At 43.8% G+C, this 108,910-nt stretch overlaps 1 protein-coding gene across 1 annotated transcript; it reads left to right on the top strand.

Moving 5' to 3' along the window:
* The first annotated feature begins 20,414 nt into the window (after positions 1-20,414).
* TRAF1 (TNF receptor associated factor 1) lies at positions 20,415-96,585 on the top strand. Its single transcript, XM_033961712.1, has 11 exons — positions 20,415-20,627; positions 24,842-25,107; positions 29,046-29,130; positions 42,869-42,967; positions 45,248-45,409; positions 64,666-64,734; positions 64,829-64,897; positions 69,842-70,279; positions 84,472-84,649; positions 90,756-90,904; positions 96,217-96,585. Exons 2-11 carry the CDS (start codon positions 24,887-24,889, stop codon positions 96,433-96,435), a joined length of 1,689 nt encoding a protein of 562 aa, XP_033817603.1. The 5' UTR covers positions 20,415-20,627; positions 24,842-24,886; the 3' UTR covers positions 96,436-96,585.
* The last annotated feature ends 12,325 nt before the right edge of the window (positions 96,586-108,910 follow it).

Raw genomic sequence — 108,910 nt, 5'->3', positions numbered from 1 at the left:
GCAGGGGGTAAGGTTATCAATGTGCAATTTTAGCATTTTGTACAATGAGACCTAGTTTACTTATAACTGGAGTTAACATTGAAATTACACATCTTAACAGTAGCCCATTTTGATAACCTCTCTGTATATATTATATGGACACACGCTTTCACCCTGTGATACAAGGCAGAGGTGGCTCCAGTCTTAGGGCCTCTTTTAGAAAGCTTTGGTAGTAATGCTGCAGCAGTAAAAGCACCGAAGCCCCATAGGAATTGAATGGGCTTCGCAATGCCCTTACTGAAGCAATTGCATTGGCTCCCAGTACAATATCATATACAATTTAAAATTCTCACCCTAACACATAAGATACTACATTCAGTTATTCCTGATTATTTGGCTGCAGTAATTATCCCTTATTCATAAACATGTACCCTTTGTTCTGTATCAGATAACAGGCTGGTCTCCGTTGAGATTGTGTCACATTTTGAGTACAGTGGTGCCTCGCATAAAGAACGCCTCGCACAGCGAACGCTGCACACAACGAACTTCATGTCATGATTCATACAACGAACTTCGTTTCACACAACGAAGTCGCCCGAGCTTCCACGATCGCTGCCGATGTATTGCATCCTTCCGCGCAGGCACTGCAGGCAGTCGTTAGTCACTGCGCTTAACGCGTTTCACATAACGAACTTTTCGCATAACAAACTTGCTCCTGGAACGAATTAAGTTCGTTGTGCGAGGCACCACTGTATCAAGCTACCTAGGCTGTATAAGGACAATAAAATTTTATTGGACACTTGGAAGACATTAAAATGTATTAATAATTTAACAGCTATTCCAATCTTTAGATTGAAGATAAATTGTCGGGATGCTGTGAAGCAAACTAAAAGGGGGGGGGGGGGGGAGACTCGTTCTTGAGAAAGCCTTCGGGCAAAACATGTTGAACTCATAGGTCTCACCCGAGGCTCAAAAACCTGTTGAAAAATTGAAAAATCAATCATTAAGAAGCTAAGTACAAAGTTTTTACTTTATTAATTCGAGTATATGAAACTGAGTTTCTATAATGAATTGCTCAGAGCACTTTAAAAAATACAATTTAAGGGCTCCTTTTATCAAGGTGCGGTAGGCGGTTAACGTGCGGAATACCGCACGTTCAACCGCCTGCCGCACTAGTCGCTAACGCCTCCATTGACGAGGCGTTAGGTTTTTGGTTTGCTGCGGGGGTTAGCGCGTGATGAAATGTCCGACGCGCTAACCCCCGTAGCGCACCTTGATAAAAGGAGCCCTAAGTCTGATGATGATATATAAGTCAACGAGAGAAACAAACAGCCTAAGAATAAATTGGCTGGTAGTTAGCATAATCTGAAGACAAAAAATAAATAAAAAAAACAAGTATATTTTTGTAAAGAAGAGTATTGATAAGCATGAAAGAATTGACATTGCCACTTTCTGAGTATTTGATTTCTTCATAAAGAGTCACAAATAGTGAGAACAAGGTAAGTATGGGCAAAAATAAGGTGTGCACTGTGTTTGTTCTAGTAAAAATTTTAATTTTGAGGGTTTTTTTTCTTAAATCTCCCATCAGCAGATGAAAACAACAATGCAGTCTAGCTTTCCAAAGGGGTGCCAAAGCATTTCCTCTTTCTTCCAAAACATATTTTCTGTTTCTTTTTCATCAGAATTGTTATTAGTATTGGTATCATTTCTTGGTCAGTACCATTTGGATGTGATGCATCCTGCAAAATCCCAGTTTCTCTCTCACTTCCTCCTGCCTGTTGAACTAACAGAAACTTACATTACATAAAGTAGATGTATGACTTCATCTGTGGCAATTAGAATGCAAATGGGCATATTTAATTGAAGCCTTAAATATAATTTCTTTTAGGGGCTTTTCTACTAATTCTGAACAATAAGAGTAACAAAACTGCAAAGACTGCTTGTGGGGCTTGCTCAGATATGATCAATTCTGATTTGAGAATGAAACTGCTGCTTTAAGATTTTGTGGCATATTAAAGAGTCAATTGGAAAGATCCTGCTTCTCTTGCATTTCCCTTCATCGATCTACTGTCTTATCACACATCATCTCTCAGTTTATCTAATGCACCAGAAACCCTTTGAACCATTAATGTTTTTAGTCAATCCAGGACTAGAGATTTCATCATTGTTGCACCTAACTATGGGGTCCTTTTATTAAGGCATGCTAACCGATGCTAAGGCATCCATTATATTCTATAGGCAGCTTAGCATTTTAGTGCACGCTAAATCGGTTAGCGTGCCTTAATAAAAGGATCCCTATTTTCTTAATGGGCTATTTTTTAATTAGTGGGGCAATGGGCCGGCCTAATAGGTCTGTCTGTATTTATTTAAATATTTAATTAACCAATATTTAGAACATGAGACTATCCACAGTTCTAGGCAAGGTGCAGAGTCACATACATACAAAATATAAATAAAACAGCACAATTGCTCACAGTCCCCCTCTTTTAAGAACGCATAGCACGGGTTTTAGCGCTGGCAGCGGTGGTAACTGCTCCGACGCTCATTGGAATTCTATGCTGCTACCGGCGCTAAAACCTACGCTATGCATTTGTAAAAGACCACTTTAGTTTGTTTTAATAGAACACTCTTCAATTATTTTAAAAAAAATAGAGCAATTCTCCAGCAGTCTGACTTTCATTGCCAGTTTATTCCAGTCAAATGAACCCACCAAAGATCTGCTCCGTGTTTCTACAGGTCGGTATGATCAAGCAGCAGGTCTTGTAATTGCTCAGTTCCCTCAGAGAGCAATGCTTTTGAAGGCATATATAATTCCGATGAAGACACAAAATAGATGGTGCATCACCAGATACGATTTTTAAAATAAGGCAAAGAATTTTAAATTTAATATATCAAAAATTGGAAGCCATCGTAAAGAGGAAAGAATAGGACTAATATGATTAGATCAAGAGCCACCAGTCAATCAAATGACTGAATTCTGAATAGCTTGTAGTTGTCAGCATATGCAAAAATGATAAAATAATAATCTTGTCTGGCTAAGACCAAGACGAAGAACTGTTTGAATTGAAAGTGAACTTGCAGAGCTATTTTTAGTAATTTACTATTTTTTTTTTTTTAACCCAACATAGTACTGGAAGACTGGAGGGTGGCCAACCTGACACCAATTTTTAAGAAGGACTCTTCAGGTGATCCAGGAAATTATAGATCGTTGAGTCTGACATTGGTGCTGGGCAAAATGGTAAAGTCTATTATAAAGAACAAAATGGCAGAACATATATGTAAGCATGGATTAATGAGAGAAAGTCAACATAGTTTTAGTCAAGGGAAATCTTGCCTCAACAATCTACTGCATATCTTTGAAGGGCTTAAACATAAGAACATAAGAAGCGCCATCTCCGGATCAGACCTTCGGTCCATCAAGTCCGGCGATCCGCACACGCGGAGGCCCTGCCAGGTATACACCTGGTTTATTTTATAGCCAACCATACTTTATATGCCTCTCTCAAGGAGATATGCATCTAGTTTGCTTTTGAAGCCTAGGACTGTCGATTCTGAAATAATCTCCCCTGGGAGAGTATTCCAGATGCCAACCACTCTCTGTGTGAAGCAGAACTTTGACATTAGTCCTGAACTTGTCCCCCCTTAGCTTCATTTCATGTCCTCTTGTCCGTGTCAAATTGGACAATGTAAATAATCTTCTCTGCTCTATTTTGTCGATTCCTTTCAGTATTTTGAAGGTCTCGATCATATCCCCACGCAGTCTCCTTTTCTCAAGGGAGAACAATCCCAGTGTTTTAAGTCGATCCTCATATACCAGTTTCTCCATACCCTTCACTAGTTTGGTTGCTCGTCTCTGCACCCTCTCCAGCAGTTTTATATCCTTCTTTAGGTAGGGAGACCAATGTTGGACGCAGTATTCCAAGTGGGGTCTGACCATTGCCCTATAAAGCGGCATTATAACTTTCTCCGATCTACTCGAGATTCCTTTCTTTATCATGCCCAACATTCTATTTGCCTTCTTTGCCGCTGCCGCGCATTGTGCTGACGGCTTCAGGGTCCTATCTATCAGTACACCCAGATCCCTTTCTTGTACACTTTTTCCCAGACTTGCACCTGACATTCTGTACTCGTATTCCTTATTCTTACTGCCTAAATGCATTACCTTGCATTTCTCCACGTTGAACTTCATCTGCCATTTCTCCGCCCATTTTTCTAACCGACACAAATCGCTCTGGAGTTCCTCACTATCCTCCTGCGATCTGATTTCTCGGCAGAGTTTTGTGTCATCTGCAAACTTGATGATCTCACTGGATGTTCCGTTTTCCAAGTCATTGATATAAATATTAAAAAGGATCGGTCCAAGTACTGAGCCCTGGGGTACACCACTAGTCACTATCTCCCAGTCGGAGAACTTCCCATTAATGCCCACTCTCTGCTTCCTGTTATCCAGCCATTTGCCTATCCATCTTTGTATATCTCCCTCTATGCCATGGCTTTGTAGTTTCCTGAGAAGTCTTTCGTGTGGAACTTTGTCAAACGCTTTCTGGAAGTCCAAGTATATTATGTCCACTGGCTTTCCACTATCAATTTGCTCGTTCACGGTCTCAAAGAATTGGAGTAAATTCGTCAAACACGATTTCCCTTTCCTGAATCCATGTTGACTGGGTTTCATCAAGTCGTGTGTGTCCAAGTGCTGAACTATGCTATCCTTGATCAGTGATTCAATCATCTTGCCTGGGACAGACGTAAGACTCACAGGTCTATAATTGCCCGGTTCTCCTCTTGATCCTTTTTTGAAAATTGGCGTGACGTTCGCTTTCTTCCAGTCGTCTGGTATCTGACCAGTTCTGATTGACAGGTTTGCAAGTTTTTGCAATAACTCTCCGATTTCAACCTTCAATTCCTTCAAGACTCTTGGGTGAATTTCATCCGGTCCAGGGGATTTGTCACTTTTAAGTTTGTCGATCTGGTAGTATATCTGATCTAAGTTCACTTCAACTGTAGTGAGGCTGTCCTCTATTTCTCCTGTAAACAGTTTCTCCGCTTCAGGTATTGTTGAGGTGTCCTCCTTCGTAAAGACGGACGCAAAGAAGGAATTTAGTCTGCGATCTGTTTATCTTCCTTGATGTACCCTTTTCTTCCCTTGTCGTCCAGGGGTCCCACTGCCTCTTTTGCAGGTTTTTTCCCCTTCACATATCTAAAGAAGGGCTTGAAGTTTTTGGCCTCCCGGGCTATTTTTTCCTCATAGTCCTGTTTTGCATCCCTGAATGAACATGTGGATAAAGGTAAACCGGTATTGTGTATTTGAATTTTCAAAAGGCATTTGACAAAGTACCTCATGAAAGACTTCTGAGAAAATCAGAAAGTCATGGGATAGGAGGTAATGTCCTTTTATGGACAGAAAACAGTGAGTGGCGCCTACGTTAAGAGGGAACACCATTCCAAATGGTACTTAAATAAGATTTCAAACTGCCTATCAGCGTCTAAACAAACGGCACTGGAATCATGCCTCCTTAGGCACCTAATGTCTCTGTAGATGTGGCTAATGCCAAAAGTGGTGTTAGGTGCCGATATGCACCTCCAGAGGCACGATTCACGTGAAAGATAGGCGCCAAGGTGCCAGAAATGTAGGCCTTGAAAACCCTGGCCTACATTTCCGGTACCTACCTTTGCCATTTTTAAGGTGGCCACTGATGACGGCGCCACTTAGAGAATCCAAGCATTGCCACCTCCTCTTTAGGAGGCCTTAAGAGCTCCTGCATTACAGCCTTGCCAACCAGTTAGCACTGGGTAATCGGAACACGCTAGCCAGATAACATATCCATTCCATGCCCATTTTCCACCCTGTTCCACTCTCTCCAGGAAATAAATACACATAAATAAATACCACATGCAAACAAGTGGAGGTGAGGGAAGAGTACCTGACTAGTATTCAACATTTTGTAAACTGCTTTGGTTGAATCTTCATGAGAAGGTGGTTAATGTAATGTAATGTAATGTAATTTATTTCTTATATACCGCTACATCCGTTAGGTTCTAAGCGGTTTGAAGAAAATATACATTAAGATTATAAATGAGAAGTAAGAAGGTACTTAAAAAATTCCCTTACTGTCCCGAAGGCTCACAATCTAACTAAAGTACCTGGAAATTAATAAAGAAGAGAAAATAAAGATGGTTGAAAAAAGAAAAATTCTATGTGAATTAATAAATAGTTACTGTTTTAATATACTGTACTTTGTGGTGTTTTCAAGTATACTAAGCATGCATTAGGGCTTAATGTCCTTTAGTACACAGTTCTTCAACCGCCGGTTCGCGGACCGGTGCCGGTCCGCAGAAAATTCCTGCCGGTCCGCGCAGGGCCAGCAAGATGGACGCTGTTAAATTTCCTGCCCCGGTGGTGTTGGCGGAAATCTTCTGTTCCTTCCAGCCTCGGGCGATCAAGACAGGCTGCTGACGTCGGGCATTCCCTCTGTGAGTCTCGCCTATGCGGAAACAGGAAGTTGAAACAAAATAGGCGGGACTCAGAGATGGAATGCCCGACATCGGCAGCCTGTCTTGATCGCTGCCCCTGCCGAGTCGCCGAAGAGGGCCCCGGGGAAGGTGCCCACGTGCATGATGCGGCGGGTAGAATACCTCCGGCGGCAGGGCCTGCAGTGCAAAGCTATTTTTGCCGGCTTGGGGGGGGGGGGGTCACGAATGTGCAGGGCACAGCAGGAGTAAGATCATAGGGAGCCTTCAACAGTGGCTGTCTCCTTTCCTAGCAGCTCTGTACTTACCAGGGCAGTGATTCACTTTGGCAACTTCCCCTTTCCTTAGAGGCTGCAACGGACCCAAGGCTGCCTAAGGAAATCACTGCTGCAGGCAAGTACTGAGAGCTGCTGGAAGGAGAGGAAGCTACTGTTGGAGGCTGGGAAGCTGCTGGATAAAGGGAGAGCTGCTACTGCACCTGGAAGGAGGTAGAAAGAGAGATGCTGCTGGGAGGGGAAGAGAGCTACTGTTGGATAGGGGGAAGGAGGGAAGGGAGAAGGAAAAAAGGAAGGAAACAGCTGGCAGGGAGATTAGAGGAGGGAAAGGGGAGAGACAGGAATGAGAAAGTAGAGAGAGATTGATGCTGGAAAGGGGGTCAGCAGAGAAATGAGAGAGGGATAAAGATGCTAGATCTGGTGTAGGAGAGATAAAAATGAAGAAAGCAGTGAAGCTGGAATGAATGATGTAAAAAGGAGAGAGGAGACACAGGCTGGATGGAAAGGGGAGAGGGGCATAGAAAGAAGTCAGATACATATGGAAGGGGGAGAGGCCAGACAGTGGATGGAAAGGGCAGACGCTGGAAGAAAGAGTGGAAAGAAGATGAAAGCAGAGACCACAAAAGGTAGAAAAAATTATTTTATTTCTATTTTATCATTACAATATATCAGATTTGAAATATATATCCTGCTAGAGACATAACTGGGGACTGCAAAGCCTAACACTATTCCTATCATGTGTGACTGCAGTATTTTGTTAGCATGATATTTCTGTGTAGCATTCTGTAATAATTTGGCTTGTTCAGTTTTCTTGATAGTAGAGGGGAGGGAGACAGGGGTTTTGTTGGTCCTTGCTCTGAATATTTATAAAATGACAATTGTACAGAATATTGTTTTTTTATACTTTAATAAAATACGTTCAATATAAAATCATAACTGAGGCTTGTGCAGATGGGATCAGATGGTTTGTGGGGACCGAGCTTGCGGAGATGGGGCGAAAATGTGTTTTTTTTTTTTTTATTTCGGTCTTAGTAGTTTGCTGGTCCACAAAATAATTTTTATTTCTGCCGGTCCAAGGGTGTAAAAAGGTTGAAGAACACTGCTTTAGTAGACATACCCCTAAATGTTTTATGAAAACAAATCAACAGCACAGTAACAGCCACAACTATACATTGTCTATGAGTCAAGATGGTAGAGCCCCTAACAACTGTTGTAAAAGCGCAACTCTGTTTGTAAACCTGAAGCATGTTTTGGAATTATATTGGCTGTTCATAAAGTATGTAATTGTTTTAATGCAGAAAAGAATTCCCCACAGGCAGTTAAAGGACATGTGCCTCCCACGACCAGCTGAAGTGTCTCACAATGGAATATTCATCTGGAAAATCCCAAACTTCCACAGGAGAAGACAGGAAGCCATTTGTGGAGCAAATGAATATCCTGAGCCCAGTTACATATGCGCACTTAGGGTTTTGTGATCGCTGAGCCGTGCTGTGTCCCTCCGTGCTGAATTCTATTTTGGAACACGGAGGCAGAGAACATGCCGGTGACTCCCCCCTCCCGCTCTCACTCACCAACCGCTGCCGCAGCTGCTGCTCCTCTTCAAAGCAGCCTGTTGAGGTTCACTGCAGCTGGCCGGCAAACCTCAGCAGGCTGCTTTGTTGAAGAGGAGCAGCAGCGGTTCATGCAGGTGGGCCAGAAGACACCAGGAACCATGGATGGAGGGAGGGTATGAACGGGAGGGGGGCGATCAGAAGGGGGGCCACAGAGCAGGCAGGCATGGCACAACAGGGAACCAGGGGGAGAGTGAAAGGGGCCTATGGAGCAGGCAGGCATGGCACAACAGGGGGCTAGGGGAAAGGGGGCTGCTTTGGGGGGAAGGGTGTGCTTGGGGCAGACAGCAATCATGCTTTGCTCTGGGAGGGGGGACATAAATTATGTTCAAAAATTTTACATTACCTTCCAGGTTTTAACCTTCCCCCTCCTAATGTTTTTCCATTTATGGTTCTTTTCTGTACCCTAAAAATATTGAATTGTAGTTCTGCCCTTTTTTAACCTAATGTCTCAGTTGGTCTGTATGTCTGTTGGTCTTAACTATTGTTTTTAAAATTTTTAAGCATTATGTTAAAATAAATGTTATTTTTTATTTTCTAAGTTTTAATTTGCTTAGTAAAAATTAAATTAAGTGACTTATCAAATTAAAATAAAACTTGAAACAGGGGGCAGGGGGAGAGGGAAAGGGGGCTGCTTTGGGGGGAGGCGTATGCTGGGGGCAGATAGCAATCATGTGTCCCATGCTGGTAAAAAGTGGAGTGGGAGATGGAAAGGGGGCTGTTTTGGGGGGAGGGGTGTGCTGGGGGGCAGACAGCAATCATGCTTTGCTCTGGGCGGGGAGGGAAACAGAAGGGGGCCACGGAGAGACAGGCAGGCATGGTGCAACAGAGAAATACAGGCAGGTAGGGGGCCAGGGAGACAGACAGAAAGAAAGACAGACAGACAGCATCCAAGGAGAGAGAGACAAAGAAAAAACAACAGACAGACATCTATTCCAGCACCCATTAATGTAACGGGCTTAAACACTAGTATAGCATAATAGGAGAAATCAGAAGGGGGGAGGCACTTTTTCACATCATAAGAACATAAGCATTGCCTCTGCCGGGTCAGACCAGGGGTCCATCGTGCCCAGCAGTCCGCTCCCGTGGTGGCCCCCCAGGTCCATGACCTGTAAGTTTTCCACCACCTAAATTGTTTATACCCTAATCCTGAAGTATCCTGTATAGTAACCCTCTATCTATACCCTGTAATCCCTTTCTCCTTCAGGAAGTCATCCAATCCCTTTTTGAACCCCAATATTGTACTATGTCCTATCACCTCTCCTGGAAGCGCATTCCAGGTGTCCACCACCCTCTGAGTGAAGAAGAACTTCCTAGCATTTGTCTTGAATCTGTCTCCTTTCAATTTTTCTGAATGCCCTCTTGTTTTTGATGTCCCCGCTAGTCTGAAGAATCTGTCCCTCTCCACCTTCTCTATGCCTTTCATGATTTTATAAGTCTCTATCATGTCCCCTCTAAGTCTCCGCTTTTCCAGGGTAAAGAGCCCCAGCTTCTCTAGCCTTTCAGTATATGAAAGGTTTTCCATGCTCTTTATCATCTTTATTGCTCTTCTCTGGACCCTCTCGAGTATCGCCATATCCTTCTTAAGGTGCGGCGACCAGTATTGGATGCAGTACTACAGATGCGGGCGCACCATCGCTCGATATAGCGGCAGGATAACTTCCTTCGTTCTGGTAGTGATACCTTTTGTGATAATGCCCAACATTCTGTTCGCCTTCTTTGAGGCCGCTGCACATTGTGCCGCTGGCTTCATCATTGTATCCATCAATACCCCCAAGTCTTTTTCTAGGTTGCCTTCCCCCAGTACCCTCCCTCCCATCGTACAGATGTACATCAGGTTCCTTTTCCCTATGTGCAAGACTTTACATTTCTCTACATTGAAGCTCATCTGCCATCTTTTTGCCCACTCACCCAGCTTGTTCAGGTCACTTTGTAGTTCTTTGCATTCCTCAACAGTTCTGACCCTACTGGAGAGTTTTGTGTCATCCGCGAATTTTATAACTTCGCACTTCGTCCCTGTTTCCAGGTCATTAATGAATATATTAAACAGCAACGATCCCAGCACTGACCCTCTGTGGGACACCACTCATGACCCCTTTCCAGTCAGAGTAGTGTCCCTTTAAGAACATAAGAGTTGCCTCTGCCGGGTCAGACCGGAGGTCCATCGCGCCCAGCAGCCCGCACCCGCGGCGGCCCATCAGGTCCATGACCTGTTAAGTGACCCTGTCTTTCCTGTACCTATCTCTATCTGTCCCTGCCTTTCCTATACCTATCTCTATGTCTATCTGTACCCCTCAATCCCCTTATCCTGTAGGTATTTATCCAAACCTTCTTTGAACCCCTGTAGCGTGCCCTGCCCTACCACAGCCTCCGGGAGCGCGTTCCATGTGTCCACCACCCTCTGAGTAAATAAGAACTTCCTAGCATTTGTTCTAAACCTGTCCCCTTTCAATTTCTCCGAGTGCCCCCTTGTAATTGTGGCTCCCCTCAGTCTGAAGAATCTGTCCCTGTCTACCTTCTCTATGCCTTTCAGGATTTTAAAGGTTTCTATCATGTCTCCTCTAAGTCTCTGCTTTTCCAGGGAGAAAAGCCCCAGCTTATCTAACCTATCAGTGTATGAAAGGTTTTCCATACCTCTTACCAATTTAGTTGCTCTTCTCTGGACTCCCTCAAGTACTGCCATGTCCTTCTTGAGGTACGGCGACCAGTACTGGACACAGTACTCCAGACGGGGGCATGATACAGTGGTATGATGACTTCCTTCGTCCTGGTCATCATACCCTTTTTGATGATACCCAACATTCTGTTCGCCAGCCAATTTTTGACCCATCTGTGCACATCCCCTTCCACCCTGTGGCTCCACATCACTTAGCCTCAGAGTTTTAACTTTCCCCCTGTTTTAGTAAGGTGCGCTAAATCTACGCACGCGCTAAACACCAACGTGCCCATTGACTAACATGCACACATTAGCATTTAGCGCATAGTTAGTGTGCGCTAAAACGCTTAACACACCTTTGTTAAAGGAGCCCTTTATCATCTGTATTAAAAAAAAAAAAAATTTAAAAAATTCTGTTATTTTTGCTCTCTGAGACCAAGCTAGCCTTAAGATATATTCTTATATTTTGGTTGAGAAAAAAATACGGTAATACTGGTACTCTAGGTAAGACCAATGGTCCAGTTCAGGTCAGATCCCAATCGGAAAGAAGCAGCCAAAATGTCACTTTTGCTGGTGGGGAAGGAGTAACTGCTGACAAAGTTGGTCACTTCTGGTTTTGAATTGCTAATTATAAATTATCATGCATAATGTATCTTCACTTGGCCCAAAAGACTTCATCAACATTTATTTGTATCATCATCTTCCCCTAAATATAAGCTGGGTGAAATCCCTGAAGGTTACTGGGCTTTACTGTATTAATGCAATGGAAATTTATAAGTCTTTTACTTTCAGTCTGAGATCTAAATAAGTTTCTGTGCTGGGCCCACATCCTGTTTTTTGTTAAACGTAATGTGCAGGGGAAAATTTGACCATAGGAAACACTGCAAGATTGGAAAGTACCAAAATATTACTACTAGTCCACTGTGCATGATTCAGAATTTGTTAAGTACCTGCAATTAAAATAATACCTGTATATCCTACAAATATACAGTCTTAAACTTGTCCCTTTAGAGACTCTGAAATCAGAGAGTGGAGCCTATGTCTGCATAGATCTCCAACTTATACAGGTTTATAACCAAAGGGCACTTTTGCAGGCTCATGTCTTGTCTTCATAGTATCAGTCTGTGGCATAGGTATAATTTCGGATGAGCATGGGAGCAGCATACCCGTCCCTACCCCCAAAAAAAGAAAATGCCGTATCAGTACTGAATTGGTACTGATTTCCTTATTCTTTCTTTCTCCTCTCTTCCCCAACGTAAGCAAGCAAACTACATCTGTGGTTTGTGGCAAAACTGTTCAGTGTGGTACTCATTCATTTGGTTCTCAACTCAGTCCTTGGGACATGCTTAGCAGGTCAGTTTCAAAATATTCACAATAAATATGCACGAGTTAAATTTGTATCCACCACCTCCAATGTATGCAAACCTAACTAATGCATATTCATTGTGGGTACCCTGAAAACCTAGCTTACTAGGCATGTGAGCCCTCTGGGACAGACAGGGAAAATGCTTGAGTACTTGATTGTAAATTGCTTAGATACTGTATATACTCAAATATGAGATTTTGGGGTCAAAAAAATGATCCATAGATGGGGGTCTCGTCTTATATTAGGGTCAGTTCTGGTGCAGGTCAGTGTCAGAGACTGTTAGAAGGACCCTGTGTTATGATGCAGCGAAAGAGATGCCCATTCTCTCCGCTGCATAATACCCCTTCCTTACAATGACAGTGAACACAACCCCCCTCCCCACCAGAACGGTGCCAACACCACTCCTTGCAGCAGGAGAGAGGACCATTCTTTCCTGCTACACTAAAATCCCCACTGCGCTGTGAACCTACCACCCCCCCACCAGGAGGGATGCCCACTCTCTCCTGCTGCATTAAAATCTCTGCCGCGACCACCCATGGGAGGAGCCTTAAACAAGAAGATGCACCGGGGAAGGGAAGGCCCATTTTAGATGATGCAGCAGCTAGGAGGAGGGTGTCCACATTCCTCGAGGTCATTTATTTTAAGGTAAGGGGGAGAGAGGTGGCGGAGATGGGGAGGGGGTCACTTGAAAGCGGGGGATAGTGTCATCTCTCCTGCTGTGTGTGTGTGTGGGGGGGGAGTGTTGCAGTTGTTCCCGGAGGGGGGGGCGGGGGTTGTGTTTGCTGCTGCAGGGAAAGGGTGTTGTGATGCAGTGGAGAGAATGGGTATTTCTCCTGCTGCATCACAACACAAGGGCTTTCTACCAGTCTGACACTGATCGGCACCCCTGGATAAGGCGCTTATTTTTGTTGCCAAAAGCTGATGTCGCTTTTTCAAAATGGCTCGGCATTTTTTAAGAAACCACCAGATGGCTCATTTCAATGTTGAAGAGCCCATTGGCATGTCAGTGTCGAAGACTGCTAGAAACCTCGCTAAAGAGATAATCCCTTTTGATAATCCACCGCTACACTGCGTACAGACTAAACCGCCGGAAAACAGTTTAGTGACGGTGTTAAACTTTTGAGAATCTTGCCCTTAATCCTCCACTGCCCCAGGTTCATTAGATAGACTGTGAGCCTGCCAGGAAAGATAGGGAAAATGCTTGAGTACCTGATTTGTAACCAGTTCTGTTCTGAGCTCCTTTGGGAGGATGGGTTAAAAAAAAAAAAAAAAAAAAAAATCAGATAAATACCCTCCTCAATTATCTTTCAGGTTCCTAACTTGCAGCCCCCCTCCCCCAGATTCTGATAACTAAACTGAACAATCATAATCATCACACAAGCATCTTATATAAAGGCAGGTTAACGTATGTTCTTATGGCTCTTTTAATTTGGGTTGTCATCTATTGTTTTGCTATGACTGCAGCTACTTTTTGCTGCCCGCAGAAGCTGCTGGAGGCAGCAAAGTTGTGATTAACTGTCATTGGCAAATTTAATTACCTCACTAGTTATTTCCATCTTTAGATCATTTATAAATATGTTAAAGCAACAGTCCCAGCACAGACCCCTGGGGAACCCCACTACCTACGTTTCTCCATTGAGAATGACCATTTAACCCAGTGGTCTCAAACTCACGGCCTGGGGGCCACATGTACTATTTTGAGGTCCTTGGTACGTTTATCATAATCACAAAAGTAAAATAAAACAGTTTCTTGATCATATGTCTCTTCAGCTATAAAATACAATATTATTATTAAGACTTAGCCAAAAGGAAAGATTTATAAACTATAAAGTTTTACCTCATGCAAAATTGTCATTTCATTACTAAGACATTAACTATTTTTTCTGAGGCCCTCCAAGTACCTACAAATCCAAAATGTGGCCCTGCAAAGGCTTTGAGTTTGAGACCACTGAGTTAACCCTACCCTCTGTTTTCTGTCTTTTAACCAGTTCTTAATCTACAATAGGACAATCACAGCTTTCCTTCTTGAAGCTTATACTCTCAGAAATAGGTTGCAGCTGAGTCTGTAACCGTGATTCTGGAACCTTCTATGAAAGAGGTCTAGTGTGAGAAACATGGGACAATTCCAAAGACACCCATTCTAAGATCAGGTTTGATTAAGATTGAGCTTTTTTTATATAAGTATCATTCAAAGCAGTGGCATAGCGAGGAGTGAGAGGCACATGGGGCAGTGGCGCCCCTCCCCCATTCTCATCTCTGCCCCCCTTGCTCCTTCCCTGATTCCCCCTACCGCACTTGGCCTCCCCCTTTCCCTTCCCCCATACCTCTAGTCGTTCACCGCCATGAGCAACCTGAACTTCAATGTGCTCCTCGAGACCCCACCATCTCGCCCACTGATGTCACTTCCTATGACACCCGGAAGTGACATCGGTGGGAGAGATGATGCGGTCACGAGGAGCACGTTACAGTTGTTGCTCACAGCAGTGAACGACTAGAGGTATGGGGGGAGGGGAGGAGTGGGAAGAGGCAAGACAGAGAGAAGGAGGGGTGCTGGCGCCCCCCCAAAATTTGGCACCTGGGGCGGACCTTCACCCCCACCCCCCCTTACTACACCACTGAATCAAAGTAGACAGTGGATACTGCTCTGTTCACCCCTCTTCCGCCAGTCTTATCACTCATACCTCAGAGAGATACTGCAATATTGCAGTACAGGGTTTTTTTTTTTTTTTAAATTAAAACGTTTATCACCACCCTATCGCTAAAGTTCAAGGCAAGGTACAAAGAAACATATTAGGATCACAGCACACCAGCAAATGTTCAGGTTTCTTTCACGTAATTTGCAAACCATGTCAGATAGCAAAACAAACAAGATAGACATGCAACAATAGGTGACTTAGAAATACCATCAGAGACTGGAAAAGGTGCATAAAATTGATAAAATACATTATCTTCCTAATTCTATATAGTGTGCCACAAGTTTGGTGCCAACTAGAACCAAATTTTAGGCAAACGGAAGTTAGTTGTCCAAATGGGGGTAAATGACAGACACTGTTCTATAAATTAGCACCTACTTTAGTGCACATGCAAAGGGGATTTACAATGGTGTTCAAAGTTCTAGGTCAAAGTACTTAACTAAAAGTACAGTGAAGGACACATAAAAAATTTACTTGTGTAAGTAAAAATAAAGTTGTTGCCTACTATAGGCCCCCTTTTATGAAACCACATTAGAGTTTTTTTTATCGCCGTCCACTGCAGTAAAAGCTTAGACGCTCATAGGAATTCTATGAGTGTCTGAGCTTTTTACCGCAGTGGCCAGTGATAAAAAAACCCTAACGTGGCTTGATAAAAGGGGACCATAATACTTTGAGTAAAAAGTAAAATTACCATAACTACAATGAAGGCAACTATTGTTAATGGCTTTATCCTAACAACTTTACTGCTCTAGAATTCAATCTACTTTGCTTTTAGTAAAACTACATCTTTGAAAATGACTGTCACTTATATGACTCACAAACAATGATGTGAAATCCTTACGAGTAAATTCAAACTCGGACCATATAAAACTTTATAATCCACAAGAAGTCCGAATATATAAGTGGTTTTATACACAGCCTCAGCCCCACCACTCCACCGCTTATTTAGAACTTACAGCGGGAAGCATTACGTGGCCTTTCATCGTCGGCCAGTGAATAAACTTTATCTGCATAAATAATCTTTATCTGTGTAAATGTCGACTTTTATATAAACTTTAAATTAAATTTAAATATACATTTCGTATTTCAAAGCTACTTATCTCTATTAGCTGAAATGACCCGGGAGCAGATGACCCGACGTGTTTCGCACAACTGTGCTTCATCAAGGGTCTCCCGTGGCTGCTTCTGTCACTCGACTCACTGCTCTTTAAACCAGCAGTGGGTCTGGTGACAGAAGCAGCCGCGGGAGACCCTTGATAAAGCACAGTTGTGCGAAACATATCGGGTCACTTCAGCTAATAGAGATAAGTAGCTTTGAAATACGAAATGTATAATTTAAATTTAATTTAAAGTTTATATGAAAGTCGACATTTTGTGAGCCTGCCGGTGCCGGGATTTGCAAACGGCTCCCGACCAGGGCTCAGCAAAGACCGAGTTCTGCCGTGCCTTCAAAAGACGTTGAAGGTCCTGCTGGTTCTTATGAGTGAAACAAAAAACATGGCAGGAACAATAAAGCTTTTAACAAAACTGAGTCCAACTTTATTTCCCTCAAATAGCAAATTGTCCCAATTTGGGGCTACGAATTCCAAAACAATCATAAACAGAAAATTTGGGCATACAAAAAAAATACAGCCTCTACCTTTCGTGCAGGTAAGTTCAAAATTGGTTCTATTGTAGCCTTGCCCTAACAGTCTCACAATCAAAGGCGGCAAAATACGGCTACCGGAACACCCAGCCTTTTCCCTGGTTATTCCCAATGGTTTTAAACAGTCCAGAACATGCTGCCTAGGCCTGGTCTTTAACAGGCCTTTCCCAACCAACTTCACAAACAGCTGGTGGGGGAGGGGAGTAACAGAATCCACTTTATTTAAAGATTGCCAAAGAATTGGCCCCACAATCCCACCCTGAGGATCTTACATGGATTCTCCCCATGCTACTACCTCTTTCACACAGTCAGTCACAAAGTCCTCTCAAAATAGAAAAAGGCAAAAGTAAAAATGCACCAAACACTTTCTTCACTGTCCCCAAAATAGGGCACAGCTGCAGCAGTGAGCCCAGCACTGCTCACACTTGTGCTTTCAGACAGCCCAAAAGAAAAACCAAAAATTTAAATCACAAACAGTCAAGAAATTCCACTTAACTCTCTTCCATGTGGATTTCTTCAGGTTCCATGGAGGTATCCATCAGCTCTATGGCATCCTGGCTGGCTGGCTGGTTTGTCTCAGGGACAGTAGTAACATCTGCCATTTCAATGTCCTGAGTTGGTGGGGTTTCAGGAGCCCAGTCCCTCAAGCCTCCTTCCTGGGCTGACCCAGGATAGACTGACTTGTTCTTCCTAAGCACAGCCTCTAAAGCCCTGAGCTGGACACACCCTAACCTGTGAGGGGGAGGAACAACCTGCTGCTTCTGCTGAGTTTTCTGTTTAGCCTTAATTGGCCCCAGCAGTGGTTCATTAGCTGAGCTCTGAGCCTGACTCTTAGGCTGTCCTTTTGTGTAAGGCACCTCCCGCTGCTCCAGGCTGTTCTCCCACTCATCTTCCCCTCCCCGGGGTTCTGTAAGCTGATGTTTCAATGGGAACTCAGACCCTATTTGTCTGTCAGAGTTCAACCTGTTACAGTGATCAGCCCTTTTCAGGATAAGGCCTGGGTTTTGAGGAGCTTTACCTGGCACAAGCTTAGCCTTTAGACTGGGGTTGTGACAATTTACACAGATAAAGATTATTTATGCAGATAAAGTTTATTCACTGGCCGACGATGAAAGGCCATGTAATGCTTCCCGCTGTAAGTTCTAAATAAGCGGTGGAGTGGTGGGACTGAGGCTGTGTATAAAATCACTTATATATTCTTGTGGATTATAATGTCACCTATATGAGTCAGCTTGAGAGTCATTAATCCAGCGCAGCTAAAAAAGGTTCAACAGTTGCACTAGCAGGGCCTAGATTCTTCAGTCTGATAAAAAGTTCCTTCAATTCAGGTCAGGCTGCAATAATTACTAATGTCTTCTGACTGGGTCTGTAGGTATTGATCAAGAGAATCTCTGTCTGAAACCCTTGACTTCCGTATATCAAAGAATGCTTTACATAAGAACATAAGAATTGCCATACTGGGACAGACCAAAGGTTCATCAGGCCCAGTATCCTTTTTCCAACAGTGACTACCCCAGATTACAAGTGCCTGGCAAGATCCCAAGGAGAGAAACAAAAAGCATTAGATATACAGGGCTCAAATAGAGTCCTTTATTAATAGCAAAAACAAAGTGGTCCCAGGTAGATATATTTCAGACTTCAAAGTAGATTTCAAAATTCGTCCTACATGTTTTGGCGCCTTAGTGCCTATGTCAGGAGCTGCCGCTGAAGGAGTCTGGGACTGGTTTTCCTAAGTGTTGAACTAAGTTTTCTCATTAATAAAATGCTGAATTATGTTTAGCTGCAGACCTAACTTATCTCATGTTCTAGCCTGCCTGCACTGGGTGTTTTAGCTTGGGCATTCTAGCTTCTTATGGCTATCTCAGCATACACGATATTGTATTCCGCCCTCCTGGACATGTAACAAAAAGACTGCAGGGCTTAGATAAGTGACCTGCTAGTGTAAGCTTAGGACCAATGATTGTTAAGAAAAGTAACACATGAAAAGTTTTTTTTCTAGAATTCAGTTGTATAGCCAGAAGAATGTATAAATATCTCTGAAACTTCCTGGTTTCAGGACTTTTGAAGCCAGCTTGGGGCTCAGGGGTCCGCATATGCTGAATAAATATCTGTGCTTTCTTCAAGTCTCTAAGTTTTGTGGCTGCCCAAAGTGATCTTTCACTGCCACAGCTGCTGCTGCTTTAGGAGGCCTGGAGGTATGTCAGGTCTCACAGGGGGGTGGGAGTGGTCACTGAATCAGTGAGTCCAATTTTGGGGGAGACCAAATCGATTCAAATCGGTGAATTGGGCAGCACTAGTCCCTACAACCTACAAAGGCTGGCAGTAGGGGGATCACATGGCCATTCATTTACAAAAATAGAAATTGTGGCCATTTTGCCCATGCAGAAAGCCTTAGTGAGCAGAAATGACCCAAATAAGAACACACGTGACTAAAGCCACTTTTATCACGAAAATGACCACTGGCTCCTTTATTATATCTCACCCTCCCCCACCCAAAACATAATCCCTTAATTATCACACCACTGCTTTCTGAGTTTACTGTTGATATAGGTGATTTGGTAAAGTATTTAATCACATAAGGAATAAAAATAACAGAGAAATGCAATCTTTAATTGCTGTTTTTAATATTCTCCTTAGACAGGGGCTTTTTATTTATTTATTCAATTTTCTATACCATTCTCCCAGGGGAGCTCAGAATGGTTTACCATGAATTTATTTAGACACTCCAGCATTTTTCCCTGTCTGTCCCGGTGGGCTCACAATCTATCTAATGTACCTGGGGCAATGGGGGGATTAAGTGACTTGCCCAGGGTCACAAGGGAGCAGTGGGGATTTGAACCCACAACCTCAAGGTGCTGAGGCTGTAGGTTTAACCACTGCCCCACATGCTCCTGAAGTTGGGGTTTTATGTACTGTATAACTGGGGTGAAAGCAACAGAAACAACAGGTCCTTCGGTTCTGAATTATCAGACTGGTTTCAGGGATACAGTTCTGCCACAGCCAGAATATACATCTCATCTGAGTTTTACCAATGATGGGCTTCTCATAAATATAGAAAGTCCTCTATCTGACTTAAATAGCCCTTTGAAAGCCCATTTATATTAGGAAGGGTTTGGTTGGGTGCTGTGTCGGCAGAAAGCTGTGGCGAGGCCCAACAGCTTTTTTTTTTTCCTTGGCTAAAAAAAAATAAAATTGAAACCTCTGTCGCAAAGGGAAGCTTTCAAGCACGCAGAACACATTTAAATCGAAAGCGAAATGAATTAGAAAAGTATGCACTGTGAAATCAGGCGCGGTATGTGTAAACTGAACCAGTAACAGGGTCAGGTGCTGTGGCCTCAAGTGCATCGTTTGGAGCCAAAGAGTATTAAAAAAGGATTTTTATGACGCCTATTTTGAAATGCTGACCTTCATGGTTGGCGTAGCACTATAACACAACACATCTCGAAAAGCTGCTATCACAGAGCTGTCTCCCTTATAGGCTGGGTGGGTTGAAAGAGTCAGGAACTCACCTAGAACAAGCAAATACGCCTGGATGAGAGTTCTTCTCCCTTGTCGGAATTCTACCCCCCCCCCCCCCTTCCCGTTCTCAACGTTGGCATGGAAAACGACTTGGCACGAGCCCTTGGACACGTGCAAATCCTGCTTTCTTTCTTTTTTTTTTTTTTTTTACCAGGATCTCAATACGTCAATGAAGATCCTGTTTTTTTTTGTTTTTTTTACCATGTTCACACGTGGAAAGACAGAACCCTTAACACATTATCCAGTCTTCCATTTTAATACGGAAACCGATCCGGGCAGTCCCGACTACAGCCAGATTTGCTTTCACTTCCGTGAAAAAGAAAGGAGCGGCAGACAGGGGTGCACGCGCAGCGAGCCGAACCAACTGTACTGAGATGGGGGAGACAAAGGGAGGCCAAAGTGACGTCACGGGCCAGGTAAGCCCTCACCTTGAGAGAATTCCTGGAGGTCAGAGACAGCAACCCGAGACGCGGAAGTCTCTCGTTGCTTTCCATGCTCTTGACTGAGCTGTTGAGCCCAAGTGCTTTCCAGATGCGGGTTCAAAGCCTGAAATTTTAGACAGTTACTTACCCCTTCTCAAATGCAACAATTTGATGTACAAAATCTATAACTGAAAAAGGGGAGGTGAAACCTTTTTTTAACTACCAGCAGGAATGAAAAATACGCTCATTCACTTAGATGCAAAGCATTTGTGGAATTTAGGAGCGCCCCAAGGCAGGAAACGTTACCAGGATCCCAAAGCCCTTAGAAAACATTTATTTAACCAAATATAAAGACGGGGATTACCGAAGTATTTTTTCTGAAAGGAACGGGGATGACCAAAAACGTTTTCTTAAAACGTACCATTCCTGGGTTTGGCTTCCCTGTTCAGTGTGTACTAAAGTAGGTGGTGACCAGCATTGCAACTTTGGAAACCATCGGGCTCCTGTCAGGGCAGGATTAATTTGTCGAGGGCCCCTAGGCACACAAGTACACTGGGCCCCCTGCCCTGCCCCACCCCACCATATGCCCAGGCGGAAACGGGAAGCTGCGTCAGAGGGAAGCTTTGGGCAAGCAGCACCGCTTTCAAAATTACAGTTCCTGTTGCCCAGGGGTGTCCAATGTCGGTCCTCGAGGGCCGCAGTCCAGTCGGATTTTCAGGATTTCCCCAATTAATATACATGAGGTCTATTTGCATGCACTGCTTTCATTGTATGCTAATAGATCTCATGCATATTCATTGGGGAAATCCTGAAAACCCGACGATTGCGGCCCTCGAGGACCGACATTGGCCACCCCTGCTGTTGCCTTTCTTACCCGCGTTGCTTACTTGTTTTACTTTCCGTTGATGGGGGGGGGGGCGTTGCTGATCAGAGGGAGGCCCGCATTGCCGATCAGGGGGGCCCGCGTTGCCGTTCAATGCTGGAGGAGCCCATCGCCGTTTGAAAAAAACAATGTTGATGCCCTCCTTCATCGTGCCCCCATGACCATTTCGGGCCCTAGGCACGTGCCTGCTGGGCCTATTGGTTAATCCTGCCCTGGCTCCAGCCCTAAAACAAAAACTAAAACAAAAACTTCTTTCTAGTCACAGGGCCGAAATGCATTTCATAATATAATTAGTCAACTGAGGAAGGCAGTTAAAGATGAAAGGTTCCCCGAGCAGGTGCATTAATAAGAAGCTAGATGCTCACGGATTATTGATAGTGTGTCAAATCCTCTTCCTAGAATTACAGAGTTCAGAGAAAGGGAGACGGGAAGGGGTAAAACGCGGATCTAAAACCGCACGTCCTTAAAAATCTGACAGACCACTATGACAAGAATGCTTAATATCTCTTTTGTAGGGTATTCCAGATGTTGGCATCCCAAGCTCCCCGTCACCCCTATTCTACATGACTACCAATACCTCTCTGTTGTTTGCTTTGTGTGCTGCAGTGTAGAGAATTTTCCCTCATCCCCGCGGGAACTAATTTTCCTGTCCCGTCCCCGTGAGTTCTTTTCCTGTCCCTGCCCCATTCCTGCAAGCTCTGTTCTCATCTGCACAAGCCTCAAACACTTTAAAATCATAAGTGTTCAGAGGCTTGTGCGTTAAGGCAGAGCCTACAGGAATGGGGCAGGGACAGGAGACAAAACGCACGGGGACATGACGGGGAAATTGAGTTCCTGCGGGGACGGGAATAAATTTGTCCCAATGTCATCCTCTACTGCAGTGCTTCTGAAGCTGGCAATAATTGTTGACCATATTACAGTATAAATCTCCAAAACAAGGCGAGGGTATGATAAAGTTTAGGCCTCCGTGCACAATTAGCATTTCATCGAACAGAGGAGATTGAGAGGCGACATGATCGAAACATTCAAGGTACTGAAGGGGATAGACTTAGTAGATAAGGACAAGTTGTTCACCCTCTCCAAGGTAGGGAGAACGAGAGGGCACTCTCTAAAGTTGAAAGGGGATAGATTCTGTACAAACGTAAGGAAGTTCTTCTTCACCCAGAGAGTGGTAGAAAACTGGAACGCTCTTCCAGAGTCTGTCATAGGGGAAAACACCCTCCAGGGATTCAAGACAAAGTTAGACAAGTTCCTGGTGAACAAGAACGTACGTTGGTAGGGCTAGTCTTAGGGTGCTGGTCTTTGACCTGAGGGCCACCGCGTAAGCGGACTGCTGGGCATGATGGACCACTGGTCTGACCCAGCAGCGGCTACTCTTATGTTCTTATGAATGAGGAGGTTAACTTACATCCCTTTAGCAAGCTCTATAAGAGGCAGGGCAAGAACGGGGCACAGTTGGGTGTGTAGTACCTAAAATGTTGCCTTAAATCATAGCAATTTGTTTCTTATGAGAAAGTAGAGCTATATATATTTTTATTCCCCTTGTTCCCTTATTATGGAATGCTTACAGATTTTCCTTTGCAAGAGGCATCCAACAATTCAAACTCTCCCTTCCTTCTAGAAAAGGAATTAAAGGAGTTAAAATCTTCAGTCAATCTCTGTCTGTCAAACTTTCTCAACTATGGAATGAACTCTCCTTATTTCTGAGGCTCCCCAGTTCTTTCCAATCTCTCCGTAAATTTCTAAAAACTTTTCTTTTTGCTAAACATTTTGAAAACTAATCTCTTTGAAACTTTTGCTATTACTTTTTTAAAGTTTTTATTTAATCATTGTAAACTTTCGTTAGTTTTTATCTAATTTGTTGTAAACCGAGTCGAGCTTCCTTAGGTTGATGACCCAGTATATAACGTTAAGCTTTAGTTTAGTTTTAATATTACACACCTTAGGGAGCATTATTTCGTGCTGACTACCTTTATGGGCATATGTGCCAACTCGATGGAAGCCTGAGTACCTCCAATATTAAATAAATCCATTTATTGTGACCAGAGAGCATTCACTTGTTGAGTTTAGCACCCCAAATCATTTTGGAAAGTTTGTCCCCATGAGTTAAAGTGCTCCTTCGCAGTTATTGGAGGAATAAAAGAATGTTTACAGGGGAAGGGGTAAAACGTCATGGACCTGACAGACCTCGCGGATCTAAAACCGCACGTCCTTAAAAATCTGAGGTCCGTGCCACTTCTAGTTTAGACCTCTATGACAATTTAGCTCTGACAGATCCGTCTCAGCTTAGGGAGGGAAAAATATTAGGATCCATCAGCGCTAAAATGCCATAGAGGTCTGTCAGAGCCAGAGACTAAAAGTGGCACAGACCTCAGATTTTTAAATTTACTGAAAACAAACACGAATGAGAATGGACAGCGCCCACAAAGAAAGTCAGGTTTAAGCAGACTCCCATAGGCAGGGTGGGATAGGGATATAGCAAGCACAACCACCTAGGATTCGTTTTAGAGATGCTCCAGTACTAGTCTCTGGCTCTGACAGACCTCTATGACATTTTAGCACTGACGGATCCTAATACTTTTCCCTCCCTATGCTGAGACAGATCCGTCAGAGCTAAATTGTCATAGAGGTCTGTCAGAGCCAGAAACTACAAGTGGCACAGACCTCAGATTTTTAAGGACATGCGGTTTTAGACCCGCGAGGTCCATCAGGTCCGTGTTTAACCCCTTCCCTGTTTACAGTATTTTAACTGAATTAACTTGTTGCTCAGATCTGGAAATATTTTCACAGCTGTTTAAGTGCCGCTCGGAAAAACTCGAGGGAAGGGTCTTCACATTACAAAGGTCAGGCGCTTAATATGGTTACCGGTACAGGGAGATATTTTGCAGATGTGGTATTTATAAAGGCTTGCAACTACTTGTTCTGCTTTTCATCGCAACCTTCCCATGCATGTTTTAATAAGAACCAGGACCAGTAGCTTAACGATTTTATTTTTTTGCAAGTTTCATTAGAGAGAGAGTACGGTACTCACATACGCTATTTACATATAAACTTCCCTCGAGAAAAAGAAGAAACAAAAATTCTCATTTTTGATTCTTGGGTAGAGCTTATTTATATCAGAACGATAAGAGGGACTTTATAGTCATCGGGCATATAGTTATCCCGGGGACTTTCACAGTAATTTCCTGACTGTGCCCACTCACACCCAAGCATCTGTAACACGAACTCGATCATTTCTGCCAGTTGATTTTTTTTTAAGTACTTCAGAGGCTGGAACTGAGTTGAAAGGGAGGCTTTTGTTTAGTGCTGTGTATTCTTCTTTCAGTGAGAAGGAGAAACGGCCCTTATCTGATATTCGCTCTCAGCCGAAATGCCCACGGTTGGCACGGAGAAACCTAGCAGAGAGGCGCAGGAAGGTCCCAGCTCGTGCCCAGATGAAAATGAAATTCCTTTCGGATACCCTACGAGCATTTGTGATGATGTGCCTAGCCCAAAATACCTTTGCTGTAATTGCAAGAACGTTCTGAAAAGAGCCCAGCAAACATTGTGTGGACACAGATACTGCTTGGCTTGCCTCTCCTGGATTGTAAGGTAAGGATAAGGGAAAGAGAAATTACCCGTTTCACCATAATATGCAGCAGCGGTTGCTCCAGATGTTGACGCAACCTCTGCTTCATTTATATTCTGTGGTTACCAGTACCACCATGTTCCTGATTTTTCACAGCTGTCATCTCCTAGCCATCGTTATCAGTGTTTCTTTTGCACTTAATCGTTTCTCAGTGCGAACGGCATTAGAGTACTTCAGGGACTGTGGGGGGTGGGGGTGGGGAAACGCATTCACTCTTCCTTGTACTGCAGGCGGCAATTACCTGGCACTGGTTTGATTGGTGTGCGTGTGCCACTAATTGAGTACATATGCTGGCGTAGTATAGAATCAGTTGTTTGGGATTTGGTTGTTTTTTTTTTTTGCCTGAATTGCTTAGATTCTATGCCAGGATCCTAACAGGAGCTGTTTCATGTTGTCAATGAGGAAGATTGTTAACGAGAGGCAAGGTTATTTTCTTGCGCATGCCCACTTCAGGACTGTTAGTGGAACAGCAATTGCAGGGATTGCCATCGCGCATGTGTCATTCTGCTTAAAGTGACACTTGCACCGGGGTTGGTGGAAGGACATATTAAGCTCCTAGGCAAACCTTCAAACTTGTGCCTCCCTCCCCCAAATCATGGATCATTAAATAATCACCCCTTCTAAAATAATCCGGGTAAATGGGTAATTCGAAAAAAAAAAAAAAAAAAGTACGTCTGTTATTTCTTTGACTTTGTCTAGTTGTTAGAGCCTTTTGTTTTTCTTTGACTGCAGCTGCTCTTTGGCACTTCCCCAGAGGCTGCTGCAGTGCTACCCTGGGATGACTGCCTAGTTCAGTGTTTCTCAATCCTCTTCTAGAGGCTGTTAGCCAGACGAGTTTTCAAGATTGCTACAATGAATATTCAAGGGATAAATTTGCATATATGGGAGAGATATGGTATTCACTGTGGCATTTCTGGAAACTGGCTAGGTGTGCCTCCAGGAGAGGCCTGACCTAGGAAAACCTAGATGAACAACCTAGACGTCTTCTGGGGAAATAACCTGGACATGATTTGGGGGGGGGGGGGCAGTTAGAGATAATGGAGAAAATCTGAGGTTGCAAGATGAAGATGCATTTTATGCAGAAATCCTTACAAAGCAAATAACTTGTGTGTCCTACAGTAGACTTTTACCCATCAGGTTTCCAGCTATGCTTTCTAGACTGGCAGCACCATACATTTTTAGACTGGCAATCTTAATTCAGACTAGACAGAGAAACAAACCAATGAGTTCTAGAGTGTAGCAAGTTGCAAAACAGACTAAGTAAGATATATAAATAAATCAGCCAAAGGGTTTGAAAAGAAGTCTATGCAGTAGTAAACAACAACCTCTTCTGCTCTTTTGTGCCATTCAAAGGCAATGTTGTTAACCTTATAATTTCACTTTTGGAGCAGTTTGCTCCTATGTTTTAGAGAACCCTAAGTCCAAAAGAGCTTAAACATCACATATAGAAGGTGATCATTCATTCGCCTCTCTGGTTTTCAGGGAAGGGCTAATCATTTTAATTTTATCTATTTGAAAGGTTTTATATACCATCTTACTGAATAAATTCAATCAGTATGGTGTACAGAGTCATAATAGAAACATCAACAGATAGAAACCAAAAATGGAGGAATTCATAGCCTGAAATTCCTCCTATGCCCAACCCAGAAAGAATTGTCTTATAAAAATACTTTTAAACAAATACAAACTTCTTCCCTCCAAATGTTAATAATCGTCTGGAAAAAGTGTTTTCAAATTCCTGCAAAAGGACAATAAATTTACCCACATTTCTCAATGCCAGATGCAGCCTGTTCCACTTCATTGGGATTGCATAATACTAAAGGCCTCCAATTGCCAAGATGCTTCCCTAGATCTTCAGCTGAAAACCTGCTTGGACTGGGTCCAGTAGAATATTATTTTCTATATAGCCTCCCAATTGAAACACAACTTCCTTCTCAATTAATTTTGCATGCTTGACACAGGTTCTGTATTTTAAGGAAGATAATGTATTTCTATGCTTTCAATGATGTGATACATGAAACAAGAACTTTCAGCCTTTCCTCATACTATTCAATCTATTTTGCATGATCTGATATCACAGAAACTTAATAGATGATGGCAGAAAAAAAGTCCATTACCCATCCAGTCTGTCCATTTATTTTGGTTTTGCCAAAGATAAAGCTAGCTGCCAGTCATAAAAGGATTGCACACTGGTAGAAGATTCCTTTTTATCCAACCAGCTTATATTATATTCTTTGTTAATATTCTAACATTTTGGGCAGTTGAGTTCAGAAATATTCACACTCAGTCCAACACCCAAGAACATCCCATTTCTCCCAACTCTTTCCTCCAAGTCCTGCAATAATTTGAGCAGCCACTTAAGCCAATAAGGCCACTGCCCAAACATTCAGCCACCTAACTCCCCTTGGCTGTGCTCGGCATTGTCTAGACCAGGGGTAGGCAATTTCGGTCCTCGAGAGCCGCAGCCAGGTCAGGTTTTCAGGATATCCACTATGAATATGTATGAGATGGATTTTCATGCACTGCCTCCTTGAGATGCAAATCTATCTCATGCATATTCATTGTGGATATCCTGAAAACCTGACTTGGCTGCGGCTCTCGAGGACCAGAATTGCCTACCCCTGGTCTAGACCAGTGGTTCCCAACCCTGTCCTGGAGGACCACCAGGCCAGTCAGGTTTTCAGGATAGCCCTAATGAATATGCATGGAGCAGATTTGCATGCCTGGCACCTCCATTATATGCAGATCTCTCTTATGCATATTCATTAGGCCTAACCTGAAAACCTGACTGGTCTGGTGGTCCTCCAGGACAGGGTTGGGAACCACTGGTCTAGACTGATATTTTACACTTTAGCTTTTTGCATCTATGGAAACAAAGAAAATGACAGAAGATATTGATCATACAGCCCATCCAGGCTGGCCATCCACACCAACTACTAGACTCTACAGTCCCTTACAGATCCTTTATGCTGGTCTTATGCATTCTTGGTTTCAAGTACTGTACTTATCTCTACTACCTTCAGTGAGAGTCTCTTCTACACATCCACCACCCTTGCTATAAAACAGTGGTTCCCAAACCTGTCCTGGGGGACCCCCAGCCAGTCAGGTTTTCAAGATATCCCTAATGAATATGCATGAGAAAGATTTGCATATAATGGAAGTGACAGGTATGCAAATCTCTCTCATGCATATTCATTAGGGATATCTTGAAAACCTGACTGGCTGGGGGTCTCCCAGGACAGGTTTGGGAACCACTGCTATAAAGAAACATTTCTTTAGATTACTCTTAAGTATATCACCTCTCATCCAATAATCCCTTATTCCAGGACATCTTTTTCATTGAAAGATGCCTGTTTGCTGTGTAGTTAAACCTTGGAGGTATTCAAGGGCTCACTATCAGCCTATGGAGGTCAGTAATTTTTAAGGCTCAGACCACTGCAGGCAAAATTTGACCCAGTTACTCAATGCCAGGCCATATGTTGATTAGCGCCGAATAACTGGTTCTTGCCTGGCAGTAGGAAGTTATTCAGATCCTAGATGATATTTAGATGATTACCCAGATAAAGTTAGGACAGTCTGTGCTGTGTTAATGTTATACAGAACTTACCTGGTTAGCAGACTGAAAATCTCTGGTAAACCAGATAAATCCTAGCTCTACCCAGACTCTACCCGTGGCATAAACCAGCTTCCTTGAGGGGATGGGATACCACAAACGCGTCTGCTGCTGTGGGGTAAGACCAAATGGAAAAATCATAAATTCAAGAAACTCGAAATTTTGCAGTGAAGCAGTTGTAACAGAGTAATGTTAGACAGGCTGTAAAATACAATAAATTGGGAATATTATGGGGTGGGAAAGGAATATTCCAATCCCTATTCAAATTATGTTTTCTTTTTTTATCAGGAACACTAAAAGTCCAATTTGTCAGATGTGCAAAGAGGAAGATCCCACAGCTGGAAATGAAGGAAGTCTGTTAACAGAAGAAAAGGTACGTTTCTGCTAGAACTTCGGAAATGAACTATCCCAGTAAATAAACACATCTCCCTTTGAAAAGGTTTCTTCTACATCTGCCTTTTTTTTTTTTTTTTTTTTTTAAGAAGGGGAGAAAAATGCAACCTTTTTATATTAACATAAGAACACTCTAAAAGATATTTTGCATGATAAATACAGTCCCATTATAGAAATACTGCCCTGTATTTTAGAAATAAAGAGAGACAGAGAGGCCAGCAAGAAGTTTCATTATGAGTTCAACTAAGTAATTTGGATAGTTCACATTGAAAGAAACACATTGGGGAAAATTCCACAAATGGTGCCTTTTAACATAAGTTCTATATCTATAGCAAGAGGACCTGAGATAGGCACGTGGGATCTCTCAGAGAGAGAAAGAGATAATGGTTACTGCGGATGGGCAGACTAGACGGGCCATTTGGCCTTTATTTGCCATCATGTTTCTATGTAGCAAAGATCCCAGTAGAACCACTCTCTGTCTTGGCATTAAAAGTGCTCAGAAAAAGGTTTTTAAGAAAGACCAAACTGGAGTTGTGCTCCAGTATGTTGCCTCTCCTTTTTCAATCATAGCACTGCATAGAGAAACTATCTTGAACAAATCTTCCATAGAAAAACATTGGCTTATTTGCAAGGCACTTTCTCTTTTTTTGCCGGGTTTTGCCGCGTTTCGCTAGTGCTGCTTCGGAAAACCCAAAGCACGGGGCTTCACAGTTTGCTGGTTCTACTCATTCACTTGGCAGTTTTCAGCCTTAACCTAGGCGCCGGTAGACATCCTACCAGAGCCTTAGAGCTCTTTTTATCAGCCGTGCTGGCGGTTTGACGCGCATTAAACCGTCGGCCACGCTAGCCGCTAACGCCTGCCTTGAGCAGGCGGTAGTTTTTTTGGCCAGCGCATGATTAAAAGTCGCACACGCTAACCCCGCTAGTGCGGCTTGATAAGAGGAGCCCTAAGTTAAGAGGGAAATGCCATTTTAAATGGCATTTCAGTTCGGTTTCAATGTACTACTGGCACCTACACAAACGATGCTGGAATTGCATCTCCGGAGGTGCCTACCGGCTATCGCCACTATAGGTTTGGCTATTGCTGGAAGTGCGATTCACGTCAAAGATAGGCCCCGGAAATGTAGGCCCGGAAAACCCTGGCCTATAGACCTTTTTTGCATCAGTGCCATATTTATGGAATTCTCTTCCTCATGAACTTTGCTGTGAGCCTACCTATACTATATTTAGAGCTTCTTTAAAAATTTATTTATTTGGATTGGCATTTCCTTCCTAGTTTTGTTTTTGTTATATATTTTTAATTTTTAGTTGGGCATTGGATCATACAGTAACTATATGAGGGGGGGTTTTCTCTCTCCTTTTTTCCTTTCTATCTGTATTATAATTATTGGCGCTCTTATCCTTTTAATTGATGTACACCGCACTCATGTTGTAACAAAGAGCGGTATATAAATACTAATAAACATGCATATATAGTGCCTATCTTTGCTGGAGGTGCGATTCTGTAACCAACGCTATGGTGAGACTGATACACGATCAGTGGCCACTTTAAGGCAGCCGCCGACAATCTGGGCCCTTGTGATTTTTGGGCTAGTGGTATAATCATAGAATTGTGACACAACGACACTGAAGAAATCTTTTATAGAATAATAATAATAAACAATTATTATTTTTAAAATTACATGAGATTTATTGTGATGTAATAATTGCTGTTAAGAGCTTATTGCTCTGTATATAGCGCTTTCTGAGTAATTTGTAATGCTGGGTTACTAAACTTATCTCCCTTTACATGTTAGAGAAGTTATCAGTTTTCAGGCCTCTGCTAGTATTTGGATTCAAGGAACAGTTTTAGCCTGATATATCTTATACAATGGCCACACAGAGATCCATGCAGATCAGAGGGATGCACTGGGCAGGGGTCTGAGGCTCTGATTGACCCAAGTTGAATAAGGCCCCTCCCATGGCCTGGACGCCCTTAGGAGGGGCCTTAGGTGTCCAGGCCAGTGAGAGCCTTAGGCCCCTTCACGGTGCATCCAGAGAGGGGCCTGAGGCTCTGATTGGCCCAGGTTGTATAAGGCCCCTCCCATGGCCTTCCCCTTCCCAAGATGGGGAGGGGAAGGCCCATTTTAGATGATGCAGGCAGGCCAGCTGAGAGGAGGGAGATTGCTATCCATGCATCTATGTGGAGGTAAGCGGGAGGGGTGTCAGAGGTGGGGGAGGGGGCATCGGAGGCGTGGGGGAGGTGTTTTATGGTAGGAGGGGATCACTTGGCAGTGGGGAGAGTGGACATCTCTCCCACTATGGGGGGTGTATGTGGCTGAGCGATGGCAGGTGTTTCTTGCCAGCGGGGAGAGTGGGCATCTCTCCCGCTGCAAGAGGGTGTTGCTGCTGTTTGGGGGGGGTTGCTGCTGCTGCGGGGAAGGGGTGTTGTGATGCAGCAGGAGAGAGAATGGGCATCTCTCCTGCTGCATCACAACACAGGCTTTCTAGCAGTCTCCGACACTGACTGGCATCCCTGGACCAGTTTCTTATTTTTGTCGCCAAAAGCCGACACCGCTTTTAGAAAATGGCTCGGCGTTTTTTAAGAATCCACTGGAGGGCTCATTTCGATGTTGAAGAGCCCATTTGCATGTCATTGTCGGAGACTGCTAGAAAGTTCATTATTGACAGAGAAAATCCGTTTTGATAATCTGTCGCTAAAATGCGCACAGGCTAAACGTTCAGTAAACAGTTTAGCGACGGTGTTAAAGTTTTGAGAATCTGGGCCAGACTCTTTTATCCCTTGATGGTTTCCATTCAGGGGAAAGGGATGGGGACAACAGCCACTGGGGGATTAAGAAGATGTCATGCCTTAATCCCTCTAGTGCAGGGATCTCAAAGTCCTCCTTGAGGGCCGTAATCCAGTCGGGTTTTCAGGATTTCCCCAATGAATATGCATTGAAAGCAGTGCATGCACATAGATCTCATGCATATTCATTGGGGAAATCCCGAAAACCCGACTGGATTGCGGCCCTCAAGAAGGGACTTTGAGACCCCTGCTCTAGTGTATAGCTGCTCAGTCAGAGCACCTTTCTGTAACGGATGATTCAGTGTGGCACTTTCATTGTGGCCAGTTTAGTGTGACTTGGGAAGGGTTCATAGACAAAAACGCCGAAGACAATGGCGCGCGCCGACAACTGAGCGCAAGATGGAAGCGCGCACCGAAGAAAAAGAGTGTTTTTAGGGGCTCCGACGGGGGTTTTTGTTGGGGAACCCCCCACTTTACTTAATACAGATCGCGGCGGTGTTGTGGGGGGTTTTGGGGGTTGTAACCCCCCTCATTATACTGGAAACTTAACTGTTTCCCTGTTTTTTAGGGAAAAAGTGAAGTTTTCAGTAAAATGTGGGGGGTTACAACCACCCAACCCCCCCCCAACGCCCCCACAACGCAGCGCAATGTGTATAAAGTAAAGTGTGGGGGGGTTCCCCCCCACACCCCCTGTCGAAGCCCTTTAAAACAGTCATTTTCTTTGGTGCGCAGCTCCGCATTGCGCTCAGTTGTCTGCGCGCGCCTTTGTCCCGGTGCGCTTTTGACCTGACACCCTTGGGAAGGGGTAGGCAATTCCGGTCTTCGAGAGCTGGAGCCAGGTCAGGTTTTCAGGATATCCATAATAAATATCATGAGATAGATTTGCATCTCAAGGAGGCAGTGCATGCAAATCCATCTCATACATATTCATTGTGGATATCCTGAAAACCTGGTCTGGCTCCGGCTCTCGAGGACCGGAATTGCCTACCCCTGGACTAGGGTTACCAGATTTTCCATCTGATAAAAGAGGACATGTGGCCCCAACCTGTCCATCTCTATTTCCTATCAATGAGTCTGGAAGAGTTCAATGTGCCCCGATGAAATGGCCTACTCTTAAAGGGCCATGATCAAATGGCTGCGATTAAGTCCCACGATGAACCAACCATGATGAAACAGCTGCGCTGAATCATCCCATTCTATCTGTAACATGACTAAGACAAGCACCAGGTTTAAATAACAAAGTCCATCATTTTAAACATGGATGGCCCTTCATCTTCTGTGATTGGAGATGGATGTTCATATTGTGGTTTTCCCTATAAGCCAGGGGTGGGCAAACTTTTTCACTCGTGTGCCACAGTGGGTTCTTAAATTTGACAAAGGGGCTGGACCAAGAGTTTCTTTCTATCCCTCCATCCCTCCCATCCCCCTGTGCAGCAGAACCCTTGAGCATCCGCTCCCCTCCATTCAGCCGAAACCCCGCCAACCCTCCATCCTTATCTCCCATCCGAACCCCGCAGACCGCGAGCCCTACATACCGCCCTTCAGAGCAGCATCGGACCGGCAGCACTCTAAACAGGCTGCTTCCCGGCCTTCTGTTGTCGGGGCCTTCCGTGTGCTGCATTGCTGATGATGTCATCAGTGATGCAGCAGAGGGAATTCCTCGACGAGAGAAAGCCGCGAAACAGCCTGATTAGAGTGCTTCTGGCCTGACGCTGCTCTGGAGGGAGGTATGTATGGCTTGCGGTCGGCAGGGTTTGGATGGTTGGTGGGCTGGATTAAAAAACTAAACGGGCTGGATATGGCCCGCGGGCCGTAGTTTGCCCATGCCTGCTTTAAGCGGTGCACTTCCAAATTGCTGCTACTGTTGCTTCCATGTGATTTGTGAGATGATGTAGCTTCTTAGCATCTGGTGGGGCATATTCACTTCACTCTAAATACTGAGAGCATCCTGAGTACCCAACCATGCAAGTAGCTAAAGACCAGTGGCGTAGTGAGGGTAAGTGGCGCCCCGCCTCCGCCCGCTCCTTCCCCCATACCTTTTTCATTTTCCAGGCGAGAGCAACAGCATGAACATGCTGCCCAAGTCATGTCGGCTACCCCTCTGACATCACGTCTCAAGCGTGGGGCCCGGAAGTGACGTTAGAGAGAGGCGACTCCGACGTGGGCAGCAAGTTCTTAATGCTGCTCGCACAGGAAAAATGAAAGAAGTACGAGGGAAGGGAAGGTGTGCATGTGCTCAGCAGGGGGGAGGAGGGGTAGAGAGGAGGACGGGTGCCCGTGCCCTTTACAAAGTCCGCACCCTTACTACTAGCACAGACTGCAATGGCGGGGTGCTGAAGAGCAGAGGAGTCAGCTCTGTGGGTGCTTGAGCACCTCCAATGTTGAGCACACTTGAATGTGCCCAGGGAGGGGTAGTTTCCATTGGGTTTAGCACCCCCAAACATTTTGAAAAGTTGGCTCTTATGCCCAACAGCTGGTCACACCGTGGCAGGCTCAGATGCTAAGAGGCAACTAGACAGCCAAAATCTAGATATTTTAGCATACTCCCTGGCTCCTAGAAATACTGGACAGTCAATGACTCTGTTCTCTGAGAAGTACACTTTATGCTTCATGATGCTCTGCTGTGGTAATGCAAACTCTGGCACTTAATGTGGAATGGCAGGGCTTCTGAAATGATTCTCTAACCGCTTTTGGCTTCGTCTGAAACCCGAGAGGGTGACTCAGTATTGTAATACAATTTAATAGCTCTAGGGTTCTATTTCTTATCTTTAGACCACAAGTTCTATGCCTGACTGAAGCTTCAGGGCATGTTGAATGTTCTGAGATTTCCTGGTGAGGATTAGTAAAGCACAAAATGCAGCTGCCCAGCTTTGCTAGAAATCGCTCAGGTGTATGTGATTGCTTTTCTCGCCTGTGAGCACATGTCACCCATGCCTGCAGCTTTTTTTTTTTACTGGGCCCTGTGCCCAAAGAGAGATTTAAGTATTGGCCAAGAATATATAGAAACATAGAAACATAGAAGATGACGGCAGAAAAGGGCTACAGCCCATCAAGTCTGCTCATTCTGCTTACCCACCCCCTGTCTATGCCCTAATGACCCAATTTCCTTATCTTGACCCTCGTAGGGATCCCACATGGGTATCCCATTTATTCTTAAAGTCTGGCACGCTGTCTGCCTCGATCACCTGCACTGGAAGCTTGTTCCAATGATCAACCACTCTCTCTGTGAAGAAATACTTTCTGGTGTCGCCATTAAATTTTCCGCTCCTGAGTTTGAGCGGGTGCCCTCTTGTGGCCGAGGGTCCCTTGAGAAAGAAAATATCATCTTCCACTTCGACACATCCCGTGAGGTACTTAAATGTTTCGATCATGTCTCCCCTCTCCCTACGTTCCTCAAGAGTGTAGAGCTGCAATTTGTTCAGTCTCTCTTCGTACGAGAGACCCTTGAGCCCCGAGATCATCCTGGTGGCCGTCCGTTGAACCAATTCAATTCTGCGCACATCTTTACTGTAATGTGGCCTCCAGAATTGCACACGGTACTCCAGAGCATAAAATTGAAGTCAAGTTGGCAAGATCCCTTTTTATTTTTTCATTCTAAATTTTTATATTAGTAGGTTTTATCCCATCCCCCACACAGGAGGGTGGAGGCGAGGGGGAATTTGGGCTACTTTTTATTTATTTTTAAATTGAATTCTATAATCTGTCTTGGAACAGGTTTGGCCAGTTTAAGGCAGAATATGAATTGCATAATCAAATTAAAAATTAAAGTCCACTAAACTGCACATAGCATGCTAACTGGACCTCTATGCAGATGTTACATGGGTACAGAGAAAGAGCGAATGGAGCATGGACAGCAAAAAAGGGGTCGGAGCAACAGATTTAATATTTATTTTTATAGCACTTCTAGTATAGTACAGTGCAAATGGTGAGAGACTGAAAGAAGATTAGGCAAATCCGGCATGGGGGAACTGAGGACGATGCAGGACAGACTTCTACGGTCTATATCCAAGTTTCAAGTTTATTAAATTTTTTGTTATGTGCGCTATATCAAAAGCTTCAAAGCGTATAACATTTTAAAAATGAGGGGTAGAACAAAACTCTTTAACATAATTACAATCACATTCTATCCATTTTAATACATAACTGGTACGGAAGGTGAAAGGGATGAACTACAATCTTTAAAGAGAGAAAGAAAACATTTAGCGGGGAACACATTTGGTAGGTAACACAAAAAGGAGGAAAAAAAAAGAAGAGAAAAGATGAATCTATAATCTATACAGAAATCTAATTTAGATCTAAGAAGTTTGGTGATTTGTGAAATTGTGTTGTCTATTTTTCAAAAGCGTCCTTGAACAAAAAACCTTTTAAGGAACGCTTGAATTTTTCTAAAGAAGATTCATTACGAATATAAATTGGTAAATTGTTCCAAAGCTGGGGTGCTATAACTGAGAAAATGGTAGATCTTCTGGTTCCTATTATCTTTAATGAAGGAATAATCAATAGCTGTTGTTGTGATGAGAAACAAGAGAAGTTTCGACAAATCTAGCATGATAGATAATTTTATTATCACATACTGTGAGTGTATGTGTGTGTGTGTGTGTGTGGCAGGGGGGGTGCTGTGCAGTGTAGGGAGGAGGGGAAGGCATCTATATTTCCCATCATTTTGGCCGCTTTATGGTTGGCATGGTGATAATTACACAACCAGCACTTGAACTTGGGGGACTGAAGCCTGCACAGAGTGGCCTTGCAGGTCTGGTCACCTTAATGGGAAGACTGGATGGGCCATGAGGGTCTTTTTCTGCCGTCATTTACTGTGTTACTGTGGTGATTTTGAAGAAGGAGATGTAGGAATAAGAGCAGTTCTAGATATGCTATTAACATTGCAGACATAGCAGTTGATGGTACATGTTTCCATAACAAACAATTAGAAACAAAACAAACAGCACAACAATGCCAAAAACGCAGAATTACCACAAACTCCTAGTCTTGTTCCACTCTCATGATTTGTCCTTCCTGTATAAGGCAGTGGTGTAGCCAGACAGCCAATTTTAGGTGGGTCTGAGCCCAAAGTGGGCGGGCATCTTTCTCTCTTTACCTCCTTCCCACCCCACCCCCCAACCTGTGCAGCAGATCTCCTCCCCCTCAGCCCATGCAGCATCTTCAGGTCACTGGCAGCAATTCCTACACAATGTCAGCAGCTGACCTGGAAATCTTTCCTCTGATGGAAAAGGCAAAGGTCAGCCACTGGCAGTATGTAGGAACTGCTGTCGGTGGCCTATGTCTGCTGGATGGGTGGGCCTGAATCCAAAATGGATGGGCCAAGCCCATCCAGGCCCACCCTGTGGCTACACTCCTGGTATGAGGTTAGTGGATATTCAAATTTGCCAATTTCTGCCAGTTTGATTTTCTATATCAAAACGTCTGATTTCATCTTCCACCGAAATGAAACTGTTGGCAATATGACATTAAAGATCTGTGCTCTTTTGTGTTCTTCCCATCTCCCCAGCAAACATAGCTCTGGTGTAAAGGTTACCTGAACAGTCAAGGCTGATTAGAAGGTGATGTGATGCCCCCCTCAGCTTGGCATCCAAAGTGGTCATTCTTCTTGCCAACCTCAGTATGGAGCCTGTTGGCAGTTAAGCTTTGATCTCTTCCATTGTTGATTAGAATGCAAAGCTAGCAGATATTAACCTCTGACAAGGTCATTTCTCAGGCAGGTTTGAGGAGTGTACTAAGGATAATTCCTAAGAATTCCTTCCTGGTGACCCAAAGAGGGAGAGGAGGGACTCCTACCGTTGGGCAATCAAATCATATTGTTTTAACGGCATGCTGCAATCATATCTTGTTCTTCCTTTCTTGTGCACTGAATTACCACTGTAGTGTTAATCAGTGATGTATTTATTCCAGCACTGTCCTTAAGTATTCTTGGTATTGTTGCCAGACCCTAGAAACCTCTCACTCTTTCCCTTCCTGGGGCCTCTGTGCCTCCACTCCAGGGACATATCTTATGACTGTAATGAGCCTGCATTCATTTGATGTTACAGATTTATAGGCTGTAAATTGTTCTGGGCTTTTTTTTCTTCTGTAAAAGCAGTTCACATGCCTGTATATAAATTGTGGCCTAGTGTTAAGTGCAAGTTTGCGCTATTAGCCTTTCAGCCTAAAACATTTCTGTCTGAATTCCCCCTGAGTACTAACAGTAACCTAATGACCTGGGGGGGGGGGGGGAATGACTGTTCCTCAGATACTCTGCATGGCCTTTTTCCCCCCGTTTCTGGAAAGACCAGGAACTTCCAGAGAGGTGTTTTTTGTTGTTTGGTTTTTTTTTTAATGACAGGTGAATTTCAACTTGAAACTCAGAACTATAGTTTGAAATGACCGTTTCAAAATTGCTATTTGTGAAAGTGTGTAGAGAGTAAATAGTTTCAGCCTACCATCAGAGGTGGTAGTAACTAAAAAAATTGAGCATACTTAGGAGGAAGATGACTAGACATAAGCTGAAATGTGCAGTAACACATGGTTAGACTGGGTGGGCAAGCAAATTGTAGGCTAGCAGAATTCTAAGGGCTAGATTCACTAAGCAAACCGATCGTGTACCAATCGGTTTGCGACCCGATTCACTAACCTCTGTGCTGATCCGATTCCGATCCATGCATTCAAATGAGGGGAAATGGCATACAAAGTAGGCAGGGACGCGATTCACTAAACAAATCTGGGACACCGACTGGGCTGGCCAATCAACAGAAGAGGCGACTGCTGGGGACCAGTCGCAAAAGTCCCTGCTGACTCTCCTGCTCCATTGCCGCCCTGCTCTCTGCCCCGATCTCTGCTCTGAAACTCCTGCCCTGATCTTCCAGCCCTGCTGTCTGCCCCGAGCTCTGCCCCAACTCTCCTGCCCTCATATTCCGACCCAGCTCTCTGCCCCGATCTCTGCAACAAATCTCCTGCCCCGATCTTCCAGCCCTGCTTTCTGCCCCAAGTCTCCTGTCCCGATCTCTGCTCCAATTTTCCTGCCCCGACTCGAGCGGGTTAAAACCACGGGCTCGCGAGTAAAAAGGAAAAAGGAAAATCAAACTCCAAATTAGGCAAATACAGGCAAAATAGATGGTCTGTGCGTGCGTCTCGTTCGCTGGAGAGCAATCCGTGAGGTCTGTGGGAGGCGTTCTTCTGATCGCTCCCATTTGAATACACGCCCGTTGTGAATCAGTCGGCCTGCGTCAGATCGGACACAGAGTGGACTGACTCGGCCAGGTTAGTGAATCTAGTCCTAAGACGGGTAGGCAATTCAGTCCTCAAGAGTCCCAGGTAGGACAAATTTTCAGAATATCCACAATGAATATTTCTGCCATCATTTACTATGTTATGTATGTAATATGCATGAAATAGATTTGCATACCAAGGAGGCAGTGCATATAAATATAAAAGTTAAAAAGGAAAGGAACTCCAATTATAAATAGTTAAAAGCCTTCACTCCAAAACAGAAAGAATGTAGTTACACAGACAGATAAATAATATGCTAATTAAATTGCAAGCATGGAGATTGGTCAAGAGACAAGCACGTTCAAATAAAAAATAAATGGCAGGGAGAGCTTAAAAGGAAAGATCAGTATATCAAAGACAGGAATAGTGAGGAAATGAAACAAGACAGGAGAGGGGAGAAAAGACATATGGACAGCAACCAATGGAAAAGGAATTATCAGAAGACACAGGAAAAAAGAAGAGACAAAATGATGGGAACCAACATGATGGGAAAATAAAATGTCCAGACAACAAAGGTAGAAAAAAAGTGTTTTATTATAAATGTATTACTTGGAATATGTTAGCTTTGGGATATGTGCATCACAAATTTTTGTATTGTGTTCAGCAGCTTACCAGACAGCTAATTGGGGGGGGGGGGGTGAAGGGGGGCAGTAGCCCTGAGCCTAAAGTAAGTGGACACCAAATTTTCTTCCCATCATGCCCAAATGCAAAATATAAATACCTAAGTTGTTGGGCTTCCTAAAGCCATGCCAGCTGAAGACTTCTTCCTCCAGTCCAGCAGTCCAGAAGTTCAGCAGCCAGGACTCTTCAAGCTCTGCAGCTGGTGGCAGCTCAGGGACACTGCCACTGGCTGCAGGGTTTGGAGATTTCTGGGTGCCCAGACCAGAAGAGATGGTCTTCAACTGGCAGGGCTTTGGGATCTCCACCAGCCACAGCAAGGGAAGTAGCTAGTTTTTGGTGGACCTGAGCCTGGGACCCCTCATATTTCTCCAGTGTTGTAATACTTGCTGAGTTTAATTTTGTGGGATAAACAGTTCAGTTTCTATTTGTGACCCCTTGATCTGTATTTGGTAAAGGTCTGCATTTTGTGTGTAAAGAAGTCATTTCAAGTTTTAAGTGTGATAGTAATGGGAGGTGGGGATATTGGGGGGAGGATACAGGGAGGAGAGGGGATAAGGGGCCCCCTCCTTAATTTCTGCCCTGGGCCCTAGCAGGTCTAAATCCAGCCCTGAACATGTACTAATGGCCATGCACTAATGCTGCCATTAGCGTGTGACCATTAAAAATATGTTACTATGTTAGTGTTTCCCACCATTCATTTTGTAGGTGGTAAGGGCTCATGGAGTATTCCTGCGCTAACCAATTAACATGCGTACAGTGTGCTTTGTGTTTTAAAAATTTTATTGTTGGTAGATCATTTTGACTTGGCCACGAAGGTAAGGGGGAGGGAGGGAGGGGAGCTGCTGAAAGATATCTAGTAATCCTTGCAGACTTGACTGTGCAGGGAATTATTTTTGTAAAATCATGTTTTGTTATGCGACTGGCATTATTTAGACTTTAATTTCTATGAATGAATAGAATGAAAATGTTATAAAATTACTTGGTTGTTTTTATGTGCATGCGCTGAAGGAAAGTGGAGAGAGTGGGCTGAGGACGCTGAAGGGAAATGGGGAAGAGAGAGTGGAGAGAAGACGCTGATTTATAAATTGACAATTGTACAGAATATTGTTTGTTTTTATACTTTAATATAATAAGTTCAATATAAAACAATTCAAGGCTTGTGTGGATGGAATCAGGTGGTTTGCGGGGATGGAGACCGAGCTTACAGGGATTAGGCCAATAAAATGGTATTTTCTTATTTCTCATTATTTGTTTTATTTTTATTTGTTAATTTGTAAAGTGGTGATTGTTATGTATCTGTTTTTTCAAATTTACATCTGCTGTGTTTATATTTTGTACAATACTAGAGGACATGTATTACTGTTTTTGTGGTGTTGTGGTGTTGCATTGTATGCAGAGTCTGGTTTCTTGGCGGTTCAGTTTAACTTTTGTCTACATATTTCTATTTTTAGTTTGTGATTATTCCATATTGGGCGAGGGTCTATCTGTCTGTGTGTATGAAAGAGACATGGCTTTCTGATAGCATCGACTGTACAGGATCAATTGACTGTGCAGGATCTGGCTTGTTTAGTTTTACAATGTATGTGTTGGTGTTCTAGTGCTCACTGCAGTGTTTAAGATGCTGCCTTTTCCTAGGTACAATCTTGTTGTGCGATATGTGGATTGTTACTAAAAATCATATTTTTCATATAGATTGGGGGGGGGTGTCAAAAAATGATGGGCCCCGGGTGTCACATATGCTAGGTACGCCACTGAGAACATAAGAATTGCCACTGCTGGGTCAGACCAATGGTCCATCGTGCCCAGCAGTCCGCTCCCACGGCAGCCCTTAGGTCAAGAGCTAGTGCCCTAACTGAGTCTAGCCTTACCTGTGTATGTTCAGCAGGAACTTGTCTAACTTTGTCTTGAATCCCTGAAGGGTGTTTTCCCCTATAACAGCCTCCAGAAGAGCGTTCCAGTTTTCTACCACTCTCTGGGTGAAGAAGAACTTCCTTACGTTTGTACGGAATCTATCCCCTTTTAACTTAAGAGAGTGCCCTCTCGTTCTCTCTTGGAGAGGGTGAACAACCTGTCTTTATCTACTAAGTCTATTCCCTTCATTATCTTGAATGTTTCGATCATGTCCCCTCTCAGTCTCCTCTTTTCAAGGGAGAAGAGGCCCAGTTTCTCTAGTCTCTCACTGTACGGCAACTCCTCCAGCCCCTTAACCATTTTAGTCGCTCTTCTCTGGACCCTTTTGAGTAGTATTGTGTCCTTTTTCATGTATGGCGACCAGTGCTGGACGCAGTATTCCAGGTGAGGGCGTACCATGGCCCAGTACAGTTATTAAAACTCTGCGCTGTTCTTTATACATCATGCCGAACAGGGTTACCAGACGTCCGTTTTTACCCAGACATGTCCTTTTTAGAGGACTGTCCAGGCGTCCGGACAGCTTTTCAAAACCCAGCACTTTGTCCGGGTTTTAAAAAGCGTTGAGATCGAGGCCACATCTGGAAGGCATCTGCGCATACGCGAATGCAACGTGGTGATGTCACACATATGCGTGCATGTGTGTGATGTCATCTTGTTCCATCTGAGCACATTTTGAGGCCCTCCAGATGCGGTCCCTAAGAGATGAGGTTTGTGGGGGGGTATAGAACAAGGCAGGGCTGTGGGCGGGATGGGGCGGGGCTAGGGGTGGAATGAGGCGGGGCTGGAGGCAGAACAGGGCAGGGCCATACGTCCTCTTTTTTTTTTTTTTTCCAACCAAAAATCTGGTAACCCTATGCCTGAATAATCGTTTTTGTGCATCTCTGTTAGTACTGGGTGAATGAATCAACCAATCTCACAAGTGACAATTGTAGAAAACTATATTTAAATTACAATTATTAACAGCTATAAAACTCTTGTTTCCTCTATTTCAAAGGCTGAGAATATATGATGTCATATTATGATTAACTACCAAAACCAAAACAGAATTGTGGGATTGAAAAGAAAAATTTCCCCAAAGTCTACCAGCTCATCATTAGAGATTCTGACAATATTTTTTTGCTTTCTTTGATTCCTCCAGGCCTTCAGTGATGCCGCTGTTAATAAAGAGATCCTGGAATTAAAAGTGCATTGTAGCACTTCTGGGTGTAACTGGACTGGCATCATGAGAGGTTATGAAGTAAGTGTCACCTATCATTTCACTTAGATACAATTCACACATGGCTAATATCTTACCTAGAGGCTTATCATGCAGTATAAACTGCTGGATGGCTCTTTTACTGCTTCAGGGCATCTCAACCTTTTTAAAAATTTTTAATTCTCTAAGGGCTCCTTTTATAAATCCGCTGTAGAGGTTTCTACTGCTGGCTGATGAGGTGCATGCTCCAATGCTCATAGGAATTAGATAAGTATTATCTAAAGCTAAGCCATCATAAAGTATCTGGGTCTTCAGCCCTGTTTGGTAGCCAGCAAAACCCAAAATACAAATACAGCTGAAAGGAGAGGCTGCTTGGTGGGAGATCCGAGCTCCTCAGTGGGAGTTTTGGCAGGTCTATAACTCAGGGACTACAAATCCCACATTGCTTTAGAATGCAAGTTCAAAACCAGGACTAGTCCCCCTCCTGGAACTCAGTTACTTGGAGCTTCTGTGCCCTTTACAGAGATGCCAAGTTACAGACTGGAGATTTTGGGCATTCCTGGGTTTGTGACCACTGTATCCTGGTGCATTATGGGATTTGCAGCACTGATTTTAATTGGCAAGACTGAACATCAAGTCTCAGTCTCCTATGGCAGGGGTGCCCAAATGGTCGATCGCGATCGACCAGTAGATCGCAAAGGCAACGTGAGTCGATCATGTTGCCTTTGCGATCTTGTTCTTCCTGCCTTCCCGAACCAGGCCAGGCACGTACAAGCACCGGACCCACAAGGCATCACCTCCAACATAAATTCTGACATCGAAGAGGAAGTTCTGGGCTAGCCAATCACTGCCTGGCTGCCCTGGAACTTCCTCTCTGGTGTCTGAATTGCCGTTGGAGGTGAAGGCTTGTGGGCCTGGCGTTTGTACGCACCATGCCTGGCTTGGGGAAGCAGGGAGAAATCAATGGGGGGGGGGGGCGGCCGCAGGGAGAGAGAAAGAATCGGGGAAGTGGAAATCGGCGCGATGGCTTGGGGGGGCAGGGGGAGAGAGAAAGAAAGACAGGCAGGCAGGGGGAGAGAGAAAGACAGAAATAAAGAGGGGAGCAGGGGGAGAGAGAAAGACAGAGACAGAAAGAAAAGGTGAGGGGACAGAAAGAAAGAAAGGCAGAAATAAATAAATATTGGATTTACAGAAGAAGGATGTGCAACCAGAGACTCATGAAATCACCAGACAAAAAGGTAGGAAAAATGATTTTATTTTCAATTTAGTGATCAAAATGTGTCCGTTTTGAGAATTTATATCTGCTGTCTATATTTTGCACTATGGCCCCCTTTTATTAAACCACGATAGTGGTTTTTAGCGTCGGGAGCTGTGAGGGGCATTCAGTGCAACTCTCTGCGCTAAAAACCGCTATCACGGTTTAGTACAAGGGGAGAGGGTATATTTGTCTATTTTTGTATAGTTGTTACTGAGGTGACATTGCATATTTTAGTGTCATCTGCCTTGACCTCTGAACCCCCCATCCCCCCGAATGCACATGATAATTAACATTTTCTCTGCGTAGTGTGCTTTGTGTTTTTCTAAATTTTATTGTTGGTAGATCATTTTGACTTAATCATTTTAAAAGTAGCTCGCAAGACAAAAAATTGTGGGCACCCCTGTCCTATGGGATGTACAAGAAGTTCAAAATCAGGACTGTACCAAAATCTCCAGCTTGTAACAGGTTAACTTGGCATTTCTGCCTTTACCCCATTCCCCGCTCATCTTTTACTTATTCTTCTCTTTCACCCCCTCACTCTTGCATTCACCCTCCCACCCCCTCCACTAGTTCATTCTTCTCTCGTTCCTTTCTCCCAGCCTCCTCCCACCCCTTCGTATTCCTGATATTCTTCCTTCTCCTCCCTGGTCAGAAAGAGAGGGACACTCTTTGTCCTAGCACTTGCCTTGATCTCTTTCAGTTTCAAGCTGATGTTTGAATGCATGGTAATGGTTGTCCCTCAAGATCACAAGTACCCAGACATTCAAATTCCAGAGAGAAGAGGGCAGAGAAGGAGGCAGACCCAGCATGAAGTTGAAAAACACTGCTCTAAAGCATCATTTAAAGGAAATCCTATCTATTAAGTGAAAGTATGTTCATACTTTTGCTTTGAATATTTGCCAGAGTATGTGCACAATCTTTATGCAGGTAAGAAGTTACAAAATCGCTGCTATACTTTTTAGAAGAAATACGTACCTGCTATGCTGATTTTGAAAATTTGCTCTTCCACAGGACAGACACTGATGTCAGGATACTGATTTCCAGCTTTCTTTGTCATTTCTCAGGAGCACCAGAGCCTCTGTGAACATGCTTTCATCTCCTGCCACCTGGGCTGCGGACATGTGGTCATAAGGAAGAACCTGGCTGACCATTTAGAAAAGGAGTGTATTTGCAATATGGTAGCCTGCCAAAAATGTAAACAGAAAATCTCCAGGAGTCAGCTCCAAGTAGGAAACTTTTTTTTAACTTAAATTTGTATTTATCCTCCCCTCCACCCTGCCCACCTAAAAAAAACCCAATATAGCAGCATCTCCCATTGAGACATTGCTAGTTGAATCCTGAAGGCCTGTTTTATTGTGTAGATTTGAAGATCTGTGGTGGATGAGTGCTGTTAAACAGTGTGGGAGATGTAATTAGTCAGGGCTTATGACTAGGGTTACCAGATTTTCCTTCGGGAAAATCCAGATCCATGGCCATGCCCCCAGAACCCTCCAGTTCCGCCTCTGCTACACCCTTTTGTGCCCCCACCCCCAGACAGCATCCGCACATGCACGGACGCGACGCAATGCCATCATGTGCATTCGCGGATGTCCCTTCCCGATGCAATTTTGTTGGGAAGCTTTTCAAAACCCAAAGTGCCGGGTTTTGAAAAGCCATCTGGACCCCTGGACATGTCCTCAAAAGGAGGACAAGTCCAGGGAAATCCGGACATGTGGTAACCCTGGTGCTGTTCAGTATAGGGCAGGGGTAGGCAATTCTGGTCCTCGAGCTCCACAGGCAGGTCAGGTTTTCAGGATATCCACAATAAATATGCATGAGATAGATTTGAATCTCAAGGAGGAAGTGCTTGCAAATCCATCTCATACATATTCATTGTGGATATCCTGAAAACCTGACCTGCCTGTGGTTCTCGAGGACCGGAATTGCCTACCCCTGGTACTGTATAGGGTAACCATATGACTCCAGAAAAAAGAGGACAGATTGAGACATCCAGGCTTTACTTCCATTGAAAGCAATGGAAGTAAGGAACACAGTTTGAAACATCTGGGTTTTACTTCCTTTGAAAGCAATGGAAGTAAAACCCGGATGACTCAATCCATCCTCCTTTTTCTGGAGACATATGGTTACCCGCCTAGATTTTCAGTAGAAGGTTGCATTCTGCAGTTGCGTTTCTTATGATTACAGTCTCATGTTCTGTGCAAATCAGTGTAAAATGTGGCCTGGATGTAAAAAGTATAACCAAAAGTAAAGGGAAAATCCATTCAATTAGAATCAATAAAATTGGTCAATGGACCCCACATCAGATTAAACCACTTAATATTACCTCTTTGTTCAGACATCATTTTCTGATAAGGATAACACAAGCATATCGAATTCCACCAAAAAGTGAAATTTAAGCAGTCACAAGTCATCCAGTTTTTCATAATCATTTGGATGGCTGCCCCAGTCATTATACCCAATAACCTGTTTTTATGCCTGTCTACTGGAGATGTAGGAGATAACAGCGTCCCACATAATACCGCTTCATATGACAGCAGAACCACAGTCTCCAGAATCAGGGCAATATGTCCCCATATAGATCTCCAAAAACTGAGTATCAAAAGACAATAGAACAATAGATGATTCAGTGTCCCTATATCGAGATGACAGTGCCAGCATCTATTTGATTTAGAACTATCTAATTTCTGCAAACGAACAGGGGTCCAAAAACTTCTATGCAACAAAAAAAAAAACTTGTTTGTCTCATAGATGCTGACACTGTACACCTCATCCTCCAAGACTAAATCTATGGCCATTGAGTAGCAGAAATCTGCTGCTTAATCTCAATGCTCCAAATATCTCTCAAACTTGTTTTTTTGTTTCTTATTCATATAGCCAGATATTAATTTATACCGCTTGCCTGCCTGATGCCCCAGCAAATCTGTCTGGAAGCATAGGCCTGGCAAGCTTTTTTAGATTTCACCAATCAGGGAACCCCTTCTGAATAGCTTGCTTGAACTGCAACCATTTATATATTTGAGATTTTGAAATACCAAATGATTGTCCCACGAGAACTGATCGCAGCCATTCAGAAAGCAGCGTGGGCCCAAGCGGGAGCGCGGAAAGCTTTGCTCCTGACCTCCGCGCTTTTCTGACCTCTGCGCCGCTGGCTGGGAAATAGGAGGAGACAGCTAGCGAGGGAGAGATCACACTGGACCACCAGGTTATTTGTAACAAGGTACCATGGCGGATAAATGGCAGGTCGGCGGGCAGGGTTGGGGGTTTTAAAAAGGTGCAGCAGTGGTGGGTGTACAGGGGGGTGGGGTGTTTTTCAAGGTGCAGTGGGTGTGCGGCGGCACAGTGGGCGGGGTGTTTTAAAAAGGTGCAGCAACGGGAGGGGTGTTTTTAAACAGTACAGGGGATAATTTTTTTGTACCTTTGCTATATAAGACGCACCGAGATTTCCAACCCAGTTTGGGGTGGGAAAAAAGTGCGTCTTATGGAGCGAAAAATACGGCACTGCATTGTTACTGGTGTTTTCTGGACTCTAGTACACAAAGAGCAACTTTTGTGGTCTTGTTGCTGGAATTTATTGTACGTCTGTATTGTGATTGCTATATTGAGTTTTATTTGTCTTATATTTATACTGAGTATTGGAAGATCTTCTTTCTTGTAAACAGGAATATCAGTCGTGACCAGTGGTATTTACCTTCTTTTATTGCAAAGTCTGTACAGCAGTGTATCACAAATTGTGCCGCAGCAGATTCCAGGTGTGCCGCATGACGCCAACAAGGAGGAGAGGTGCTGGTGCTCGCTGAGTGCTTACAGGATGTGCCTCTTGTAGCGAGAAGCATGTCCTGTAGGCATTCAGCCGGTGCCAATGACCCTCTTCCTCGCCGGCATCTCTCCTCCTCTCCCCTCCTCCAGGATTCCCCACTGGTGAAGTGATAGGCTCAGGATTATGGCCAGAGAGCCTCCGCTCATGCGCAGACATCAACGTGATGACATCACGCATTCGCGTGATGTTATCGCGTCAATGCCCCACATACTTCTGGATGCCTTCTGGCCGCGACACTGAGTTTAGTGTGCCATGGCGCCGAAACGTTTGCGGGACACTGCTGTAGAGAGCCTAATTTACCTATTCTTCTGCTCCTCCTCCTTTCACTTTGGGTTGTGCTGAATTTCCTCAGTCTGTATCAAAGCAGTTAGTCAGCCTTAGAGTGGATACAGAAAGAGAGGGGACATGGGGATTCCCCTCTGAGACAACACATGTCTGTTCTGCTCAACAAAAACAGCATTAATCAAACCATTTTGCAACACTTATCCCCCTTCCCCCTTTTTTGCAAAACTGTAGCGTGGTTTTTAGGCCGGTTACACAGGAATCATGCAAAGCACGTGCCTGTGGGCTACAGACCTCTGCCCTGAGAGTCTGTATCTTCTCGCAGCCAGAGATGTCTCAGGGGAACCGAGAGCCTCTACAGCACCAAAAAGCTTCGTTTATGGGAGGAACACCCAAGAAACAGAAATTAAACTAAAGCAGAACAGAGAAGTTTCTACAACTTCACTGTAGAGAGTAAGAATGTGGAAATCCAGCCCAGCCCAGAGTGAGAGGAGGATGAGCAGAAGAATATATAAATTAGGCTCTCTACAGACTTTGCAGTACAAGAGGGTAAATACTGCTGGTCAAGACTGATATTCCTGTTGCACTAGAATTTTATTGTAAACCATGCTGAATGTTTATACAGGCATTTGGTATAGATAAAGGTTTAAATAAATATATACATTTTTTTTTCACTTTTGGCTCCTTTTCTAATTGTAGCCAGAATGATTATTTTTCTTTCTCATAGGGTTTTGTTTCTGCTTTGTTTGTTTTGTTATCATGACTTTCTGTTGGGTATTTTATCCTAAATAAGATCAATATAAAGTTTTTAAAAATACCCCTGGGTAAGCACTACCTAAATTCAGCTTTATTTCTTGACCATCAGGACATGCAGATTGCTACAACCTTTGCTCAAACTGCAAATGAGTAAACTTTATGATGTACAGTTGAACAAAATTTTATAATTACCCATGATTAGCATTTCAAAAGCACATATTTGTGTCTCTGCCAAAAACTATAGGCAGCTCAGCTTTGTGGTTTGTTGGCTGAATAATGTAACTGTTCTTTTTCCTTGAGAGCTACCATAAGCTCTTTCTCATGGATCTATCTGTTGAAAAGTTGCTCTGCTCTTCAGGTATTCTAGACATCAAAGGCCAGCGGGGTTGTCAGTATTCCAGTGCAAATGAGAAAGGAGTTTTCATTCAAGTTGAATGACGTAGGGCTCTCTTGCTTGGAAGAGCTCCATGGTCGCGTGGGTTGAATGTAGGTTTCTCTGCTTGGAAGAACTCCATAGTCTTGTGGGTTGAATGTAGGGTTCTCTTGCTTGGAAGAGCTCCATGGTCTCGTGGGCTGAATGTAGGGTTCTCTGCTTGGACTAGAAACATGGTTTTATGAGTAGCATTCAGTATTTCCTCAGGGCATGCCCATGTTTGGCAACAACTTTGGGTCTTACATGAATGATTGTGCCTCATCTTCATGGGGATTTCTATGTAGACCAATTTCTGAAGACCAAGGTACATAAATTCAACATGTAGATTTTCTTCATGCAACTAATCCAGTGGCCATTTAGGGAGGGTGGTTACTAATCTGCATTAAGAAAATAATACATTATCTCTCCCCTTTTACTAAGTTGTGGTAGAGGTTTCTACCGTGGCTCAGGGCACTAAATGCTCCGACACTCATAGGAATTCTATGAACGTCAGAACATTTAGTGCTCCAGGCCATGGTGGAAACTTCTACTGCAGCTTAGTAAAAGAGGGCCTATATTGCCTTTTAACGTGTATTAAACTGCATAACCATGCATTAATCTCCCTCTCACCGCTCTCCCTTCTTTTACTTCCCCCCTCCTCTTCTCATCCCTACAAACCTCCCCGTCCCTCTCCTTCTTCCCCTCGCCCCTTTTCTCCTAATCCTTCCTCTTTTGATGTCGCCTTGAGCGACGCACAAATAAAAGATTAGATTAGATTATTTTACAGTATTACATCTGGTTTAAAAAAATGAAATGTAAGCATGCATAGTACCTAATTATTATGCAAACTTAATAACACCACTTATGTGTAATTTCACAAGCTGTATTATTCATAGCAAAATAACACCAGCTTTGAGCTGACATTATTTTTCTGGCCCAAGAGCACTGGTATGCTAACATATGGCCCAGTGCTCCTGGGTGTCATCTTAAAGGGGCCGATGCAGTATTAATAGTAAACACAAACCCCCAGACACTTTTTTTTTTTGCCCCCCAATCAATGCTCCAACTTTCCTCAGAACCTCTCACCCCCCTCTAGACTGCCCCAAGCCTACCTTGCTAATCTCTGTTGACCAATGAAATGGGGCAGGAGAAATCCCCAGTTGCTTCATATCCCATGTGACTCTCAGTTCAAAATGTCACCCCTTAACCCTTGGTGGTAGTCTTGCAGTACTACCACTTCTTATATGGCAGTTTGACCTTTAACAGTAATGTCTTAAGACAACTGCTAGGAATCAAGAGGTATCATTAGACACGAGGAATTAGCAAGCTAGGCCCAGATTGATGTAAATGGTGGATGGGGGTTCTTTATGCTGGGTGACTTCATGGTGGGTGACATTATTAGGGATTTGAGGAGGTTAGGGGGGCTTAGCTAGGGGTCATAAAGTATCTTTGGGTATTGGGGGTCTGTGTGAGGGGGTCTTTGCTTGGGACAGTGTGAGGGAGGAGGTGGGTTCATACTTACTATTAATACTGCACAGGACCCTTTAAGAAGTCTCTCCAGAAGCAGCCCAAAGTTTATGAGGTTGATCACAAGTTGAATTATTTAATAATCTGTGATACTGATTTGCTGGAGGTTAGTGACTCCCAGCTTTGGTGGTCTGATAGCCCCTTTACATGGTTAAAAATACTGGGTTCCTGGCCATTTAAATCATCTGTCTGTGTCTAACAGTGACATTTAACTGGACAGTGCTGCTGTATATCCCCTCTAACCACCTATGCCAAAATTGGCAGTCCAGCGGTGGAGTTAGGGTGGTGCGGTGACCTAACCGGTTAGGAGAGATTTTCAGTCTGCTAACCAGTTGAGAAATCACATAAAGTTAGAACAGAAAAAAAGCTGTTCTAACTTTATGCATTAAAAGCAACAGGACACTGGGCTGAATATCAGCTGGTGCCTAGTTGACTTCTGGGTCCTTGCTTGATGTTTTGCCATCCCCTCCCTCCCTGACACTCCCCTGGAACATCCAGCTCAGCCTGTGAGCCTTCCTTCCTTCCTTCCCTCCCTCCCTCCCTCCAATAAAGCATTAGAGGAACTTGGCCTCTTCTCCCTTGAAAAGAGGAGACTGAGAGGGGACATGATTGAAACATTCAAGATACTGAAGGGAATAGACTTAGTAGATAAAGACAGGTTGTTCACCCTCTCCAAGGTAGGGGATAGATTCTATACAAACATAAGGAGAGAGTGGTAGAAAATTGGAACGTTCTTTTGGAGTCTGTTATAAGTATTTTTCTTATTTTGCTTGGGTTGCCAGCTGGTTTCAGATTTCTCAGGGCAAGTTGATCCAATTCTAGGTTTTTCCCACCGAATGCAGGGAATGGAAGAGAGAAAAAAAAAACAAAATCCAAGTTTGGGAGCCAGATATGTTGTAGAGCACTGAAGATGATCTGCAGCTAAGCTGAAAGATCGTACTCCAAATAATTTGCCATTTAAATTTATGTCTGTGAAGCGCAGTTGGAACCCAGGCTTCCAGTTCTTAGAACTGTTTTCTAACCATTAGGCCACACTTGTAAATCCAGTAAGTGTCTGTGAGTCCAGTATTCTTGTTGGTGACTCTCAGGACTTCTGAGTCAATAAAGAAACCTTGAAACTTTGTTGATTTTTGTACATTATCTGCTATTTTGTGCTATTTTTTATTCTTGTGTTCATGGGAATGGCTTGAGGTCAAGTTCTCTGATTTCTATACTTTGCAAACCAGTTCACTTGGTTCTTCAAACTGACCTGCTCTAGGTTAGTGTGCAGGGACCCACTGTTTATCTGGCTAAATTTAGCCTTTTCCCACCACATTCTAAATATTCTGAAGAATAGAAACTATGAGATTTTCATTATATCTGGATGACTGTCTTATGAAAAGTATTTTTTTTGTGAGATTTATACTTTCCATTGATCTATGTAGCAATGAGAAACACAAACACAATGTGACACTTTCTTTCTGGAGACACATGGTATATAAATACTATAAAAATCATATTTTGCACATATGAGGAACGAATGAAAAGTAATGCATCCAGCTCCATAATTCATTAACAGATAGCAGCACTTTTTCAATCGTCGCTGCCCTGCCTCACTCCCACCAAGACTGACCACCCGCACTGAGACCAACTCCCATCACAGCTCCCGGCTGTCTGCTTCCTGCTGGGCTGGGCTTGTGAGTGTGCTCCGCCCCCAGTACTTGCTGGGAGCACTTAAATTACAACAGCTGCAGGAGCCATCTTTTCAGTCGTCGCTGCCCTGCCTCGCTCCCACCAAGACTGACCACCTGCGGCAAGACCAACTCCCACCACAGCTCCTGGCTGCCTGCTTCCTGTTGGGCTGGGCGTGTGAGCATGCTCCTTTGCGAAGCGACTAAGCGGAACGCAAAGCAGCTTCCCAATACCACGCCACCTCTCACCCAGCTTCCAGATCCTGCCCTACGAGGCCCATCAGCGGGCGCGGGAACCTTCTGCTGACGACCGACTTCAAACGCTACACCTCCTGCTCTGGAGACCCCACCCGTAGCTCTGACAGGCCAAGCAGCTAAGTATTTGCATGACTAACTCAAGTACTGGCATGTCTCGATAATATTCTAATAACTTGCATGACCTCAGATAATCAACTACATGCCTCTAGTTAGTCTGGATACCTCGTATACTGACTTATCTGGATAACATACTATATACTTGTATGACAACAGCTATTCTCTAAGCTATACTAAGTTCCTGAATGTCTGGTTATTCTACTAACTAGTTATTTCCAACAATCACTAGTTATTTCCAACAAGCACATGTAGGGTCAGCCTACTATCAGCTCCACCAATTTTCTTCCAGCCCTGACCCAACACGTGGCCATCTCTCTCGCCAGCTCAATGAGGTGTAGGGCATCCAGTCTGTCCTCCTACCCTCACAGAATACAGCCTGCCCCACTCCCCATCGATCGGCAGATTACCTAGCTCCATTCTCTTTATTCTTCCTTTTAACCACAGGACCAACATGTCCGACTTCACAGGAAAGCTTATAGCCCTCCTCCTTCTCTACCTACTTGGCACGAGAAACTGGATCACTAAAGCCTTAGCATTTGAACCAATCCCAACCTACTTCACATGGGACAGAATCACTGGGCCTGAAAAACAACTTTGCCCCTCTCGTATCCTCCATGACTACATGGAATCAGGTCCCTTCCCACTCACCGTGGTTAATGCCTCCCAACACCCCTCTAGACCAGTGTTTTTCAACCTTTTTATACCCGTGGACCAGCAGAAATAAAAGAATTATTTTGTGGACTGGCAAACTACTAGGACTAAAATTTAAAAACCCCGTTTCCGCCCCATCTCCGCGAGCTCAGTCACCTCAGTAACTATAGAAAAATAGACAAATATAGTGCAAAATATAGACAGCAGATATAAATTCTGAAAACTGACACGTTTTGATCACTAAATTGAAAATAAAATAATTTTTCCTACCTTTGCTGTCTGGTGATTTCATGAGTCTTTGGTTGCGATTCCTTCTGTCTGTGTATCCTTTCTTTCATTTCTTTCTTTCTGCACTCAGGCCCAAGAATTGTCCCTTTCTATTCCCTCCCTCTTTCCTTCCTATGTCCTTGGTGCCTCCTTCCCATGTCTTTAGTGCTCCCAGTGCCTCCTTCCCATGTCCTTAGTGCCCCCAGTGCCTCCTTCCCAAGTCCTTAGTGCCCCCAGTGCCTCCTTCCTAAGTCCTTAGTGCCCCTTCCTATGTCTTTAGTGCCCCCTTCCCATGTTTTTAGTGCCCCCAGTGCCTCCGTCCTGTGTCCATAGTGCCCCTAGTGCCTCCGTCCTGTGTCCATAGTGCCCCCAGTGCCTCCTTCCCGTGTCCATAGTGCCCCCAGTGCCTCCTTCCCATGTCTTTAGTTCCCCCAGTGCCTCCTTCCCATGTCCTTAGTGCCCCCAGTGCCTCCTTCCTATGTCCCTCTCACTGCCTTCCACACTTTGTCCCCCCCCCAAGCCAGCCTGCTTGCCTGCCTACCTCCTTCCCTCCCTGCCGCGCAAAAAAAAAAAAAGCCTCCCTCCTTCCTTTCCCCGGGTCGGCTGCTATCTTACCACCCTGCTGCTGCTATTGCTAAAGCCGACAGGAAGTCTTTCCATGCAGCGATTGGCTGGCCCAGAACGTCCTCTCCGACGTCAGAATTGACATCGGAAAGAAGACTTCTTGTCGGCTTTAGCAGCAGCAGCAGGGCGGTAAGATAGCAGCCAACCTGGGGAAAGGAAGGAGAGAAGCTTTTTTTTTTTGCGCGCGACAGGTAGGGACAGGAAATGATCGCCTGTCCTGTTGTCCCCGAGCACAGCTTCGGGACACTGTCCCGAAGCTGTGTGTGGGGACAATGGGACAGGAGGTCTGAAAACGAGACCTATGGTCACCTTAATCTTGCCAGCCCTGCGCGGACCTGCAGAAATTTCCTGTGGACCGGCAGTTGAAGAACAGTGCTCTAGACCATCGCACAAAAGAAAATGACTCCTAAAAAACTTACAATGTACTGAGCCCTCTACACCATCGGAACATCACACTATTTCTGGTGCCTATCTGAACATTTGCTCGGTTAGGAACAAAGCCCAATTGATTAAAGACTGGCTAGAAGAAACCCACCTAGACATCCTATTCTTAACCGAAACATGGCTTATTTCCGATCATGACGCTACCAGCGACCACAACATGGTATGGTTCAACCTCAGGAAAGATTTCACTAGATCAAACACAGCAACAAAGGTCCTCAACTTCAAACGCATGGGAGATTTCGTCCATCGGGCGCTGCAAAACCAAGCTGAAACCGATAATGTAGAGGCTATGTGGTCAACCCTGAAATCTACCCTACACGAAGCAACAAACCGCTATATAAAAACAGTAAGCAAACGACGGAGAAACAATAAACTCCAGTGGTTCACTGCGGAGATCTCGGACCTCGTTAAAAAAAGAAAAAAACATTTATTTTTCCTGCAAACGATCAGGAAAAAGGGAGGCAAAAGAAGACTATCTGGCCAGGTCTAAAGCTGTCAAACTTCGAATAGAAGAGAATCTAGCAAAGAACATTAAGAAAGGGGATAAATCCTACTTCAGGTACATTAGTGATAGAAAAAGAAACACAGATGGGATAGTACGCCTTAGGAAACCGGACGGAAATTATGTAGAATCGGATTCCGATAAAGCCAAACTACTAAATGAATACTTCTGCTCAGTCTTTACCTGCGAGGCGCCGGGGTCCAGTCCACAGTTGCAGGCAAGGCAAAGCTCGGAAGACCCATTTTGGAATTTCGAGTTTACACCCAGCAGCGTCTACTGTGAGCTATCAAAACTCAAAGTGAACAAAGCCATGGGACCGGACAATCTACACCCCAGGGTGCTTAGAGAGTTGTGTGATGTCCTGGCGGAACCGTTATCCTTGCTCTTCAATCTTTCCCTGAGTACAGGAAGAGTCCCGTTGGATTGGAAGACAGCTAATGTCATTCCACTCCACAAAAAGGGTTGCAGGACGGAGGCTGCGAATTACAGACTGGTGAGTCTCGCATCAATAGTGAGTAAACTCATGGAAACACTAATTAAGCATAAATTAGATACAATCCTGAATGAGGAGAATCTACGGGATTCCCATCAACATGGATTTACAAAGGGAAGGTCCTGCCAATCCAATCTAATCAGCTTCTTTGACTGGGTAACAAGAAAACTGGATATGGGGGAGTCCCTGGACGTCGTGTACTTGGACTTCAGTAAAGCTTTTGATAGCGTCCCACACCGCAGGTTATTGAGCAAGATGAATTTGAAGGGATTAGGAGAAACATTAACTGCATGGGTCAATGCCTGGCTAAGTGGTAGACTTCAGAAGGTGGTGGTTAAAGGTACCCTCTCCGAAACGTCAAGGGTGACCAGTGGAGTGCCGCAGGGCTCGGTCTTGGGCCCGATCCTCTTTAACATATTCATAGGAAACCTGACTCAGGGGCTTCAAGGTAAAATAACATTATTCGCCGATGACGCCAAACTATGCAACATAGTAGCTAAAAGCACTTTGCCCGACAGTATGACGCGGGACCTACTCTTACTGGAACATTGGTCCTCGACTTGGTAGCTAAGCTTCAATGCTAAAAAATGTAAGGTCATGCACCTTGGCAGCAGAAATCCGTGCAAAACTTACACCCTAAATAGTGAGACCTTAGCTAGGACTACAGTAGAACGAGATTTAGGAGTGATCATTAGTGAAGATATGAAAACTGCCAATCAAGTGGAGAAGGCTTCATCCAAGGCTAGACAAATGATGGGTTGTATCCGCAGAAGTTTTGTCAGCCGGAAGCCCGAAGTCATAATGCCATTGTACAGATCCATGGTGAGACCTCATCTGGAATATTGTGTACAATTCTGGAGGCCACATTACCAAAAAGATGTGCTGAGAGTTGAGTCGGTTCAACGAATGGCCACCAGGATGGTCTCGGGACTCAAGGATCTCCCATATGAGGAAAGGCTGAGTAAATTTCAGCTATACTCACTCGAGGAACTAGAGAGAGAGGAGACATGATTGAGACGTTTAAATATATCATGGGCCATATCGAGGTGGAAGATGATATCTTCTTTCTTAAAGGTTCCACGGCCACAAGATGGCATCTGCTGAAAATCAGGGGCGGGAAATTTCATGGTGACATCAGGAAGTATTTCTTCACCGAAAGGATGGTTGATCATTGGAATGAACTTCCACTGCAGGTGATTGAGGCCAGCAGCATGCCAGATTTTAAGAAAAAATGGGATAGGCATGTGGGATCTCTTGGGGGATGAAGTTGGGGGGTGGGTCATTAGAGTGAGCAGATTTCATGGGCCGAGGCCCTTTTCTGCTGTCATTTTCTACATTTCTATGTTACTTCCTTTAAATTACAAAATTATTCCTCTATCAAGAAACTCTAAGAGAGGAAGTGGTTTAACAATAATCCTCCGAGATCACTTCCAGTTTCAAACTCTCGACTCTAAACTAACCAATGACCTATAAATCCTCATCTGCAAAATATCCAAAGAAGACTGTAAAGATAATCTGATCATTACAGTATTCTACACCCCCCTAACAAATGGAACCTAGCAAAAGAAGATCTCTACAAATTCCTCCTCACAAACTCTGTAGCTAGCACCCACAATCTTCTCGCCGGCGATGTCAATCTACACCTCGAGCAGGAAGAGAATTCCAACGTTGCAGATCTACTTTCCTTCCTTACATCCCTAGGTTTTTCCAAACCACCTCCGACTAAAACCCACAGGAAAGGGCATCACTTGATTACATTCCTTTCCAATGCCCCTACTACCCCCAGTATAAGTTTTAAAGATGAAACCTGGACCAACACCCCCTGGTCAGACCACCTTTGATGCAATTTCAAATTACACTGGCTCAAAAAACAAACCAAAAGGCAACCAAGGATCAATCCCAAAGAGAAAATGATATCGACAAGAGGACAACTAAACCCAGTAGAATTCTGGTCACACTACAACCTAATATCCGTCCCTGACCAAGACCCAAACTTCATCCTAGGATGAAATAATTTCAGCAATCAGGTCTTAAATGACATTGCACCATTGAAAGTATGCAAGAAAAGACACCGTTTATCAGCCAACTGGTATGATGCCGACCTATCAGCACTGAAATGAGAAGTACGCAAATTAGAAAGAATATGGTGCAAATCAGGAAAAGGTAATGACAGATACTCTTGGTGACTAAAAGTTAAAGAGTACAAAATAATGATTAAAGAAAAGCGTTGCAAACATTACTCCCAAACAATCAACTCTCCTTTGCTGAACAGCAAAGAACTCTTCAGAATAATCAACTCCTTATTTGATATCGACCTACATAAAAGTTCCCTCACAGATCTCTACTGCAAATCTAGCCGACTACTTCGCCACAAAAATACGTAACTTGAAAACATCTCTCGCAACTACAAGCACTGACCCATCAATAAACGAAGGCTCAACAGCTGACATGATCTGGAATCAGTTTGAAAACCTAGATTGGAACCAATTCCTCAAGCTCTACTCTAAATATGCTAAATCCAACTGCCTACTGACTATCATGAAAACAGCCCCCCTCCCATTCAAAGCGGAACTTTTCAACTGGGTCTCTCTCTGCTTGTCCACTGGCTACTTCCCGCTGGAACTCGGCCACATCCTTATGTCTCCAATTATCAAAAACTCCAAAGATCCAGTCTCTTCAACCACCAATTACAGACCCATTGCCAGCATACCTCTCTTCCTCAAACTAATGGAAGGTCTAGTCAATCTTGACCTCATGACATACCTAGAGAAGTTTAACATTCTACACGACTCCCAGACAGGATTTCACACAAACTACAGTACGGAAACTGTCTTAGCCTTGTTAACTGATCACCTCTTCCATCTGTTTTCTCTGGGAAAAAGCGCACTGGTACTTCAGTTTGACTTAAGCAGTGCCTTTGACCTTGTTGACCACGACATTCTGATTAGATGCCTTGACTCTTTTGGCATTTCAGGACAGGTACTAACCTGGTTCACAGGCTTCCTAAAAAAACGGACCTACCAAGTCCACAGCGATGGAACTTTTTCCCATACTTGGTGTAACCCCAATGAAGGGCTCCACTCTCTCTCCTTCTCTGTTCAACATCTACATGGCATCACTGGGACACATGTTATCTGACCTAAAATTGAAATCATACATATATGCAGATGACATTACTGTTATCATCCTTATAACCTCACTGACACAAGAGACTGAACATCTCACCTCATCTGTTCTCACTATGGTAGAACTATGGACTACACAATTCAAACTAAAACTAAACCCAGAAAAAACTAAGCTTTTCCTCGCAAGTCCCAATCACAAACTAACGAATACCACTCTGAAATTAAACAGGCTAACTTACCCAATCAATTCCACCATTAAAATTCTTGGAGTCATCCTGGACCGATGCCTGACTTATGAAGACCATACCAATGCTCAGGTTAAAAAACGCTTTTGCACCCTCTGGAAACTCCATATTATCAAACACTACTTCGACTTCCTCTCCTTTCGATTGCTGGTCCAGTCTCTAATCTTAAGCACCTTAGATTACTGCAATATCATATATTTGGGATCCTTCAAGAAAACCATTAAACGTCTGAGAATCATTCAGAATACTGTTGTCCGCCTCATCTATGGCCTCAGAAAGTTAGATCATGTAAGCCCGTTCTACAGAAAACTTCACTGGTTGCCAATGGAAGCAAGGGTCATCTTCAAGTTTGCCTGCCTTTGCTTCAAAACCTTAACGGGTTCATCCCTGATTTATCTGTCACGCCACTTTGTGTTTCCAGGCACCACTTGCACACGTAGTGCCTACCTGTTTGCCTTTCCCTCTCCGAAGGGCTGTGTCTACAAAAGATTCCTTGACAGAACTCTTATCATTCCAAGCTGGCAAATGGAATAATTGCCTGAACACCCTCATTTCAAATGCTCCCTCCTACCAATCCTTCAGGAAATCAATCAAAACCTGTCTCTTTGATAAATTTCTCTAACTCCTTCCTTCCTTGCTATATTACTGAAATACATGCTACATCTCTTTCTTTTTCCGTTTTTACCAAACCTCTCTCGGCATTCTAATGTAATTCCTTTTCGGTTCTTACCGACTCTCTCTCGGCACTCCATGTAATTGATATTTGTTACTAATGTACTTGACAATATTTTTCTGTAACTTCGCAGTATATGTACAGTCTCTTCACCTGTAAACCGCTCTGAACTGCTTGTGGTATTTGCGGTATATAAAATAAAGTTATTATTATTATTATTATTATCACTGATGTGCTCCATGTGCTCACGTGCTCTTTGAAATCTCTCTCTTCATCTCAGTTTGCGAGAAGTGTCTGTGTGAAGAGGCTTTTTTTTTTTTTTTTTTTCCTATTGCTTGTGAAATAGAAGCATGCTGTGAGCACTTGGTGCAATTTAAGCCATGTGTTGTGATAGAATTTCTCACTGTTGAAGGAGTCCTTTCAGTTAAAATTCACTATGGGGAGAGGTATGGCCAGTAGGATAAAGGAGGTATTGATGCCCCTGTATAAGACTTTGGTGAGACCTCGTTTAGAATATTGTGTACAATTCTGGAGGCCGCACCTTCAAAAAGATATAAAAAGGATGGAGTCAGTCCCGAGGAAGGCTACTAAAATGGTGCGTGGTCTTCGTCATGAGGTGTATAGGGCCAGACTTAAAGATCTCAATCTGTATACTTTGGGGGAAAGAGGGGAGATATGATAGAGACATTTAAATACCTACGTAATGTAAATGCACATGAGTAGAGTCTCTTTCATTTGAAAGGAAACTCTGGAATGAGAGGGCATAGGATGAAGTTAAGAGGTGAAAAGCTGCGGAGTAATCTAAGGAAATACATTTTTACAGAAAGGGTGGTAGATGCTTGGAACAGTCTCCTGGAAGAGGTGGTGGAGACAGACTGTCTGAATTCAAGAGGGCCTGGGATAGGCATGTGGGATCTCTCAGAGAGAGAAAGAGATAATGGTTCATGTAGATGGGTCATTTGACCTATATCTGCCATCATGTTTCTATGTTAGGTTGTTTATGGTGATGACTATGTTAATGTAAGTATTGTGTGTCGCTGGACCCCAAAATTTAAGTCTATGAACTGGGAAGGGCTGATTTCTGTGACCAAAAGCAATGAATGAGTTTCATATGAGAGAGGCTGACAGACTCACAAAGGATGACCGGAGGATCACTCAAAGGGGGAAACTGAAGACACATTTGGCATTTCATAGGAACATATGAGTTATATTATTGATATTCTTGGATATGAGAAGGCTTGTGCAAGATGAATTCTTGCTAATGACACAAAGCAGAAGTTGTTGAATGGCAAGAGGATTGTGAAAAATTGCAAAACTGGGAGACTGGGTATCAAAAGGGGTAATGCATGTGGGAAACAGGAACCTGAATTACAGTTGCATGATGCAAGGTTCTACATTAGGCATCACTGCCCAGAAAAAGATCTAGGTGTCATATTTGATAATACTTTGAAACCCTCTGCTCAGTGTGCAGCAGTGCCCAAGAATGCAAATAGAATACTAGGAATTATGAGGAAAGGAATGGAAAATAAAAATGAGAATGTTATAACGTCTTTGTATCGCTCCACAGTGCAACCACACCTTGTATACTGTGTGAAATTCTGGTCACTGCATTACAAAAAAAGATATACAGTCAAACCTCAGTTTGCGAGTAACACGGTTTGCGAGTGTTTTGCAAGATGAGCAAAACATTCTCGCAAATCGTGACTTGCAATCCGAGCGTTGACTCGATTTGCGAGCATCGATTCCCCCCACATCCGCCCGTGAACGCCCCCCCCGAGAACCAACATCACTTCCCCCCACTCGTGAACGCCCTCCCCCCCCCCCGCATGAACCAGTATCCCCTGCCAGCCCAAACAGAAGCCTTACCCCATCTGGCACCAGCAGGCAGCCCACAAGACGTGCCGGTGAACAAAGATCCTTCCTGTTGCCTGGGCCTTGAGCATCTGCGCATGCTCAAGGCCTTCTGGTTCTCCCTGTCTCCGAGATTCTCAGAGATCTCCAAGAATCTCAAAGAGAGTGAGAGCCAGAAGGCCTTGAGCATGCGCAGATGCTCAAGGCCCAGGCAACAGGAAGGATCTTCGTTCACCGGCAGCAGCACATCCTGGGGCTGTGTGCTGGTGCCAGATGGGGTAAGGCTTCTGTTTGGGCTGGTGGGTGATGCCGGTTGACGCGGGGGGGGGGTTGCGTTCGCAAACAGAGGGGGGGTGGAGCATCGCCGGTGGCCTTGGGGGAGGGGGGTGGAGCAGCACCAGTGGCCTCGGGGGGGGGGGGGTGGGTGGGAACAAATCAAGTGATTTCACTTACTTCCTATGGGGAAACTCGCTTTGATATACGAGCAATTTGGTTTACGAGCATGCTTCTGGAACCAATTATGCTCGTAAACCAAGGTTCCACTGTATTGGAATTAGAAAAGGTACAGAGAAGGGCAATGACGATGATAAAGAGGATGGGACAACTTCCCTATGAGGAAAGGCTAAAGTGGCTAAGACTCTTCAGTTTTATCCATTAAATCAGCTTCAGTCCATGTATTTCCTACTTCACAGAGCAATTTGGACGCCAATTCTCTCCAACAAAATCAACGTCGCCACTCCCTCTCTATGCTGGTCATGCAAATTGCAGCAAGGTTCTCTGGAACATATGCTCTTACAGTGCCCCCTTCTTCAAAATTATTGGGAATGTGTATGTAACACTATAACAGCTGTGTTCTCCCTTTCAAACAAACATTACTCATTCTCAAATCATGTTTGGTTGTATAGATGAGTCTCTTCCTTTATCATATTGTGGATCTAAGCTATTTCGTATTATGGTTTCTCTTGCTATACAAAATTTACTACATAATTGGAAAAATCTTACTGATAAACATTACAACACATGGTGGAATACACTTTGGGCTCCTTTTATGAAGGTGTGCTAGGGTTTTTAGCGCATGCACAAAATTACCGTGCGCTATAGCACGCGGTAGCCAAAAATCTACACCTCCTAAAAAGGAAGCGGTAGAGGCTAGTGCGCTCGGGAATTTAATGTGCGCTATTGTGCGCTTTTAGGCCTTAGCGCACCTTTGTAAAAGGAGCCCTTTGTCTGACAGCAAAATATGAAAGGGCTAATGCAGAAAAATCTAGTAATCTCAGATCCTACTGTAATAATTGGGAGCCTTTATTTTCACATTGTAATACAACATATTGCAACTGATCCATGGTATTAATAGCATTATGTAGATTGTATCTCCTGAACAATCATATTATTATACTTTTCACATACTGTGTATGCAGTTATTATCACACTTATACTGTGTATGTATTATATTAATTGATGTGGTGGTCTTTTCTCTATGCCTTCTGTTGTGCAATTGGTTTTTTTTCTGTATTTTACTATTAAAAATAATAAAACTTGTTGAACTGAAGAAAAAATGACTCTTCGAAATGGCTCAGTAGGGTTACCATATGGCTCCAGAAAAAGGAGGACAGATTGAGACCTCTGGGTTAGAGAATGGCATGGGGACAAATTGGTCCTCATCCCTGCGGGAACTCGTTTTCCCATCCTGGCGAGTTCTTTCCTGCTTCTGCCCCATTCTTGCAAGCTCCGTCCTCATATGCACAAGCCTCAAACACAAGGCTTGTGTGGTTAAGGCAGAGCTTACAGGAATGGAGCAGGGACAGTGACAGTGACAAAACTCATGGGGACGGGACAGGGAAACTGAGTTCCTGCAGGGGCGGGGACAAATTTGTCCCCGTGTCATTCACTAATCCAGGTTTTACGTCCATTGCTTTCAATGGAAGTAAAACCCAGATATCTCAATCAGTCATTTATTTAATTCATTTTCAATCCTGTTGTCCCCAAACAGCTCAGAACGGGTTTCAGGTTTTCTGAAGTCATATGGTAACCCTACTCAGGGGAGATGTTATAGAGATCTCTAAAATACTGAGTGGAGTGGAACAGTTAGATGTGAACCACTTGTTTATTCCTTCCAAAAATACTAGGACTAGGGGACATGCAATGAAGCTACTAAGTAGTAAATTCAAAACAAACTGGAGAAAATATTTATTCACTCAACATGTAATTAAGCTCTGGAATTCATTGCCCGAGAATGAAGTGAAAGCAGTTAATTTAGCAGGGTTTAAAAAAGGTTTGGATAATTTTGAATCTAGTCTAATCTGTGATTTCTGTGTCACACTGTGCCTAAAGAGGTTATAGAATCTGGGCCTAAATGTTGAATTTTGTGTACATTTATTTATTTATTCAATTTTCTATTCCGTTCTCACAAGGGAGCTCAGAATGGTTTGACGTTAATTTATTTAGGTTCTCAAGCATTCTCCCTGTCTGTCCCAGCAGGCTCACAATCTATCTAATGTACCTGGGGCAATGGGGGAATTAAGTGACTTGCCCAGGGTCACAAGGAGCAGCGTGGGTTTGAATCCACCACCTCGGAGTGCTGAGGCTGTAGCTTTAACCACTGCGGCACAATTTCCCACATAATTTTATAGGGTCCTGTTTTGTAATGTTTTTGTTGTGTGTTTCACGGTTTGACTGGAAGCTACCCAGAATTTTGAGATGTGTGGCATATACTGTACATTTTGTAGAGACATAAATCAAAGCTTTGTACATGTTTTTTCTAATTACAGCAGCACCTCTGTGGAAACAGTGCCCTCAGGGAGTGTATGAATCCTAAAGCAGAGCCACCTAAAGATAAGGTAAATCAGCTCATGAACAGTGAGTATTAAGCTATACCAAGGGATTTGGAAATGTGCAGCTTTATCTGGCATTTTTGTTTTGTGCTTTTTACAGAACCGTACAGCTGCAGTGTGGAAAAGCAAGGATTGCTGCCAATTTTCAGCAATTGGGTGCACTTTCAGAGTGAGTAGCAGAGAAGAAAACAAACTGTAAAGTCTCGGCAGTGTTGTGGCAAAGTTTAAGTGTAGTGTTTTGAATAGAACTCCCCCCATCATAAGGCCTGAAATTCCTCCCTGCCTTTTCCTTTCTCAAGCTCCAGCCACCTTGCTTCCCTCTCTCACTCCAGCTGCAATTCTGTCTCCTTCCCTTATCCCATAATTCTATCCGCAATTCTGTCTCCCTCCCTTATCCCATAATTCTATCTGCCCCTAAAGTCGTCTCCCACATGCAATCTTCCCAGCTGTTGCTGTATCTTTAATCCCCTTAACTATATAGTGAGCCTTCAGATTGCTGCTCCTCCCCCCATGATATATGCACCCCATTACACTGCCCCCCCTCCCCAGCCATGACACATTCAACCGTTTACTCTGCCCCCTAATCCCCCATTGCACACTCACAGAAATAGGTAAAAGCTGGATCCTCTGGATTCCAGCTGCAGCGGCTTTTAAAGTTGAAAGGGGATCCTGCTTCCTTGCTCAGTTTACCTTTGCTGCAGTCTTGGTTATTCTCAAGGTTAGGTTGTGGTATGTACCACATCCCCTTTTCTATATTTACCTGCACCCCAGGGAAAAGGTATAACTATGGCTAAACTGAGCATGGAGAAAATGAAGCCAGATCCCCTTTTTTCAATTGCAGTCCAAAGGATCCAATTCAGCTCTGGTGGCTTTTAAGGTGGGAAACATTAGCTCCAGCTCTTACCCAGACCCCACGGATTCAATTGTCTGTACCATTCTCCCAAGGGAGCTCTGAATGGTTGACATGAATTTATTCTGGTTCCTTGCCAAATCAGACCTTCGTCAATTATTCTGCTTTAAACTAAGTAGTTCTCAGAAAGATTTCACACACTTGATATATGTACACAGTATTATTTATGTATTTATTTCGTTTTCTATCCTGTTTTCCCCAAAGAGCTCGGAACTGGTTACAGGTAAACATGCATAATATACAGTCAACAGGTTACAATTTGACATAGTCACAGTACAAGTTTGCGATACAAGGTTGTAAACCAACTCGATGCACACTAAAGCTTTGGCATTTCTCCATTTCGTAGGTATTTGTGATTTCATTCATCTTTTTGAATGACTGAGGAATTTAGAGCTACCCAGAGTATCTATCTGCATGACTCATTAAATAAAGAATAGTAGACATTACTTTTAGCCCAGCAGCTTCCTCTTGATCTTTGGGCTTTCAACTTTTGAAAATGAATAGGGAAGCTGAGCTCATAGACTCGGCACAAATTACTTCTCTCTCCCCCCCCCCCAACCAATCATCATCTTGTTTGCTGTGGGGTTGTTGTTTTTTTCCCTCTTTGCTTCTCTTGTTTTTTCTTTTTCCTGTAGTTTTCTCTACTTTCTTTATTTCCTTTGTTTCTTCTGATGTTCTTGGGGTGTGGGGTTGAGGGGGGTGGAATGTGGAAGGTGGTGGGGGGAGGGGATGTTTATTGGATGAATATCTTGTTTTGTTTCTTGAAAGAGTGTTTTGGGGGGATTGATTTGGGGTCTTTTTTGTTTTCTGCGTTTTTGATATTGGGTCTTTTATATTGGGTTTCATATTTTTTTGCTTCTGAGGGTTTTGGGGGGGAGTGTTAGGGGGTGAAATGAAACATGAGTGCCACAATTTATTCTGTACGGTTTACTTTCTTGTTGGCTTTCTGTTGTACTCAATAAAAAAACTTTTTGAACATAAAAAGAGAAAAGAACGAATGAAATGTAGGTGACAGGATTCTAAATATCAAAAGTAGAAACAGGCAATGCAGAGTGGGGAAGACTCATGTAACAAAAGTGAGGGAAGCACTGAAAGTCCCACTAATCATTCTCTTTCCCAACCAATTCATACACACCAGGCTTTCCTTCTCCATCACTGGCTGAAGACCACCTACGTCATACTCTCTCCCCCACTTCTGCCTATCCATACCAAACTCCTCCCCAATTCCTGCTGCCAGTCCTAAAGAGAGTTAACAGGAGATGACATCATGTGACAGCGCAGAAGCTGCTTCCTTACACTGCCGCAGTCTTGATGCACTCAAAACACAGTCTCTGATTGGTGCAATCTCCTGTCAATTAACACTCCTTGGTTTCTATTAGGCTATTTTGGGTGGATCAGTATAGTGACAAGCTCTGCCTACTAGCTTCATGTCAGGTAATGGGCCAAGCCTGATTCCGCCATCTCATGTTAATTAAATTTCCTTGGCCAGTCCTCACCATTCTTTCCTTCCTTATCCCCTCTCAGCCTTTCTTTTCTTTGCTCTTTTCCTCTGTCCACTCCTCTGCCAGCACTTCTGTCAACTTCTGTTTCATCCGCTGCTTCACAGTTCCTGTTCCTCTCTCCACCTTCTGTCCCACTGTCACTTCCTCTGTCAACCTCTCTGTCAACCCCTGCTTCACAGTTCCTCTGCCCCTCTCCACCTTCCATGCCTTTCTCTGTCCCACTGTCACTTCCTCTGTCAGCAGGTCTATCAACAACTCTCTCATCCCCTGCTTCACAGGTCCTGTTCCTGTCTTGGCTCTTCCTTCCCATCCTCTGTTCCTTTATCAGTTTCTCTGACAACATTTCTGTCAACTTCTTTCTCATCCTCTGCTTCAGAGTTTCTCTCTGCTCTTTCTTGCTTTCCTCTATCCCTCTATCAGTTTTTTCACTATCACCTCTGTTAACTTCTCTCATCCCCTGCTTCACAGTTCCTCTGTCCCTGTCTCAACCCTTCCTTCCTCTTCTGTCCCTCTATTACCTCCTTTGCCAGCACCTCTCTCATCCCCTGCTTCACACTTCCCCCATCCCTTTCTCTGTCCTTCTTTATCTTCCTTTGTTTCTCTTTCAGGGGAAGATTCTCAAAACTTTAACATGGTCGCTAAACCAATTTCAACCAGTTTAGCATTCATGCATTTTAGTGGCGGATTATCAAAATGACTTACCGTGGTCTTTTCCGAACTTCCTAGCAATCTCCAACTCTGCCATGCAAATGTATTACAGTGAGGTAATTAATATTTAAATGTGCATTCTGGGCAATTCTGCGAGTGATTCCCTAACCTCGCTGTCCTACATTTGTAGCAAAATTTTCTGGCAGGTCAGAGCTGTCCTAGCCTTACTTTCTCATCAGTGCCTGAATGCTTATTGGTTCAGGCATTGACAAGAAAGTAAAGCTTGACAGCTCAGACCTGCCATAAAATGTTGCTGCCGTCAAGCAACCCCCGCCCCCTGCAGCGGGAGGGTTGCCCACTCCCTCCCGCAGTTAAGCAATCCCCCTGATATGACCTGGTAGTGGGAGGGATGCTCACTCCCGCTGCTGCCATTAAGCAACCAATCCCCCTTCCCCGGCAGCAGGAGGGTTGCCCACTCCCTACCGCCACTGATAAGTAACCCCTCCGACACCCCTCCAGGAGCAGGAGAGATGCCCACTCCTTCTTGCCAACAAGCAACCCCCCTCGACATCCCGCCAGCAGCAAGAGAGAAGCCCACTCCCTCTTGCTAACAAGCAACACCTCCCAGCAGTGGTAGGGATGCCAACTCCCTCCTGCTGCTGCTATTGTACCCCTGATAACCCTCCATTCCTCTGACAACCCCCCACCCCCCCTTACTTTGTTTACAAAGGCTGGCCAGAGGGATGCCTCCTATCTCTGACCAGTAGGCCCACCTCTTCAAAATGGTGGGCTTTCCCCTCCTATGGGAGGGGCCTTTTGTGTCTGGGACAATCAGAGACTTAGGCCCCTCCCTGGCACATCCCAGGATGCACTGGGGAGAGGTCTAAGGCTCTGATTGGCCCAGGTTGCTTAAGCCCCCTCCTATGGGAGGCCCAGCAGGCCTGCCTTTTCAAATGGCAGCCTTCCCCTTCCCGGTGCATCCTGGAGGGGCCTTAAGCAACCTGGGCCAATCAGAGCCTTAGGCCCCTCCCTGGCACATCTCAGAATGCACCAGGGAAGGGAAGGCCCGCCATTTTGAAGAGGTGGTCCTGCTGGCTGGAGACAGAAGGAATTCCTCTGGCTGACCTTCATAAACAAGTTAAGGGGGTGAGAGGTCATTGGAGGCATGGGGAGGGGGGTGTCAGGAGTACAACAATGGCAGCAGGAGGGAGTAGACATCCCTCCTGCTGCTGGGAATTATCAGGGGGGGTTGCTTGGCAGCAGGAGGGATTACCCATCTCTCCCGCTGCCAGGGGGGTGGGGGTTGCTTGGTGGTGGGAGGGAGTCAGCATCTCTTCTGCTGCTGGAGGGGTGTTGGTGGGGGGAGGGTTTGTTTGACAGTAGCAGCGGGAGGGAGTGGGAATCCCTCCTGCTGCCTGGGGGGGAGGGTGTTGGGGTAGGTTTGCTTGACGGCAGCAATGGGAGGGAGTGACCATCCTTCCTGCTGCCGGGGGGAAGGGGGGTTGCTTAATGTCGGTGGTGAGAGGGAGTTGGTATTTCTCCTACCGATCTTTGATTTGGGGTCTTTTTAATTTATTATTTTTATTTGCGCATTTATTCTGCGCATGTGATGATTTTCTATCACCAACGATCAGCACATGCAAATTTAGCAACCCTCCACGAAACTCATTTGCATGTGCGTTTTTTTAAAAGAATGACTCGCCTTTTTGAAATTGTTACAGTAGTGACCGCGATAGCGGCCCGTCGGATTTTACCATGAACATTTGAGAATCTTCCCCTCAGTTCTTCCACCAGCATCTCTAACACTTCATTCCTTTTCTGGTGCCTCTCTCATCACCTTCCCCCTCTCGATGGTAGACCAAAAAGCTGGAAGCCTGTCTAACGTACACTGCTGCCACTTTCCCCTTTTGCTCTTGCGGCCCATCAGCCACTAGTAAATGGATAACTGTTTTGAATATCTGGTCATATGATTCTCTGATTCTGTTAAGTCCATAGATTAATGCACTGTTACCAGTTTCCTAACAGGACAAACTGTTTAATTTTTGAACCACAGGGCAACAAAGACAAGGGAAAGGAACATGAAAAGTCTTCAACTGTGGTTCATTTAGCTCTGATGCTACAGTTCATTAAAAAGATGAAGGCTGCCTTAATCCATAAGTTTGAAGGTGACCCACCCAACGTGACTTCAGGCCCTACCAATGCAAGATGTCCAGAAGGCAGTGCCCGGGCTCTGCACCTCCAGCAAGCTCCGGAAGTTACTGGACATCTGGACATAGACTGCAACCATACAGAGTCCAGTGAAAAAGATGAGCTCAATCTGCAAAGGCGCACAGTCGAGCATAAAATTGCTGGGTTGCAAGATAAGGTGCAAGTGTTTGAAAACATTGTAACAGTCCTCAACCGGGAAATTGAAACATCAAATATGGCATTTGTAAGCTTTCAGCAAGAACATGGCCTTACTCAGAACTTAATCAGAAACCTGGAACAGAAGGTAAAAGTCTACTGTTTGAGAGAGGAGCTGTGAATGCAGGGGGTAATTTCATAGAGAGCCTAAGAAAAAACACCTTTTTAAAAATAAAGGTACATAGGAGTCTGTGCACCTTTAGTTGAGTACAAAAGGCTCCCGGAACCAACCACAATTATTGTGCATAAATTCTATTAAGTGTGTACACATATATAATGCAGAAGTTCCCAAAACTGTCCTGGGGGAATCCACAGCCAGTCAGGCTTTCAGGACATCCACAATGAATATTTATGAGAGACATTTACATGTATCTTCTCCATGGCATGCGAATCTCTCTCATGAATATTCATTGCGGATATTCTGAAACCTTGCCTCGATAGTATAAAATGTGTGTGTGCCTTGCAACTCAACACAAGATCTGCCCAGATGACATTCCCTGGATTGCCTAAAGCAGGGGTAGGGAACTCCGGTCCTCGAGAGCCGTATTCCAGTCGGGTTTTCAGGATTTCCCCAATGAATATGCATGAGATCTATTTGCATGCACTGCTTTCAATGCATGTTCATTGGGGAAATCCTGAAAACCCGACTGGAATACGGCTCTCGAGGACCGGAGTTCCCTACCCCTGGCCTAAAGTTTGACATAGGCTGAGGGTAATTTTATAAGGGAGTACCAAGTTATAGCACCATTTATGGCCCCTACATGAGTGTAACAGGCTGGCTTGGATTGTCAAGAGAGGTCTGGACACATATACAGGCAGGATAGCCTATGCCAGGGGTAGGCAATTCCGGTCTTTGAGAGCCGGAGCCAGGTCAGATTTTCAGGAAATCCACAATAAATATGCATGAGATAGATTTGCATCTCAAGGAGGCAGTGCATGCAAATCCATCTCATACATATTCATTGTGGATATCCTGAAAACCTGACCTGGCTCTGGCTCTCGAGGACCAGAATTGCCTACCCCTGGCCTATGCACATAAACAAAAAAGGTTTTATTTGTTACAGCTGCCTCACATGCAAGATTATCCAAGGCCAGACCTGGAACAAGAATCCCCACCTCAATAAACAACGGCTTATCTCAGCCAAGTCATCAGAAACTGTCTCACCTGGACAGTCTCTTTCTCTCTCAGTTCAGCTTCAGTCAGCTTCCATAGGCAGCATTCAGCTTCCCCAGGGCTTCTGCCTCAGCCCACATCTAGGGAAAACAGAGAGTTTTCTTCTCTCTCAGGGTCATCTTCCTCTGGGACCTCGCCGAATGATTCCATTCTGGGGTTGCCTGAGTGCTGCCCCTCTGACTCAGCGTGGCTGTAACTCTTCCCTAATGGATCTCTGTACAGAGCTGCAAAGCTCAGGCCATTCTGGACATGCAGTTTCCCCCCGATTTTGTCCCCTTGCTGCCTAGTGGCATAACTGCAGCTTAAGTAAGCGAATACCCCTGAATCTCTCACATTGAGCTGTATTTTATAAGACAAATATGCACCCATTTGTCTTTCTAAAATGCTACTCATAGTGTAAGTGGCAGGCATGGACATTTATACCAGCCCTAGAACTGGTATAAATATCTGCACCAATATTTGACAAATATGTGTGTAATTTATAATATTTTAGAATTTATACACTTACAGACATGCTCTGCCCAAACTCCACTCCTGTGCATGCCATCATGTTTATGTTTATTGCAATTTGATATACTATTACAGCTTCCGACAGTTCTATGTGGTTTAGAATAATAAAATTATCTAGAGAAAAGGAACTCCATAAAAAAGAAAGTACAGTTTTAATAACATTCATACAAGATAATTAAATAAAAACAAATTCTGCTCTAATATATCTCAGGGGACATCCCAACCATACCAATCGAAACACATGAATAAATATGGTCATTTTGAGGAATATCCTCATCGAAGGCTTGTTGAAAGAAATACGATTTTATTAATGTCTTGAAGGCCTTAACATTGGGTTTCTAGTCGTACATAATTGGGAAATTGGTTCCAACAACTAGGGGCTAGATTAAAGAAGGCTTTAGTTCTAGTGGCATCCCATTTTATTCTCTTTACGGATGGTATAACTAATCTATTATCTTGCCAAGATCTAAGTGAACAAGAGGGAACATTCAGAATTATTAAACTGTTCAAATAACTACGAGGGGGTGCTGAAAAGTTCTCAGCCCAACCAAGAAGAGATAGGGCTCAATCAATGATCTGAAACAATGTCATAACAGAATTTCATTTCTGCAAATTAGCACTAAATGAAAAAAGATAACACTCTTTTAAGCTACAGTGGTAAAATAACGCTCAGTATTTATTAATAATAATAATAATTTTATTTCTTATATACCGCTATACCATAAGTTCAAAGCGGTTTACAACAAGATACATACAATGAGAGTATGAGATGTTTACAAAAAGATACATACAATGAGGGTAAGAGATGTAATGGGAAGAGAAAAGTACTTTCAGAGATACAAATTACAAATGGAAGAGAACCAAGTTAGTTTGAATCAAAAGGATGTCTCTAGTCCGAGATTGGGGTGCGGGGGAAAAACAATTTGGGTGGAATACAATTACAAATGGGAAGAGTATGAGTTAATCTAAAATCAAGAGAAATTGGGGAATGGGATGAGGATGGCTGAGGGGGATTGGAGAAGAATTGGGATTAGAATGTGTTAAAGAGTCGGGTCTTCAGTGATTTTCTGAAGTCAGCGTATGAAGTGGCCTCGAGTATGGGTTTTACGAGCCATGGGTTCAGTTTGGCTGCCTGTAATGATAACATTCTGTCAAGGAACTTCTTATAATGACATGATTTCAGGGATGGATATTTAGGAAGTTGGTTGGATGGGCTAAGAACTTTACAGCACCCTCTCGTAGATTCTTGTGAATGCAATACTTTATGTGTGTTAATCATTTCAAAACATGTACTTTTGCATCAGTCAGTATTTTATATAAGATATCAATTATGCACAGATGTGACCACATCTGCACAGAAATGACTAAAATCCCCCAGTGAGAGTGTACTTCCACACTTAAATTCTGTGCTTCTGTGATGTGATCCATCTGGTTCACTCTGGTCAGGTTTACTGGGGGTTAGACCAAAGCCAGCATTCCTCTCCATCAAGGATCACCTGTAGGAGTCCTGTCTCTTAAGAGGTAAAGATAAGAGACTGTCTTATGGCTCCACTAGCTGAGAGTCCTTGTTCCTGCCCCTTTGTATCATCAGTGTGAGGGTACCTCAAGAAGTACAAACTATCTTTTCTGCCATCCTTTTACCCTATGTAAACAAGTATGCAATTTAAGATGCAACTCAGTTCATTTAATTATTTGGTTGGGTACCAATCACTCCCCAAGCTTTAGGAAATTTTCTCTATTTGTATTCGAGGAATAGTCTAGCCCCTGTCACTTCTCACATAGCCTTCCCTGTCGAGCTACTTCCTCCCTCCCAGTGGACCTTGGGAATTTACCCTCACTTTAAAGAAAGGCTAGCCCATGTTGTCTATTGAGATTGATATATCCTGTCACAACTTCCTAATGAAATTACTACTGTTGTGTAAAAGCAGGTGCATACACGCATAAAGAGAAATTCCATGAAGGGCACCAACTGTGTGCACAATGTTTTAGAATGTATATCTGTGTAAATTCTATAGCAGTCATTTTCTGTGTGTAAAGCATGAGTTACACAAAGTAGAAGAGCAGTTTTCATAAGGAGATGCCTAGTTTAAGATGACAATATGTCTTCATAGAAGGTGCCTATATTCTTCATAGAATACTAATGTAATTGACAGAAGTTGCACCTACATTATAGGTGTGGCCATTTACACAACATACTCAAGGCTTATCCAAAGTTACAAGGGGCTGCAGTGGGATTTGAACCAGGCTCCCCGAGTTTTCAGCCTGCTACTCTAAACAATAAGATACCTTTCCACTCTTAAAGCAGGTGCATATTGCCAGATTGGATTGCCATAATGTCTCCTATGTGTTTTAGTACTTGAACTTTAATTCTTCTAACTCATACAATAGTAGGAGACTGATGGAGCACCATCTTTTTAAATCTTTATTCATTTTCAAACTTACAATAAGTGTGACAATATAGTCAAACAAATTAACAATAAATATATAATTTAATAATCATCAATGGTACAAATGATATGCTCTTATCTCCCACCCTTCCCACCCTTTCTTATCATATAATCAAATACCTGGTACGATTTGTAATAATAAATTACCCTCCCTCCCCCCCTCACAATTGAACTTGTAAATTCAAGGGAAAAAATGTCCTCTAATCAGTACAATATTTTGTTAATGGCTCCCACACATCTTGAAATTTCTTAAAACATCCTTTCTGTATTGCAATAAATCTTTCCATTTTATATATATATGACATAGAGAATTCCACCAAAAATTATAATTTAGTCCAGTGTTTTTCAACCTTTTTTGGGCAAAGGCACACTTGTTTCATGAAAAAAATCACGAGGCACACCACCATTAGAAAATGTTAAAAAATTTAACTCTGTGCCTATATTGACTATATATAAAGTAATTCACTTGAGTGCCACCGCCACCATCGGGAACAGGCCGGCGCCAAGTTCTCCCTGCTTCTCTTCCCCGCGGGGCCGACCAACTCTCGCCACCCGTCGTCAATTCTAACGTCGGAGAGGACGTTCTAGGCCAGCCAGGCAGCGATTGGCTGGCCCAGAACGTCCTCTCCGACATCAGAATTGACGCGAGTGGCGAGAGTTGGCCGGCCCCACAGGGAAAAGCAGGGAGAACTTGGCGCCGGCCTGTTCCCGATGGCGGTGGTGGCACTCAAGTGGCTAAAGAGCCGCAGTTTGCTGGCCTAGGGACAACACTGGAGGGTGGCTAGCTGTGCACCCCCTTGGGACGTAAACCTGGGGTGGGGCAGACCGCCCCCCCACCCTGGTATGCCACTATCTGTACCTCACTCCCTCCCTATGACCAAAAATTCTCCTTTCTTCTATTCCCCGTGTACACAACCATCTCTTTCCCTCCCTTCCTCTCTCCAAAGTCCATGCCTTCTGTGTCCAAACACTCATTCCCTCCCCCACCTCAGCATCTCTTTCCCTCCCTTCCTCTCTCCCAAGTCCATTTCTTCTGTGTCCAAAAACGCATTCCCTCCCCCACCTCAGCATCTCTTTCCCTCCCTTCCTCTCTCCCAAGTCCATGCCTTCTGTGTCCAAAAACCCATTCCCTCCCCCACCTCAACATCTCTTTCCCTCCCTTCCTCTCTCCCAAGTTCATGCCTTGTGTCCAAAACGCACTCCCTCCCCCCTTTTGTGTTCCGTGTTTGCCTCCCAGCCCATCTTTGCAACTTTCTCAGCAAAACGAAGCTCAAGCCGCGAGGCTTGTCTTCTGCTTCCTGCCTGCCCTGCCGCGCACAAATAGCCGAACGGAAGTATTCTCCGACGTCAGCGCTGACGTCGGAGGGCAGGCTTTGCTTAAGCCCTCCCTCCGACGTCAGCGCTGACATCGGGGAATGCTTGCGATCGGCTATATGTTAGCTGCAGGGCAGGCAGGAACAGAAGACGAGCCTCGCGGCTTGAGATGCATTGAACTCCGCGGGTCCCCCGTCCAGCTCTCTCCTGTCCACGTGGGGCGGACCGCCCCTCTCCCTAGACTGTGGCCTAGGACCCTGGGGGAGCCCGGGCCCCCTGTCAGCTCCGGGCCCCTGAATGCAGGACTGGTGGTACTGCCCTGATGGCGGCCCTGTCCGTACGGCACACCAGGGAACAGCGGTTGAAAAACACTGATTTAGTCTACTCCAGTTCTTCCAATTATAAGTAATCTGTTGAATGGCAACCCCAGTCATTATAAGTAATAATTTGTTATTATTTGAAGAAATTTGACTTTTTGCTCCCATTGCCATACCACACAGCACAGTATCATATGACAATGCCACTGGATTATCTAATAAACAATTAATTTGGTCCAAAATTGATTTCCAAAAAGCTGTAACATATGAATAACAAATGATCTAACAAATGATCTAACAAATGATCTAAAGTCCATGCTTCAAGATGACAGTGGCAACATTTATTAGAGTTAGAGCTATCCAATTTTTGTAACCAAACAGGGGTCCATAATGCTCTTTGTAACAGAAAAAACCATGTTTGTCTCATAGATGCTGACATTGTACATCTCATGCTCCAAGTCCAAATTTGTGTCCATTTAAACACAGAAATTTGATGTTTGATCTCTATGCTCCAAATGTCTCTCAGACCAGTGTTTGGTTTCTTTTTAATCAGTCCAGTTAACAATTTATACCACTGGGCAGCCTGGTGACTCAAGAAGTCTGCCTGAAAGCATAGGAACTCCATACTATATTGATCATTAAGGTTTTTCCATTCAGGGAACCCCGCCTGAATGGCCTGCTTCAATTGCAACCATCTAAAACTTTCTGATTTATTGATGCCATATTTATGTTGCAATTGTGAAAACTCAAGCAGTTTACCATTAGAGATAACATCATCCAATAAACGTATTCCTGCTTTCATCCAATGCTTTCAGGAGACCTTTTCTCCGCCTATTTGAATCTTGGAATTTAGCCATAAAGATTTATTTGTAGATTTATAAATTGGAATAGTTGTTAAATTACTTAAATAACGCAGTGTTTTTCATGTATCAGCTAATATTCTATTATCTTTACTGTATCTAGGCATTTTGATACTGAGCTGAGTATATGACAAAGGCGCATTGGAGACATGAGTTGCCATTCTAACCACATCCAGTCTGGGAGTTTTTCCATGAGCTCTGGGAGGACCCAATACATACCCTGGCGCAAAATATAGGATTGATGATACCTATAAAAATTGGGAAAATTTACCCCTCCCTCTGAAATTGGCCTTTGTAAAGATACCAAAGCAACTCTAGGAGTTTTAACCAGCCAAATTAATTTTATAAGAATGCTATTTAATTTTTTATAAAAGGACCCTTGAAAATAAACCGGCAACATACCCATCTGATAACAAACCACAGGCAAAATCATCATTTTAATAGTTTGGATTCTCCCCCACCACGAAAGATGGAAAGGATTCCAATGCTCACACATTTCTGTTACCTTCTGTAATAAAGATTTTTCATTGTTTCTTCTAGCGTATTTTTAATCCAAATGCCTAAATATTTTATTCCATCCTCCTTCCAAAGAAAGGGAAATAAATCAAATAAACTTTTTGTACAGTGGACATTAAATGGAAGAATTTCTGATTTACTCCAATTTATCTTATAACCTGAAAATTTCGCAAATTTTTCAATCAGTTCAAGTAAGCAAGGAATGGTTGTCTCAGGATTTTTCAAATAGAACAAAATATCATCCGCATAAGCAAAGACCTTATATTCACGATCTCTATAAGGAATACCCTGTATCTCCTTCTCTTGCTGAATCGCTAATAACAAGGGTTCCAATACAATATCAAAAAGCAAAGGAGATAAGGGACAGCCTTGTCTAACCCCCCTCTGCGATCTAAAACCTTCTGAAAAATTATTCAAAAAGGACAGTTTAGCAACAGGGGAGCTATACAATGTTTGAACCATTTGTATAAATCCTGGACCAATACCAAACCATTCCAACGCTTGATACATGAAGGTCCATTCAACTCGATCAAAGGCCTTCTCTGCATCCAAAGATACAGAAAAAGCCGGATCGTCTAATGCTTTTGATAAATTCAACATATGCAAGGTCAGCCTAGTGTTGTTAGAAGAATGTCTTTGAGCAACAAATCCTGATTGGTGCATTCCAATAATAAAAGGGAGAGCTTTAGCCAAATGTATCGCCAATGTTTTAGCTAAAAGTTTTCCATCAATATTAATTAAAGAAATAGGCCTTTAGTTTGAAACCAGTGTAGGATCTTTATTTGGTTTTGTCAAGACTATAGTTAATGATTCCGCCATGGTACCTGTAATACAACCTTTAGATAGTTAAGTCTGATATAAATTTAACAAATATGATAATAGGGTAATTTGGAATGATTTGTAGAACTCTACTGTAAAACCATCTCCACCTGGATTGGATCCAACTCTAAGGGACTTCAATGCTGCTTGCAATTCTTTTATTGATATTGGCTTTACTAAGCTTTCTTTTATATACTCAGGAATTTTCGGCCTCTTGATTAATTTTAAAAATTCCATTCCATTCTTTTCTTTATTTAAATAAGGTTCAGAAGAATACAGATTTTTATAAAAATGTAAAAATTGTTTTAAAATAGGACCATTTTATCGCCACTTTTCATTTTTTTTGCTTTTAAATAATTTGCCAGTAATCTTCCCACCTTATTTGAATTTGCATAATACAATGCCTGTTGAGAAAATAAATCTTTCCTTATCATTTTAGAAGAAATCTCATTATATTTCCCTTTAGCTTTTAAGAGATCTTGTAATGTAGAGTATTCCCATTTGTCCATCAATTTTGATTCTAATATCTTTATATCTTGTTCCAAACTATAAAATTGGTTTTTAATTTGTTTTTTAATGTATGCTGAAAAAGAAATAATTTGACCTCTCATGGTTGCCTGAAAAGCATCAAAAAAATAAGAAAGAAAAAATTAACCACACAGAACACTAGATCCACAAAAGGTTAATTAACTGAAAACCCCCCAATTATGAAGATTTAATTAGACTAATGAAGGAAAATCTCAGAATTGCCACTCCAAGGATCATAATAAATATCATCCAAATAGGAAATCGTGGCGTGGGTATCTTTCATTGATCCAAAACCTTCATATACTAACGTGACCTAATTAATCACTAATTAATAAATATGTATCATACACTACTCAAAAAAATTTATTTATGTGTATTGACTATTTAATTTATTTAATATTTAATTTATATTCTTTTATTTAATTTTATTAAAAAAAAACATTTTAGTTTCAGAACTGTGCAAAAATTGACAAAACACAGCACTGCACAAAATAGCATATCAAAAAGTGCAAAAATGCAGATGTAAAGTCAGAACTGTGCAAATGACAAAACACAGAACTTATGCAATATCGCTTATCAAATATGCAAATAAGCATATAACAATATAAAACAAGCAAAATAACTTGCGCATAGCTTGCAATTAACATCAGTTGAAGCTTAAATCCAGCATTTATCTTTTCAACTAAATGTTTTTGGACAACGGCATACAATCTAACACCGCTGAAGCCCCGTAGTTTTAGTTCCAACGGGAACCCGTTTCGCCACCATGAAGCGGCTTCCTCAGGGTTATTTTACACGGGCTAAAAAAGATTGAAATATAAAGAGCAATGATAAGCTTATAAAATAACATCTTACACGTTAGAAATAAACCACAACATACTTACTCAAAGCATTAGCTGTTATGTAGTAGTATCACAGACCACAGTAAAAAAAAAATGGCGCTTATAATGATAAAACACTGACACATGCGCACTGAACTGTGGACTGAGGTGCTATTTTGATTGGTTGAGAAGTTTCCTCTAATGAATGCAACAGCAGATTCATGAAAGCAACTTAAACTAAATGAACACTGACCAATCTAATGTGGTATTGAGGCCTTGAGGATAAACACTGTTCAGGAGATGAATCCATCTCAACTCCCGTTGTTGGAGTCTTTTAACCCTATCTCCTCCACGCTGCATTTTAGGTTCATGATCAATTGCCAAACATCTAAGATCACCAAAGTTATGTTTTTGGGAAACACAATGTTCTACTATGACCTCCAAACTTTTACCACATTTCAAGTTCGATTTGTGCTCACACATTCTTGTCTTTGGGTCTCTAGTGGTCATGCCCACATATAGTAGCTTACATGGACAAATAATAACATAGATAATAAATGATGTTCTGCAATTGGTAAATGTTTCAATAAATATTGCTTGTTATCCTGTGGATTTACAAATAGTCTGGTTTGTAATGTGATATCGCAAATACTGCATGCAGAGAATTTAAAATGTCCTATAATAGTAGATGTTGATTTAGTATCATATTTCATCATAGATGGACATAAGATCTCTTTCAAGTTAGAATTACGAGAGAACGTTATTCTAAGATTTTTCTTCTCAAACACTGGATGAAGTTTCATAATACCCCAGTTTTCTCTGATAATTTGTGCCACTGCACTACTATTGGACGAATAACGTAATACACAGGTTTCAGCTTCATCTTCAAAAATATTTTTCCTATTGTAATCTAACAAGAGATCCCTGTTGATATATTGAGCACGGCATCTCACATTTTTTGTAACATGAGAAGGATAACCTCTCAATATAAATTTGTCCTGTAGACGTTTAGACTGCCTTTTGTAATCTGCCAGATCTGAACAGTTTCTTCGAATTCTTATCATCTGAGAGAAAGGAAGACTTTCCTTAAGTTTTTTCGGGTGGCAACTGTCATATTTCAAAAAGGTATTTCTATCAGTCTTTTTGGTGTAAACTTTCGGAACAACAGACGTATTGGTTTGGCAGATGTCAACATCTAAAAAATGTATGGAAACATGTGAACTCGCAGGCCTTGAGCATGCACAGATGCTCAAGGCCCAGCAAGAAAAGGCGGCCGATCTTTGGGCACCGGCACCAATTCACAGGACATACTAGTGCCGGTGCCCAGATGACAGTAAGCAGCGGCGGGGGGGTGCCCAATCGCGGCGGGGGGTGCCCGATCGTGGCGGGGGGTGCCGGATCGCGGGGGGGAGGGTGCTGGATCGTGGGGAGGGTGCCGGATCACGGGGGGGGGGGAGCGCTCGTAAACGAGGTACTACTGTACTTCTAATTCCAACAGTTCTAATTCAGTTAAAAGTCTGTTGTAGCGACCATCTTTAATGTTAAAAATAAAACTTAAAATATATATTCATTTATTTCTTAATTCTGAATTTTTTATATTTTTCAAGCTAAATTTTTGCTCTTACCATTATTTTAATTCTTAGTTCATGGGTGTCTCTTGAGAAGATATAGGAACTCCTTAAGTTTTTCTGGGTCTTCAAAGAAATAAAACTTATCTTTATAGGTGATTTTCATTTGTGCTTGATAGAATATTCCATATTTTGCTCCAATTTCTTTTAATGGTTGCCTCAGCTATAAAAACTTTTGCCTTATTTGAACAGTTTCCTTTGCCAAATCTAGAGTAAAATTCAATTTAGAGTCTTTATATACTATATTTTGTGTTTCTCTAGCTGCTTTTAAAATATCCAAAACATGTTGGAATCGCAATAATTTGAATATTACTATTCTTGGCTTACCTGGATTTGGGGATTTTTTTCCTCCAATTATATGAGCTCTTTCTATTTCTATTGGTGTTTTAAACCTAAGTGAAAGAACCTTTGGAATCATTTCCTCTAAAAAAGAAATCATATTTTTCCCTTCACTTCCTTCTTTTAATCCTATAATACTCAAATTCTGTTTTCTAGAACGATTTTCAAGATCTATCATCCTCTTCTGCATTACTTTTAACATTTCATGATCGTCTTTATTTTCTTGTTGTATTTGTTCTATTTTTCCTACTCTGTTTTCCATGTTATCAATTTTGTTGGTAATTATATCCAGTTTGCTGTTCATATGATTCATTTTCTTTCTCATCTCTATCAGATTCAAATTTATGTTTTCCAATTTGTCCATAACATCTATAACATCCAATGCATCTATAGATGATGAACTTCCACTTGATGTCTGTAGATCCTCCTTTAATCTTTTGTTTTTTCCTACAGACTTTATTGAAATTTCCTGTATCTTCTGTTTAGTAGATGTCATCTTTGAAGATTTTCTCACAAACAAGACAAAAACTACAATTATTGAATATTGAATTCTTGTATTAGATGCTCAGAAGAGGGAGCTCAGTCTTTAGTCAGCCAGTCACTCAGCCTCCAGGTTCCAGAATCAACTGATGGAGCACCATCAGTTTGAGAGTTGGTGCTTATGCGCACTAGGCGCTGTTCTATAAGGTAGTGCTTAAGTGCCATAGCACCTAAATGAAAGGAGCATACACATGAGTGGAGAATGGGCATGTCTCCCAGTTAGCTGTGCAGTTTATAAAATACTATAAACTATGGCCTAGATTCTATAAACAGCACTTATAAGTAGGCACCTAGATCGGTGTGCCTAGCCATTCTAGGCACCTAATTTAATAGGCTTAATTGGTGCCAATAACAAGCTTAATTGGCTTGATACTTAATTGGGTGGTATGTGCCTAACTCGATTTTGGGTAGGCACCTAGCCCAAGATGCCTACCAGAAAGTGGGCATGAATAAGGGCAGGTTAAGAGAAAGAAAATACATGGGCTTGTCATGCCACTCGGGTTTGCATGCATCTGAGAAGCTGAAAGCTATGCCATTGGTAGTAGGGCCTCCCAATGTGGACAGATTTCAGCAGAGATGTCAAACTAATGATGTACCACCCATCTGGTCAGGAGCAAATGGGCAGTGTTGGAGGTGGAGGATCATGTTTGATGCAATAACGGTGACATCGAATTTGTACTGCACAGAAGAGAGGCCCGGCAATCTACTTCTCTATTCTGCCACAAAAATATGACGATATTCAAGTTGCTAGGACTCGAACATGAGTCGATGGCACCTAACAAGGTTTAGGTACCTACCAGTGCCTAAGTCCATTCTAGACCCCACTAGACGTGATTCTATAAATAGCACCTACCTGAAGATTGACAGGTGCTATTTGCCACATTTCTCAGTGTTTAATTTTAAGTGCTGTTTATAGAATCACAGCCAATATGTATCACTTGGTGCACTTAGGTATATCAGCTTATGCCTGCTGTTGACATGGTATAAGAGGGCATGTCTACAGATGGATGTGCCAATGTTGACCTTACACAAGTATTCTATAATAGAATCATGGTGTCAAAATGCTGGTATAGAATTAGCACAAAATATATGGCATTGGGGCACCTAGATTGAGATATCAATTTATAGAATTGCCCTTTATGTCAATTTTTCATGTACAGATGGGTAGATGTTCTTCATCTACCTATATTAAATTAGGAAGAGTTCAATAGTAACAGTGTATGAAAGCAGATGTGTCCAGTCTCAGGTGCAAACCATGGGGGAAAGGGGAATGTGTCCTGTGTACTGCTGTTGTGTGGTTACACATTCAAAGTGGTTTACATATATACAGGTATGTGTTTTGTACTTGGGGCAATGGAGGATTTGGTGACTTGCATAGAGTCTTGGGGAAAAGTGCTGGGATTTGATTCCACAGCCTCAGGGTGCTGGAGCAGCAGCCCTTCTACTAGACCAAACCTCACCTCCAGCCCTCCAAGACAGGAAAATGCCTACTTTACCAGAATATAACTGGCTTTGAGTTACAACTGAAAAAGGTGTGAGTTAAATCCATAATCCCTTCTCTTCCTTCCTGTGAAATATTTACATATCAAGCATCATATTGAAGATACTAAATTAATAGCTTTAATTTTATTCCATCTACTTTAGGCCCCTTTTTATCAAGCTGCATAAGGGTTTTTTTTTTATCATAGACAGCTGTGATAAAAGCACTGACGCTCATAGAATTCCTATGAGTGTTGGAGCTTTTACTACAGCGGTCCGTGATAAATAACCCCTATGCAGCTTGATAAAATGGGGCCTTAACTCCTTGTCATAGCCTTGCTGCTTTTAGCACAAAGGCTTGAATTCTTGCCTTGTCTATCTTAACTGGATCATAAACTCCATAGGGCAGAGACTATGATTCAGGCAAGCTCACCAGATAACTAGAAACATAGAAACTTAATGGCAGAAAAAGGCCAAATGGCCCATTTAGTCTGCCCATCTGCAGCATCCACTATTTCCTCCTCTCCCTAAGAGATCCCATGAACTACGATCTATGATCTTTAGTACAGAGTTAGGGTGTTTCTGTGATGGTTATCCATACATGAGCTTCAGAAGGAGGCATGAGAGGTGGCTTGGTATTGATAAAGACCTTTCATGAATCTAGAAACTAGAGGGTGCACAGACAATGGCTTTTTGTCACATGGACATTTCCCAAAATGACCCCGGGGGAAGGCGTCATGTTGCCAAAACATGGACCATATTGGGTCCCTTGTTGTTGTTATATCTTATTTGGGATTGTCAGTATTATCTTTTATTAAAACTGCTAGCCACCCAGATTTGGGTTTCCACCTTGGTTTTTGCTTTTGTTTGTCTTGTGACCTTGGTCTCTCTTTGGTTCATAAAATTACTCTCCACATGTCTCTACAAGTACAATCCCATAATCTCATAGTAGCACCTTGGTGAAATGAGAATTTATTTTTCCTTTTAGATTGCAGACCTACAGCGGTCACTGGCACTGAAAGACATGGTTCTGAATGGACTACACATGCATTATTTGTCCTCTGTAGAGACATCCTATGATGGGATATTTCTGTGGAAAATCCCTGAAGTTAGCAGGAAGTGTCATGATGCCATCACAGGAAGAAATATAAGTTTGTGTTCACCAGGTATGTCAAGCCTACGATGAAAGCCGCTGGCCAGATGCAGTTTGTAAGTGCTCCTGAGCCATTATTTCACTTGAATGTTACTGTGAAATGCCTGAATGCAATTATTTATTAGGAATAGGCAGCCAGAAAATTTTCATTTTGTGTCATTTTCCATGTCGTGTAAAAGAATGTTTATTTTGTTTGCGAGATAACACAGAATGCACCCTTCTTGTGCCACTCTCTCTCCACACCAAGAGCAGAGAAAACCCGCTTCCCCATTCCTCCCCTTCGCTTCCCATAGACCCTCCCTCAGCATATATAAATATCCATGGTGGTTCAGCAATGTCAGGGGGGTGGGGACAAGAGCAACACCCTTTCTCCCCTGTCCATTGCAGCGCTACATCCAATATGGCAGTGGTGACTTTCACCATTGTCTCGTGGTAGTATAATGATTTCTAGTGTAACAGCGAGATGATGGTGAAAGGTCATGGATCACTCCACCACAAAAAATATATTCAGAAAAACCCACTGTACCAGAGATTATCAAGATATATTCCTATCAACAACAGAGAAAAGACCTCAGTTCTTTCCAGGGATAGTTGTCACCTGGAAAATTCTATGATAGATATAAAGCTATATAGGAAAAAAAACATCCTTGGTCTACAAAATCATTGAAGCAGTAGCTCATTTTTTTCAATAACTTCCCCTGATGCAGCAGTAAACGCGAAACAGGGCCTGTCAGGAATTCTATAGTTTTCTCTCCCGTGTGTTACAGCTACAGCAGCACTAGGAGAATAAGATTGTGAACTGCTAAGATTTTTACCACATCCAGAGGACAGAGTACATTTGAAGATAAGTGTTGGTTTCCTATCTTTTGATATAAAGTATTTTTACAAAAATATTGTTAAAGCTATGAACTGTTAAATATTATATGGAGTTTTTGTAGACCAAGGATGTTTTTTCCTATGTAGCTTTATAGCTATCATAGAGTTTTCCAGGTGACAACTATCCCTGGAAAGAACTGAGGTCTTTTCTCTGTTGTTGATAGGAACATATCTTGATAATCTCTGGTACAGTGGATTTTTCTGAATATATTTTTTGTGTTGGAGTGATTTTTAGATATTCAGCTTGTACTTATTTATTTTTGAAAGGTCACAGATGCCATTTTAGTAGTGTGGCCCCTTTTGCCACAGTGGGCTCTGCTAGATCACCATGGATATTCAGGTAGGCCTGGGAGAAACCATGGGGTGAGGGGGAGGGGTTCTGGAAGGGGGGAGCTTTGAATCAAGGAAGGGGGATTGGATCGCAGGGAGGGAGGTTAGCAGCTTCTTTTTGTTGGCAAATCTCTCATTGCAAATGAAACCCTGTCTGTTCTTGTTTCGTTATTAATCACTGTGCATTCCTATTGTATTTAACATTATTGGTGCATTGTTCTGTTATGATGTCCTACTTATTTTTTTGTATTTTGCTGGTTGTAAACTACCTAGGATTGAGTTTTGTTCAAGAAACGTGGTCTTTAAAACTAATATAACTTCCATTAATATAATAGGATAACATTAAGGGCTCCTTTTACTAAGCTGCGATAGCGTTTTAATCCACACTACATGGCTAGAACTAACTCCAGCCTAATGCTGGTGTTAGTGTCTAGTGCGCGTGGCATTTTAGCGTGCGCTATTCCGCGCGTTAATGCCCTAACGCAGCTTAGTAGGAGCCCTAAATATGGTATTAAGGTAATATATAAAAATAATTTAACATTCAAATTGCAATAGGCAATAATATTAACATAACATTAATATTGAATTTACCTAATATTAATCTTAGTTAAAGCTTATGTTATGTTATTACTATAAAAAATATTTTATTAGCCAGGGCTGATGAGTATTGCTAATTGTGAATGGTAACAAGACGTGATTTTCTTTTATTTTTTGAAGTTCATGCGCCTTCATATCAGATATTAATGTTGCTCAGCATTTGGTGTGCGTTACTCGGCAACCCAGCTTTGTAAAAGGACCCGATAGTGTTATAATATAAATATGACATTGACATAAACATTAATATCTGATATGGAGGAGCATGAGCTTCAAAAATTAAAAGCAAAATCACATCTTGTTAACATTTACAATTGGCAATTATATTTCTTTCTTTAAATACTCACCAGCCCTGGCTGATCTCAAAATTAGTTTCTCCAGCCAGGTGCATAAACTGACCTAACTAGAAATGACAAATTAAGCCCAAGTCATGGCTGATTTCATTCATGACTAGATTCACAGAATTACATTAAGGGAGGAATTCATCAGTGGGTGCTAATTGCATTAGCCACGCTAACCGTGTTAGGGCTGGATTCACTAAGCAAACCGATCCTGTACCGATCGGTTTGCGACCCGATTTTCCTCTGAACTGATTCACTAACCTCTCCTCTGATCTGATTCCGATCTGTGCATACAAATGAGGGGAAATGGCATGCAAAGTAGGCAGGGATGCAATTCACTAAAAAAAAAGAGGACTGACTGGGCTGAACGATCCAAAAATAAACGACTGCTGAGGACCAGTTGCTCAGGTTCTTTCCGACTGCCCTGCCGTCTGCCGCCCTGCTCTCTGCCCTGCTTCTCTGCTCTCAGTCCCAATCTCCTGCCAGCCCTGATCTCCTGCTCTCAGTCCCGATCTCCTGCCAGCTCTAATCTCCTGCTCTCAGTCCCGATGTCCTGCCTGCTCCAATCTCCTGCCCTCAGTCCCAATCTCCTGCCAGCTCTGATCTCCTGCTCTCAGTCCCGATGTCCTGCCTGCTCCAATCTCCTGCCCTCAGTCCCCATCTCCTGCCAGTCCTGATCTCCTGCCCTCAGTCCCGATCTCCTGCCAGCCCTGATCTCCTGCCCTCAGTCCCGATCTCCTGCCAGCCCTGATCTCCTGCTCTCAGTCCCAATCTCCTGCCTACCCCGATCTCCTGCTCTCAGCCCTGATTTCTTGCCTGCCCCGATCTCCTGCCTGCCCTGATCTCCTGCTCTCAGTCCCGATCTCCTGCCTGCCCTGATCTCCTGCCCTCAGTCCCGATCTCCTGCCAGCCCTGATCTCTTGCTCTCAGTCCCGATGTCCTGCCAGCTCCAATCTCCTGCCCTCAGTCCCAATCTCCTGCCTACCCCGATCTCCTGCTCTCAGCCCTGATTTCTTGCCTGCCCCGATCTCCTGCCAGCCCTGATCTCCTGCTCTCAGTCCCGATCTCCTGCCAGCCCTGATCTTCTGCCTGCCCTGATCTCCTGCCCTCAGTCCCGATCTCCTGCCAGCCCTGATCTCCTGCTCTCAGTCCCGATGTCCTGCCTGCTCCAATCTCCTGCCCTCAGTCCCAATCTCCTGCCTACCCCGATCTCCTGCTCTCAGCCCTGATTTCTTGCCTGCCCCGATCTCCTGCCAGCCCTGATCTCCTGCTCTCAGTCCCAATCTCCTGCCTGCCCTGATCTCCTGCTCTCAGTCCCGATCTCCTGCCTGCCCTGATCTCCTGCCCTCAGTCCCGATCTCCTGCCAGCCCTGATCTCCTGCTTTCAGTCCTGATCTCCTGCCTGCTCCAATCTCCTGCCCTCAGTCCCAATCTCCTGCCTACCCCGATCTCCTGCTCTCAGCCCTGATTTCTTGCCTGCCCCGATCTCCTGCCAGCCCTGATCTCCTGCTCTCAGTCCCGATCTCCTGCCTGCTCTGATCTCCTGCTCTCAGTCCCGATCTCCTGCCTGCCCTGATCTCCTGCCCTCAGTCCCGATCTCCTACCAGCCCCGATCTCCTGCTTTCAGTCCTGATCTCCTGCCTGCTCCAATCTCCTGCCCTCAGTCCCGATCTCCTGCCAGCCCTGATCTCCTGCTCTCAGCCCTGATCTCCTGCCTGCCCCGATCTGCCTGCCCTGATCTCCTGCTATCAGTCCCGATCTCCTGCCAGCCCTGATCTCCTGCTCTCAGTCCTGATCTCCTGCCAGCCCTGATCTCCTGCTAGCCCTGATCTCCTGCCCTCAGTCCCGATCTCCTGCCAGCCTTGATCTCCTGCTAGCCCTGATCTCCTGCTCTCAGTCCCAATCTCCTGCCAGCCCTGTTCTCCTGCTAGCCGTGATCTCCTGCCCTCAGTCCCAATCTCCTGCCTACCCCGATCTCCTGCTCTCAGCCCTGATTTCTTGCCTGCCCCGATCTCCTGCCAGCCCTGATCTCCTGCTCTCAGTCCCGATCTCCTGCCTGCCCTGATCTCCTGCCCTCAGTCCCGATCTCCTGCCAGCCCTGATCTCCTGCCTGCTCCAATCTCCTGCCCTCAGTCCCGATCTCCTGCCAGCCCTGATCTCCTGCTCTCAGCCCTGATTTCCTTCCTGCCATGATCTGCCTGCCCTGATCTCCTGCTCTCAGTCCCGATCTCCTGCCAGCCCTGATCTCCTGCCCTCAGTCCCGATCTCCTGCCCTCAGTCCCTGTCTCCTGCTAGCCCTGATCTCCTGCACTCAGTCCCGATCTCCTGCCTGCTCCAATCTCCTGCACTCAGTCCCGATCTCCTGCCTGCTCCAATCTCCTGCCCTCCGTCCCTATCTCCTGCCTGCCTCGATTTCCTGCCTGCCCTGATCTCCTGCTCTCAGTCCCGATCTCCTGCCAGCCTTGATCTCCTGCTCTCAGCCCCAATCTCCTGCCTGCTCTGATCTCCTGCTCTCAGCCCCGATCTCCTGCTCTCAGCCCCAATCTCCTGCTCTCAGCCCCAATCTCCTGCCTGCCCTGATCTCCTGCTCTCTGTCCTGATCTCCAGCCTGCCCTGATCTCCTGCTTGCCCCGATCTCCTGCCTGCTCTCTGCCCTTCCCCGCAGTGCAAGCCCATGGTTTTCACCCACGGGTTAAAACCACGGGCTTGCAAAGAAAAAAATAGCAAAAAAAAAAAGTTTTCTGTTCTAACAAGCACGGAGGGCCAGCGCATGCGCACACCATCTATCATGCATGCAATTGGATACGGAAAGTAAGGCTAGTGAATCTAGCCCTAAAGATTCCCATTATATTCTTATTGGCGTTTAGCATCTAACACGTGCTAATCGTTAGTACATGCTAATGCAGTAGCACCGTTGATGAATTCCCCCCTTAGTGTTATCTTGGTGCACCCCAATTCCCTATTCCTGTGCTGTGCGGGTATAAGGATCGTCAGCAAATCCCATTCTCATTCTACTTTCATACATTTCAGATTCATCTTCACCTCTTACCAATCAGCTATCATGCTGGAAGCTCTTGAACCTCAATAAAATGTTGACCATGGAACAATAGTTCTGAATCAGTTCTATAGGACACACCCAGCCTGTCAGATATTTCAGGATATTCACAATTAATATACATGTGCTAGATTTGCATACAGTGGAGGTAGTGCATGCAAATTTCTTATGCATATTCATTGTGGATATCTCAAAACTTGACTGAGTTTGTTCTGAGGATTGGGCTGAGAACCCCTGCCCTGAAGTATATGTTTACTCTTTCCAGAATATAGTGTTGATTTCTTCTTCCTGACCAAAGCACATTGCAGCAACTCTACTCATTTATAACGCATAGGATTTGGGTATTTATTACTGCCAATAAATCCCACCTTCTGCACATAGAACTTCCTGGGAAGATATCTAACATTTCAATCGCTAAAATGCGTTGCATTTGTTCAAGATTGAAATTTTGAGTGTTGCTCTAACTGAGCTTCAGTTTCGGCAATCTTCCAAATGAGCAAAAGGGACTATTCGGCCAGCAGGCATGAAAAATATATTTTTGAACACTCATAGCAAGTTTGCTTGTACTCCCAAGAAGAGCTATTTTGGACGGTGTCAAAATTGCATCATGCCCTAGTAACTTGATAGATCATGCAATGTGTGTTCATGTGTGATGGTCACATTATCAGCGCTGCCTTCACACACCAATCAAATGCCTACTTGTGTGATTCATGCCCAATATCTATGTTAACCCTGGCAATCTTTAGGGATGAGAAACCTATTAAAACACTTTCATAAACAACAGCTTTAGAAAACACTGGTGTTTAAAAAAAAAAAAATTGAATATCTCTTTGAACAATTGCAGTGCTGCACAGCGCATAAAGGAAGATTTTTTTTTTAAAAAAACCCAGTATTCATTACTGACAGTGGTCTCTGGCTTTCAGCTTTCTACACTGCCAGGTATGGCCACAAAGCATGCCTGAGGGTCTATTTCAATGGAGATGGAACAGCGAAGGGAACACACGTTTCCCTCTTCTTTGCCATCATGAAAGGAGAATATGATGCTCTGCTTTCCTGGCCATTCAAACATAAGGTAAAAGGAAAACACCTTTCCCTTCCCCTTCCTGTTTAATTAGTGCTCACTCATCAAGGATACAATACAGCAATGCTCAAAAGAGTTCTCAATAAATTAAGCATAGATCTCTCAGTCAACCCCTCATAGTCTGATCAGCCAAAAGTTGGATCAAGCCCATGGTGAATTAAACCATGATGGGATCTGAAAAAAATCTGAACATGGTAAGTCTGAAAACTCTTGAACCTCAATAAACTGGTGTCCTTAGAATAGGGTTACCAGACGTCCGGGAAAACCCAGACATGTCCTCTTTTTTAGAAGACTGTCAGGGTGCTCGAGGGATTTCCAAAACTTGGTAGTTTGTCTGGGTTTTAGAAGTCCTTAACCTTAGGGCTGCTTCTGGAGGTTATCTGCGCATGTGTGGATATTGATACGATGACATCATACACATGCTTGCAAGCGTATGATGTCATTGCGCTTATGCCCACGCATGTGCAGACGTGGTCCTGAGCTTGGGGAGCTTCATGTGAAGGTGGGGTGAGAGGCAGAATAGGGCGGGGCTTGGGGCAGAACAGGGCAGGACTAGGTGTCCTCTTTTTTCAATTAGGAAATTTGTCAACCCTACCTTAGATTAATAGTTTCATTGGGCCACAGTGACTCTCAACCAAATCCTCAGGACACACCTAGCTAGTCAAGTTTTCGGGATATCCACAATTAATATGCATGAGGTAGAATTGCATACAGTGAAGGTAGTGCATGCAAAACCTGACTGGTGTGTCTCATGGACTGGGTTGAGAACATATGGGCCAACATGAGTTCTCCAAGGAGATAGGATCCATTACAGAGGCTGAAAGTTCAGTTTGGCAAATGCAGAATTGGGGCTTGGTAGTAGGGATCAAGTAGCCTTCAGGTTCCTGGGATCAACTTCTTTGTTCCCAGATGCCCCTTCACAAAGTCAGATGATAAATTTGTTTCCCGGGGGTGTGGTTAATAGCCCTGGAATCGATCTCATACCCTCGGTTACTCTTATCTTCCCTGTGCCATAGCTTTGCCTTATGGCCGGAGAACCAGTCTGCTTCCCCCATGCCCCTTCATTAGCCAAACCTAATATCTATATCAGTGGTTCCCAACCCTGTCCTGGAGAACTCCCAGGCCAGTCAGGTTTTCAGGATAGCCCTAATGAATATGCATGGAGCAGATTTGCATGCCTGGCACCTCCATTATATGCAGATTTCTCTCATGCATATTCATTAGGGCTATCCTGAAACCCTGACTGGCCTGGGGGGGGTCCTCCAGGACAGGGTTGGGAACCACTGATCTATATAGTCACAAAAACCCACGTATGATAATATCTCTAGCTACATCAATAAAAGGTATCGCAGCATAAACAGGATCCCATCTTTCCCAGGACAAGTACAATTACCAGAACTCAACTGGACTCAGTGGCATAACGAGGGTGAGAGGCACCCGGAGCAGTGGTGCCCCTCCCTGCCCTCTTCTCTGCCCTCCCCCCCTGCTCCTTCCCCACCCCTCTGCTGCACCCGTGCATCCCTTCCCCCGTACCTCTTTAACTTTCCCGGTGCGAGCAGCATCACCAACTTGCTGCCCATGTTGGCTCACCCTCTGACGTCACTTCTTAGGCGTGGAGCCAATGCTGGTGCGAGCTGCAGGCTGGAGTTCCTTTCTATAGAAAACTTCATTGGCTACCGTTCGAAGCAAGGATCATCTTCAAATTTGCCTGCCTCTGCTTCAAAACCCTAACTGGCTCAGCCCCGATATATCGGGAAAGGGAAACATGCCAAAACCTTAACCACCACATTGAACTTTAAAAAGGGTAAATACGATAGCATGAGAGCCATGGTAGAAAAATGACTCGAAAAGAAGGTGGACAAACTTGAAACGGTAGATCAGGCATGGTCCCTACTGAAAAATACTATCACAGAAGCACAAGATCTCTACATTCCGAGGATTTCCAAAGATCGGAGATCAAAGAGCAAAAGAGAACCGGCATGGCTTACCAAACAGGTGAAGGAAGCCATAAAAGAAAAGAAGGACTCTTTCAAAAAATGGAAATACATAAAGACAACCGAAGCCTGGAACAAACATAAAGATGATCAGAAGAAATGTCACAAGGCGGTGAGGGATGCAAAACAGGAATATGAGGAAAAAATAGCCCAGGAGGCCAAAAACTTCAAGCCCTTCTTTAGATACGTGAAAGGGAAAAAACCTGCAAAAGAGGCAGTCGGACCCTTGGATGACCAGGGAAGAAAAGGGTACATCAAGGAAGATAAACAAATCGCAGACAAACTAAATTCCTTCTTTGCGTCCGTCTTTACGAAGGAGGACACCTCAACAATACCTGAAGCAGAGAAAGTGTTTGCAGGAGAAATAGAAGACAGCCTCACCACAGTTGAAGTGGACTTAGACCAGATATACTATCAGATCGACAAACTTAAAAGTGACAAATCCCCTGGACCGGATGGAATTCACCCGAGAGTCTTAAAGGAATTGAAGGTTGAAATCGGAGAGTTATTGCAAAAACTTGCAAACCTGACAATCAGAACTGGACAGATACCGGACGACTGGAGGATAGCGAACGTCACCCCAATTTTCAAAAAAGGATCGAGAGGGGAACCGGGCAACTATAGACCTGTGAGTCTTACGTCTGTCCCCGGCAAGATGGTTGAAGCACTGATCAAGGATAGCATGGTCCGGCACTTGGACGCACACGACTTGATGAAACCCAGTCAACACGGATTCAGGAAAAGGAAATCATGTTTGACGAATTTACTCCAATTTTTTGAGACCGTGAACGAGCAAATTGATAGTGGGAAGCCGGTGGACATAATATACTTGGACTTCCAGAAAGCGTTCGACAAAGTTCCACATGAAAGACTTCTCAGGAAACTACAAAGCCATGGCATAGAGGGGGATGTACAAAGATGGATAGGCAAATGGCTGGAAAACCGAAAGCAGAGAGTGGGCATAAATGGGAAGTTCTCCGACTGGGAGAAAGTGACTAGTGGTGTACCCCAGGGCTCGGTACTTGGGCCGATCCTTTTTAATATTTATATCAATGATCTGGAGGAAGGAACATCCAGTGAGATCATCAAGTTTGCAGACGATACAAAACTATGCCGGGCGATCAGATCGCATGAGGATAGAGAGAAACTCCAGAGCGACTTGTGTCGGTTAGAAACATGGGCGGAGAAATGGCAGATGAAGTTCAATGTGGAGAAATGCAAGGTAATGCATTTAGGCAATAAGAATAAGGAATACGAGTATACAATGTCAGGTGCAACTCTGGGGAAGAGTGAACAAGAAAAGGACCTGGGTGTACTGATAGATAGGACCCTGAAGCCGTCGGCACAATGCGCGGCAGCGGCAAAGAAGGCAAATAGAATGTTGGGCATGATAAAGAAAGGAATCTCGAGTAGATCGGAGAAAGTTTATAGGGCAATGGTCAGACCACACTTGGAATACTGCGTCCAACATTGGTCTCCCTACCTAAAGAAGGATATAAAACTGCTGGAGAGGGTGCAGAGACGAGCAACAAAACTGGTGAAGGGTATGGAAAAACTGGAATACGAGGACAGACTTATAACACTAGGATTATTCTCCCTTGAGAAAAGGAGACTGCGTGGGGATATGATCGAGACCTTCAAAATACTGAAAGGAATCGACAAAATAGAGCAGAGAAGATTATTTACATTGTCCAATTTGACACGGACTAGAGGACATGTAATGAAGCTAAGGGGGGACAGGTTCAGGACTAATGTCAGGAAGTTCTGCTTCAGTCAGAGAGTGGTTGACACCTGGAATGCCCTCCCAGATGAGATTATTGCGGAATCGACCGTCCTAGGCTTCAAGAGCAAACTAGATGCATATCTCCTTAAGAGAGGCATGTAAGGATATGGTGGACTATAAATTACGACAGGAGTACACCTGGCAGGGCCTCCGCGTGTGCGGATCGCCGGACTTGATGGACCGAAGGTCTGATCCGGAGATGGCATTTCTTATGTTCTTATGTTATCTGTCACGCCACTTCACCTTCCCAGGCTCTAATCGTACACGCAATACCCACCTATTTGCCTACCCCTCCCCAAAAGGATGCATCTACAAAAGATTCTTCGACAAAACCCTCTTTCCAAGCTGGCAAATGGAATGACTGCTTGTCCACCCTCATCTCTCTTGCCCCAACTTATCAATCCTTCAGGAAATCTCTCAAATCTTACCTCTTTGATAAGTTCCTCTAACCCCTACCCTCCCTACCAAACTAATAATCCCAACCTCGCCTCTCTCTTCCCCGGTTGGCAGCCCCCCTTGCAACAACTAATGGATCATTTTTGTAATTGTCACTGGTTTATACCATACACTTGTTAACTAATTCTCTGCACCTTCATTGCATAAATTACCCTGAACTGTTTTCTGATATGCTGTAACTTCGCTCTAAATGTACAGTCTCTTAACCTGTAAACCGCTCTGAACTGTTTTGTGGTATTGCGGTATACAAAAATAAAGTTATTATTATTATTACTCACGCTGGTAAAGAGCTAGAGGTACGGTGGTGAGGAAGTGAAGGCACGTGTGTCCGGCGGGGGGAGGAGGGAAAGGTGCGGGGGGACGGAGAGGAGGATGGGTGCCGACGCCCCCACTAAGAAGGTGCCTGGGACAGACGGTGACCCGTCAATTGAGTGCAGAACAAAAGCGCTCCAACAAAGATGTGCCGACATTCGTGCGCAGGATGTATGCACGTCGCCAGTCCCACCGCTTTCAACCCGTTATGTTAGCACTGTGAGGGTGTGTGTATACGAGTCCTCGTGCTCCCGTTGGGGAGAACCCCTCCCCCCCCACACTACACTGAAAAACTCCCAAACTCTGAAAACTTAAAAGAAAATTGAAGTTTTAAGTGCACTTGGGGGGGTTCACCCTTCCAAACCACTCCCCAATGGGAATGCAAGGACTTCTACATGCACTGGGGGAGCTCCCCCCCATACCCCTCTCACAGCAGTAATGTTACCGATTTAAAGTGGCAGGGCCGGCGCGGCGCATACGCCCTACGTGCAATTCTCAGTGCGCCAATATCCGGCGTGCTTTAGTTACAGAACCGGGATGGACCACTCCCTTACTCCCCCTTACTATGCCACTGACTGGACTGTAAAATCATGAAGACAAAAAGAGCCGATCATTGTCATTCAGTCATGTGTACAAGTGAAGGATTCAGATTTTATAACAGATTCCATTGTTTGGTCTGGGTTGGGAGTTAAAAAAAATGCATGAAACAGAATCCGCTTGTTATGAAAACAAGAAGTTTCCCTATCATTTTTTTTCAGGTCACTTTTATGTTGCTGGACCAAAATAATCGGGAACATGCGATCGATGCCTTTCGCCCTGACCTTATGTCTGCATCCTTCCAGAGACCAGAACAAGACATGAACGTTGCAAGTGGCTGCCCCATGTTTCTACCCCTGACTAAGCTGCAGTCACTCAAGTACGCCTACATCAAGGAAGATATACTTTTTATAAAGTGTATTATAGACACACATTCATGAAACCTTGAAGATCTTGGGAGAAAATACATAGACAGATCCTTCATGTTCTGATATTCATACCACAGCACATCAACAATGCATATAGATGTTTCTATTTACTTCCCTGCTTATTTATGTATTTCCATTAAATAAAGCACAAAATAGACCATTCTTTTTTCTCCTTTCCTGTTCCAGCATTCTTTCTGGTCTTACATACAACAGCCTCTCAGATCCAAAGCTGTCAAGTTGCCCAGATCCAAAAGAAAGATTTCTAGCCAGCCCTGGATTTCTGACAAGTCTTACCTGGTGTATTATGAATGTTGTAGTGCTGATTTCAATGGGTAGAATCAGGGACTATAAATCCCACAATGCATTGGGAATGTAAGTTTGGAACCAGGACTGGCCAGAGTTCAAGGGGGCGTGTTGGGAGGCGTGTTATGGGCATGCTTAACTTGGATGTCTTGCAGCTTTCCCAAAATGTCCTGGATGGAACTTAGACCTGTTTTAGAAGTGTCTGAGTGCCACAAAGGTACCCAAACTGACCTGATGACCATTGGATACATTAAGGTATGACTCCCCTCCCCCACTCCCCATTTAATAATAATAATAATAGTTTATATACCGCAATACCGTGAAGTTCTATGCGGTTTACAAAGATTAAGCGAAGGTACAAGTTGATTGAGCTTAAGAGAGGTGGAAGAAAGTGATTAGTAGGACAAGAAAACCATTGTTGAGGAGAAAGTGATTAATAGGTCAGGGAATCATTGTTGAGGAGAAAGGGGTGAGAGGATCAGTTGTTTAGATACTTTAGGAACAGGTGTGTTTTTAGACGCTTCCTAAATTCCTCAGAAGTAGTGGATGATAGCAATTGTTCTAGATCTTTGCCCCATATTGCTGCTTGATGTGAGAGAAGGTGTTCGTGGTGTTTTTTCAGTTTGCAACCTCTAACTGGGGGGGAAACAAAGTTGGAATGTGAGCTTCTCTTGAGTCTGTTGGCTGAGAAGGAGAAGAGGTCAGTTATGTATTTAGGGGCAAGTCCGTATAGTGCTTTAAAGCAGAAGCAGGTGAACTTAAACTTTACGCGTGCTTCCATCGGTAGCCAATGCAACTGCCGATAGTAGGGTGTCACGTGATCAAACTTCTTTAGCCCAAAGATTAGTCTGATTGCTGCATTTTGCATTAATTGTAAGCGTCACAAAACCCTTCACACACCCCAAATATCTGAATGAAAGAGTACATATCTGCCTCTAGAACAGTAGCACTTCTATGGAGAAGCTTAGTACAGCATCACAGAAGTGTCTTAAGTAACCTAGTGGATGGACTAGTGAACCATAGAGAGGAAGACCCAGGCCCATAAGCCACTCTAACCACTACATTTATGGTGGAAAAGGTGAGCCCACAAAATCCTACTCTATTGTCATATAGGTGCAACCATGAGGACTATTGGGGTGGAAGGTGGGTCTGTAGTAGGTTTTGGAGGGCTCGCCATAAATTACAAGGGGTCTATGGTGGGATGTATTTCTGGAACTCTTTACTGCGCTATTGGTATGTCTGGGTGACCAGTCCATCACAATGCTGGCCACTTCCATTTCCAAATGGTCTGGATTTGGAAGTTTGCAACTTGGACGTTTCTCTGGTCAAAAAATGGAGTATATAGTTAGGTGTTTCAAGGGTCCTGTCAGCCTAGACATCCAAGTAGGTGATTTTTTAAAAATATATATATTTTTGGACTTCTAGAGGTTCAGCTTTCAAAAATGGACATTTCTGTGCTTCTGACTTTGGCCATTTACTGGGAAATGTCCAAGTTGGATTTAGACCTTTTTGAAAATGGCCTTCCATGTATCTTTAGCAGCAGAATGGATGGTAAAGTAGAGATGAGTAACACTTAGTAAAGACCAATGTGGTTAATGGTCTACTAGTTTTCTGAAAAAAACACAAGACGATTCTCATGCCAATGAGAGATTTGGCTGCATCTCCTCCACTATTGCCTAAATTTTGGTGCCAAAGTAGGTATTTTCAAAATAGCACTTAGGCAGCATGCCAGCATATACAGTAAAACCTTGGTTTGCGAGCATAATTCATTCCAGAAGCATGCTTGTAATCCAAAGTGCTCGTATATCAAAGTGAATTTCCTCATAGGAAATAATGGAAACTCAGACGATTCGTTCCACAACCCAAAACCTTTAATACAAAATACTATACATACTTGTATTACAAGACTTCACTCGTATAGAACAGTCACTACACTCCTGCAGTGTCAGAGAGAGAAGAACCATCGACTCAGTTATGATGTGACGCGTGTATACTGTATGTACTTGTATTACAAGACTTCACTCGTATAGAACAGTCACTACACTCCTGCAGTGTCAGAGAGAGAAGAACCATCGACTCAGTTATGATGTGACGCGTGTATACTGTATGTACTTGTATTACAAGACTTCACTCGTATAGAACAGTCACTACACTCCTGCAGTGTCAGAGAGAGAAGAACCATCGACTCAGTTATGATGTGACGCGTGTATACTGTATGTACTTGTATTACAAGACTTCACTCGTATAGAACAGTCACTACACTCCTGCAGTGTCAGAGAGAGAAGAACCATCGACTCAGTTATGATGTGACGCGTGTATACTGTATGTACTTGTATTACAAGACTTCACTCGTATAGAACAGTCACTACACTCCTGCAGTGTCAGAGAGAGAAGAACCATCGACTCAGTTATGATGTGACGCGTGTATACTGTATGTACTTGTATTACAAGACTTCACTCGTATAGAACAGTCACTACACTCCTGCAGTGTCAGAGAGAGAAGAACCATCGACTCAGTTATGATGTGACGCGTGTATACTGTATGTACTTGTATTACAAGACTTCACTCGTATAGAACAGTCACTACACTCCTGCAGTGTCAGAGAGAGAAGAACCATCGACTCAGTTATGATGTGACGCGTGTATACTGTATGTACTTGTATTACAAGACTTCACTCGTATAGAACAGTCACTACACTCCTGCAGTGTCAGAGAGAGAAGAACCATCGACTCAGTTATGATGTGACGCGTGTATACTGTATGTACTTGTATTACAAGACTTCACTCGTATAGAACAGTCACTACACTCCTGCAGTGTCAGAGAGAGAAGAACCATCGACTCAGTTATGATGTGACGCGTGTATACTGTATGTACTTGTATTACAAGACTTCACTCGTATAGAACAGTCACTACACTCCTGCAGTGTCAGAGAGAGAAGAACCATCGACTCAGTTATGATGTGACGCGTGTATACTGTATGTACTTGTATTACAAGACTTCACTCGTATAGAACAGTCACTACACTCCTGCAGTGTCAGAGAGAGAAGAACCATCGACTCAGTTATGATGTGACGCGTGTATACTGTATGTACTTGTATTGCAAGACATTGCTTGTATATCAAGTAAAAATTTCATAAAATGTTTTGCTTGTCTTGCAAAACACATGCAAACCAAGTTACTTGCAATCCAAGGTTATACTGTACAGCCATATGTGAGTATATACTAGTATGCTAAAACTTTACCCATGTTATCCATGAAACACACATAAATGTTAGCACCTCGCTAAGAGCACAGCCCTTGTAATGAAAAAAAGTAGGTTCTGTTTTCTGCCGCGTGTACTTTCATGTGTGTATATACCTAAGCATAGGAGCCAGCAATGTGGGTGCTTAAGTACCCCCAGCATTGAGAAACCTCTTTGACTGGGTACAGGGATGGTATAATTTCCATTGGGTTTACACCCCCAATCATTTTGAAAAACTGGTTCCTATGCACCTGAGCAGTGTTATAACTGCCTCCCTGAGTATGCAAAACACTGCACTCAAATTGCCTGTAAACGCATTGCCAAATATCAGAGGAAAGGAGAAGACTGCTGACTGAATAAGACCTGTGATAGCATGTTAGTCAAGCACAAATGGGCAGAGCAACAATCACTTTTATTTGAGAGTGTGGCGCAGTGATTAAAGCTACAGCCTCAGCACCCTGAGGTTGTGGGTTCAAATCCATGCTGCTCCTTGTGAGCTTGGGCAAGTCACTTAATTCCCCCATTGCCCCAGGTACATTAAATAGATTGTGAACCCACTGGGACAGGCAGGGATAAATGCTTGAGTACTTGGATAAATTTGTAGTAAACTGTTCTGAGCTCTGCTGAGAGAACTGTGTAGAAAATTGAACATATAAACACATCAAAATAAAGTATTTAAATGGTTTATGAGAACTCTAAAAGAAAGGGGGGGGGGAGGGAAAATGCTTAAGGGTGCCTAAGTAACAATAAAATATAATCAAATATGTATAAATAAGCATAAATTTAAAAACAGCTATCTTCGTATTAATAGTGATAAGCATAAGAGACAAAAAAGCGTAGGAAGAGAGTGTGACTGAGACGAGACAAAAGTGAAGCTGCGGAAGGAAGGCAACAATTAGGCATTAAAAGAGTGGGAACACAAAACCAGATCAAAACAGACCCCCAAAACCCTGCTGTGATGTTGTGCATTTCTTTGTTATAAATAAACAATTACAAAAAAAAAAAAAAAAAAAAAGAGTGGGAACAACATTATTCTGAAGAGGCAGGAAATGCAAGAATGAAGTAATGAGTTTTCCACATAGCTTTAAAACAACTACATGAAAGTTCTGAATGAAGGGCGAGAGGCAGCACGTTTCAAAGTGTTGGAGCAACCGCCCTGGTACTGGACGTTCTCACAGGATGGGAAAGAACCTGGAAAACATGTAGGGAACTGAGCAGTAGGATGGAGAGTATGAGAAGGGGCACATGGCACGAGAAAACATAATGAGAATGAGGGCAGGTAATTGTGCTGATGCTGAAGCTGAAGAACCAAGTGCCGGTGGCGTACCTAGCATATGTGACACCCGGGGCCCATCATTTTTTGACACCCCCCCCCCCATCTGTATGAAAAACATGATTTTTAGTAACAATCCACACGTCACACAAGAGTGTACCTAGGAAAAGGCAGCATCTTACATACTGCAGTGAGCAATACATCAATACAGCCATTGTAAAACTAAAGAAGCCAGACTAGTACAGATCAACCCTACACAGTCAATCCTAACAGAAAACCATGTCTTTTCGAACACGCAGAACACAGAAAACACCTTCGCCTACTATGGAATATGTAATCACAAACTTTTACAAAACTGTAGTATGGTTTTTAGCCATGGTGGTAATAGTTCTGACGCTCATAGAATTCTGAGCATCAGAGCTGCTACCACCACGGCCAACTCTAAAAAACGCTCTACAGTTTTGTAAATGGGGAGATAAAATAGAAATATGTAGACAAAGGTTAAACTGAAGCATCAAGAAGCTGGACTTTGTATATAATGTCACACCACAGAAACAGCGATGCATCTCCCCTAAAGCAAAATAAATAAATAAATATAATTTTTTTCTACCTTGTCTTCTCTGGTTTCTGCTTTCCTCATCTTCTTGTCACTCTCTTCCTTTCATCCACTGTCTACCCTTTTTCTGCCCCTTCTATATGGCATCTTCTCTCCTTCTATTCCCCTTCCAGAAACTTTATGCCTCCCCCTTCCATCTCCCTTCACCCCATTGGTCTGGCATCCATCTTCTTCCCTTCTCTCCTCTAATGGTCTGGCATATCTCTCCTCTCCTTCCCTCTCACACACACCCATGGTCTGGCATTTCACTTTCTCCTCTCCCTTCCCCCCACTTCCATCAACATCTGCCCCTTTTTCTCCCTCCACCATGCTTCATACCACCCTGACCCCTTTTTTCACCCTTCACCACGCTTCCATACCACCCTGACCCCCTTTCTCTCCCTTCAACACCCTTCCATACCATCCTGACCCCCTTTTTCTCCTTCCACCACCCTGCTATGCTCTTTTCTCTCTCCATCCAAATCAGCAAGGTCCTGCAATGACTACTTCTGCTGCTTCTGCTCTGGAAGAGGTAAGTGACATCGGAGGGGGTGGGCCGGCAGACGCAGGGGGTTGCGGCAAGGTCCCGCGATGACTGCGGCTGCTGGTCCACCCCCATCTGATGTCACTTACTTTTTCCGGAGCAGATGCGGTATGCGCAGTCATCGCGGGACCTTTCTGCACTTCAACGTGGCTGCTGACTCTGCTCTGGAATAAGTACGGCAGCCGTGCTGAGGTGCGGTTTAGAGCAGCGTGGGAGGTTCCAGATCCAGCCGACTGTGCACCCCCTTGGAGCATGGACCCGGGGCAGACCGCCCCCCCCCCCTTGGTACGCCACTGCCAAGTGCTACTGTCTTATTTGCTTCACTGAAACTATAAAATGATGTCTAATCTAACAGCTGCTATAATGTCCAACCAGAAAGCAGAGATTATTCCAGTCACTAGGAAGTAGTTATTCTTAGCTATCGCTTCTTTGGCTTCCATTGGATAAATATGATACTGCCATCTGAGGCTTCTAATTCAATTCAAAATTTAATTTAAAAGGGGAGCAGATAGCAGTAATTAAAATCCATTAAAGCATTAACTTGTCTGGTTTACATGGAGCAGTTAAGCTCCCAGGACCGAGCAAAACCTATGGAATTGGAGACAATATTATGATTTGCAATGGGGACACGATTAAGCTGATAAGGAGTACGATCTCATCCTGGACTGAGATGTAAAGTCCACCCTGCAGGATGGGAACAGATACAGCCAATGCAGCGTAGGAGGGCTGGGATTAGTGATGCAGCTGGAGTGGCTCAGTAGTAATAGCCTACTGCCTCAGCAACCTGAGGCTGTGGATTCAATCCCAGTGCTGCAAGTCCCTTAACTCTCAATTACTCCAAGTACCAAAGCTATATTGTAAACCTGCCAGGACAGGCGGGAAAAATACTTATAGTGCCTGATAAAGTAAAATTGTGCACTGCTCTGAACTTTCCAAGATAAGGCAGTACATTAAATCCCCATAACATAAACACTGGAATTGGAGAAATAAATGAATATCAGGTAGCTGCGGACATGAGGGTCAGAGAAGCAGGCTGCTCACCTCTAGATGCCAGGTACTGCTTCTGTTTGCAGTAATGTGCTTTGCCTCAGCAAAGAAGATGTGAAATACTCCAAGCTTTCTGATTTTAATTTACATCGTGCCTTTCCTTTAAAAGGCTGAAGTACAGGTTAATAAATAAATAACAAAAAAAGTAATACAAAGCGATATCTTTTTATTGAATTAAGAATACATTTTAAGAATAGCAAAACTTTTTCCTCATGTAAAGCCTATTTCATGGCTTTTGTTTAGTGAAAGCTTCTATACCTCTACTAATGACTGGGGAGACAATTCAGAGCGGTTTACATGAGCTTCAGTAAAGGTGTTACAATACATGAGCTTTTGTAAAGGTGTTACAATACTGTCATCATGTGATCAGGCCAAGCAGCAACACCCATCAGATATCCACTCCCCCAGGCACCTTGGTTCTCTGTTAAAACAACAAAGATAGGGTTAAACACACACCATACATTCCATTTATAGCATAATAAATCATCCTACCCTCTCTCCTTTCTCCCCACCCCAAACAAGCAGGAGGGATGCCCACTCCCTCCTGCCACCGGATGCTCCCCCCAAAACCCCCCGCTCCCCAAACTCCCCCACTCCCACTACCTTTGGTAGATATTGGGAGCTGGAGGGAAACATGGTCCCTCCAGCTCTGAGGCCCGCCCATCAAAATTGACGGGCCTTCCCCTCCCCGGTGCACCATGTGATGCATGGGGAGGGGACTAGCAAGCCCGTGGTTTTAAAATGAGCTTGCACTGCAGGGAACGGTGGCAGAGAGCAGGAGCGTCTGGGAGCAGGCAAGAGAGATTGGGTCCTGGCTCGACAAGACCGAGGGCCCCCCAACAAACGCGAGGGCCCCCGCAGCGACCCACATATAGCAAAAGGGATGCCCACCCCCTCCTGCCACCATCCGACGCTGAACTCCACATCCACACGAATATGGCAGGAGGAAAGCCAACTCCCTCCTGCCACCAACTAACTCCCCCACCTGGCATGACCTGACATGTCACTGCCCACCCACGACACGGAACGGCCCGAGCACGTTAAAGTTGGGAGCAGAAGGGGTGCTCAGTCCCTCCTGCTCCTAGGCCTCCCACCCCCGGCCCACCCCTTGTCGGCCCAGGCGGTCGGGATCGGCCTACTCACCCCGGTACCTTGAAAATAGTTGGGAGCAAGAGGGGTGCCCAGTCCCTCCTGCTCCTTTGACAATCCTCCTATCTTCGAGAGCAGGAGGGGTGCCCGGACCCTCCTGCTCCTACGACGATCTTCGGGAGCAGGAGTAAAGTCCTCCTGCTCCTGCTCCCTGGGCTGCTGCTACGCAATAGCAGCCTTAGGCTCCGCCCTGGCACATCATCTGATGCACGGGGATGGGCCTAAGGCACTGATTGGCTGAGGCGCCTTGGACTCCTCCCTAACTGGCAGTTCTCATATATTTGGCAGTTCAAACATCTAAACTAAACTAAACTAAACCTTGGGTTTGTATACCGCGCCATCTCCGCGAGCGTAGAGCTCGGCACGGTTTACAGAGTTGAGATAGAAAGGAACTACAATGAAGGGTAATAGGAGAGGAGCTAAGAAGATAGAGAGGGACAAGGGTACCAGAGAGCGGGAGGTGATTAGATTTTTTTAAAAAGCCAAGTTTTCAAGTTTCAAGTTTCAAGTTTAATATATATTTGATTGATCGCTTTATCGGTTTCAAAGCGATTAACACATGATTAAAATTACAATATAAAAGAAGTTTTTTAAAAAAATAATTAAAAACAAACAAGACATGGACAGTTACGAGATAAACTGGAAACATTAGGATAAGTGGGGGGAGAAATTACAATATATTTGAGCAGAGTGGGAAACAAATAAAGGAAAACACATATGGGTGGGATAAGAGGGGGGATAATTGAAAAAATGTTATAGAAAAGAGAAAAGAATTGGTTCCAAGACTTGTAAAAATATATTAAATGAGACCAAATAGTATTAAATAATAAAGGCGTCATTAAATAAAAAAGTTTTTAGTTTACTTTTAAATTTTTCTAAGTTAAGTGTTTGCGGAAGGATTGGAGGGAGCTTGAATTTCTGAGCGGGGATGTGAGGTTGTTCCAGAGTTCTGTGATTCTAAAGGGGAGGGATGTTCCAAGCTTTCCTGCGCGGGATATTCCTTTTGTAGAGGGGAATGATAGTTTCAGTTTTTGGGAGGGTCTGGTGGAGTTGGGGTTTGAGGAGTTCCAAAAGAGTGGGGTGACAGGGGGAAGGATGCCATGTAGGATCTTGAAGGCTAAGCAGGCACATTTAAAGAGGACTCTGGAGTGTACTGGAAGCCAGTGAAACTTGGACAGGAGTGGGGAGACGTGATCGAACTTGCCTTTTGCGAAGATAAGCTTAGCCGCGGCATTCTGAATTAGCTGAAGTCTATGGAGGTTTTTCTTAGTTAGACTTATATAGATGGAGTTGCAGTAATCTAGTTTAGAGAGGATGGTGGATTGAACAAGGACGGCGAAGTGAGAATGATGAAAGCAGGATCTCACTTTCCTCAGCATATGAAGGCTAAAGAAGCATTTTTTTACCAAGGAGTTGAGGTGATCATTGAAGGAGAGAGAGGAGTCTATGATGATGCCTAGGACTTTGCTTGAAAACTCAAGCTGAAGAGTGGGGCCGGAAGATAGTGGGATGGAGGTGGGTAAATGATCTAATGTTGGGCCGAGCCAAAGTAATTTTGTTTTGGATTCATTCAGTTTCATTTGTACAGATTGGGCCCAGGATTGGAGGTTCATTATACATGCGGATATGTTCTCAGCGAGGTTAGTGAGGTTCGAGTTGGTCTCGAGGAGGATGAGGACGTCATCAGCATAGGTGTAGAGAGGTTCAAGGGGGGATAGATGTAGGTTTCAGAGAGGATATGTAGATGTTGAAAAGGATAGGAGAGAGGGGTAAGCCTTGCAGGACTCCACATATCGGCTTCCAGGGGGGGGGGGGATGAGGTACCGTTTATGTTAACGGTGTAGGAGCGGGAGCGTAGGAATTTCGAGAACCAATCTAGGACTGTGGAGCTTATGCCTATTTCGGAGAGTTGGAAGATTAGGATATCATGATGGACGACGTCGAAAGCAGCGGAGAGGTCGAATTGTAGAAGAACAGCGAATTTGTTGCGAGAATGGAGTTGTTGCACCTTAGAGATTAGTGAGGCCAATAGGGATTCGGTGCTGAGGCTGGGTCTGAAGCCGAATTGGTGGGGTAGGAGAATACAGAACCTTTCTAGGTAGGAGGAGAGTTGAGTGGATATGATAGATTCTAACAACTTGATTAGGAGGGGAATGTTTGCGATTGGACGGTAATTTGATGGTATGGAGGGGTCAAGGTCGGTCTTTTTCAGTAGAGGGGTCAGTGCAATATGTCCCATATCGGAGGAGAAAAGGCCCGATGTTAGGGCAGAGTTTATAAGTTTGGTGAGGGAGGCGATCCTGTGTAGAGATATTCTCGAACAGATAGGAGGGGAAAGGATCCAAGGTACACTTGCAAGTTTTTAGTTTGAGGCAGAGTTTGGAGACTTGCGATTCGGAAACAAGCTCAAAGACGGTCCAGGATCTGTCGGCTGGAATGGGATTGGGTGGGGTAGGGTGGAATTGAGGTTAGTAGAGGCCAGGGAGTTGTAGGAGACTGTAAGTGGGAAGGAGTATCTTAGGGTGGTAATCTTTTCATTGAAGAATTTTGCTAGGGCATCGGCTGATAGAGACGAGGGGAGCAAGGATGGGTCTTTTTTTGTAGTTAAGGAGCGCCAGATGTTAAATAGCGCACTGATCTGGTTGTTGGATCTGGAGATCTTATCTCCAAAGAAGTTCTTCCTGGCTTTTTTTAGGGTTGAATTGTAAAGTTTAATATTGACCCTCCAGGTCTGTCTATCTGAGGGGGATTTGGATTTTTTTCCATTTGCGCTCCAAAGCACGACATTTCTGTTTCAGTTCTCTGTGAAGCGGTAGATACCAGGGGGCCTTTCGGGGGTAGGAGATGGTTTTAGTGGATATTGGAGCAAGGGAGTGGTAGGTGGATTCAGAGAGGGAGGTCCAGTTGCGCCAGTAGGATTCGGAGTCTGTAGGCTTAGGGTTGGAGGAGAGTAGGTTGAGGAATTTGGACCAGAATAGATTGCTCGAAGTTTTTTTGCGGAAGGTTATGGAATGAGAGGGGTGGGATGGGGGTTCAAGGTGTGACATGAAAATGGGGAGGCAGGTAGCTCCTAAGCAGTGGTCAGACCAAGGGACATGTTACCAACGAGTGTCGTCGGTTGAAGTTTTGAAGGCGGTAAGATCGAGGAAAGTGGTGAAGTCTAGTGTGTGCCCTTTTTCGTGGGTTGGAGAGGGGGTGGGTGAAGGGAAACCTAGAGAGGTAAGGAAGTTGTTGAATTCAATCGTGTCCTTGCTGTTGGTGTCGTCAAGGTGGAGGTTAATATCACCAACAATCAGTAGTCTTTGAAATTTAAGGAAGGCGTTTGTTATGGCCTCAAAGATGAGATTGGAGGAGTTGGTCCAAGGGGTAGGTGGGCAGTATAGTAGCAGGATGCCCAGTGGGTGGGTGCGGAGTTCATCATTGACTGAGGCAAGCATATATTCTAGAGAAGTGTGAGTGCCCTTCTTGAGGAGCTGGACGTCAAAGAAAGATTTATAGAGGAGTGCCAATCCGAAGAGGCCTTGATAACCGTGGGGGAGGAGTTCGTTTTGTGTAAATAGATCGTCTTTGGCGATCCATGATTCCGTGATGCACAGGAATCCAGGGTCGAGCTCATCTAGAAGGTCCTTCAAGATTTGGATCTTGTTGCATGCGGATCTAGCATTGCAATAAAGTGTCGGGACTGGGGTGAGAGAGTCTGAGGCAGCGTTGGGGAGATTGGCAGAGGGCAGGGGCTTTAGTGAGTCTTGGTTGACTTTTCGGGGTTTTTCTTGAAAGGGGGATTTCTGGTGCGTATCAGTGTGGGGATTCTGAGGCCAGGGCAGATATTATTGGTGTATGCAGGGTCGAGTAGGTTGGGAGAGGGAGGTTTCAGAAAGAGGAAAGTATAGAGAGGTGAGCAGAGTAGGAGGAGAAGGAGCCAGAAGGATGGATTCATGGCGGGGTAAGGACAAGATGGTTAGTACATGAGAGTCTGCAGCAGGGGGGATTAGTGTTAGCTGAGGAAGGAGCAGGGGACTTAGTTAGGCTGGCTGAGTGCAGGGCCAAGAGTAGGGAAGAGAGGTGTTTTTTTTTTTTAGGGGTAGGTCAGAGGAGGAGCCTTAGCGGAGAAAGCAATTAGCAGCTAAACACTTTTTGGAGCCTAAAGCGGAGAGACTTGGGTGAGTAGATGGTTAACAGGGGAGATTGGGCAGCCAAGGTTTGTGTGTAGCCCAAGGATGTGCTGGGGGTTAGGGGGGAGAACAAGGGCAACAGGAAAGTGAGTACTGGCGAAACCTTTGGCAGAAATACAGTTTGGTACTAAACAAAAGCAAAGACAGTAATAAAATTTGGCA

The sequence above is a fragment of the Geotrypetes seraphini genome, chromosome 10 (assembly GCF_902459505.1).
Source record: "Geotrypetes seraphini chromosome 10, aGeoSer1.1, whole genome shotgun sequence".
Taxonomy (NCBI): Eukaryota; Metazoa; Chordata; class Amphibia; order Gymnophiona; family Dermophiidae; genus Geotrypetes; species Geotrypetes seraphini.
Note: the sequence above shows the minus strand (reverse complement) of the source record. Positions and strands in the feature narration are given on the sequence as shown.

Coding starts and splice junctions, on each gene's coding strand:
- TRAF1 (XM_033961712.1), top strand. CDS start 24,887: ATGCCCACGGTTGGCACGGAGAAACCTAGCAGAGAGGCGCAGGAAGGT. Junction 25,108..29,045: donor TGCCTCTCCTGGATTGTAAG/GTAAGGATAAGG, acceptor TTTTTTTATCAG/GAACACTAAAAGTCCAATTT. Junction 45,410..64,665: donor TCTCCAGGAGTCAGCTCCAA/GTAGGAAACTTT, acceptor TTCTAATTACAG/CAGCACCTCTGTGGAAACAG.